The 144179-nt window shown below is 38.9% G+C and overlaps 3 protein-coding genes across 6 annotated transcripts; 1 reads left to right on the top strand and 2 right to left on the bottom strand.

The window, feature by feature from the left end:
- Positions 1-4995: 4995 nt before the first annotated feature.
- On the bottom strand, positions 4996-64736 carry dnah6 (dynein, axonemal, heavy chain 6). 2 transcript variants are annotated; one of them, XM_023286156.3, is made up of 81 exons: positions 64554-64736; positions 64142-64230; positions 63945-64021; positions 63603-63782; positions 62529-62858; positions 62231-62365; positions 61988-62148; positions 61556-61742; positions 61330-61431; positions 61124-61234; positions 60871-60960; positions 60651-60771; positions 60061-60212; positions 59537-59689; positions 59109-59360; positions 58803-58931; positions 58546-58659; positions 58278-58421; positions 57958-58113; positions 57379-57429; positions 56616-56708; positions 56395-56514; positions 55838-56018; positions 55601-55697; positions 55189-55414; positions 54249-54413; positions 53629-53739; positions 53354-53479; positions 53062-53217; positions 51811-51972; positions 50499-50636; positions 49379-49546; positions 49115-49263; positions 47886-47993; positions 47325-47451; positions 46231-46443; positions 45925-46146; positions 45580-45702; positions 43383-43565; positions 42953-43096; positions 40908-41129; positions 38653-38800; positions 37888-38045; positions 36026-36157; positions 35390-35561; positions 34152-34298; positions 33997-34070; positions 33749-33903; positions 32320-32551; positions 32083-32235; positions 30989-31129; positions 30117-30359; positions 29743-29910; positions 29385-29620; positions 27068-27212; positions 26653-26769; positions 26237-26360; positions 25381-25577; positions 24788-24991; positions 23880-24005; positions 23546-23710; positions 22706-22773; positions 22375-22555; positions 21932-22111; positions 21559-21792; positions 18712-18847; positions 18301-18467; positions 17807-17997; positions 17224-17384; positions 16299-16387; positions 14230-14376; positions 13954-14092; positions 11789-11908; positions 11467-11588; positions 9886-10015; positions 9591-9718; positions 9205-9390; positions 8370-8442; positions 7805-7956; positions 5451-5673; positions 4996-5240 (listed from the first exon to the last, which is right to left on the bottom strand). In XM_023286156.3, exons 2-81 carry the CDS (start codon positions 64209-64211, stop codon positions 5137-5139), a joined length of 12117 nt encoding a protein of 4038 aa, XP_023141924.2. In that variant the 5' UTR covers positions 64212-64230; positions 64554-64736; the 3' UTR covers positions 4996-5136. The 2 variants fall into 2 exon arrangements, with proteins under 2 accessions (XP_023141924.2, XP_054866175.1); XM_055010200.1 differs by having other exon boundaries at positions 42953-43099; positions 64554-64735.
- A 133-nt stretch (positions 64737-64869) lies between these two features.
- On the bottom strand, positions 64870-79890 carry sclt1 (sodium channel and clathrin linker 1). 2 transcript variants are annotated; one of them, XM_023286159.3, is made up of 22 exons: positions 79842-79890; positions 79376-79410; positions 78910-78977; positions 77969-78021; positions 77815-77887; positions 77493-77548; positions 77247-77382; positions 74811-74933; positions 74543-74608; positions 73726-73796; positions 73363-73453; positions 72980-73071; positions 72580-72757; positions 72313-72411; positions 69715-69786; positions 69500-69574; positions 69213-69355; positions 68893-69085; positions 67659-67855; positions 66052-66130; positions 65272-65367; positions 64870-65136 (listed from the first exon to the last, which is right to left on the bottom strand). In XM_023286159.3, exons 2-22 carry the CDS (start codon positions 79407-79409, stop codon positions 65077-65079), a joined length of 2055 nt encoding a protein of 684 aa, XP_023141927.2. In that variant the 5' UTR covers position 79410; positions 79842-79890; the 3' UTR covers positions 64870-65076. The 2 variants fall into 2 exon arrangements, with proteins under 2 accessions (XP_023141927.2, XP_054866176.1); XM_055010201.1 differs by having other exon boundaries at positions 79376-79848.
- Positions 79891-79957: 67 nt separating this feature from the next.
- c4h4orf33 (chromosome 4 C4orf33 homolog) lies at positions 79958-83844 on the top strand. 2 transcript variants are annotated; one of them, XM_023286166.3, is made up of 6 exons: positions 79958-80098; positions 80572-80765; positions 82392-82452; positions 82534-82585; positions 82672-82871; positions 83133-83844. In XM_023286166.3, exons 2-6 carry the CDS (start codon positions 80585-80587, stop codon positions 83227-83229), a joined length of 591 nt encoding a protein of 196 aa, XP_023141934.2. In that variant the 5' UTR covers positions 79958-80098; positions 80572-80584; the 3' UTR covers positions 83230-83844. The 2 variants fall into 2 exon arrangements, with proteins under 2 accessions (XP_023141934.2, XP_023141931.2); XM_023286163.3 differs by lacking the exon at positions 79958-80098 and adding an exon at positions 80340-80496.
- The last annotated feature ends 60335 nt before the right edge of the window (positions 83845-144179 follow it).

The following is a 144179-nucleotide window of genomic DNA, read 5'->3' on the forward strand; positions in this document are numbered from 1 at the left end:
CCGTCAGGGTCACCCAGTCAGCCCTAACTATAAGCTTTGTCGAAAAGGAAGGTTTTAAGCCTGGTCTTAAAAATAGAGAGGGTGTCCGCCTCCCGAACCCAAACTGGGAGCTGGTTCCACAGGAGAGGTGCCTGATAACTGAAACTAACATGTGGCCAGATACAGCGTTAAAGTTGAAATTGGAAGTATTCACTATTTTTCGGCATCACTGAGAAAAAAAGCCATACTAACCTTTAATGTATTGGAATTCAAGCAGCCTGAGAGGAAACTGGATTTGTGATCATCCTCTTGGCTTAGTTTAAAGGGCTGTATATTTTCTAATTTTGTCGTTTTTGATTGTTTGCCTTTGCTACCTTCTGCAACTTTAAGGTCATGTTTCAGACTGCTGCACAAAGATGTGTCACAAGCATTTCTGCACCTTGTGCTGGTAGTTTAGCCTGACCTCAGATATGCGAACCTGTAACACAGTATAGATTAACAACCTTCCTAACTACCAGCAACAAGGAATGGATGAGACAGACCAGTAAGGTGGGAGTAAGGGGGTGCAATCTCCTTACTCCGTATGATATTAGTCATTACATCTGGCAGCCTGCACGCACACACACCAAATGCTGCTCAGCAGAGGGATAGCATGTTTAAATTGGTCAAATCTAATCTCAAGCTTCACCACACACAGACAGCTGTTGGTGGCTGGAATTGCACCACACTGTATCACACCATGCAAACACATGCCCACACATCTTCTACTTGCCAGCAGGCCAAGAGACAGTATCCCCACCCCAGACTTCTGTATACACTGCCCCAATACTGCTTCCATTATTCTGGCCCTGAGATGGAACAAACCACCTGGGTTGTAGGGGTGGTTTATGTAATTCTGGTGAATAATGTTTGCTCTGTTTGGTGGCACTGTTGCAGCCAGGTCAGCTGGAACAAATCTCTCTGGACTTTGTGTAGTTAGTATAACATAAAGGCCATACACATGCACCTCCTGTGAGATCTATATGTCCTTTCGCTTTGTAGAATTATTGCCTGCAAGCACACAACCTTCTGGTCTTCAGGTGGGGACTTGGCACTAGTTCAGACAGTGCTGCATGACAACATAAGTACCTCTGGAACACCAATGCATCGTTCCAGCCTCAGATGCTATTCATTCTAACCTGTATGTTGAAAATTGCACATTAGTGACCCAGTCTTGTCTTTGTCTTCTTTACATCAGCCCTGAGCTTAAACTAGACCAGGGCCAAAATGCTTATGACAAGTCAATACTAGAATACTTTTCTGTTATTATTATTATAACACCATACACATTCATCTAGAACCTATTATTTCAAAAAATGACAAATCTTTTGGGGACCCTAAATACAAGGCTAAAACCAGCAGTTGGTTAACTTAGTCAGTATTATGTGCTGACAGCTGAGGAGGGTGCAGCTGTTGGAAGGATGATCGCTAAAATGTGCAACTTCTGGTTTTAATGTTTACTCCACCCAAATAGTACTTTATCTAATATGTAATAAAACAGGTTATTACACCCTAAATGCTACTCTGAATCTCAGTACTTATAGATTTAACGGTTTAATCCTCCCAAGAGGCACTTTTAACTAACGGGTTATGGTTTTGAAGGTTTATTCCACCAAAACAGTACTTTGTGTCAAATGACCTATGGCTTTTAAAGTTTATTACTGCCCTTGAAGACTATCACAGGTTGTTACTAACACTTTAGCAAGTTAACAATAATTGTGCTGTTCAAATCGAGACATTACATCTGTTTTTAATGTTGAATAATTCAAATGTGATTCATATTCAGTCGTCACGCTTTAACTGTTGTCCATCTTGGCCAGATATATTATCCTTGCTTCAATATGTGCCACTTCCATACTGATCTAAATCAATGGGTATCACTGTTGCTAAGGTTGCAGAAACTCAGCCCCACAACTGCAGTCCGAAAAATGCAGCCAGCTCTACTGCAGATACACTAGACTTCGCTGGCTTGAATACCAAAAATTCAGTGATTTTAGACTCATCCTTTAATAACTTAGCACTCAAATACATAGCCAAATAATACCTAAGTACACAGCCAAAAATCTGAAAGTCACTGCCGTGATGGAACTCTGAATGAAGCTATTTACTTTTCAATAACCTGTATGACCAAGACAGTGATGTACAGAGTGCTTATAAAAGATGAACGTGGACTGGATCTGACAAGTAAAGCCAAAGTACAAAGTGCCTTACATCTGCAATCTTTATAATGTCATCAAGTCTGATTGTATTGAAATCTATGAGAAAATTATCCTACGTCTCCCTTGATTTGTTACACAAGTAAATATTCTTTTAATGAGTTCATGGTCTCAAAGGCTATTTTCAAGTATCTGTGAATGCAACACAATGTTTATTTTGTAAAATTATGGTCCTATTCAGAGTAAAAGAGATAATGCAAGGTGTGTTTTCGGGTGGAGCCCCCTTTTCATTGACACATTGCTAGTGTATGCATCACTGGGCATAGTGTTTCTGGGTACTCCAATCAAACCCAATGATCACTTACTACATCTGGTTTCAAAAGATAATTTACCAAAGTGTCAAATTTCAATTCAGAACAGTAATTCACAAACCAGTGGTTGATGGTATAATCACAGTGTCCATCTTTTATGTACAGTCTACGGCCTCGTCTCATAAATGCAAACACTCTATAATCACATATTTTCTATTCGGCTACAATGGCTGTTGTCAGCATTATTAAAACAAATTTTACATCATGCCAGTGAGAGTGCAAGGCTGACATGAGTTTCGTCATTACAGACATGTTTATTAGTCATAAAATATTCATGTTTACAGCAGTCTTCATTGTCCTATAGCTGCTGTCATAAACTATGTGTTTTATTTCTCAACCTTTAATCCCTTTGTCCTCCTTTTGTTTCCCTCTTTAAAAAAAAACAAGAAAAAAACAAACACCTCCATTTTTCTTTGGACCCATCTGTTTCAGATATCAACCATTTCCTCTTCCCTCTGACTTAATCCACAGGGATGAAAGTGCATGTATGTGTATGTGGGATGATAAAACATTGCTAATCTGATTTCAGAGTGACTGGGGCATATAATCTAATTTACTCCTTCAATTCCTTTCCACCCTCTTCTGTATGTCTTCTCTTCTAAATACAGTAAAGTAGATTCACAATTCCCAGTTATTCATAGAGCACAATGTTTGCTAATGGATTGATTAAGAGAAAGTAACATAATAAAGGAGGGTAGCATGTCAATGGGTGTTGCCAATGATGACAAAACCAGAAAATCATGCATGTGTGAAGTCACTTGTGCAGTTATTGTGTATGCACTAATTGGGGGGAATTATACAAAACTGAAATTAAAAAGAATTGAACTGAATGACCGTTCCAAATGCAAGAAAAAAAAACATGCTGGTTTTATTTAGAACATAAATTTATCTGAGATTAAATCTGCATGAAGGTGAGATTAATAAACAGGAAGGTTTCACCTCTGATCGGATGTGTCCTGATGAAGCGTGCTTAAAAGCCACCGTAAAGCCAGACAACTCATCACCATTTACGGCTTTAGGGAAGTAGTTACATGACATGTATCGCATCTGCTTCTGCCACAGCTTCCAAACCTGCACAAACATAGACAGTACATAATGAAAAAAAAAAGATATAGTGACAGTCAAGTAGACACAGATTTTAAAAAAGAGACACAGATACAGCAACGTGATAGGAAAAGGGAAATCAGGGGCAACCTCATAAAAAGTCAGTAGACCATTTAAAGTAATCATGATGTTTTCCTCTTTCAACTGAATGATACAACGAAAAAAACTCCATGATGTCCATTTCACATGCAACTATTTTAAAAATCTTGTATGCTTTTATTTCCTGAAACCATGCCATTAAGACAAAGCAATCTTTCTACCAATTCCTTACATTGTTTATTTAAACTTTGTCCAAGTTATATACTGTGCACATCTCACATTGTAAGTCAGAATTTATATTTTTGCTGTTATTTCTTGTTACTTATTAGCTCACTTATACACTAATTTGCTATGTGATATAAGTTAATATCAACCAATAAATCTGCATTTTGGTTTTATGTTATAGTATTTTACAGTTAAACTGATGATTGGTGATTATCTACCAATATATGCTTTAATCTTTTCTACCTAATATTTTATCATAAATCATCCATTTTGATTTACTATTTTTCTAATTGTGAGAAAATTACCGTTCAGTTTTGATGAGAAATGGTTTATGAAGCAGCCTGGGGTGATGCAGAATATCTACGGTTTGTACAGGGGCTTTTTACTGTAATTGTTTTTGTGCTGCTCCACCCCAGGTTGATGTTAAATATAATATTTATATATGACCCGCTGGCTGTTTCCAGAGCAGTAAGGTGTGCAGAAGCAGTGTGTGTGACAGAGACAAAGATTGAGTGCATTTGCACTCTGCCCCAGTACTGCAGTTGGTGTACTTAATGTGTTTGAAAACCCATATTTTATGTTTCTTGTACTGCATGCCCTAAGTTACACAAATAGGCTGCTGATGTGTGTGGGGGCTGTGGCGGAAACATTTCATCATCTGATGATCATCACCCCTTCTTCTGTCTCAAAACATTCCTCTTAGCTATGTTACATTTTCATGGTTTTTTTTTCTCATTTTTGAACCATTAACATCTATGTGCCTGTCTAGCCGTCACTATTCATTCATCTCATGTACCTCTGCTGCCGTCCATCCCTCTGTGTTTTCTCTCCCCGAGGCTACACATGTACTGTAAAACTCAGTAAGCATATTCAGTGACTTACCGCACAGCGTGAATGGACTTTCCAAGTTTGGCAGGGTAGTATATGGTGTTTACATCGTATAGACTGAACGTCTCATCTTCAAAGATGCAGATGGACTGCACTGCTCTCAAGTGTCTGAAGGATAAGACTTTGTTGCTGCATACAGATGATATTAATCTACCTGAATATGCATAAGCGCATAAACAAAGCTGATAGATCAGTTAGGGCTAGCTCAGAAATGTTTATTGTGAAGAAAGTGCACTGTCAGTATAAATCATGTTTGGGAAATGTTTACAAATAAGCCCACTGAAGATACAAAGTTAAGTTTAGGTTGTGCATAGACTTATATGTTTAATAAAAACTCAATCATCCAATTGGCACAGGAGCGCAGAGGCTTTTGATATCCAATAGTCGCTGGGTCTCTTGGAGGGAAGCATTACTGTCACAACAAAATTAGTTGAGTGACCTGGAGGGAGACAGAAATGAGGAGTGAGGAAAAAATCTGAATCAAACTGTTTTGAGCATTGTTTAGTGATAAGATGACCTAACAATAACTGTTAAAAACTAGCCTGTCTGTTCATTTAGTAAAAAATGTGTCATGGTTTTAATGTAAAACTATAAAGTATAATCTACACTACTATGTGAGCGAGGATTCTTGTATGGATCTAGTATGTACCAGTGGTGGACAAAGTCCCGGCTCTTGCTGAGGTCTTATATAGAGGAGCGTGGTAGAGGTCAGGCTCAGGTACATAATTCTGCTGTGGCTCGAAGTGCACGACTGGCAGCATGGCGTTCATCACTCGAGGTAATGCATCATCAATCACCATGTTGACATCGTCCCAGCGACTAGCATCCATATACATGCCGTGCACAAGAACGCCATCCTTTGGCTCTGGTAACTGTTGTTTCCACAAATGAGATTGAGGAGTGATAAGTCATAGAGTCTTATTGAAGGAATAAGACACAGTTCGAACTCTTTTCTCTTAACATAATTTTAACACTGCAGTGAAACTTCACTTTTAAATCCATTATCTCCTCTTTACAGTCAGTTTTTGCATGAATGGCGGTTACTTCAGTCGCCACTATGCTGTCATGTCACTGCTCCTTATCAAAGATGCCTTACTAAATGAAAAGAACTTAAAGTTTGCCTTTGTTGGATCTGTAAACAGCTATTTATGGGTATCATTTTCTTTAGCAGAGCTGCAGAAGAGCTTGCAAAATTGTTTAAAAATTTGTAAGACTATTCAAATGAGTGCATTCACATCTCATCCCAGTCAAATTTATTATTAAAACCATTAACCAATTTTAAAAGTAGCTGTTTCCTAAAAAAAAAAAAAAAAATATTTCTATCAACATAAATACATTTTTGTGCTGTACAATAGCCAACATATAACAGTCTTGGAGGACAATTCTGGTTTATTTCAACTTGATATGGATCCATTAGTTGTGGCTATTGTGGTTCTATGGGTGGTGCTAACTGTACTTTTCACCTCCATTTTAGAGATTCTGGGAAACATGGACTTGCACAAAACAATGTATATCAAGACAAGGTAAACCTTGGAACAACTTTACACTTAGCTATTTTTTTTTTACATAAATCATTTCAGATACTGTCTTTGGATTTGACTGAAAGACTCAAAGAACCTGCCTGAAATGGCTATTATTGCTTATTGTACAGGGCAAGGCTTCTTAACCCTTTGATGCACAAAATGGGTTAAAAGTGACCCAAATCCAGTGGAAATGGGTATCTCCTGACCCACACTGTGCATCACAAGGTTAAAGTCTGGACCTCGGTTTAGGTAGCAAGTCAGTTCCCATCTAGTCCATACCTAATATTCAGAAAAATACTTTATGAAATGTAACATTTTCAGTTTTTAAATCTATTTCCGATTGATCAATAGATTGCTTGTTGAAGTCTCCAGTGTGCCTGGAGACTGTTCATAGCAATCTTGTTTAATGATGAATGTGGTTTTATTTTGGTTTATTTCTCTATAGTCCACATTGTTGTCACAGCAATGTTAACCAAAAAAGTTGCTGTGTTATATGTTGTCACTGCCAACATCACCATTTAATGTTTCGCCAGAGAATTTGCCATCAGCTTCTAAAATCGCAGATAGAGAAACTGTCTTTTCTCGAGTACACAGTTTCTACCAATTGTGTAATTTGATGTAAGAATACATCTGAGTCAGGAATAAACACTGTGCACTAACTGTCTAAGCCTTGTTTGCCCTGGATTTGTGTTTGCTGAATTATAAGCTATGTGATGTTTCTGATGTAATCGCAATTTCACGGGTCACGTAGATGCAACTGATTGCAGGCAGAATGACATTTCTCCCACTGGACTTGAATGCATTTTGATTACCGGTATCTTGTCTGTATACTGACCTTGAAGGTATGTTGCTTTAAAGTTAAACATGGGTTGATTAAATGTTACTTTGTTTCAAGCAATCATTTCAGTCATCTGATCTTACATATAATTCAAATGTGGACTTTTAAAAACATCCATTTAACAAGTTATGCTAGAAGGATCTAGAGCTGCCAGCCTTGGATGGACTGAAAGAGCTCTAGTCTGGCAATAGGCAACCAACTGTAATCCTACAGTGTTACAAAAATATTTATGTGAGATTGAACAAATCCTCTGTAGACAACCATTAGTCAACAATATCCGTTCATAATTCCTCTATATTTCATGGTCGGGAAAAAGGGAAAAGACTTATTTGGATGAAAGGGTGAATGTAAGGACAGTACCTACGGGCATTCTGCAGAGAAAATTTGATTTGAATAAACTTAAGGAGTTGGACAAACTTAAAATAAGTGTTGGGACTGCAGGGAAATGTGGAGCTATATAATAATATTCTTGCCATAACTCAATATTTTGCTTAATGTTACTAACCGGTTATTTCGTATTCTATCTGTTACTATTAGTCACACAATTCCTTTAAGAATATCATGCTGGTACAAAAAGATCTGAAGGTAAGCGGTCACAATCTTCAACACTCCTTACTAAACGCAGCCATCTATTTCCATTACCTCATCATCCATTTCCAGCTTTTCAGTGATAGAAAGAGTGCGTAGAGCCTCACAGACTGCTACCTCATCCCTGTATGCTGGCACCATTTTGAAGCGGAAGTTTAGTTCATCAATGGGCAAATTGTAATGCCGGGCATGATTCTGCAGCACCCCTACAGGCCAGCAGGTAGAGGACAACAGAAAACACTTTGCAGTATGTCATTTTAAAAAACACAGCAAAAGTAAGACAAATTTTGTATATTACACTAATGTTACTCAAACAGAAGTAGATGGTGTGTTGTTGACTATGCCACTCAGTGCAACAACGGAACTCAGATAACTTCTTTAAAATTTTTTTTTTGGACAACAAATCAAATGCTATGGCACAATAAATAATGTATACCTATTAGATACACAGTACATATTCAAACAAGCAATTTATCGCTAGTTTGCTCTTATTACAGAATTTGTTACTTCTATTAATTTATAACTAATTCTAGAATATATTCCAGTCACTCTGAAATTTGCATTAGTGTTAGGGTTCATTAAAAACCATGGAAGTTTCTTTGTTACTGCAATGGTTTACCGGTAAGAAAGCCTTGAGGGAAGAAGAATCCTGAGATCCAAAAAGATTTGGGCTGACCACGTGTGATCCAAGTCTTGCAAGAGAGGGACAGAAAAAGGAGAGATGTAATTAAAATATGTGTATCTTGAAATAACTTCTTAATGTGTTGTCTTCAGTCTGCTATGGCGCATTACAGAGGTCCTGTTACTTATGGGACTTGAAAGTGACTAAGTGACTCAACTTGTAATGGTGCAGTGAGGTGGGTTCTCTCTTCTGAGGTAGTGAACGCATGCAGTCTGACTCAGCAGCTACCCATCACTTTATGAACTAATGCGACTCTACCCTGTTTGTCTATTTTGTGTATTTGTGTGAGTTAATTTTAGGGAATGTGTAATACACATGTTCGGACCAGTCTTACGGAAGAGCAGCTTAAGTCAGAGGAAATGAACCGAATGCTTAAAGAGGGTGTATGGGGAGACAGAAAAGGAGGAAGATAGAGGAGAAGAAGGAGACAGCGGGAGATGGTTTATGCCTCTGGGAAGAACACAGAATGGGCATGTGTTGGTACTGTTTTTCATCTTAATGAGATAACACAGAATCAAACATACAGAAGTGCATGCGCACACACAAGCACAAACAAACCAGCATGTAGAGTCAGATTTTCCCCGTCAAATTAATTTCTGTAAGCATCAGTAATACAAAGGAAGTGAATCATGGTATATTTTTATCTATGCTTGCACTCATGTCTAATTAATTTATAACTTTTCATTAGGGTTTATCGAGACACATCGATTATTATTACACCTATGTGTGTGTTTGTGTATAAATATCTGAATATCCGTGTTCTCTTTCTAACCTCGATGAAGGACGTTCTGAGGGTCAGGTCTCTGACCCAGGAAGCCAGGGGTTTGAGGGAGGGGTAAGCAGAGTTTGCCCAGCGGGTGGGAACCTGGTTGTTCAGGAAGCTAGTGTAGATCCTGTCCATTTCCTCTGACATCACAACCAGACCTGCTATTGCCTTCTGCAGGGTGATAAGAGACAGCTGCGAAGCACAAAGAGAAACATACATTACAACATATGGGTAAAGGACATAAATGACTATAACACTGCTGGTTGTTTCTGATACTATTTACAATGCTAGTTTTAATTTCCTTTTATATCGTTCTCTAAGATCAAGGAAATATACTGATTCAAGCTGTTGGCTAGCAACACAACTGAAATGGTTATGATGGTCTGTGTTACCTTGAGAACTCTCAGCAGGTTGTTGAATCGGTCTGCTTCCTGGCCCAAAACAGTGGTGAGGGAGTTCAGGCAGCCATTCTTGTCTTTGACAAACAGTGTTTCCACTGCCTCATCCATGTCCAGTCGCTCTGCATACCAATAGGCAGGCAAGTACACAAGCAGGGAGACCAACAGATACAAGGGCAGGTAGATAGGCATGAAAAAAACAGAACGCCTCAGATAAGCAATTCATGATGACACACATTTTTAATGATGATGTATGTCAGGGTGTGCCAGTCTACAAGTGTGTATGTACCAGGTAGCTTAGCTAGTATAGATTCAGCAAGCTCGCAGACTATGTCATCGTTACTTTTGGCTCCATGTCGCGCCGAAGAACGAGGATTAACATCCAGTATGGTGTTGATCAGAGTTATGGTTTCTTGGCGCTGGAGAGGCAAACACATACATTAAATATTTATATAATATATAACATACACTGCTGAGGGATAACATTATGACCACCTGCCTAATATTGCATTGGTCCCCCTTTCGTTGCCAAAACAGCCCTGACCCATCGAAGCATGGACTCCACCAGACCCCTGAAGGTGTGATGTGGTATCTGGCACCACGATGTTAGCAGCAGATTCTTTAAGTCCTGTAAATTGTGAGGTGGGGCTCCATGGATTAGACTTGTCTGTTCATCCCACAAATGCTCAGTTGGATTGAGATCTGGGGAATCTGGAGGCCAAGTCAATACCTCAAACTTGCTGTGCTCCTCAAACCTGCTGTTGTGCTCCTCAAACCATTCCTGAAACACTTTTGCTTTGTGGCATGGCGCATTATCTGGCTGAAAGAGGCCAAAGCCATCATGGAATACTGTTTCCATGAAAGGGTGTACATGGTCTGCAACAATGCTTAGGTAGGAGGTACGTCTCAAAGAAACATTCACATGGATGGCAGGACCCAAGGTTTCCCAGTAGAACATTGCCCAAAGCATCATACTGCCTCCGCCAGCTTGCCTTCTTCCCATAGTGCACCCTGGTGCCATGTGTTCCCCAGATAAGCGACACACACGCACCGGGCCATTCACTTGATGTAAAAGAAAACATGATTCATCAGACCAGGTCACCTTCTTCTATTGCTCAGTGGTCTAGTTCTGATTCTCATGTGCCCATTGTTGGCGCTTTCGGTGGTGCACAGGGGTCAGCATGGGCACTGAGACAGGTCTGTGGCAATGCAGACCCATAACTCTGACACCTTTCTCTCAGAACCAGCATTAATTTTTTCAGAAATTTGAGCAACAGTAGCATGAACCGCCTTCGCTCTCCATGTGCATCAGTGAGCCTTGGCCGCCCATGACCCTGTTGCCGATTCACCACTGTTCTTTCCTTGGACCTCTTTAATAGACATTGACCACTGCAGACCAGGAACTACTGCAGCTTTGGAGATGCTCTAACCCAGGTGTCTAACCATCACAACTTGGCCCTTGTCAAACCCGCTCAAATCCATTTTTCCGGCTTCTAACACATCAACTTTGAGGTCAAAATGTTCACTTGCTGTCTAATATATCCATATAACATATGCCATGATGAAGAGATAATCAGTGTTATTCATTTCATCTCTCAGTGGTCATAATGGTATGCCAGGTCAGTGTATGTTTTTTTTTTTTTTTTTTTTACAATATTTTACAATTGCACTCAGAGGCTCTCTGAGGGGAAAAAATACTTTTATAACAATCCTGTATGAGTTGTTTCATATTAAATCACAAGTGGGCCCAATAAGAGTTATATACACACAGAAAATAGACAGACTAACTGAAAGATATGGAAGTAAAGCACTTTTCTGTATGACTCTTCTCTAAGATACTACTGTTACTGCATTAGTAGTATTTTTTTACCTGGAAAGCCAGGTTGGCATTCTCATGCATGCCAAAGACTTCAGGATCATCTATGATTGGTAGACTTTCAATGTACTTCTTATATTGCTCCAGTTCATCTGTCTCAGGGGCATAGTAAATACCTTACACACAGAAGAGAAAATCATTAACCCAATGGAAATATACAGAATGTAAGCATGCACTGTGACAAACAGATTCCTGTAAGTGTGCATATACTTGCTGTATTGAATTACATTTTCCAGTGATATGTTCCTGTTATTTTGTTGATGCCATACACATATCCAGAATAGGAAGAAATGGAGAAAAGACGAATCAACATTACCTGAGGAGGAGTAGGTATAGCCAGTTTGCAGCGTTTCAGGAGAAAAGAAGCCTTTGAGAATTGTCCTGAGGCAGCGCTGGTCCCAGGCATCCGTCACTCTACCTCCATATGTGATCTCACCTATGGAGCACAAAACCACATCATGTGCATCACTGTAGCTTTCTTTACTTATAGAAAAGGTGGTTGTTTGAATGACCGTCCCTGCTGTGGCCTCAGACTGAATTCAAGCCAAAAGCGCCACACTCAAATTATTCAAATTCCCTCTCAGAATCAGCATGACAAAGCAACCATTTTTAATAAAACATCGAGCATTCAGGGAATTTGAGTAACCGCCAAGTAAATAATGTCAGAAGGAAGCAAGCAAGAAAGTTAATAAAAAAGAGTTACCAAACATTTACTGCTGTAGGTGAGAGGCACAGTGCAGCAAACGCAGCAGCAATTTCCTGAAGTCTGCCGAGTGTATTGTTGTCGTCCTCGTTCCCTTACATTATTCTCAGCAGCTCATGCTGCATCATGCCACTTATTCTCACAATCTATTATGCCAACAAATCATCAGAAATATAATTGAAGAAGGCAATTATGAATCCTTTTTGAAAATGTTAAACTGTTTTCACAAATGTGAACTGTAAACTCACTTAAGGATTCATTCCGTTTCAAATGTGGAAAACACTGACACAAGATAAAAACCAAGGAAAACCTCAGTGCACAAACACAAGAAAATAGAATTCTAGAGAGACACATGCTTTTATTTGCAATAAAGAAAACAGAAAGAGTAATTTAAGATATATTTAGCAATCAAATGCGTAAAATCCATATTTTATAGAAATTTACACACATTTATGTAAGACAATAAAAAGAGACATGAATAATCAGAAAAGTCTCTGCTGAAAGCCTTTAGCAAGCTGTAAGCATGGTTAAGCTGGCAGAGCCTTTTTGTACACTAGAAAAGAGGAATTGCTCTTTCTAAAAGAGGAGAGGCAATATCATGCTTGGCTTGAGCCCAAAATCTTTCCCCTAAAGAATTTGTAGCTCAGGCTCACAAGGACTGTTCGAATTAAAGATTAAACTAATAACACAGTCGTGTGATAACAACAATGAGAGACATCAATTTGATGTGAAGCGCTCCACCGAGACTGAACGCACCCATAATCATTTGGAGGTGTAATTGAAAACCAGATTAGGGAAACAAATGAACTTTAGCGATATGATGAGCATCCTTAATGAAAGGGATGCCTTCGTCCTCTACATAATAACTTTGAACATGTCTGCTACAGAAGTCCAAGACTAACAATATTAAACTGGCATAATTAAATACAACTAAAATTTAATTTGTGTCCATATCTGTGGACAAACTATATGACAAAACTAAAAGTATATCTAAAACGTTTCATGCTTGAAAATGCATCATCAAACAAAATAAGAAGGGAAAAAAAGAACTTCTTGAAATAAGAATAAACTCCAAACCAAATAAAAACAATAAATGAAATGCTTTATTTTGAAACTGGCAATCAATGCTTTATCTCACTTGAAAATAACAATGTCAGACTGTGCTGATGAGCTTGAAAAAAGAGTTTTACGGTGCATGGGAACATCTGTTCTTTTCATTTTATTTCTATATACACAGTCAAGAGGAAGAGAGCAGTGAAAGTTCACTGAGTGAAAACTGAACAAATGCAGGATCACAGCTGCAGAACAGAGTGAAATCATGTTACAGGACTGTCCTGCTTTGTGAAATCAGCAAACATTTTGCTATCCCCTTTTTACATGGAGCTGAAAATACGTGTGCTGTTGACAAAATGGAGTAGTGTCTGTGCCATGTGTTGACAACACAACAAATATGGCTGCAAACAGGGTGACAGAAACAGACTATTTCTTGCATTTTGTTTAAAGTTGAATGATTGAAAGTTCCATAGAATTTTTGACACTCTGCAATCATAATTTAAAAAGAATAATTACATTTTTTGCACAAGGATATGTAATCATGGTAATTTTGAAATGAATATTATAATTTTAAAGCTAAAATAGGATGTATCTTAGATATGGGAATATGATCAGAACAGCATACTACACAAAACCCCAAAGATATTAGCTTAGGCTGTGCATATGAATTCAGATACACCTGCAGGTAAATACAAACACGTATCTGTGAGCATATTTTTCCTTACCAGTGATATAAATGAGGGCATCCCAAGGAATGGTGCCATCTTTGCAGTAGAGATTGAGGTTGAGCAGAGCACACTCTCTGTCACTGTCATTAAACTCATAGCGGATGTTCCAGCCCAGTGGACCAAACTTCTTCCGCTCCTAATATACATGGAGGTATGACACACATATAAGGACATACAACGACTTGGAGGCACCAGACAACAATGCAAATACTCACTACAGAATGCACATTCAGGCGCACAAAGCAGTCATGGTCAGGTATGTGTGTATGTCACCTGGATTACTGCATGGAAGAAGCATATTCCAAAGACAATCTTCCTCCACTCGTGTCCCAGAACGTGATCTTCAAAGAAATTGCTGGTGATCTCTGTAAAGGCTCGTCGCATGTTGGCTCGCAGGCCTTTAGGAGGTTCATTAGTCACCTGGCAATAAAAACACAGAGACCTACCGTTTAATAGTTACGACTGTGGTGACCGATCTGCCAAACTGCCAAAACTTTAGAGGGTTTTCTGGCATCAGGTTATTCCCGCGTGTTGCGCTCATCATACGTAAGCCATGTAAGGCCCATATAGCAGACACAAACTGAGCCCAAACATCTACATACACAAGTCAAATCATACTGCACAGATGAGACCTACAATTTTCCTGCTTTAATTAATCTATAATGCTGCAACATTTATTATTTCAAATGATGTACAGCCATCAATTATCGGTTAGGAAACATGTTGGGAAGGAATATAACAAATAGTTTTCCAAATTAGGGAGACAGTATAACTACATTTATGTGGGATGAAATCATATTTAAATGGGTAAATAACCACAGTACATTCCCCAAAGGAGGAGCATGAATTATTGTTGTAAATATTTGTTTCACAGTATGTGTGTGTCAAAGTATAAAAGAAACTGAGATGGATTATACCCAAGTGAAACTGCTGTGACTAGAAACCTAACATACCTAAGGCTGGACTCACGAAGTATTATCCAAAACAAAAGGTGTTTATAGCAGATAGTTATGGTAATTGCAGTGAATATCTGAGTTTCCTGTCGGCATTTGTTTGTGAAGCTGCTCTGAATAAGTTTTACTAAAACCAGATAGAAGAAACTTATAATGCTAAGAGTGAGAGTGAGGTTGACCTTGCTTGATCATACAGTCAAATGATCATTTGACCATCAAATGACCATTAAGCCACACTGTATAACAGCATGAAGGAATTTAGTCAAATTAACTTAATTTTACTAATTTAACAGATGTAAATAAGAGTTGTCCTAATTTCTATTTAACAGAACTTAACATGTTTTCATTATGCGTATCTTTGGACCACTTTAACACTTAAAAACATGCATTCTAATAATTTGAACCATTTTAACTTCAAATGCAGAGCTGAATGAATGAACAGATGAGTGTTCACTCATATCATTAAATTAAGTTCATAAGGAACAAAGCTAGCATACAAACAAACTTCCCAGCATGCCTTTGATTAGTTTAAAACTCCTCAGAGAAAAATGAATATAATGGAAAATTGCTGTGTCTATAACACAAGTTTAATTAAGTTAAGGTTGTTTCCTTACAAAATGATTGAAATCATTTAAACCATGATGGTGGTTAGTTTAAAAATCAGATCCTATAACCATAAGCTTACTATTTATGTCACTGTAACAGAGACCAGCTTCCCAGTCTTCATAATGACTCTGTTCAAAAATGGCTTCAACAGCTGCACCTATAAGATCTCAATGTTGATTCAACACAATATCCTATGTTTATTAAATGTGTTTACGCAACTTCCGTTAACTTAACTCAGCGACAGAAAATGATAAACCCAAGTTACTCACATTTCTAAGGCAGCACAGAACTGCATTTTTCTAAGCTGAATAAACTTGAAATAATTGCCAGAGCATCTTTAGATTTTGTAACTGATAAAAATTGTACATAAGGAGTACTGAACAACATAAGTTGTTTCTTCAAGAAAGTCCAAATATCCGAAGAACACAAAACAGTACTGAAATTAAATATGTACACAGCTTTGTACCCATACAATGTGTCATATCACGTGTGGGCTTCAGACAGAAGTAAACAAAGTTCTTTAGTATAAATATTTAGAAGCTGTGCCTTACATACTCTCCATGAAAAAGTATGATGAAGAGCAACATGCAAACGAAGACTGTAAGCCCACTGCAAAGAAGGCAGATTTTTTCCAAGCTGCATTTTTTCACTCTGGAAGTGGATGCAAAAAGAATTCTTCATACTGGGAACATTAACTCTGCAGAGCCATCTGTGAAAATCAGATGAAATGAACTAAACTAAAGTGAAATTCCAGCTCCATATTGTGGTTATGTGTGTGACTACCTTGACAGAGTTCTGGAGCACTGTAACTGGAAATACTCTGGTAGGCATGGAACTGAGAAACAAACGGAAGTTCTCGTGGATTGATGTATCTGCACAGAAACAGAAAGGAACATTACTCACAAACATAAAGAAAACATACTTAATGGATGTTTCTGGGAAAAATGCACTGAGGTATTTTTTCACTGATATAGTGTGAGGAAAAACCATAAGAGTAATGACAAAACTCCCTGGGAGATCAGCTATATTGAGTGTACATTGCAATGGATTTTCTAATGTACTTTCTCAGTGGCTTTCCTGCAGTGAGCTCAGTCATACATTCGAATTGTGCAGGAAAAGTTACAAGATCACAAGTTAGCAAATCAACAAATGACTTTAAAGGAAAAATAGCTCCTCTCTGCAACTTGTCACTCTCACAAATTTACATATCTCCTATTTGGGATGTACTAAAAGAGTTACAAAGATTTACTTTCCACTTATCAAGCATGGAGCCAGCCTGGAGCCCAACGTCTTTTTCTTGTCTAGTCCTCATCTACAAGCACTAGATTCAGATGCATGCCATGTAGAGTCCTACAATATCACAATTTGGAGCTGTGCTTATTTTCATAATAATGATATTTTTTTGATAATTTGAGAATAATTTGCAAATAAAAAATGTGTTTATTTAGAGATCGGTCAGAGGCTTGGCTGCTTGCTTTGAAAAATACAAGCAAGAGTCTTCCATTTAATGGACCATAAAAGTAATGACATAAAATAAGTGCAACAGAGATGACAAGTGCAATGTCAGTATGACCCCTTAAGCCACAATAGCCTCATTTATGGGGAAGCAAAAGCATATCTGTTCTGTCAGATGCATGAGACAATCAACTGAAATGATTCCCATATAGACACACAAGAAATGTTTGTATGTTCATGTTTGTAGTAGTACCAGGCTCAGTGAAGGTCTTGATGAGCTCCTCCATGGCTAACATCCAGGACACAGCCAGGTGGCAGTTCTGCAGGAATACCCAGTTGCCACTCTTTAATGCTGCATGGATCATCTTCTCTGCTATAGGTCCCTGGCCTTGACCTAATGAGATGGACTCAACCCTGAGAAACAGGCAGAAATTGAAACGCCATTGTGATACACTATACACACCTTTATATACTAATTATCATAACAAGTTGCCTAGTATGATGATCAGCATAAATCATGTTTTATGAATATATTTTTTGATAAACTCAATAGTACAACAGTACAAGAATAAATTAGAAACACAGTTTTTGCACTGTGCGTTTCTAATATATTCTTGTACTGCCTTTATATTTTTTTCTTCTTTGGAGCTGCTGTAATGGTGAACTTTCCCCACTGTGGGATCAATAAAGTTTATCTTATCTTAATACAAGGCAAAGTTGGAGGGACTGTAAGTTAGCTTTACTGTTTTGGCTACTGTGCGGGAAAGACAACCTCCTTTGCTATTCATTTTGGGCTTCACTTAAGCATACCTCTCCACCAGCGCTTATTTTTTTACCTGTCAAGACACCCTCTCTCATTTGCAAAGCGCTGGAAGGCACCCATGGGGTCGGATCCTGTACTCAGTATGAAGATCAGTGGGGTGGAGGGGGACATGTCATTGTAGAGATTAGCCAGGTCAACTGGAGGGTTTTCCACAAACTGCTTTCCTAGAGTGACAATCACAAACTCTGTTGCTGCAAAGACCACCTGGAAAGGAAAAGGGAAGTAAATAAGTCACAGAATATTAGGACAAACCAGACAGGTAGTAGTTGTGCATGACAGGAGGAAAAACAAGAGAAAGCATTAAGAAAATGAAACTCAAGAATAGGGTTAATAATTACAAGCAGAACATGTGACTCTGCTTCCGTGGGGTTGAACTGCATTTAGAAAAAGTGCATTTAGAAAAATCTTTGCAGAGTTTAATCATGTAGAATAGGCAACAAATACACTTAAAATTCTCTCTGTAATCCTGTAGAAAACAATCATTCCACACGCTTCATCAAGGCTCACCTTCTCTTCCATGAAGCTCTGGATAAGAACTAGCTTCTGAAAGGCCCCCAACCTCTCATTCCAGTAGCCCTTTATCTCCTGTTTCTCTTCTTTGGACTCCCCGAGAGGTGGCAATTCTGACACATAGCCTTCCCAGGACTCTGGATTAATAGATGCTTGAAAACGTCCTAAAAGGAGAGGCATCTCATTTAATGCTATACAGATCAAAAAGACCGTTATCTAACAATGACCAGGGGATTTGTATCCTATGTAGCAAAAAAACAGTAGAATGATTAAAATAGCTTAAGAGTGACACATGATGATTTGTATGTGTCTCAAACACTCTAGTTTTTATATTCAGCAGATACATGATGCACAAAACATGCTAATATTCTTGCTTGACCAACCAGGATAACAACAGGGTTGGGTTACCTAGCTTGATATGGATATGAGTTCTGGTGATTTCTTTGGCAATGTCCTTGAAGGAGGGCAGTCTGTCCTCCAGCTCACAACATGTCTGCCAATAAAAATCACTTAGCCATGGCACATCTGGCCGCTCTGCATAGTCCTGGGAGATAGGGGAATAGAAAAGGAGACGTCAGAACAGTAAAAGAAGGTAAATGGGAAAAAGATGGAGGACAGACCTTAAGTTGAGAGGCAGTAAAGAAGGATTAAAGGATGTCAATAAAAATATGACAGGAAGATGATTCAAAGCATCCAAGGCAGGTAGACATAAGAGATGCAGAGATGCACTGATAAAGCACACAAATCTAGCAAGACAGGTATAGATGATGGATGTATAGAAGTTGCAAAGTAAAAGACAAACACAGATGCGAAGGAGAAAAAAGTAAGGACAAAATTAACATGAGGATCACGACAGCTAACAGGCAGCACCCCCAGCCTAACTAATGCCATTTAAATGAGAACCAAACGGTGGATGGAAACACAAGAAATATAACCCTGGGTGGCACTGACTTATCTGTATTGTGGTCGCAAAACCATCTGAATTTTTGAATGAAACCAGAGCTAAATCTCAAAGGTTCTTTTATTCATCGCTCTATGCTACCTTCAAACAAATATTGTCCCACTTGCACAGCCCCTCTATCCCACAGGAGGTGGAGAGAAATGATAAGAAATACAGAAAAAAATATATGGTGAAAGAGAAAAAAGATAGATGAAGGGCGAATATTCAAAGAAATCACCGTAATGTAAGCAAGCATGGCTATTCTGAGTTCAACTGAGCCTAATTTAGTCAGTCTAAAGAGTCTGGATTAGCCTTATGTGTGACCTGAGGTACTGACAATTTTTCATTAATTGCCCAAGGTCTATTAACATGCAGGTTGCAGGCTGCATGGGTAGCTGAAAAACAGAGATATTTCTTATCACTCTTTCACAGAAATATTATTTGTCAACCTATCCACAGAAAGAATTTATCATCCTGTAAGTGCTTTTGTCTAATGTCATTGTCCATGTTTGTATCAGACTCAGGAAGTCTGCAGCAATAAGTCGGCCAAAAGAGAAAGACAGGGACTTTTTTCTTCCTATCGACTCAATCCTGACATGAGAGGTGGAGAGAACGAGAATAATTTAAACAGCCCAACCTGTGGGCTTTTCAGAGGGAAAAGTAACAGCACCTTGTTTACTTGCAGTTTAGAGAATCCGACCAACAAACTGTAACAAATTTATATATTTTCTTGTAATTACAAGACTACCCAGAAGCCAAAACATTTTTTTTTCTTGGTTGCTTGGTTTTATTTAGAACTCATGACACAGTTAAATGTTGGCCGTTATCTCTCTCTTCCTGAAGGCAATTAAACCTCATCCTTTACAATTTGTTCTGGCTTCAGCGGTCAGGTCCCCTTACTGACAGTTGACAGTTTTGGTATACTCAAATTCAAAATAGCTGAAGAGATGTGGATTCGCTATTCAACTGTCCCCTTTCTCAATAACTCTGCTGGCTGCTGTGCAAACTGTGTATAACTTTCGAAATACCATAGCTTGAATGTAACTATCAAGTTACACTATAACCTTTTAAAAATGCATTTCACTGTACAAAAAAAAATCGTTGTTTTGCTACTGTTACAATAACCGTTCCCTCCATGCTTTTGAAGAAGTATTTTAAATGTTACAGGCTTTTATTTTGTCACCATACCAGTGGCACAGGAAGTGTTTATCTAAGAAGCGGTTTCTTGCCATGACGAAGAGGCTGCCGAAAAGTCAGAAAATTCACGTCAAGATGAAAGAAAATGGTTCCACGCTGTTGCTGTCTAGCAAAGGATGTGTAAGAACTTAGAAGCACCTAGCTGCAATGGGGACAAGCTCTTACGGTGTTTTCTGAAGAAAGGAGTGAAGGACATAAAGATGAATTTGTGTTCAAATTAAGGCTGACAGCTGAATGTAAATAAAGGCTTTTTAATGTTGCACATGGACAGACAGATTCACAGATTAACAGATTCACAGACAAAGGTATGCCGATCGTCACAACACTCCGCCTCCTTGGCGGAGTAACAAGAAATGCACTCAGAGAGCGCAGTACTCTGCCAAGGCTGCTCAGTAGTCATACTTTCCAACTGATAAGTCCCATTAAGACCACAGCAGTGGATTTGGAGTAGGATCACAATCATGTGATGGTCAGCAAGCAGCCGGCATAGTGTTCACTTGTCACAGGTACAGTGACGCTGTGCTGCTACCTTGCAAAGATATGGAAATCTTTAACAAATCCGTGGACCCAGACTATAAGCCACAAAATCTAATGAGGTGGTCCTTGGGGTCATTTCTGACCTCCCCTGAAAATTTCATCCAAATCTGTTATTCTGTTTTTGAGTAATATTTGGCAAGTTTACTTAGTTCTCCTACTTTACTTACTACTCTGCTTCTATTTATGTGTATCTTTTTCTTTGAGAAAGAGGCTTTGTGGTTAGCACTGTCATCTCACAGTTAGAAGATCCCTGGTTCGCGTCCCGGCCTGGGATCTTTCTGTGTGGAGTTTGCATGTTCAAGCTGTGCATTTGTGCGTTTTCACCTGGTAATCCAGCTTCCTCCCTCAGTCCAAAAACATGCTGAGGTTAACTGGTAATTCTAAATTGTCCGTAGGTGTGAATGAGAGTGTGCTTGCTTGTCTCTGTGTAGCCCTGTGATAGACTGGTGACCTGTCCAGAGTGTCCCCTGCCTTTGCCCTAAATCAGCTGGGATAGGCCCTAGCCCTCACACAACTAAAGAGGATCAAGCCGTGTATAGATAATGGATGGATGGATTTTGACTTGATTTCTGCTGCCTTACCTTTTCCAAGGAGGAACCTCCTCTTAGGAAGTGCTGCCACTCCACATCAGAAATTTCACCACGCTGCCTCATGATCTCAACACATAACATAAAGCTGTAGATAAGTTTGTGCTGCTCAAAGAGGCCACGTGAGACATTGATATACGAGTTAAGCAAGATTTGGTCCAGCAGGATCTGGAGACGCTCTTCTAACACACTGCTCTGCTCAGATGTCTCAATGGTCACATTAAAGAGCTGAATGTGGAAAAATAAGCAAATAAGAGAGAGAAAAGTAAAACAATCACATTACATGGGCACATGAGGCACTTTCATGAAGTATTCCAGATAAACATTTTTCTGTGGACTGGAAAATAAAGCTTTGCTCCTCTCTTACCTGTTTAAAATACTTGAGGGAGAACTGGTACATAGGATCAATCTCAGAGAGACTTGCAATGACAAAGTACAGGACCGATCCTCTGGTGGCCACAGGTCTGTAGCGCTCCCTTGCAGAGTTGATCATCAGCTCAGTGGTCTCTGCCTCCTCCAAACGATACTTTATGGCCTCTGATGTCACCTAGAGAGTAGTAGATAAAGAACAAAAGAGGGCAAAAGAAGTGAGAGGGGAAAAAGCAGCATAATAAGAAAAGATGGGATTTGGGAGGGCAAAATAGGAAAACAGTAACACATTCGGGCAGAAAAAAAGTATCTATCTATCTATCTATCTATCTATCTATCTATCTATCTATCTATCTATCAAGGTAAGTTTAAGTTTAAAACAAAATTCATCAACCTAATAGTAGAGCATACAAACATTGGTATGATCTCTGCCTGTCCTACCTTTGACTCCTGGAGAGTCTGAACTAGCTCCTCATTGTCAAGTATATTTCCCTTAGAGGTGAAGAGAAGCTTAAGGATGCGGTCTTCGATTTCTTTGAGCTGGTTGCGGTCAGCATTGATGCATACAATCAATTCGTTCCTCTGTTCCTCAAGATGTGGACTCTCAAGACGAACCACATCACTTGCAGGGTTGTAGAAAGATTACAATGTTGAGGTGATTCAGGTGGTAGACAGGAGAAAGGGGAAAGACATGAGTGCAAAATAGTCTTGTTAAGATACGCATGGGTAGGTATATTTGAGAATGATGCATATCTGGTTTGTGTGAATGTACCTTAGCAATTGGTCTTCCAAGCCTGACTTAGTCACAGTGAAATTGATAATTGTAACTTTGATGCATACCTGGAAAGCAGAAACAGAAACTGAACAAAATCTAATTGAACTTTTCACCCAAGTTGAAAAAGAACATCCAAGTTTGAAAAGACACTTCCATTAGTTGGCAGCCATGATTATCAACTCACATGGCTACAACTGTGCATGGGCACCAAACATTTAATTAATTTGCAAGACTTTAACTGTCATGCCACTATGAATCACCAGACCTGTTGACATTTTGTGTACCACAACCAGGTATTTTAAACCATCAAATGGTGTTGTGTCATCTGTCATTGCCTTCATGCACTGCTTGTCTGATGTAACACTAGAATAGAAGCTCGCATTTGCAGGGTGTTCCTGCTCTCTGATGTTGAGCAAATACATTGGGCTAGCTGGCAAGTGACTTAATTTCTTGCTATTCTTGATAATTTTTATTATACCTGCAGGCATATTTTTACCATGGCAGATGAGTTCACAAAGGTTCTTTTGTGTGCAATTGTTTATGCTCCATAAATGACATACTCTTTGGCAAGACTGTAAATATCTGGCTGGCATACTTGGAAGCCATTTGGTATTTCTTCACAAAAACCTTTGAGGCAGAGGTCTGCTGGTATTAGTTAAATCCAGGACTCCATAATAACTTGATTTGCACCCTGATGCACACCTCTTAAAGCGCATGGGACCTAATAGCAGTGGTAGTTCAATTATACTAAGAGTTGCTAAAGCTGACAAACACAACATGTCTTTGCCATAGCTTGACTCAATATAGTGCTTTGAAAGGAGTGTGTGCTGTCCTTACCTCCGGCAGGTAATGTGGGTTGGCCATCTTTGTGGTCATATAGAACCGGAAGTTTTTATCATAGTCAATATCAGAGTCTCCAAGTCGGATCAATGTTCGCCCACCAGCTACAAATGTCTGCTTCAGCAAGATGGGCTCCAACGCTGGATCTAGGGTCTCATTCAACTATACACACAGTGCAAGAATGGATACGCACACACCCACAACACAGAGAGCAATAAAAACGTTGTCCAGTAAAGGTCTCATAGTTTAAGTTATGGAATTGTATTTAGCCATAAATCCCCTCCCTCATGATTAATCCTATTTTACCATGACATGGGTAATGTGTTTTTACCTCCTCTAGCAGTACAGGCATGCCCATGCGTATGGCATTTTCTAGTGTACGGAGGAAGCTTGGGTCTGTCAGCTTGATCACCTTTAAACCATGCTTGGCCTCTTTGGAGCGGATCCACCGGTTGGCCTAAGGGTGAAAGAGATAACCTTTATACAATGTGATAAAAATATGACCTCTTTACATATTTTATATATGATAAGAATGTATGTTAGCACTTGTAAATAAGGGAAAGGTAACCAATGGTACAGTAGTGCAGTGTGAAAGAAATAAAAATAATGCATGTGACTTTAGTGTTGCGGGAGTGTACTGTACAATACTGTATATCGCCAACTATAAATAAGGAGTCTCTTAGACATACTCAGACATGGAAACCTTCCAAATAAACTGTCAGAACTTATGCCTAACCCATCTTCTGCCAGTGTAAAATGGAGAGCAGCAATGCAGGGAATGAATAGGAAAACATTTTCAAATGTGACAGGAGAGAAAATTGGGACCGTCAGCAATCAAGACAAGGACCAGAAAGGCAAAAGGGGACCTGAAAACTGAAGCTGTTGACAATATCTTGATCTTGTATGTTAATCTTAGTAAGCTGGTTTGAGTCCTTTCAAGGTGAAGAAGCTGGACAGTGTGTGCACCTTAGACTACGACATTGTCTCAGAGAGTTCTATTTTGAGAAGGATTTTCTTGTTCTTTATGATGATACTGCAACCATGTTGTAAATTCTTAAATCAAATGAAATACTAAAAAGTTCTATAACAAGGAATGGGTGAAATAAAATGGTGTTTACTTGGGTTTTGTTAGTCATTGTGTCCACATTTGCATGTCCATAACGTGACACAATGTGTTAAAGTTGGGAATAAATGACAAGAACAACTAATCAATTGCCTCAATTCTAGTTTCTCGTTTACCTGATCCTGTGGGTCGATCATAAGAGGCCAGCGGCGGCCCTCAGTCACCAGGATCCCATTCTCTGTCGAAACAGTGTCACGAGGCAACCCTTCTGTGTTCCACTGGCGGATGACATACGGATCACCCAAAATGTTGAGCAGGCTGAAGCTGGAACTGATGGGAATGTTCAGATCCTGGCACTGTATTATCCACTGATCAATTAACTGGGGAAAGGGAGCACACACACATTTAAGAGTGCATGCATTTAGTTGTGTTTTGGTTTGTTTTAAAATATATAGTACACACATGTACATTGCACAATTTCTTTCAATTTCTCCCATGATTAAAATCTTTATTATTGTTGGCTGTTAGCATTTAACTTATGTATTTTAATAATGCACAAACAAATTCAGTTCAAGGCCATTACTGTACTGGGGATTGCATCTTAAAGAAGAAGTACACATACAATGAGAAAATTGGGTGTTATGTAGTGCATTTTATTGCTGCTGAGGTGCAAAATTCTTTAGGACATTCATATTGGGTGTATCAGATGCCTATATTGCATGCCACGAGCCCTAAATTGTATTACTTTACACTCCCACATGGTACCTACCAGCTGTCTATAGTGGGAAGTAAACGCTCCATAGTAGGCCACACAAGCAGCTGCAATGAAGACATTCCCTACGACACTGATGATCTCTTGCTCAAACAGGGCGACACTTTCTTCCCAGCGTACTTGCTCATCACCTAGAGCAGAAGTTAGTTTCCCTGCCCTGGTCAGCCGAGTCTGTGTCACAGCCATTGTATTAACTTTGAGAATGAAAAAAAGAGTGAGACAAAATAATCTGTAAGGTAAAGGCAGGAAGAATTTGTCATGTTTTTTCATCCATTGAAAAAAGTACTTACAGATATTTAAGTAAAAGACTTTTGGTAGAATTTTCTAACTTTCACATCTCTAGATATTTTTACAGAGCATGAATACATTTAAATAAACTAGAAAAGCACTCCGAGAGCGCAGTACTCCGCCAAGGCTGCTCAATCCTTGTATTATGTCTGAAAGATAAGTCCCGATAAGTCCACAGCGGTCAATTTGTAGTAAGATCGCAATCACGTAATTTTCAGCAGGCAGGCATTTGTTGTCATAGTTACAGTGACGGTGTACCATTATCAATGACAGCAGAAATCTTTATAAAAATTGTGGATCCAGACTATAAGTCACATCACTGCCAAAATCTAATCAATAGGTCCTTGTGTCATTTCTGACCTTCCCTGAAAATTTCATCTAAATCCGTTAATCTGTTTTTGAGTAATTTTGCTAACAGACAGACAGACAAACCAATGCCGGCCATCACATAACTCTGCTGAGGCTCCGCCTCTGTCACGGAGAAAAAATACACTAGGTGGGTAGTCTAAGATCAAGGTAGAGTTTAGCATGGCAACATAAAAAAAAAAAAACAGCAAGTCCTCACCCAACTCTTCCTTTTCCTTTTCACTCCTTTCAAACTGCTCCTGTAGTATCTTGATCTGGTTATCCACTTCCTGAAGCTTTTCCTGCTTCTCCCTCAGAGTGGCCATCGTCATATCCAGCTCCTCCTGCATACGTTAGGATAGAAAGAGAAACTGAAGCAGTGAAATAACATGAAAGTGGCATTTGAGCAGTATTTACCACCATTAAGTCTAATGTATACAAGCCATTCCAAGATGAGGCTTACAAAAGACAGAAGAGACTGATGTATAGTGGATAGATGCTTTGGTTGTAAAAAATTGACAAAGAATCAGGTAGCAATATGATTTTAAAGCATTTTAAAGCATGAGTTTATAAAGCAATATACACAAAACTGCACATTGTGTATATATGCAGGTTAAAACCTATATCAATACTGACCTGTGCCTTGGCCAGTTTTTCTCTCTTGGGACCAACTTCTTTGAGGACTCTGGAGTAAAGATCCATAGCTCTGACCCACATGCACATTGACCTGCAGGCCTTGGATACCTTTTCAACCTAACAGCAGGAATACAAGAAGGCTTTACTCCAAAGTAACAATATACTGAAACATACAATATCACATTCCATCATTTTTGCATGATAAAACAATCACAAAATCTGCACAGCATACATACATGTGGTATATCTATAATTATACTGTCATAATGAGACCTTTAGCAGTTATGTTTCTGCTTCCATTCTAACTCTGACATTTTCTGAACTGACAAAGTCTTTGAACTCCAATTTTATCACAATCCGTTAATCTGATTGCTGCTTATAAAATATTAGTGTTTGACATGAAATCCAAACAGACCTTCTCAGGTATGAAATCAGGATTGTTGACATATTTTTGAAGTTTCAGCAGGATCTGAGGTTTGATATTGTCCTTGTCATATTCTGTCAGACGCCTGAGGAAATTGGCATCTCCCAGTAATTGTTTGGCACTGGGCCAGTCTGGTCTGTAAGGAGAGAGGAATGTTAGTGAAAATTCAGGAAAAATGGGGCCTGAAATAGTCCCTTCTAATGATGATAAACAGGTGCGCATGTGTGGCTGAATTTGTAACGTTACAAAATAAATCAGTTGAAATTACTATGCAAGCTGGTATTAAAGTAGAATCTTTCAGGCTGTTCCACATTTACATCACATGCTGCATTGTACACTTATCTGCAACTGTCATGCAAGAATAAAATATCACATACAGACAACCAAAGCACATGGTAACATAAAATAAATAAGTAGTACTAAGTCATGATATTACAAATAGAATGTATGGCTTCCACTTTGAGATATGTACTGTGCAGTGGTCAGAAGTCATGTTACACAGTTATAGTATAATCTATCAATACACTGAGGAGACAAAATAGCACTGTTGGTTTTTCTAATGCCACCAAAAATAGTGACAAATCTGCAAGACCTCTGAAGGTGGACTGTGCTCCTGTAAGTTGCAAGGTGGATTCATTGTTTCAGCACATCTCACATGTTCTTAATCAGACTGAGATCTGTGTAATTTGGAGGCCAGTACAACACCTTGAACTCTTTGTCATGTTCCTCAAACCACTCCTCAACAATTTGTGTAATGTCCCAATGCACAGACTGTCATCAGGGTGTACCCTTTATATTAACAGGCTTTCTACTTTGCAGCAATGTGTGGCTAGGTGAGATTTGTCAAAAAATGTCAGCATGATTGTCTGCACCCAGACGCTCTCAGCAGAAGAGCATCCTACTTCCTCCACCAGCTTGTCTTCTTTCCACATCAATTTCCTGATGGTGCACAAGAAGTTGGCCATCGATAAGATGCAAAAGAAGATGGAACTCATCAGACCAAGAAACCTTCTTCCACTGATCTGAGGCTTGCATGCCGATTGCGGCCATTTTTGACAATTGGGCAGGGATCTGTCAGGACAGTCTGACCAATCTCTGGTTATGCAGTCCCGAATGCAGCAGGGTACAATACATTGTGTTTTGTGACACAGTCCTTACATAATCATTATTAAAATCCTTTGTAATTCTTGGGCTGCAGTCGGTATTCTACAAGTTGAAACCAATTTCCTCCTTCCTCTGCATCAGTGAGCTTTGTGCATGCAACACTCTGTGATTGGTTTGTGGTTTGTCTCTCCTGAAACATTGCTCGCCCATGCTCACCATAGCTGACCAGGAGCACCTAATATCACTTTCCATTTAGTTTATACTCTGATCTCAATCTGGCCTAATGTTTTGTTCCTTGTCAGAATCTCTGAATCGCTACCGATTTCTCCCACATCCAACATGTTAAAAAAAATGTTAGCTTTCTGCCTAATACGTGCCATATGTTGATGCCATTAACCACAGTTTTTGCTTAATATGTGAGTGGTCATAATGTTTTGGCCAATCAGTGTAGATGCATGACACTATCATATTCATTTATCTTGCCAAAACAGTCCGTGAAATTTCGACATTATGCCAGTGTCCTATGAGGCAGACTATTGAATGGTAAAAGGTTAAAGTAGATAGGATTTTAGCCAGGACTGGATTTAGAGCAGCAATCCAGTAGATTGATGACTGATGTAATTTAAAAGTTAACAGAGAGGTGAATGTAGAGCTGGTAGAGTAATCCCCCTGAATGCTGACTACAAAATAGGTGGGATTAAAATAGTAAAGTAGTAAAGCTGAAATAGTGGAATGGTTGCCAGAAACAAAGAAGATTGAAATTATGGTGAAAACAGAAATTACATTAACAATAATAACTTCAAATAGATCAGTAATCATTATCAACAATTATCCCTAATGGAAACAGCTAAGGTGATGATAGTGATTAGTGATATACTTATTTTGAGCCAGACTAGTTTGGATATGTGCAGTAATACTTTATTAGTTCAAATGAAACACACACTATATCGAGATTAGCTTTTTCCTCACTAAGCCCTTTATGTCTGATCTGCCCTCCATGCTCTTCTGACTTTATTATAAAAATGTCCTTCTAAATAGCATCCACCTAATTTGATGCGTTTCATTCTGGAATAGGAAGGTGTGACAATTTGTGACTTTCAAAAGTTTGAAACACTGGAATATTAAATGTGTAGACAAGTGGCACTTTATGTGATTTGACAAACATAAGTTTTGTTTTTTAGAAGGAAAAGGGAAGCATACTAACTTGCAGTGGAGCAGGATGCAGACAGCCTCCATGACGGTCATGACTAGGTCTGGGGGTTTGGTGAACACCTTGATCTCAGCAATGTCACCTTTATCAAGGGAATTAAGGGCCTGATTGGCACCCTCCAGAGCTGGTAGAGCTTCATCCAAGTCCCTCTGGGCATCATCTGCAATGGCTTGAGTGTCTTCAGCCTTGACCTTGGCCAAAGCCTCATCTTCCTGCACTACTTTACGCACCTATGGCAAGGATTTATTTTTTGATTATGCACACACAGGTACCATGCTTTTGATACACTGTATAGGAGACTATAGACACGTTTTAGAGTTCTATGATAACACACGCATATGCACAGACAGACCTCGTCAGCCGTCTCCTGATCTACAGCCAGTTTCTCCATAAGGGCATCGACATCAATAGATTTTTGTTTCAGAACTGGCTCCAGAGCAGACAGGTCCACTTTCATTTTGTCCACAAGCACATTGGTCTCCAGCAGTTTAGTAAGGCCATTCTTGACACGGTCCCTGGCCTACACAGGAATACATACACGAATTATACACACTATGCTTCAAATTATATGCGATAAAAATGCAATACAGTCACAGCTACTAAAAGGCAGACAATTACTACTAATCACTAGTTACAGCAAACAGCTCCCTGTTCTACCTCCACAATGCCAGGTAACAATCATCAACAGTACAATTGACAACTAATCAATCATTTAGTTGGACATACCATAACTAATTCCTGTCTCTTGTTGTCAAGCATGCTCAGGTAGAGATTGATGAGCTCCAGATAGGAGGTAGGTGTGGTGTAGTACCGCCGTCTCAGCTCTAAGTAGAAGCGCTCAGCCATGTCAGTAACACTAACATGTATCTCCACACACATGGCTGAGAAGCTCTGCTTCAGCTCCTCACTGCCAAGGTCTACATTCTGGAAAAAGGCCTGAGAGACGGAAAGCAATGCCTCCCGAGGCCACTGGGTATGAGATGGTACAGGGGAAGAGAGGAAAGACAGATAAGGTTCAGTGTTAGGGCAAGAAAAGCAGCATGGATTTCAGCCTTTTGCTTACTTGAACAGTAATTCAGCAGAGTAGCAATACATGGACAACAGAAGTTTATAGAATTTCACAAAATGCAATAATGACATTCAATAAAGAAGCAAATCACAAGCTTCTACAACTGAGTTAAAGGAAAAACTCAATCTCAGACAAGTAGATGAATAGAATGTGCTCTGAAAGCCATGAACTGCAATTCTAACAACAGCAGGTAAAAAGAGTGTTGAATGGGAGATGGGACTGTTGCAAAACAAAATAAAACAAAAAATTCAATAAGAAGAAAGGAGCAGGTAGAACAACGGGGTAGAAAAATATTACATTTTGTGTACAGCTGCCAGGAACAGAAGCGTGAAGGCAATGCTAAATAGCTCTATAGATTGGTTCAAGACAAGGAGAGTGATTTGTCTGACCAAGCATATAGGTGGCTGTCTCCATGTTTACTAAATGGTGGATAAAAGATGGATTTGTGCTCCAAATAATGAAGATGATCAAAGTGAGTGATATATACGAACAAATGTGGTCAGAAAAAGTTGGTGGAATCTCAAAATACCTGCACAAACCAGTCGATGGTGCAGCAGTTGACCAGTGAAGGAAACATGCGACAGCGGGACCTGAAGGCATCTCCCACAGGGCTCATACACAGCACAATGTGCAACTTCTCTCGTACACGAGAAATGAAATACTGAAACACCTGAAGCCATGATCACACACAGAAACACACACATGTAGAGAGGATTCCATAAATTCTTGGGGTTTAACCTCAGCAGGCAGATAACATTTTAAACACTGATGTTTTCTTTCAGCTCACTTAGGGCTGACTTTATCTGATTGCTCCTGCCAGGTCTCTGGTTATTTTGGCCCATTGTAGGAAGCACTGTGTATGTGTGCTGTTTCTGAAATGTTATGTGAGCTCTTAATCTTAAAACAACTGACAGTGGCAAATACAATTAACTGGAAGGAACATTAATATTAATGTTCCAGGTCAAGAAATAATCAGGCATACGGTCTCTATAAAACCACAATATGTTTTTTGTGCACTGCAGCTTTTCTGGATTAAACAAATGAGACACAGTATGGTAATTAAAGGAGCTTTAGGTGTGCTGGTGTTATTTTCTTCTTTGTTTGTTTGTTCGTTTTTTTTTGACTTATGGACAGAACCAAACCAGCTGTTTTACTTTGTTTCCTGTTTTTGTGTTAAGCTATAACCAGCTGTTGGCAGTAGATTTACAGTAACAATACATCCATGGGAGTAGTATTAATTATCTAGACTTCTTTTCTTCTTTGTCAACAAGAAGGAAATACGTGTATTTCCCAAAATACTTAACTATTCCTTAAAGTGCATCCTAAGTCTCTCCAAGATCCTCCAAAACTGTCACTATCATAGGATCGGGGTCTAGACATGCATGGCTTCATGTTTTTATCTAATATTTGGTATTGTATTTTACAGGAAACTCAATTTTGATGGGGTTAAGGGTTAAAATTTTGAGGCCTATTTTCTTAAGATTCACAAGAAATCTAAGATGCAGTCAATTTTACCTGCAACTAAACAGAAAGTGGTTTACATAGAGAATTGTGTTTCTGTTTACACAGTACTTGTGTGCCAGGTTTAGAGTTATGAAACATCCTCATCGCTCATTCCAATACCTCATCCCTGTTCTCCTCATTGATTCCAGCTTCTTTGGCTTTTGGGCGGGTAGCAGCCAACACTTGTTCCAGCTCATCTTTCTCAAAAAGGTTTGGTACCTCGCCAGAGTTTAGCATGTTGTTGATATCCTCCAAAAACTCCTCCACCACAATCTGTTAAAAGAGAGTGGGCAGCACTGAGCTTAAAAAAGTTAAAATATTTACTTGTTCCACAGCAGCCAGGTCTTTCTTTAATACCTGAGTGTCTGTAAAGAGGAACACCATATCTTTTCCCTCCACTCCAGCCATCTTGTAGAGCCTCCTCAGGTCTTCATGGAAGCTGTCATAGTTGTAGCCTCTGGTCAGCTCAATCTCAAAACAGCGGTATCCGCACATGTGGGCTGCCAACCGAGTGAGTGACTGCTTGCCTGTACCTCCCACCCCGACTAGAAGGGCATTGCCTCTTTCCTGGCGAATCATGCGGACAATCCTAAAAGACAAGTGGTCAAATCACTGTTAAGTTTGTAGCAAAAAAAAAAAAAAAAAAAAAAAAAAAGGTTGATTGTCATCATGCCGAGATCTCTAAGGCCCTCCGACAAAAGGTTGTGGATGCCCATTAGTCTAGACATGGATTTAAAAAGATCTGCAAATTGTTTAAAATTAATAATTTTACAGGAAGGACAATCATCTACTAGTGGTTGACCCAGCAAATTCAACTCAAGTGCAGACCATTTGCAAAAACAAATCTCCAAGAAAAGGATTTGCAAGGAAATGTTGCAATTATCGATGTCAAAGGGCATACATCTACAGTCAGAAAGAGATTTTGAACATGGAAATGTAACAATTTGGGGTTGCTTCACTGCTTGTAGTCATTGATTAAACTATGAATTCTGCATCCAATCATACAGTGCTTGAAAATGACATGTATCAGAAAGTTGAACTGGACATACTAACAAATCCACCAAGTAATGGCTCCAAAAGAAAAAAAATGGAAGGTCACAGAATTACATCATCAAAGCCCAATGTGGAGGGATTTGAAATGGGCAGTTCATGCAAGAAAACTCTCAAACATCTTGCAAATGTGGGTATTTTCAAAGAACAGTGATGAAAAATATCAGCAAGTTGATGTCAAAGACTGAATGACAATTTTGTAAAATTTCTTCAAGAAATTATTTCTTCTAAAGGGGGCAATTTTCGCTACTGGGGCCACTTTTGGGGTATTTATTTTTTTTACACAGAATCTATTAGTGTTTTTGTTGAATAAATTATCGTAAAAGCAAATTTTCTTTGTGAGGCTGTTCAAATACACTCCCTTCATCTGTAGACACTAAATCACTACAGATTAAATCTGGTTTGTGCAAGTTTGTCACAAAATTGTACTTCATTTTTTCCAAATGACTATATGCCCAGCTGTTTTCAGTCTATCTATGCTTCTATCAAACACTGAATTGTAATTTTAGCAGGCAGAATAGAGAGCACATAAGCACAGAAACATCATCTTTACAGTCCTAGAATGTGCTACAGTTTCTTTCCAGACATTACTTCTAACAGAGCAATATGAAAACATTTCTATAGCTACTTCTTCCTTGGTGTAACTTTCCTTTCACAGTTTGTATCACCTACAGTTAAAATCCATCAACCACCAACGAAGCAGCCAATTCAGTTGTGCAAGTTTGCATGTACACACCTGGAGACGTGCTCAATGGCATCCTGGAAGAAAACCAGCTTAGTCTCCTTGGAGAAGGTTATGTTGTAATCATCGAGATAGTCCTGCAGGACACTCTGGATCTTATTCATGTCTGTCAGATCCTCATACACACGATCGTCTTTCTCTGCACCCACCTGCAGCGATTATTAGATGGAGGGGAGTGGGAATAACTAAATGTTGTGAGAAATTTCTGTATACACATATAAATCAAAAAGGTAGAATCAGACCTTGATGAAGTCACCAAATATGATGGGTTGATTCACAAAGTATGAGGGTTCCAAGTTAATATCAAAATGTCTGCCTGCCAAAAAGAGAGAGAAAGTCAAAAAATACATTTAAAAAGGCAAAGGAAACTATCAGGGCAGTTTTTGCAAGTTCTTACTGGCCATCTCACAGACGATGGTGTTGAAATACGTCTTATCTTGGCTGTTAATAAGTCGATCATGGAATACCCGCTGACATTCATGGCAAAATAGACGGAAGATCTGGGTCTTGTCTCTGACTTGACTTGGCTCACACTGCAGTATACCTGGGCATCAAGAGAGGGAAAGATGTATAAAGATAATGTTAATAGCATTTATGGATAGTGTTGGCTGAGAAAAAAAAGAATAAAAACGTGTGCTAAATAAAAATGTCTGCAGCCTGATTGTGTGCAACCTGGTGGAGACGTGAAGCAGGAGCAAAGGCTGAATCCAGCACATTCTGGCACAGATCTGGGTCTGAATGCCCTGCTAGTTTTTTGTTTGTTTTGTTTTTTTTGTTATAATACATAGAGAAAAAGATAAACTCATAAAATATATATTGCATACAAAAATGGAAGACAAAACTCACTAAAAAATAAAGAACAACAACAAGCCAAGACACAGCTTGACTGGATAGGAAATCAATAAAATGACAAAGCACTAAACTGAAAGATGACGTTGCCTAAATAGACATTCTGTTTTCACAACATCAAAAAGTACAAACATACTGGTAATGGGTACTGCGTGTTTGAGCAATGCATTTTAGTTATATATAACAATTAGTGAAAAGAATAAAATGGTAGAAGACATATTAATGCATATGTATGCAGCGATGATCCTATTCGGGGGAAGTGGGGAGAGGTAAAGCAGGCAGAGGGATGATAGCGAAAACAATCAGGGAGCATAACGCAGAGACAGACCTTGTAAATGTTGGTAGTTTAGCTTGAAGATACAAATTATAGCTGCACCCCTTGCTGTGGAGTTACAAAGATTTAGACACTCTCTGCAATTGTCAGTCTTCTTTGCAAATCCAAAGTTTGGTTTGTGCTCTTAAGGAAAAGAGAGGAGACTGTCTTTCTCTACACTTTCCCAATAAAATACATCTTAGTTCATCCAGTTACAAATGACAGCCCATCCCTATCATGCATCTTCTACTGAATGTAGGTTTTCCTTTTCTCTCCCATCATTACTTTTTTACATTACCTTTTCAACATTACTAAAACACAATAGAATAAAATTTTCCATTACTGTGCAGCCTCTATATTGTCACTCAATAGTTATGATTGATTATGTTATAATTGCAGCTTTCAGAACTCTGGATGTGCAATGTGGATATCTGAGCATGAGTAGGTGCCAACAATATGTGCCTATTTCTCACCCTGGACACACTTGGAGAGATCTCGGAGATTGAAGACATAGTGGGACTTAGCTGGTGTGGGCAGCAGGTCCACACTCAAACGGTTGTAAATCCCCACAGCTGCATCTACAATCTGTTCGGCACAGTCCTTTACTGCCTGGGAAAACTCACTGAGGAAACCGTGTAAGATGGCCTGGGAGGAGGTTAGGGGAAAAAAGAGATTGTAACAAGCATGAGGGAAGGCATAAAGTGCGATATACAGAAAATTATTAATGGGTACTGGAGTAAAAAGGAGAAATGATGAAGATGTAAAGAGTGCAAGTGAGACATCATAGAGAGAAGTACATGTACATTCTGTTTCCTGTCCACATAATAATGGTCCTGAGCCCTATAAGAAACCAACTGACCTTTGATGATTACACTTTTTCAACATTACATTTAGTTTAGTTTTTTTTTTTTTTTTTTTTTTTAAACTTGGAGCACACATGTTAAATCACTAATGTAATAGTGGACATGAGATCTAAGGAAGAGTAATTGTAAGTGTAAGTATGTGGCTTACGTAAAGTGTGGGTTTAAAACTTTAATTGCACACGTGACAACTCACGGGTTATGTTTGTGGTGTTTGTCAGAGTGTGGGGTGTATGTGTGACTCCTGACTTTGAAGATCTGTTTGAGGCTGTGTTCTGAGGGCGTTGGCAGGCACAGCATGCTGAAGTGGCGAATGAATCGGGGCGTCACAGGGTTGCGTCCCCCTCCTGGAGGAGCACATGCTGCTGCAATGGTCATTTCCTGAAGGATAAGGAGAAGAACAGCAAAGAAACAGGGATTGTCAAAATTGAAAATGGATAAAAGGCATGGGGATGAGGACATTTTTCACATTGGAAACTTCATCAAATGTCCCCTGCAGTGAGCAATGATAGTGTCTCTGCTCCTTTGAAACATGACATTCCATCATCCGGAAAATCATAGAGGACTAATTGTGCAGGAGTTTCTTCTGTTTTCAAAGCCAGGCTTTGAAAACAGAACCCCTGTTTTTTCTTGAGGACACACAATAGTGGTACAATAGTAAGAGTTTCCATTTGAGAAGGCATTTGTGTGATGGGGCATCAGAGGGAAGTGCAGAAATGTTCAGAATGCCTGTGAGGGTAAGCAGGTGCAATACTAAAAATAGAGTCACACTTTTTCTTGCTGTGTTGTGCTGCATTAATTCTGATTCTGGTCAGCAAGAACACAGGTGTTAAACTCTGAATGTTTTAAAACATCCTAAACTCGATCTATCTCATAACTAAAACTTTTTAATGTGCTTCAGGATAATGGGGGATAAATTAATTAAATGAGAGGGTAAATGGATAAGTAAATATACTGAATAAAATATTAACTTAATGCTTAAATTTTGAGTAACCCTTTTTTCTCTCATTAAAACAGTGATAATGCTGCATTAGTGTGCTTATAATAGATATGCTGTTTGCATAATGCATGACCTTGTCTGTCCTACAGTATGCAGTCGTTCACAAGATTAATCACGTACGCATTTATTGATTTTCCTGAACATATTGCAACTCCAACATTATGTGCACACCTGCACATAAACACACACCTCAGTACATTATAAAACATCAAGCACAGTCCATAGTACTACCAGTCAAGCATGTGCGTGTGTGTGTAGCTTAAGTTAATACAGCAAACTTTCAAAAAAAGCTGAATACAAATATGGGTCTGCAACATTAACACACAGCGCACAAGATGAATGGGTTTCTTACATAAATGGACAGTCTCCATTATAACACCAGCAACCACAAATTACGTTCATGCTGACTGAGTCAAAACCAAAACTAAAGAGCTATATCTACACTTTTTAACTTAACAAAAAACATACTTTAACAAGTCTAAAATCCTATAAAGGCACTGTGACATTTTAGGAAATATGGTCATTTACAGTCTTCCAGAGAGCTAGATGAGAACATCGATATCAATTTCACCTCTATGAGTAAAGTTCCTAGAGGAGTTTAGCCTCACTTTACAAATGGGAAACATGAGAATACAGCCTGACTCATTGTGTCTGGAGTGCTTTCTGGTGACTCCAGAACTGTTTGGTTGCAGGCTGTATCTTCTGTGATAAATATGTGCAGAAACTGAAAACTTGACACTGGCTTATGAAAACATTAACTTGCAGACATAAGCTAGTCTGGCACAGCTGTGCCCAGTAATTGCATGTAACACCCTTATGCTGTGTCCTCATTGTTAAGCTGTCAGCTAAGTGTCTGTAAAACACTAAACGAGCCTATCTCCCGAAATGTTTGAATGCTACTTTAAATAGTCTATCTAAAATAATTGCGCTTTCTGAATACTGACATGCAGAGACGTTTACCAATTTGTTAGCAAACTCTTAAAATGGTCAACAGCATGCTGTAGTATACTTTACCATCCATCTCCTAAGTTCCATGTTGTAATAATTAGATATATGGACATACATATTTATTAAATGAACCATCATAATGTATATCACCTCGTTCATTTACCTGGATCTCTTTCCACAAAAACTTGCTTCTGTCATAGAAGCCAGAAAAGTCCTGGAACTGACGCAGGAGTTCAATAGGAGGCTGAGAGCCATAACTGTCCAGCTTTGGCATATTCAGGTCATCCACAAAGACCACTAACTTCTTGTTACCAGGAGCACCTACATGGAGAAAAAAGGAAAGGAAGGGTTAACAGATGTTAAGTATGACAGATGGATAGGTGGACAGAGAGTTCATGTGTACTGAAAAGTGGAAACAAAAAAGTGAAGGACAACTCTATGAACAGATAAATTAATATATGCTAAATAAACAAATAAATGGTCTCATTCAAGGGCACTACAAGTTATATGCATTAACTATGCATTGCTGTCAAACATAGTGAAGATGCAATTACAACCCCTTGTGGGTGTGGTCTGGAATGATTTAAGAGTCTTCTAAAAACAACCATTGTATACTACAGACAGTTTTCTGGAAATTAAACCCAGAGTCCAAGTAATAAAGAAGCATGGACACAATAAAATGGCTAATGTGAACATAGTAGTTTGCGTTCATAAAAAGGGCGTGAACCTGCCTTCACTAATGGTAGTCATATATACAATTTCCCTGCTGTACAATATATTGTTGTGCAGTTGATGCAAAAAAAAAAAAAAACAAAAAAAAAAAAAAAAAAACACCAGCATTGTGGCATGTACATGACTCAGAATGGTTCATCAAATCAGTGGATTTGCATTTATATTGTGAATGCCAAAAATGTTTTCTGACTCCTACCCAGAATGTTCTTTCTCTTTTTCTCCAGCTTGGACTCAATGATCTCCTGTGTGCGGGCTGAGGAGGTTTGAGCAGAGAAGTTGATGTAGACTGGAAGGTATCCCTCATTTTCCTGAATACTGTTGAGAAGGCTCCGAGCCACCACAGACTGCAACACACAGATATACAGAAATGTTAAAGAACATGGACAATGGTTGCTTTTTGCTCATTAACTTTTAAGGGCTACACCATTGTTACTGCAGCACCAAGTTTCACCAAAAGTTTGGCACCATGGATAAATTACGAGAGTCGGCTCAACACCACCAATTAGCTTTGTAGATTTTTCCTAGATACTACAGTATTGCAATGAAAAAAAGCATTTTTCCCTGTTGACAGGACGCTTCCAGCTGCAAAGACAGTCAGTTATATTGAAGTCTCATAGAAGTTTGATATTTTTGCCTATAAAAGTGAGTTGTACTTTGTGATTTCAGCACAATGTAAAGTCTGCAGACCAATAGGGAATCTGTGGACAGCGCAAGAAGGAGTAATACTATTGTACATGTGCAGGGGACCGCACAACATGCAAGCAAGCTAGAAACTGTCTGGGACAGTTTTGGAACAAAAAACAAACCAGTTTCATTGTAATTTAACAGCTATTCATTATTGGACAATGATTTCTGCAACCTGTACCTGTATATGAACGTAAGTGCCATCCCATTCCTAATCCATAGGGTTCAATATGACGTCGGTCCACCCTTTGCAGCTATAACAGCTTCAGCTCTTTTAGGAAGGCTGTCCACAAGGTTTAGGAGTGTGTTTATGGGAATTTTTGACCATTCTTCCAGAAGCACATTTGTGAGGTCACACACTGATGTTGGACTAGAAGGCCTGGCTCTCAGTCTCTGCTCTAATTCATCCCAAAGGTGTTCTATCGGGTTGAGGTCAGGACTCTGTGCAGGCCAGTCAAGTTCATCCACACCAGACTCTGTCATCCATGTCTTTATGGACCTTGCTTTGTGCACTGGTGCACAGTCATGTTGGAAGAGGAAGGGGCCAGCTCCAAACTGTTCCCACAAATTTGGGAGCATGGAATTGTCCAAAATGTCTTGGTATGCTGAAGCATTCAGAGTTCCTTTCACTGGAACTAAGGGGCCAAGCCCAGCTCCTGAAAAACAAGCCCACACCATAATCCCCCCTCCACCAAACTTTACACTTGGCACAATGCAGTCCGACAAGTATGGTTCTCCTGGCAACCGCCAAACCCAGACTCGTCCATCAGATTGCCAGATGGAGAAGCTCGGTTCGTCATTCCAGAGAAGGCGTCTCCACTGCTCTAAAGTCCAGTGGCGGCGTGCTTTACACCACTGCATCTGACGCTTTGCATTGCACTTAGTGATGTATGGCTTGGATGCAGCTGCTCGGCCATGGAAACCCATTCCATCAAGCTCTCTGCTGAAGCACTGTTCTTGAGCTAATCTGAAGGCCACATGAAGTTTGATGGTCTGTAGCGATTGACTCTGCAGAAAGTTGGTGACCTCTTGGCACTATGCTCCTCAGCATCCGCTGACCCCACTCTGTCAGTTTACGTGGCCTACCACTTGGTGGCTGAGTTGCTGTCATTCCCACACACTTCCACTTTCTTATAATACAGCTGACAGTTGACTGTGGAATATTTAGGAGTGAGGAAATGTCACGACTGGATTTGTTGCACAGGTGGCATCCTATCACAGTTCCACGCTGGAATTCACTGAGCTCCTGAGAGTGACCCATTCTTTCACAAATGTTTGTAAAAGCAGTCTGCAGCCTAGGTGCTTGATTTTATACACCTGTGGCCATGGAAGTGATTGGAACACCTGATTCTAATTATTTGGATGGGTGAGCAAATACTTTTGGCAATATAGTGTATATGCTTTTTTCTTTATTTTCATTTCATTTTTCTTTCATTTTCATTTAAATTGTAGATTCTCACTGAAGACATCAAAACATGGTTTATATTTTAGATTCTTCAAAATAGCCACCCTTTGCTTTGATTACTGCTTTGTACACTCTTTGCATTCTCTCGATGACCTTCATGAGGCAGTCACCTGAAATGGTGAAATTGTCAATGCACTTAGGTGCACAGACAGTTGCTTTTGCAGTGGCACTGCCAGTCCACTTAAATTCCTGCTGATGTCAGAAATGCTGTTTTTAGAAGTGGAGACCAGTAGGTTCTTTTTGTTAAACATCTTGCATAATTAGAATGAAATTTGCAAGTATATTGCAATAAGAATCTTTACCTTCCCCACTCCAGTTTCCCCAGTGAAGAGTACAGAACGCCGCACAGATAGTAGATTCTTCATCAGGTAGCCATAGCGAACAGTGTCTGTGGTAGGGACCAGCATCTCAAAAAAGGGTTGATCTTGATTGTATTTAAATGAAGGAATTATCTCTTCCCATGGTTCCAAACGCTTGTGTTTAAAGTCCACGTATACACTCCACAGGGCACCAGAATCTGGGAGCTAGAAAGCAAATATGAATGTGCATTAACTAACACACATGGAAATAAATGCAAATACAATACAAAATGCAATAATAAACTTGACAAAAACACATGCAAGTGCCTACTTTAGACCATATCTGATTAGCTAGAAAAACTATAAATTACTATTTTGAATAAATATTTTGCTCTGATTTCGATGTCTTTGGCCTACTGTAGTTTCTGATATCTGGGGCTTTGGAAAGTTCTCTTGTAATTTAGTATTTGTCTGCCATATTTGTTTGCCTGACTCCTGCTGTTACTAATGTTGATGTGTGTGTATATGTATGCGCATGTGTGTCGGCAGTTCAAGCTTCACAGTGGGAGCTTGTTGTTGTACCATCATCTCATAGTAAATAAAAAATTATAACAGAAACAGCGTATTGGACATTCATATTACAGTGGTCCCTCGTCTATGGTGGGGGTTACGTTCCAGATCCTCCCGCGATAGACGAAAATTTGCCAAGTAGCGACCACATTGTAACCCTTAAATATTGGTCGACTCACCCGTCTCCAGGGCTGTAGGTCAGGCCGGTTACAATTATTTTGCGTTTTTATGCTCATGTGTTTTGCTGTCTTCCATGCTAAACATCCCCAGCATGACAGGACAGTTTTCTGCAGGTTTTATTCACTGCTCTGCACAACAAACATGGACGCACTCTTACCGACTCTCTCGCTGTACCACAATTAAATCAGCTGTACCAAAACCAATAAGAATGCTGTGGTTTTTGTTAGTCAGCCTAGTTAGTTTGCTTAAGTGTTATGTTGTCAGGACTGTGTATTGAGTTTGATGACTTCTTGCCACATTTATGAAGCAGCCAGTGTTGAAATAAAAGCATCTAATAGTTGTACAGTGTATAAAAGCAGGTATGTTTTCTAAAATAACTTTTCAGTGCAATTGATCACAAAAACGATTGAGAAAACGTATCTACTGCAAAATTCTGCGATACAGTGAAACATCTGCGGATTGAAACCCAATCCAAAAATCCATGATACAGTGAGACTGTGAGAAATGAACTGTGATATAGTGAAGAACCACTGTACTTACATGCTCACTCCAGTTTTGACAAAGTGAGTCATGTTCTAACCCTACAATGTCATGCTTCTGTCATTAAAGACATTCCCTCAATCATCTGCCAAGACTGTCAGCCAAGTCAAACCTCTCAATTAATTTTCCATTTCCTGTTAGGCAGAATGACTTCAATTATTACCCTCTGCTTTCCTCCATATAATTCACTGCACCTAATTCTTTACAGCAAAAAAAAGATTTTTCCTTTCTTTAAGCCCAGATAAATAATTCTCCAAAGCTAGCACAGTAGAATATTGATATGGACTTTTATAACCTTGGCACAAAGCTCATCCTTTTATCTTATTTACCTTTCTAATATATTCCTTGGATCCCACTGAAGGCATTACTAAAATGTACAATATGGATACACCTCCCGAATATCTGTATTTCACATGAGCGACTGGTATCCTAGAGTAGAATCCTCTTTGAGATTAGCTATGCTCCAGCTAGATACATTCCGTGTCAAGAGTACTTTGATGAAATATATAAGCTTCAGGCTTTTTCACGTATTTCATGCTAAAACTAGCAAATGCATTGGAAATGGATTAGACTCTGAGCAAAATGGATGAGGGATAAAATATGTCTTGAGTGGCAGTTTTAACAGCACAGCTGAGAATGTCATATAGAATGTGACATTTTGTCTTAATATAATGTATGTCAGAGTGTCAGAAAGCATGCAGTTCTATGCTGCTCATTCATCTCTGTATGTATCAGTGGGTCTGGTTGTGTGAACATACCTCAGCATTGATGTTGTCTTTAAACTGTTCTCTAAGGAAGCTGTCAAAAGCATCCCAGTGGGAACTGGTAAGGTTTCCGCCTACTGCCCATAGGTAGCAAAATATGAAGGTCTGACATAGTAAACCATTAAGGTGCTTGGAATCCTGCTACCAAAAAACAAACACATATGAAAACAGAGTAAGTAATGACAAATTCAAAATGAAGTCCGCATATAACTGACAGTATGCTCTTGAAAATTAAAGTTGCTGTCTTTGTCTTTCGTCATCTAACCTTAGATGACTACAAAAAATAAATAAATAAATAACATTACAACTACACTGTTTGTGAATTTTGTGCAAAACTGTCATGATTTGCACTAACTGGTTCTTGTGTCTGTCTTAGACAACTAAAATCAACTAAAGCGACAGTTTAATTTCGTATTTAATTCACCATGGTAAGGTCTGGACCTCCTCTGCCCAGCAACAGTGCCTCTAGCAGGGAGCACAGAGTAGTGACTTTGCTGATGTCCACCTGGCGAATTGCCTGGGTGCAATGCTTCTGCACAAACTGTAGACCTTTCTCCACATACTCTTCAAACAGCTCCAGCAGATATATGCGCACTGGGTCTGGAAGCTAGAGAGACAACAGAGAGTGAAGGGAGAATGGAGTTTATTGAAAGACAAAAAGACAGGAGGGTAGGATTACAAAGGAAACTTTATGAAGCTTTGGTACCCAAAACCACTGAACTGACCTAATTAGTTTGGCATAGTTACATTAACTAGTCTGTCCTGCTCTTCTGGTGCATATGCTGAGCAATGATATATATATATATATATATATATATATGAATATTTTTTTTATATATTTTTTTTCTTTGTCCTGTTCACATTATGCCAGCATTAAAGAGAGGGTTAGACAGGGGACAGAGAATTGGAATGAATGTGCTTTAATTCAAGGCACAGAGAGAGTCCCTCAGTTAAAATCAATACTAAATAAATTAAACTCTCTAATAAACAGTGACTACTTCAGACAGTTGTTTAAAGTGTAATCACAGTTATTTTTCACCCTTTCAAGAAAGTCCTTTACCAAAAAAAATGTTTGTTAAATTTGATTGAACTAGCTGAAGGTTTGAATACTCCATGATAGGAGAAACACAAAAGCAACAAACAAATTAAACATTATCAGATAAATATATTGTTGGCAAGGGGAAAAGTCTCAGTCAATTATAAATACAGACAAAGAGACAGAGAAAGAAGGAGAGGAACCAAATACTACAAACAGCCAAAAGCAAGCAATCTCAGTTCTTAATATTACTGAGCTCTGCACTGCCAAGAGGGCAGCACAGTGTCAGTACAGCCACAACTGGACATCTACAACAGAAACTCAAAACAAAATTCAGTGCTATTTGGCTCTAAACAGACATTACATAGTGGCAGACTATCTGAGCACTGTGACTGATCAGAAACTGAAAAAGACATTTACTATGTACAGACTGAGTGATCACAGCCTGGACATAGACACTGGGAGACATAGGCAGACCTGGTTGCCCAGAAAGGACAGACTATATCAGCTCTGTCCACAAAGACAGGTGGAGACAGTGAGACATTTTTGCTACTCTGGAAGACTTACAAGACAAATACAAGAGCAACAAAAATTAAAAGTCCAAGAGCTTGAGTCACTCTCTGAGCAAACTAAAATGAAACATGTACTTCAAGAAAAACATGTCTGCACCATAGAAGCAGCAAAATATATCAATGCATGTAACAGCCTAAGAGACAACCAGGTCAACCACACATGACAGCTGTATTCAGTCTCCTCACAGCTCACACTCTGCCTTCTCATGTATGTATTAGATCATTAAATGCACCGGTTTACTGTTTTAGTGACTTGCTTCTTGTTTCCTTTGATGAACGATATGTGTGGTTTTTTTTATCTGTAATATAATCATTTTTTTTTAGGCATCGGCAATATTGTCTAAATGGTTTTCATACTGAATTGAATTAAACTGAATGGGGGGGGGGGGGGGGGGGGGGGGGGGGGGGGGGGGGGGGGGGCTGAGGTGTTAAGTCACCCCAAAATCCTCAGGGCTTGTGTTGCAAGCTATAAACTTTGATGCTATGTGCTGTCATCAAAGTTTTTGCTGATGCCGAAGTTTTACTGCTAGTAATGCCTAGAAAACACATTCATGTTCCGTTGCACACACACTCAGGAATACACAGCCACAGTTTTACATACACAGAATACAGTGATGATATAAAGTATGGGAAAGTGTGTTTGATGTGTGAAAAATGCCCAGAGCTTGGACTATGATCAAAAGTGTAGAATAATGCACTGAGAGAAAACAATTTACATACACCGTATATACAATGACAAGAAGTTATTATATATAAACTTTTGAGGAAATCGTATGCCAAACTTCAACCATAAATCCTCTAAGTTTTATCAACTTCAAAGTCTGAAACTACATTTAAAGATAGAAAAGTCTAACTAGACACAAGGGTTGCAGATAAGTTTCACCTAGATATGGTATATGCATTATACTGTATCTGTTATCTGTTGCATTTTGTTTGTGTGTAGTGGTGTTTATCTAAAATAACCCCAAAAAACATTTAAAAATGTACAATATAGAGATGCAGGATATACTCACCTTGGCTTCGAGATGGCTGATCCATGTCTGCACATAGGGCATCCATTTGAGCTCATCAGGATCAACATATACCATACCACAGCGACTGACTGTAGCGGGAGATGCAACAGCCAAGTCCTGGACCTGAACACCACAGATTTTGAACAAGATTAAAAAAACTGATCTCGGAGCACCAACTACTGCAGGGCCACATTAGTACACTATAAACCTCAGAGCTTTAAACTTTGCTCAGGCATTAGCAATTCACCTCTGGGCTCATATTCAAGACTGTACATATGGATTTAAAATGCTGCTTCCTGACTAGAAATAACATTAAAGTTAACTTTCACCATGTTTAACTCTAACCTCAAACACCATATGTATGGAAGGAGTAAGTTTGATTCGCTCGCTGTTGGCCAAGCAGAGCATCTTGTTGTCATCCAGCACGGTGTTCATGTTCTCAATCCACAGGGCATCAACTGGTCCATCACAGATTACCCATTTGTGCTTATCACTGGTGTCACTGACTGCATCACGGACACTCAGTGCCATCAGTCCATCACGCCATTCCAGTGTCAATGTGTTAATCTGAGAGGTTGGCATAAATATAAATTAATGTAGAGAGAGAGGCAACTAAAGCCATTCTATTATTTATTTGTCTGTCCGCAGTACCTCTCCGTAGAGCTCCCCCATTGAGACAGATTTTGGATTGAGCACATAGGTCTTGACAGGCTGATAGAAGGTGTTGTCAGTCTGGTGCTCTGTGCGATGGAGCGTCTCCAGAGCGTCTGCCAGGATGGTGTAGAGAGTGGTCTTACCTCCACCAGTGGGCCCTACCAACATGACACCGTGGCGCACTAGCATGGTCTCATAAAGTTGGATCACCTTGAAGTAAGAAAATAAGGGTAAAGGAGTGCAACATGGGCTTGTCTTGAAGGTGGATGTTTTTGCTAAACAAAGTCAAATGTATTCAAGTTTACTACTCTCTAGATCCAAAACATAAGCAAGTAAAACTAAAATGCAACGTGGATAAACTAACTCCTTAAAATACAAGGCTGGCAATAAAATGTCAACATAACAAAGACAAAAATCTGCTTGATACAACTTATTTCCCTGTACCACTGAATTCCAATGTCTAAAAACTATAACTCAAAACATCAACATACATAACATAGTATATGGACTACATTAAAACAGTACTTTTATCCCAGAGGGCTTTAACTTTGCTCCTCATTTATCCTTTTACACACAAACCCACACTGGTGCTGAAAGGATAACATGCACTGATTCAACCTTTGAGAGCAATTGGGATATTCTGTCTATTAAATAAGGATTGAACTGCCAGCCCTGTGATTACCAAATGTTCTGCTCTACCTTCTCGTGACGTGATCAGTTCCTCAATATGATTATGCAGGTAACAGTTTATTTTTTAAGTAGTCTCACCTAAACACTCCTGGTGCTACAAATACACATGCATGCTACACTATTAACTCTAGTCAACACTGTCCAGATGTGTTGAGAAATGAATGAGGTGTTTAATATTTTTTAGATATTTGTGGCCTCCTTAAAAGATTTCAGTTGGCAGTTGGAACAAATAGGACTAGGAGTTTTTGGTGGAATTTGATGAATATTAAATATAAAGAATACAAACAACTGTAGCATTTTTATTTAAAAAAGCAAAACAAAACAAACAAACATACAAAAAAAACTGAAAAAAAACACCTATACTCCTTTGTTACTTTGGCCTTTAATGTTTTGGACTGTACCTTCTTGGTCATGGTAGCCAGTGGCTGAAGGTTTCTCTTAGTTAGAGACTCCAGGATGGTGGAGTGTAGCACACCATAGTCATGCTCAGGGATACACACACCAGGGAACAGATCTGATAGGATACCTCTGGAGAGGGATGTGGGGAATGGCATTATGCATGCATACATCAACATTTAATTTGCATGTAAAAACACAAGCAAGACAACATCTACACTACCAGTCAAAAGGTTGGACACACCTTCTCATTTAATATTTTTTTAAATGTTTTTGTAGTATTTTCTATATTGTAGATTAATACAGAAGATTAACACTTATTTATTTCTAACATAATTCCATGTGTGTTCTTTTATAGTTTCGATGTCTTCAGTATTAATCTACAATGTAAAAAATAATTAATTAAAAAACACTGAATGAGAAGGTGTGGCCAAACTTTTGAGTGGTAATGTAAAACTTAATCTTTTTCAAGTTGGGAATCGTAGGTTGAGTTTTTACCAATATGTCTGTAATTTGAGCACCTTAAGTAATATATGCTTCCTTACCAAAAGGTCTGATATGCTTACCCAAATAGTACAGCATCATCACTGAGAAACTTTGGCAGGTTGGAATCCCGCAGCGCTCTGATAAGAACCACATCCTCACTGTGGTGGGGGTTATCCCTCTTTAGTGACCTAAGGACAAACATGTAACAGGTATGTGTCATACAAATAATTACTACATAAAGCAAACAGTCACTTTCATCCTAAAACTTGTAGAAAACAAGTTGAGGGCTTTTTACTTTTGCTTTATCCTGTATTTATCTTCTCTAGCTCATCTATCTATTTGCTGTTTGCTCTATTCCTTATGGCATATTGGTTAATTGCAGAACAATCTTTAGTATTCAGTTCACATGTTCATTACATCTATGAATAAAAAGGAAAAATATATATATTCAAAAAAAAGGAATTAACTGAATCCAACGTGACAACAGGCATCTCTTCCAAAATGCATTCACTGAGATCAATGTTAACAATGTGGGAAAATCAATGTTATAATGGCTAAAATAATTGGTGAAAAATTAACTCATTACAAATGTAGGTATAATAAGGATAATAAGCAGTCAGTACATACTAATTTTTCAATATTACACAAACTGATCACAACAACCTGGCTCCATTGGATTGTGAAAATAGAGTATAAAACATCAGAGACATTAGAGTGGGAGATAATGAATGTGTGCTTAGTGGAGGAATGAGCAGACTCTGAGGAGTGATATCTAGTCAAAGACAAACAATGACTCTCAAGATAATTACGACAGTTCTCTGAGCTTCAGCTAATAATGATTAGAAAACACGACTTTCACTACACATGGTCAAGAGCATCCATTCAGATCAATTTATACACCCACGCAGACCAGGAACAACTGTGTTTTTGTTCCTCTTCTCTTTATGTGTCTCACCACTTATTCATTTAAAGCATGACATATTTTTGACTATATAACAGAATTTCACAAAAATGCTACACAGTGAAACCAGTGCTTATGTGAAGAAATACTTATGTTATTTTTTTCTGTAGTTACACTTAGAAAAAAATGAGGTTATTTCAACAGTCATCCCTAGTACAATTTAAGTACTCTGGACTAAAGCAATGTAAGCTGAGTAACAAATTTTCTTTTTAACATTTGGAATTTTGAAGCTAAATAAACTAAACGTAATTATACGTGTGTGTATTGTGACCCATTCGGGACATTCTTGAAAGGTGAATGTTTGTCTAAAACTGAATGCACATGTGTGTGTCAGTGTGATGCTCTGACCCTGCCATGACCAGGACAGACTTGACCGCTCTCATTCCAAAGTCATAGTGGTCCTGCTGGGACAGCTGCTCTGAGCACAGCTTGTACATCTGGGTCATTTTCCTTGCAAGAGTCTTACTGGACTCGAATCCCTCTGAGTATAAAATAACCTGGATGACACAATACAGACATAATTAAAGAGATAGAGATACAGAAAAAATAACAGAAAATTATTTGGGTGAGAAATAAGCATCAATGTATGTATACACAGAAAGAGCCAGTTACCTCTGCAATGAGCGCATAGTTTGGCACCATCATGGCTATTGGTCTAAACAGAGCTTTAAGGTTGTCAGGTAGTTCTGTTCTTCCAGCATAGCCTGGGTTCATGGTGATGAAAGCAGCACATGTCATCACCAGCTTGATCTCACGACCTTCAAATCGAAATCTTGATAGCTGCATAACAGTTCAGAGGGATTCTTTTATTAGTGTATATGTGTGTGATGTCTGGAAATCTACTCAAGCTAGTAAAGTCCGTGCATGTCAGGAAAATGTGTAATTCTACAACAGATAACTGGCTAGCTATTCTGATGGGCTTTTAGCGCATTACATAAGATTATGATGAAGTTATTTTCTTCATATTAATTTGTTGCATGATGCCCAGTGGAACTGACTATTATTCATTTACCAAAAAATAATTATTAGTAAACACCTAGTTCATTATTTTGTCAACTGTGTTATGGACAAAAGTTGTGTTGTAGAAGACATGAATTAAGTACTACGCATTTGATAAAACAATTATTTGCAACTTCTTGGGTCTATTCGTCCAGACTTTTGTTTGTTTTTTTATGTACTCAATGAAATGCTATGAGTAAAATAAACCATGTCCACCATGGCTCTTTAAACTGCAGCATACCGATGACAATATCAGATCACAGATGGAGACTTCAGGGGTTTTCATAGCCAACAAATCTAAGGACCCAAGTCCATCAGCTTGTGGAGCTGGTCTTTCAATATCAGTATGCAGAATTTATATCCTGCTCATACCTGTGTACTAAAATTACTCCAATATTACAACTTGCTATTGTCCAGCATAGATGAGCTTTGTTGTAGGTGAGCTGTTTTACTCAAACTATAACACGCGGGGAAGGGTGAATAGAGAAAGAGGCAGGGAGTTTATAGATCTGCACATTCTAAAGGAGGCAACTGTGCAAAGTTACATCTAAATCATTTTAAGGCAGGAATGGATCATTTCCAAGAAAAAAAAACAAAACAAAACATCTGAAGTGTGTAAGTTTGATACACATAGATTACTTTTTAGAAGTTTAATAACTGACCAAAGAGGGTTTAATTATTGTTTATATATTGTTTTCGTTTTTAAGTAAACATAATGTGTATATGTGTGTACCTTAGCAGCTTTAGCATTTCGTATAGTGATGAGCTGCTGAGCGATGACAGACAACACTTCAATGTCGATTCGGTTAAATTCATCAAAACAACACCAAGCTCCTGACTGAGCAAGACCACTGAAGAATCGCCCCATCATCTGTAAGAGAATAATGTGACTGATTAAAAGAGACTGAAAAAATAACAACCATGCTGTATTTAATATAATGTAATATCTGTAATTCCACTATTACTTTCACTATCCAAAATTAAAAAGAGACTATGTTATGCTTGTTTCATTTAGCGATTGTTGGAGACAGGCCTAGCAAGCAAACACATTGTGTATGTTTGAAGCTGCAGGAGGCATCAGTAAATTTCAATATAAATGCATGTATACATTCATACATTTAGCAATGTACAGTTTTAATTTTTTTGATAACAGTATCATACATACTGTTATATGTGGGTATGCCACAGATGAGCAGATATGAAAAAAGAATTTTCACATGAAACGAGACAGTTGTGATTCCAGCCTTCCTAAATTAAGGCCTTATCCAACTCTAATACACTTCAGTTGTCTTTTAGCAATAACCAGCTACAGCTGACAGAGACAAAGGCTTACAAGCGATCTTGTTGGTATGGTATACCTACACTGATTCCAGCCTCACTGTGCTGCTGGACAAAGCACTGTTCAGCTTTAAAACTAAATGTACAGTGTGTTCCCAGGTTAAAGGTCCAATCTAGTGTCGGGGCTTATAAAATACTGATAAGTTGTTATATTCATTATGGGTTATTATTTATAAATGACATACGAGCATTTTGTGTTTATCAGCACGATAATAAATGAAGACTGGCTAAAGAAAAGAAATTGTAAACAAGGAGAAAGTATTACCCCATTACTGTGGGCATAATAGCAAGTCGGAATCCTGTTTTAAATTTTGATGAGGTCTTCTCTTTAGATAGATTACATTTCTGAATGGGTCTTTAATACATTGATAATGTAATAAATGCACATGGAAATAATGCATGGTTTTAGTTAAGTATGAAACCTAATTAGATGGTTGCATTCCACATCTGTACACATTATCAGCGCTTTAACTGGCACAAGGCATAGGACTTTACTGCTTTTGCAATAGTGCCATCTAATGGCATCACCGAGCAGATACATTTGAAACAGGAAACCTTTTTAGAGGTACTGTAAACAGAGCAAGCACATGCTGTGGAAGATATCTGGGGAAAAAAATAGACAAAAAAAACAAAACCAGAAAACATAGAACAAAAAAAAGTAATATTCAGATGTCGGATACGGATGTACACAATATCTCATTGCTGACCTTGTAGTCAAGTCCATCTGAGCAGTTGAAGACTACACACTGGATGGCCAAGGCCTTTGCCAAATCCTTGGTGGTCTCAGTTTTGCCCGTCCCTGCTGGCCCAGCTGGAGCACCTCCCAAGTCCAGCTGAAGAGCTCCCATCAGACACAAGTAGCAACGATCCTGAACATTACAGCATACAAAGAAATGTAGGAAAGGGGAGCAGAATGCATGTATCTCCAACAATGAAAAAACAACAGATAAATACGCTCCATTCTTTGTTTCTGTGTCACAGTCTAATTTGTGGTTACTACATGATAGATGTTGATATATGTTGGTTTAAGAGCAATCTAAATGAAACAACAGGGTTTAAGAACATCTGCCAAAATGGAAGCTTGTCTAACTGAAAATTGAAGAAAAAAATTATCCAGTTTGATTTCAGCAACACTGAATTTAAAAACAAAAATGATTCAGTGTTACTTATGAGGTATACTAGAGTTTGATCAGGCTATGGAAGGTATTGGTAGGTAATAGTCCACACAGTATGTACACAGACAATTAGTTATGTTTTTATGTCTTAAGGCTCTGTGATTCAGCGCACTTAATATGAAATAAAATTATGGACACAGCATTAAAATGACCCAAAGCATACCGAATCGGACAGACATGGTTCTGGTATAGCTTTACTATGTGTGGCTTACAATCAAACTGACACACTGGCATTTATTACGATTTCACTGCTGGCCAAAGCAACGAAATTAATTCAGACATATACAGAAGCATTCTGTGTGCCCATCTTTAGCCAAACACATTGAAACTCACCAGATGACATTTCATCATTCAGTAAGTAGGACAACAGTCTTTAACATTCAGCCAAAGCAACCAAAGAGCTACTTGGGTGAAGAGGTGGAATATCCTTGACTGATGAAGTCAATTATTTGATTTCAATCTGGCTGAGCTGCAGGCCAGACTACAGTTAGAGACCCCACATCAAGCAAGAGTATCTTGTGAAGTCTATTGGTCAAACACTTCAGGCGTCCATCGACTGCAAATAATTTTCTGCTATGATGACATTATCATTAATATTATATAACACTATTACATGATGATTTTATTTGACTTTATTTGACTTTATTGGACATTGTGTTAAAAGGGCTATATCCCACACTTTTAATGAAGCACAGAGCAAGAAGGGTAAAAATGCGTAACTGTCTAAATACTAATAATATGAACTGTATGTCTGTGCACATGCAATATTTTGTTCTGCGTTACCGTGAGTGGTGTGATAACCAGCCTAGGACAGGCTCCCAGGTATTCATAGCCATAAATGTAAGTGGAGAGAGCCATTGTGGCTACACAGTTGTCCAGGTCCACATCCCAGTAGTAGCGCAGCTGTCTCTGCCATTCAAAGTTGGACTTGTTGTCCACCTGAAAAGGAAGGGTGGTTCTCAGATACAAACTGTTTTTTGATTACACACTTCCTATACTCTACTGTACCTACAATCCAAGAACAAACAAAAATATTGCTGCTCAATGGTATAGCACTAACACTGTACTACTATACCTTTTGCCGGACTAGATCTGTAACAATGTCTCTGGCATGGACGTCAATGGTGATGAGGGCAGTGATGATATTACGATGTAAAGCAGTGAGCTGTCCACGTACGCACGCGGCCAAGGCATTCAGCCTCTGAAATGCACACAAAAACAGCCACACAAGCATTCTTAAGTTATAAAGTTGAAATTATAATAGAAAAATAAGTCCAGTCTTGTTTGTCAAATTGATTTTTTCACAATGACATAACAAGAAAGCAGTATGAAGATTAGTAGTGTGGTTACATCAAAGTTAGTGAGTTCAAATTCTTGCAAGGCAGCAAAGTGGTCATGGTCCCCCTCCAGACAGGCATCCATGTCCCTGCACCACATCATCTGAGAGATGGTCAGCACTACCTGGTGGACACATATACAAACTGATGATATTGAATATCACCTGAAAATAATAAACAAAGTAAATAAATAGCAAAATCTATCAACACTTTAGATATCTCCAATAAATGAGAGTTGATTTACTCCTGAGTCCCGAGTGTGAACAACCAGAGAACAATAATAGTTGTCAAAGTTAGAAGTATAACAGACTTGTAAAACTGCAATTAACCGGTAACTGTGCAATGACATTGTGACACGTAACCACGAAAAGCCATTACAGGTAACTCTACAGAAGGCAGACGGTTAACCTTACTATAAATCTTGTTTTTGAGTGTGTGTGTGTGCGTGTGTGTGTGTGCGTGTGTGTGCGTGTGCGTGTGTGTGTGTGTGTGTGTGTGCGTGTGCGTGCGTGTGCGTGCGTGTGCGTGCACGTGCGTGCGTGCGCGCGCGCGTGCGTGCGTGCGTGCGTGCGTGCGTGCGTGCGTGTGTGTGTGTGCGTGTGTGCGTGCGTGTGTGTGTGTGTGTGTGTGCACCTGTGATGGATGTCCAGCCACCACCCATTCCTCCCTTGACTTGACCTGGTAGTCTGCTATGGCGGCCTTGCTGAGGGATCGCAGTGAGGAGAACATAGCCTCCTCCACCTTACAAAGCCAATCTTCCACATTGCCTTGTGCTTTCAGGCCTTTAGTCAAACGTACCTACATGCACAGAAGATCAAGATCAGGTCCAGCTAAATTTATAATTACATTTGTTTTGTCTTTTTTTTAATACAAGTTCAATGTGAATCATCTGTGTCAGTTTTGAGCGCATTTCGCAGGCAAAATTGTCACTGCACTCGAATACAACTAGCCAGCAACAACTGTATAATTTACAAGCGAGGAGAGATTGGACTGAGTCTCTGAGTGAAAAGAAAATCAGTACTGACGACAGGTTGAAACCACAGAGTGTCAGGATGGGATTAGCTGCTAGCAGTCAGTTTTCAAGTGTTTGTGAGATACCAACACATTCACAAATGTGCAGTTTCAAAACAAGTTTCCACAACTGCACTACAAATTTCACTCTCATCGTCTGAAGTAAAAACCAAAACTTGCCATTTTCGCTTTATGCCTAAATTTCTGTTTGTGAAAGTTTTTGCATTTAAAGCGTCACATATAATTGTGAAAACCCTAACTATTGCAATGTAAAAATTCTCTCTGTAGCTAGACTGCAAGAGAGACCATCTCTTAATACAAATGAAAGTTTATTTTTGCCTTCAAGTTACACTGGGTACTTTACAGCAACCAGAAGCTAACTCGGTGGTCCAATCTAAGCAATATAGGCTGCCACATTGATGATTAAGGAAGTATAAGAGTATCTTTGTTCCTTCTCATTCTCTCCACCTATTAGCAAGGGCTGGAACAAGAGAATAACACCAAAGTAAAGCACAGCCACAGAAAATAATGACCAAATGTGTTAAGACCACTCAAACCTGACCTTCTCTCCCTCAGGGGAGACCATATTCAGGATGTCTTTGCTGTATATGGTCTCCTGTTCTCCAGCATACACCATCCCTGTGGCACCAGGAGATTGTGCAGGCAGCAAAGCAAACTCCAGTCTTGTAATAGCATCAAAACACTTCCTGAGGTGGGGCTGCACTGCCTGAGGGTTTCGTGTCTGAGCCAAGATTTTTAGCAGCTCGTCATTGGATAAGAAGTAAAATCTGCAAGTCAAGAGATAAAAAACAAATATCAGAGTTTTCACTGCACATCAGCCATAGAACTCACTGAGAGAGAATTAGAGTAACTGGAAAACCTCAGTGGCAGGGATGGCAGAGCAGTGTATGTATATGTATACTTTATATACATATGCAAATAAATCTAAGAAACAAATAATGTATGGGCAGTACCGAGGAAAGATGACTCTCTTGGATTCCAGGTAAGCTTCCAGACACTTCTGTATCTCATCCAAAAGAGCGTTGTTGTTTTGAAAAGTCACTAATAGATCTGTGTGGAATGAAATGACAGGGTTGTTTGCAGTATAACAATGTGTTTACCCATGATCATGTAATTCTGATCACATACGCAATTTTAGCTTTAACATGCCGTACTGCCTGTTTTTCTATGCATGCTGCATGGTCACCTACCAGGCTGTGTGGCTGCTTTAAGGGCATTGGGCATCTTAATGACCTTTGTCATGATATCTTTCCAGGACTTGTCCACTTTAACAAACATCTTGGACTCAGCAGGCAGCTGCCTCTTGATGTCTGGGGCCAAGAAGATACTCTCTAGGTACAGCCAGTTCCTTTGGCATGTAAGCCACTCCTCCTGAAAAAGAGAGTAGAAAGGAGAAATGGAAATGAATGAAAGAGAGGGGGGTGGAAGATGATTGGAACAACGTGAGTAGAAGGACAGGTTAAAAAAAACAAGGGAAATTCATAAGACAAATAGCTGTAGCCTTGTATACAGCACTGCTAGTTATTCCGTGCAATAACTGAAATTCACTCAATCAAACTGACAAAGCATATTTTTGCAAGTATTTTGTTTCTTGTTTGTGGCCACTAGGGAGTGCTGGTGTGTAACATTTAAAGACAAAAATCAAGTCACTTCTGCATTTACTGAGGCAGGCAAGCCTTTACAATCTTGAGAGGAATCATTTGGAACCAAACAAAAGATCACTTTGCTTTTTCTTTTAAGCCTTTACCAGTGTTTGGTTAAAGAGGTTCAGCTGATTCAGCAATTTGTCCACCCTGAGCTTAATAGGAGCTACATAGCATGAAGATGCCACCGTGCCCACATTGATAATGCTGTCATCCAGGAGCACCTTCACAATAAACAAACACAGAAAGAAAAACAAACACAGTTAGGAACTGTGAAACAGTACTGTTCTTTACAAATAACTGTGTGAGTGATGCTTTTTACTACCTGGATATCATCTGTTCCTCCCAAGATGAAGGCTTCTTTGGAGGCACCATGAGACAGCACAGTGAACTCTGTGGTCCTCCACACATCCTCCACCTGCCGTGAGGACAATTGTTAAACAGCATGGGCTCAGTGCCTTCAAATTCTTAAATATCCGTTATGCATTTGTGTATTCTCCTATAATCGCGAAGAAAAGTAGTGGTTGTAACAAATGTTTACAAAGTGATTCACAGTGACTTAATCTATGACTAGAATGAATGTGGCACAATGGGAAAAAAATCATAAATTCGACTCAAAGAAACAGCCTGGCATTTTTGGAAATACACTTATTCACTTTCTTGTTAGTTCAATGAGAAGATCAATACCACTGTGATGTCTGACAATGCAGCTTAGCTTCATATAAAAACTGCAAGCAGGAGGTAATGACTAAACTGGCTCTGTCTGAGACAAAAATAATAATAAATGAATCACTGATCTGCACCTCCACAGCTCAAACATTTAACGTGTTACATATTTTCCATTAGTCTGTTAAGCCAGGCGAACCATCTCTTTGCTGTAGTATCATATTTAACAGGTAATCTGGGTAATTCTCAAGTCTTATGTCATCAACTCAGTATAGGCAGGAGCAAAATGGCATGATTATGATGATGACAAGCAAATCATATTCAACAGAGAGGAATGTAAATTTCACTTCTACTGCAGTATCGTTTATAGGTATAGATGGAGATATAACATCTGTAAACATGCTTATATGTAGTTCACATACCTTTGAAATAATGATCTCCACTGATGCCTCTCCTGAAGCCTGTCCTGAAACCTAAAAGTCAATGTTATGTTAGATGAGGGTTTTGTGATCTTGGTGTGACTAATGATGAATTTCATTTTGGATTTTAGTTCCCCAGGAACAGAGACCTGAGGAATTTGCTACTTGAAAAAAAAGTAAAAGTACGTGTCTTGTGTATGCTGTCTGTTGAATTAAGTTAGGTTTTTAATGAAGAAACTTTTATTTCATACAAAATTTGTATTAAATGCATGTTATATAAACTGAACATCTTATTATATTTTTTGAATCATTTGTAATATCTTAGCTGTAGCTACAGTATAGTGTCTTACATCTCCACAAGAACTTAGTAGAGAACATTTCAATCAATCAACCTTTAACAAGTTTTTGTATTTGTGTTTACCTGTGTACATCTATTATTATTCAAAATACAAAAAAAAATAAAAAATACAAACAAAATGATTCAGCACAAAGTATTGGTTATCTTAGCTTGCAGCAAGAACTTAGTCAGCAGTCTCAGCCAGACAGAGCACAATAAGCTTCTAGCATCTACATTCATGTTACCTCCTGTATTTCTGTGCCATACAAGAAGACATTGAGCTCCTCCAAAGCAGCCACAGTAAGTTCCTCCACAATCAATGAGGTCCCCGCAACAGATTCCAGGGTCGTCCAATGTTCTGGTTTCATACATGGGTTACGGAGATCTGTGACCACGGGCAGCTGAAGGAAAACACGTAACTATGATTTAGATAGTCATAAAACAGTAGCTACTTGCAGTCCATCTATTTAATGTAACACTATTTCAGAGAGATGTGATAATGCTTCTGATGTCACACACTACACACAAACATGTCAGTCACTACAGAACACTTTGTCCCACCCACCCTTTGCTTCATGACGTCCACCTTATCCTTCAGGTTTGGCACGAGACTGTTAGGTGGCAGGCCCTTCTCCAGCTGATTGACTAACTTGCCATATTTGTTGATCTGCGAGCTAAACTGCTCCATGTCCAGTTGCATAAGTGTGCTCTGGGGATGGGCGAACATGGAAGGAGACAGTGGGGCTTAGAATAGAGGAGCTAATCATAAATGTCTGTATATTATACTGTATGAATCTTCAATCTCACATATAAAATACACTTGGGCACCTCACCTGCTGCCATCCATTCTGTAAGGAGTCCCATTCCTCCACAGAGTCCCACAGCAGCTGTTTTAGCCTGAAATCTGCAGTTAACTTCTCCAAGGTGTCAAACTTTGTCATTTCCAACTATAATCATTAGAAGATAAGAGAGGAGACTAGTATATATTAGATTGGTTGACTTCTTGGATGACTCTGTCTAAATGATTGTGATCCACATGTTAAGGTGAACTATTTTGAAATCTCAAAAAGCATGCAAAGAATCCCAGCACCTTGAACTTTTTCTGGTAGGAAGTGTATGTGGACGCCTGGGCCTGCAGTTCATCTATGGAAATCTGAATTTCCTCCAGCATCAGACGCACTTCAGAGGAATCTGCATGGATGTCTAAGATTTGTGGAGCCTAAACAGAGAACCATAAGTTAACAAAGTTAAAAAATGGAGCCAAGACATGTATTTCACCATACCATGAATAACAAATCTTGACTTTCTTGGTTAGACAACCGAATGTAGGATTTTGTTAAACATCAATTAACTTAGCCCTCCTAAATGCAAAAATTAATACAATTTTTACACATACCTGTGACTTATGCTCGATTTTCATGACTTCATCTTGAAGTTTTTTTATGTCCATGACCATAGAACTGCAAAACTTGTCCATGGTGGAGTCCCTCTTTCCCAATGCCTCATCAATACTGACGTGCAATGATTTAATGGATGTTTGCAATGTGGAAAACCCCGCAAGATCGTTAGCTGGCGTGGCAATCGAGTACAAGGTGATAAGATTGTACATCTTATATACTGTTTCGTGCTCCTCTTCTAGTACCAAGATCTGGTGAGATCGAGAAAGGGAACAAAAAAAAGTGTAGGAAAGAAAAAGTCAAGAGGTGAGAATAGACTGGATTGATGATGAGATACTGCAAAAATAACTTTGCTTTTATCTTTTGCTACAAACACCTATGATTTTTTTTTAAAAAATCTGCTATTAACAAGAAATGTAGATCTTACCCTCTCCTGAATCTCATCCAGGAATGTGAGAGAGGTGGCCAAATCATCTGTACTAGAGGGACAGAACTCTAGTTTTACCTGGGCTTCATAAATCGCAGCAATCATGGCATCTAGCTGCCTTTTAGCTTGCAGGGTGAGCGTGTCCTTGATGACCTGGAGCAGAGATTTTGAAAAATCATCTGCACATAACTATATATTTTTTTCATTTGACATTTCATTTAGAATTTGATTGTGCAAGAAATTATTTCCTCAAATAGATCACTCACTGGAGTGCTGTTTCTTGCTTATATTTTAATTTTAATGAGTTTAATTAAAACAAGAAAGGCCTCCTTGCACTCTTGCTTAAATCACATTTAAATGATGTTCAAAAATATTACATAATATTCATAAAACACCAGTAGTTTATTGTTTAAAAAATACAACTACTTCAATATTGGTGAAGTGTCACAGTACATTGTAATGGAACATGGTTATGCTGTATGTGAGTATGTACAGTATGTGTTAGCATATAGGTTAGTCCTGACCTCCAGACAACAGGAAGAAGAAGACACAAGCTTGTCTTTCAGCTGTGCTTTGTCCACAAGCACTAAGCCAAGATTTCTCTTCTGTTGGATACTAAAGGCCTCCTTATGCACTCTGTGATGTAACTCCAGTGACTTTTCAAAGAAGGACACATCTGTGAGACAAAGTCAACAATTATCAGTCTTAAAGGAACAAATTTGTGTTGCATAATTTACCTCTTAATTAAAACTTGTGTATTTTTGATTAATGTTCGTCAATTAAAAAAAAAAATTTTTTTTGGTTTACTTTCTTTTGTAACTCGATTTTATTGTACAATTTCTGCTTTTTAAAAATATTTCCATTATCTCTACCCACTCTTTTCTTCAGTCCCAGATGCTTCCCAGAATGAAAGTGTAATAATAAAAACAGATGTTCGGTAATAAACTCTTCATTGAAGGGAAAGTATACAGTGAATGAAAAAATAACCAAAATAATAATCCCAATAATATCTTCCATTTGTGGACATGTAGAAAAAAATAAAAAATCATGCCCAAAGCTCTTTGTGTTGTGTTAGATGTGATACAAAAACACTGTTGATGTTACTGTACATTACCATGATCCTGTTTCTGCATTGCATCCAGATCCAGACTCTCATTCTCCTTATAAGATATTCGAAAACGCTCAAACGTGTGTGAGTAAACTTTCGCTGCATCAAAAGCAAAGTGGAGGGATTCCTAAGGGAGGAAAAACAAGTCAGATCCATACACATACGGCACTTTATGAACAGAGTACAGCCTCAAATTAAAGAGAAACATTGCAAAGTAAAAACCAACCTTGATGTTTTGAATGATACTTTGAAGGTGGCCATCATTCTCAAAGATGAATTCCATGGAGGGGCCATTTTCATATTTATTTTCCAATGGCTTTATGTTAACAAACATATGCAACTATTATATCACATATTAATATCAGAAAAAAAGAGTACTATGATATTTTGGACAAATTAACAATACTAACATTTAGAATAACAAGGTTATTTTGAATACACACAAATCATTGTCACAATGAAATCATGAGTATAATTACATCTTCAATCAATTCAGACTTTGTCACAGAATCAAAAGCAGGATCTGCCGTAAGTGTCTGAACTGACATCACGATGCTCTCAAATCTCCTGATAATCTCTGCAACAGTTTCCTGTAGGGAATAACATGGAGTCCACTTCAGATTGATATTCAATGAGTATTAAATAACTTAAAAAGTAACAATTCAAAACTGTTTGGAAAACAAACCTGAAAGTCTTCCTCAGAGGGTTTATAGGTCAAAGAATTTGTGTCCAGCATCAACTCAGACATGAATACGGGATGGACACGAGGAGCTTTTGACTCAGCAGACTGATAAATATACACACACCAACGAAAACAAAAACTAAACCCAAGTCTTTGCTTGATGACTTGATTTGTTGCAGATAATAAATACAGTGGCTTTGCTGTTACCAATACCGAAACAAACTCATACCTTCTTGTCCATCTCCTTTTCAACAGGATCACTGGCATCTTCAGAGTGGTGGCTCCAGCTTTGAATAATGGCATGACTGGGCGTTTGACCTATATGCTCTTCAAATACAGCGAGCAGTTTATCCACTGCATTTACCACCAAGCTGTGCAAGGAGCTGACAACCAAATAGTCAACAAGACGAATGAAGCTGGGTAGATAAGAGACAGACACTGGGTTAATGTGATAGATGTCCCTGATTCATGAATGACGGCACAGTAAGTGGAATTCAGCCATTATTAATTTAGTTATTTACACTTGTGCTTTCTGATGGTGACATGTCAAAATTTCTTCTGTCTCTGAAATACATAGGGGGAAACACAATATGCTTGGTATACAAATGAAGAAAGAAAGCATAGAGATTGAAAAGGAAGCAACTAAAAGGAATTTACCCACCAGAAGAGGCGACTTTTACGCTCTCTGATATTTGTACATTCGAGAACAGTCATGGGGTTCACAATCAGTGAGTCCATGTCTCCACTTTCCAAGTAATGGCGACAGGCACAAATTGTCACCTCTTTAACCAGGTCTTGAAACCGCCCCAGGTTATTCAATACCTGACAATAACAAATGAGGCCAGTGAGCTTCTGACGACACTAACACATTTTGCCCAATTATTGTAAAAATGTGCCACTGCACCTCTTGCATTTGTCCAAACTGGGTGCTCTGGAATTCCTGCAGTGTGTACGTGTGCTCTTTCTCCATGAGACACAAGGACATGTCATTGATCTGGCAGCACATTTTCCTGATATCCATCAGTGCAGGACTTAGAGACTGTGTGACATACAGAAATGTCAAAAACAGCAAAATATCCAAACTATGCACAAGTATTCAAAGTTGTAAACCTCAGGTTGTTTCTGCATATTTAAAAATGTATGTGTTCCATATTCAAAATCAAGATCAGGAATACAAGACCTCAGTTTACACATCCACGTACCGGACTGACAAAACATGAACTGTTTTTTATGGACTCCTTGGCCAATCTAATCTTCCAGGCGCGAATTTTGGTGCGCCAGACATAGAAGGGTTTCCACTTTTTGTAGAGGGCAAAAAAAGGGATGCGCATAACCTTGCAGTAAATGTTGTACTCCTCTTCCCAGCGGTCATGGGTGACCATGTCATACTCGCCCTCTTGCACTGATATCACATATTCATTGTCGATGAACAAATAACTATCCTTATCGTATTCATAGAATTCATTCAGCTTGATATTCTTTAGGGAGCAAGGCCATCTGGGAAGGCTAGGGGTAGACACTTTCTGGGATAACTGAAAAGAGAGGGAGAGAAAACATTAATCTCTTTGTTCAAAAAGTGAATCCATGCCTAAAGAAGTTTTTTTTCCCAAAAGCAAGCTGACATTATCACTACAATTTAGACTGGTAAATGAATAGGGAGCATAAACATGTTTAACTTTGTTACAGTCTTGTTGGAAAAATTGTGTTCTATTGGTGCCTTTATTTTAGATTTCTGAAATATTTTCTTCATAGATATACTTTTAGCAAACCTGTCTATTGTACACTACAGATACTGTCTAATGATCTGCTCAAGACAGGATTGAAGACATAAAAAATATGCTCTGGATAATAATTTGACACTGATATGGTTAATACCCAAACATTTCATTACCTTGTTAAAAATTCTTAAATGGATATTTAAGGCTACTCCTTCATTAAATTTTCAGACAATGCAAATATTTGAAAGGTTTCATGTCAAAATATAATGTCTACTTCACTGAAAGAGCCCTCTCATATGCTTGTATACATTAAATATTGGACCAGGATTGGATTTCAAACCAGATGTCATAGATCATGTTCACAGATACAGAACTTAAAGTCAGATTTTTACAGAGTTCCTACTTTCAGCAGAAGAATTAGAAAAACAGCATCAAACTGTGATCATACATGAGTCTATACAGAAAGGGTAAAACCTCCAAAAGAAGTAACCAAGACCAATATTTTTCAGGGGAGGACATCTTTATGTAATCCTTATTCTCTTATCATACATATCTGACCTTTGTAGTAGATTCCAGAGGAGGCAGATGGACAGGCAATCTTTTGTGGTGCCTGTGCGGTTGCTCTTTTTGTTGAGGAGAAGGTAACGGAGTGTACCAGCCTGGAGAAAACATCTGCTCCCGTGCTTTTAAGTGTTCTTCACTGGGGTGTTTTCGTTTTACACGTCTCTTCAACACAGCCTGGATTTAGAGAAAGAGAACGTGTGATCTGCCAAAACACTAATATTCTTATCTATACCTGTGACAAGGTTAACATGCACTGATAGCATTGGTATTAAATTAGGTATACAGCAGAATGTATTGCTTATGGTCTCAGTTTGATCTTAGTTTACCAGGACTCACCTCTGGGTCTATGACATTTGTTGGAAGCCTTGGTAGGACAGTGGAACTCTGCAGTTCAGGGAGTTTGGACAGCCGCTCTGAGACAGTATGTCATATGGAAGTTTATTACTTTCATGTATTTAAAAAGTTGGTGATCCAAGGCTTCTACTTGAGATTTAAATTGTTAGTATTTTACATGTCTTCTTAGCTGTACCTACCTCTGCATTCACTGTCCCTGCTTTGGCCAGGGAGATTTGGCAGGGAGGTCTCACGAGATGCCGAGGCCATGGCCGTTTATCCTCAACGGCTGTGGAAAGAGGAGTAACAGTGAAGCTGCAGTCAACGAGCTGTACTATTCAGAAAATTAACTTTATGAGTTTTTTTTTCGAGGTGTCACATTTATGAACACAGATCACTGTCTTAAACATTTTAGCATAGCTTTAACAACACTACATACGGAATAAAATGCAAAAAAAAGCAAGAGTATTGACACTAAGTGAGCATAAAACACTTCATTAGCGTTAAAAGCAATTAGCATTGACTGCCTCTAAACGTGCCGATAAGTTACAGTAAAGTTTTTCAACCGTCTTGAGGAAGTATTATCTTGGAATACTGTTCAAACACGCCTACCGTCACGAACATTCAGCTTCAGACTGGTTTTCATATAGTTTATGTTGCAAACTACCTAGCTTTATATAAAGACCAATTTTGCACTATAACGCTTGCTAACAGAGAGCGGAGGTTTCGGTTACCTGGCAACAAAACTCTGTCCCGGCATGCAACGCAGCCAACCAATGGCACGTTGCTGGTGTTGTTTGTATTTCATCCAGACGGTTTTCTCATACCTAGAAAGTTTGACAAACGCAACTAGGCCCAATTTTAATACACAAAGCATTGAGTTTTTATTAAATCTTATAAATACACCATCATAAAAAAGCACAATGTATTTTAAGTTATCACAAAGTTTATTTTGGATATTACACTGCACATATCAGTGGCTTCTTACACAAACAATTCACCATTTTGTACAATATTAGTCTAGAAAATTGTTGCTGCCATGTAACTATAAAAACACGGACTCTTTTGGCCAGAATGCGGAGAGAGCAACACATTCTTTACATTATTGTTTCTACAGCACAGTAACCAGCTGCCATCATACACTATCTGGATTAGCTATTGCAGTCTTCCTTCGCTGGGACGCCAACATACTCAGCTGTAAAACAAACAAAAAGACAACAGTAAATAATTGCAGTATTCAACAAAAGAACAGTACATAATATGTACATATCTCATTATATAGGGGTCACACCCTGTCTTTACACAGGACACACAGACCAGTTACTCATACCTGCTGTGTAGCAGTAGATGCCCGCTGCTCAGCTTGTGTCAGGCGTCTCTGGAGACGACTCGCTTTCTCTTGATATTCTGCTAGCTGCCTCTCATACTGCATAAACACATATCAGTTAGCTACATGGAGTAAAAAAACAGCAGTTGCTGTGTTAAAACTTCTGTCTTCAAAGCACTAAAGTACTAAAGGAACATATGGTGGAATTATCACTATCTGTTCCCATAGACATATTTTTCTTCCCTGCACACCGTTCACAGACGTAAGCTTTGCATTTAAAAAAACATGCAGAAATCTTCACATTATTAGCACTATTCATTTGCTTCTAAACAAACCGCTTTAGTTTATGGTAGGTTCTTTGAGCACATCGTTTTCAGCACCTTTATTTTATTTTTGCCATGAATATGTTAATACTTTGTGTATACGTGCATTAAAAACGAGACAAACTGTTCTGAAATATCTTTCTTAACTTCATAAGATGAACACTACCAAGTCCAACCTTTCTAAACCCATCTGTGACCCTACAGTAGGAGATTTTAGTATGTCTCCATTACAAAGAAGGCCTGATATTTGCAGAGGTCGACACCAGCTGAATAAGCTGGAACAAGACAGAGCAGCTCTCCTAACATGGAGGAGGACAGTATCCTAAAGTACAAGATGTAATCTTGAAGTCACAATCATCTTCCATTTAGACCTGTGATAAATGAATTACATGAACACTATTCACGGTTTCATTTGCATTTCAAAATCTCTAATAATTGTGCATGTGTGTGTTACACAAACCTCAGAAATGGTATTATGGTCAGTTTCAAGCCGTATCTCTAGCTCATGTGAACGCTGCTTCTGACGACTCAGCTCTGCCCTGCAACAAACAATAAAAAAGATAAGAGCCACCTCTTACATAAACAACAAAAACATTTCTACAGCCTTATTTTCAAGTGTTTTAGCATGTTCAGGATTTCCAATATGCATCAGTTCAGTACAACTGTCGCTGAGGGCAAAACAACTTCAAGAGGTAAGTCAATTTTTGTTTTGGCTGTTATCAAAATCTTCCATGCTCCACCTTATTTGGTGCTTCGTCTTTGATCTAATGTTTGTGATAAAACTGAAACACTGAAGTCCTTAAGCAGTGAGGTTATAGAGTAAGAATATTTCTTCTCATTTAATAAAAACACTGTTTCTATTGCATTTAATAAAGAGCTGTATTAAATATTAACATATTTAATCTTATTTAAATCATCTCTCCAGCAGTCTGCCAATTAGTCACTGCTTTCCATGAGATTGGTTATCACTGTATGCTTCATTTCGCAGGGTTTATTTAATCACAAAATGTTTGCGTAGCCTGCTTGCTTATTTAAGCAGCACATCGCTTCCCATTTTGCAACACCAGAGGTAGAGGAAGATGCAGGCAAAATGTGCTGCATGAAGAGAAAGAGACAAGAGCATACTGACATTCTTAAACCAGCTTTAAGTTAGTCATTGTGATTTGGTTTTCACCTATCAACATGGTCAAGACTCATGGAAGCAGTCACGGTACTCAAGTGATTGTCAGATTCATAACTTCTGACTGATGAATATAAACACACAGTGATGCACACATTTTTAGATTCAGTATGACTAACGCATTGGGAGGATCTTGTTACCAATGTTCTGTGCATAAAAAATAAAAAAAAGATAACTGTTTCAAACCTTTGAAAAAAAAAGCCACTCCTTGTAAGACAAGTCTATGGCACATTGTCCTGGATTAATTAGAAAATTACTACATAATCAGGATCAGGAATAGAAGTCTGTTGTAGGATCTTGTAATGACATCTGTTGCTGTAGGTTTATATCTGCTCACACAAGTAAAGAGTGTTAAAATGTCTCCAAAACATTTTTTAGATACAAATCTAAATATACCGATGTTCAAGCTCATTCTTCTTACATTAAGTTAGGCAGCGCCAGCATATTTGCTGTAAGCTATCAAATGCAATGGCAAGGAAGTCAATAACTTTCTGCTCAGGTTAAATATCAAAATCAAATTTGTCCTTGCTTCAATTTCCGATTTTTTAAGCTGTGCATAGTTTTAATTGTGGCAAAATGTTAACAATACCAGCAAAAAACTTGACATCTCGCTAAATCCATGGCAACAATGTAGTTTCTGTATACATAAACTAAAGCCTTATGGGAAGTAGTTATCTCAGTTTTACCTGAGGAAAGGTTTACACTGCATACCTACACTCACAGGTAGTATCAGATTTTATCATTTGTTCCCTGCCATTTTAAAAGTTTGAAGTGGTAAATATTTGGTTCAACAACACATTCTCAGTGCATTTTTTTTTATTTTTTATTTTTTAAAAACTACTTTTCTTTATTTAGTAATGTTACAATCTATGATCACAAGTCCTTACTTGAGGCCTGTGATTTTAGTCTCAAAGGCCTGGACCAGGTTCTTGGCTTCCTCCTTCCATCGCTGAGTGCTTTTCTGCTGTGCTGTAAGGAGGCGCGTCAGATCAGCACTCGAGCTTCGACTGCTTTCCTCCAGCTCCCTCACCCGCGCATCCAGTCCCTGCTCTTTTAGGCTGTACTCGTGCTCCATCTGCGAAACCTTGAGGAGAGCAGCAGAGTGAGTGAGACTGTGTCCATGAGGTCAACCGACTGGTCCAAAATTCGTTTAAGTAAATAAATAATCACATATCCAATCATGTGAGAACTAATGAAAATGAATGTTAAATTATCAGTTAATAACATTATCACTTTCTGCAAGCATGACTTGTGTGCAAACACTGTATTATACATATTTAACTATCAAACTACCGTCCAATTATTTCTTTCAGCAAAGGCTTCTCAACTGTTAATCCCACTGGCTGTTTGGCAAACACATCAGAGAAGTAGGATTAAATACATGTCTCTTTCTCTACTCCTTTCATCTTTTTTCTTCAATCTTTTTAAAGGGGCATTCCACAGATTTTACACAGAGATCTGAGAGAAGAGATCATGGCAAGATTACCTGCTTAGCAAACTAGAGATGTGGATTTAGAAAAATGTACCAGGCAGGGAGGTTCTAATGAAATGTGTTTAAGCAATATATTATGTGACCTCCAAGACCCAGGGGTTTTGAACGTATAAATCAAAAGTCAGGATAAATCAGCAGCTGCTGCTTAAATTTGTATATTTTTAACCCGCTTTAAGTAAGGTCCTCATCTTTGTGGAAGTACATTACTAAATTGCTGGAAGACCCCATTATCAAGCTGTCAATTGTCTAGTCCCCATAATGTTGCTTCCATTATCTCTCTCATTTTTTTCTATCATTCCTGTTCATTACTCTAATGGGCCAGCACTCTGACCTTGTAAAGTTTAACTGAGAGCCCAGCAGGGTCACTTCCTTCCCTTTCATCATCTCCCACCTTAACTAAAATGTTCTCTTGATTCAAGTCAGTCTTTCCAAGCTGGCAGTTCTTGCAGGGGGCACCAATTACTCCATCTTTCTCTCAATGTATTTTATCTATTCTACTTAGTTGTTTTTTTTTTTATTTCAAAATCATTCATTATTACTTTGTTTTTATTTCTAACATCTCTAACTGTTTTACTGTTTAAAAAAGCAAAGTTCTTTACGTCCTTTTTTTCTATAAGTCGTTAAGTTACCTGTTGCTTGGCCTTCTTTTGGACCAGCAGGGAGGCTTTGCGCAGCTCATCCATCTCCCTGCGGAGCTGCAAGTTCTCTTGTTGCAGCTGAAGCCGCTCATCACTGACACCAACGCAGTCATCCCGGGCTGCAGCCAGAGAGCTTTGTAGCTGACGCACTTCTTCTTGGCACCGTGACAGCTCCTCATTATAGCTGCAGGTTGCCGGACGGATCAGGAAGCGTAAGGAGTGGAGTAAAGGTGAAGAACTTAACTTGTGGCACAGAAAACTTGTAGCTCAAACAAAGTAAGTGGAAACTGACATTGCTAAGTTACACTTACTCCAGCTCCATCTTTTTTAGTTTGGTCTGGGTGCTTTGTAGAGTGAGGCTTAAGTCTTCCTTCAATCTCTCTGCATTTAGACACCTCTGATGAAGGGCATCTATCTTCCTGAACTCTGGCTCTGCCCTTCCCTCCTTATACACCTAAAACAAAACCACCACAGGCATTACTAAAATGACCACCACCTGAGCTCATTCATAAAAACACATATTCAAACACTATCAGTAGTCTTGAGCAAGTGTTACTAGATGTCTTTCTTGTGGTTTCGCTGATACTTTCACAGATACCTTTTCCAGTTCCTCCTCCACAGCTTTTCTCTCTCGCAGGGACCTTTCAATCTGAGACTCTTTATCTGCACACTCCTACCGAAAGATGGAAGGAGAGAACAAGGAGAGTCGGAGAAAAGGGCTGGTTAGAGACAGAATGAGTAGGCAGGTAGAAAGTGAAAGAGGATTTAGTGTGATTTTGAAAAGGAATCTGTCCCCTTAGCAGGGCAGGTTACCAGCTGCAGTGCCGACAGCTCCTCTGCCATACGGTGGATTTGAACATTGCACTGTTTGCGAACATTTTCCACCTGTTAAAGATAAAGTCACACACAGTTCAAATATGAGCAGTGACTTCAGGGATCTGGTGAGTGTAAGGGCTCTGCTCCTTCTTCCCATTACACAGTCCATGACTTTCAGTGGACAAAAAAAAAGGGTACTGGATAAGTACCTCAGGATAAGTTATCATAAAGGACCCATATTACGCCCCTTTCATCAAATTAATGAGTCTATTTTTTACCATAAAATACTGCAAAGATGATGTTTTATACCATGACTGTATAACTCTGGTTTTAGTCCCATTTCACACATTCATTGTCTGTAGCCTTAAATATAGCTGAGCTGCTGCTGTCCTTGCCCCCTTCAGGAAGAAGACTCTCTCTGCGCCTGTGATAAACAATGCAGAACAGAACAGTTGACCACATGGCAGCTTACAGACATGAACGAGCCTGAGAGACCAGGACAATATATCAGTCTCATTTCTCTCTGAGTGATCATTTTACATGGAAATATTGCTGAATTCTTAGTTGTTTTAAATGTATGTGTAATGGGAGTTTTCCAGGCAATCGCGTGGTTATGAAATCAACAGTTTAGTGGTGTAGAGAAGCAGCTTGAATACAGCTGTAAAGCCACTCTTGGCTAACATGTGGCTTTAATGTGCAGCGTTTCAGTCTCTATTTCATACTCATACTTGTTCTATTGTCTGACAACAAAAATAGAAAAATATGCAAATTAGAACAGCTTTATTGGGAATTTCAATGTATTAAAATTCAGTATATGTGAGTGCAGAGACCAGCAGAGAAGCAAACAGATGTAAAGGGCTGACACTGGCTGAGTTTGGGTTGCACTGAAGCGGAATATGCAACATGAACATAGTCACCCACATAGTCCTTGTACATTGGTTTGAAATCAGTTTTAATGTTTCCACCATTTCTGATTCTCCCTCAGCATTACAACTGCATCTGTTACTTCTAGGCTCGACTATTGTAATTCCTTATTATCAGGTTGTCCCAATAGCTCTCTCAGACATCAACGTCCTTTAGTTTGCCCCTAGTTATGCTGCTATAGGCCTAGGCTGCCGGGGGACCTCTCTTGATGCACTGAGCCCTTCTGTAACTACCTATGTATTTACTATATATACCATTATTGCATTACACTCACTCTGTTTCTCCCTGTGTCCTTTCTCCAAGTGTCCCTGATCCCAGAGCTGGATGCTTCAGATCTGTGGTTGTTCTCCCACCAACTGGCCTAGTCTCCATCTGTGGGATGCTGCTGCTGACCTTCCTCCTGCCCACTGCTTCCAGCTGCCCATTTCCACCGATCTACTCTGCATTGCCCTTACTATACTTGATTTGCTCTTCTACATATTTTTGAATTTACCACCAGCTATATATGTAGTATATTTAATGCCAGAGCCATATACCATAGCAGTAAACTATAATCAGTTTCCATGTTAGTTGTACTTTGCATGTATCATCTGTCTTATCATGCATGTATCAAATTGCGTGATTTATGTTTACATGTTACTTGTTTGCTTTTTGTTGGCTACATTTCTTAGCACATCACATCCACCAGATATCCATCAGCTGGGTTAAAACCAATGATGAGACTTAGTGTTGCATTCACCTGAATGCATGTGCATCCTAACGTGTGAGTATAAGATACTCAAGAAACAAAATTCATTCACACAAACATTACTCCTCCTAAGATATACAGTGCCTGTTTGTGTCTGAATAGGGCATAGCTCTGGACACAATTCTATTTTTGGAAATCCCACCCCTCATGCTTAACAGTCTGAGTGGTACTTATGTCCTCTGGTAAGAGGTCTGACTACCAATTGCAAGCATTTTGGGGATTAATTGTTCATTACACACACTTATCTGAACACTGAATGGCTTTAAATGAGAAGGAGGAAAAGGGAAGATTAAGGTGAATAAAGTGCTTCAATTTGGCTGCAATATTTAAAGTTAAACTCCAACTCTATGACGAAATTACCTAGAAGCTAAAAAAAAAAAACAAATGGATGGAACGGTCTGCGATTCAAAGAAAATATAAAGCATCAACAGTTACTCTCTCATATGATAATATGTTGACGGCCAGCCAGAAACTAAGATGACAGCCAGGGCTTCAGTCATACTATGCTGCATTAACAGGATTAAACAGTTGAAGGGCTTGATGAAGAAGACCCATTAATAGAGCGTTAATCACCATGTCTCTGGCTGAGGTTACACAGGGTGAAACAGCAGTGCTTTGCATTTGGGTTAGTACTTCTGTGTTTTCAAAAAAAGAACAGTTGGACTAAGCAACTGGTACAGTTGGAGGTTGTGCTTCCATGCAACGCTAATTATAAATCAAACAGTATGTGGTTTGTGTAATTTTTAGGAATGCTATTTGAAAATGAAAGTATACACAGCTGGCACCAAATATCCTGACGTCATGTAGCACTTCTAGTGCTGAAGTGATTCATTCAGCTATACTTTCAAAGCAGATTTTAGTCACACAGATCAAATTACATGGATCGTATTTAGTAGAAACATTTATTCAGCCAATCTGTGTACCTCTTTTCTGGTACGAACTGCAGCATCCTGGATCAGCTGTTTGATGGCCTCCTTTGTCTTTTCCAGCTCTTCTGTCTTCTGCTTCTCTCTTAACAGGGCCTGAAGGGAGAGAGTGAAGACAGAAACAGGTACATGTTTCAATGGACAAAGATCTAAAGTGCTAGAGGGATGTGAAGACTTGTCAGAGGATAACGCAGATGGATAGTCTGACATGAAGACTCGACGAGGGGAAAAGAATGGGATAAAAGACAAAGCAACTGCAGTCACCTGGTCCTTCTGCAGGGCAGCCTCCTCAGCCACTTGAACACTCTCTCTGACTTTGGACAAGGCCTCATACTTCTCCTCTTCTAGGGTGGTACAGCGTGCCTGGAGTTCTCCCACCTTTCTCTCCCACACAGTTTGCTCTCTGCGAACTGCCTCTGCCTCCTGAGATGCAGCTTTTAGCCTGGCAGCAGAGGAAAAGAGTGAGAACCAGCAGCAATGGGAAAAGCAGGGAACTGCTGATTGGCTCTAAAACACCAAAATTGCTGCTAATTCCAAGACTTTCCATAAGATCAACATTTGGCAGTGCTAATGTAATCTCAAACACTGTTCCTTCTTGGTTGATAGCAAGCAATAGAAGTAAAAAGTAAAATATATGTGAAGCCACAGTTTAACGGGTGCTCACCTGGTCTCTAGCTGACTCAAGGCTGCCTGAAGCTGCTGGAGCCGTCTGTCTGCAGCGTCCTCTCGACCCTGGGCTTCTGCCACATCTTCCTCCTAAATTCATACACAGAGTTGTATTGCAACAATCTGAAAATTTCATTACAGACTAATTAAATGGATGAATTATTTTGTTTATAAAATATCCAACATAATGACAAACGTGGGCTTCTCAAGTAATGTCTAACACAGAAAATAACCAAAACTCAACATTTTATGTTTAAATCAACTTCTTTTTCAATTGTTAAAGAGCTATGTTAGTGTGATCAACCTTTAAAGTCATGATATGTTGCTCTATCCTCCCCACAGTCATTAGGTGGATATTTTAGCATTTTTTTCTTCTCTTACCCGTCTCTGCATTTGGCCCTGGACATTCTGTAATAATTTGGTCATCTCATCCACCTTGGCTGTTGCTGTTCTCAGTTCAATCTTGGCTTGCCTACACCAGGACAGAGAGAGAGAGAGAAAGACACAGTTCAAGTATATAATAATATAGAAAGACTGTCTCCTGTGTTTTTTTTTAGGTTACTTTAACTGAAGCAAATAGTTTGACAATTTGGAAAATACACTAATTTGCATTTTTGCGAAAAGTTAGTTGAGAAGATGAATACGACTATAAGGTTTGTTTGGTAAATTTGAAGATCACTACTACCCCCATCTGTCTACACGCATCTTATCCAAGGTGTTACCTGAGCATAGCTGAGTAATTACCTGAGCTGGCTGTGTAGCTCCTCCATCTCTGTGCTCTGCTCCGTCATTGTCTTCAGGAACTGCTGGTTAGTCTGTGTGTGGCAAGAGAGACAAGACTGCCATTTGTGCGGCATGATTCCAAACACACAGCTTCAACTTTATGTCACAACCAACTTTCTCTCAAAAGTTCTCTCTTAAAACTTTCTATGTCCTTTTTGAACCAACCCTAAGGATTCACTGTCAGTCATTCACTGCTGCAAAGTCAGTTGTTCTCATATGCAGAGACCGAAAAAGGCTGCTTGCATGAACAGTCAGAGAGAGGGAAAACCCAAGGCTTGCCCTCTCATTAAAAATGCATTACAGGGATATAGTATTACTATACTGTCTCCTCGCACACTGTATTGTGACCAAAGTAAACATCAGGCATATGTATGTGTGCTCATGTGTTTTTCTGTGAATACATAAATCCACAATACGCTGTACCCCCTTCATCTCCAAGTAAGGTTGAGCCTCAGTCAGGTCAACTGTCTCTCTAAATAAACAGGTTGGTGTTGAATAATCCATGACAGAATGTGAGAGAGACAGAGTAGGAGATAGAGGGGGAAGTAGCGTAAAAAAAGAAAAGCAAAGGTAGTTAGGAGGATTAACTAGTGAGGTGACAGTCCATTATACAACAAGATCATGCTTGCTGACTACCACAGTGATACAGAAACCGGTTCTGTTAGTCAGAGGATTAATTATTAGAGCCGGGTTCGTTTCAGTGAAGTGCACAGCATTTCGCTCCCATGGCTAATTGGGAGGTGGTAATTTAACATGCTTTTAATTAACCATCACTTACCGATTCCAGTTTCTGATTGGCCACTTGGAGTTTGTACGTGTGCTGCTGGAACTGAACAAGCTGATCCTGTGATGTAAAAAAAAAAAAAAAAAAGGCTACATTCAATAAAAGTTAAGTGCTAGTAATTAGCTCATGCTTATATCAAGCATTAACTGAGGCCAAACTGCTGTAATTGACCATACTTCTGTGATAATGGCTCCACCTAGTGGCAAAGGGTTGATGTTCTAATTATATGCTGGTTCTGAATGTTAATGTGGGAATACTGAACCTTGAGCTGCTGTCTCTGGGCGTCGTGGATCTGTCCATCAGACATGGTCTTCTGGTAGACCTGTTGGAGGCGGTCCAGCTCCTGGGCTGCCGTCTGCCACAGCTCCGTGGCCTGCACCCGCTCCTAAACAGAAAAATATCCACCCACATTAACACACACTCACAGGCATTTATGTGCACAAAAAAGACATTGCTGCTTTTTTACTAAGAGTTAGATGAGAAGAACAAACATCTTCGTGCATTCACCAGAGACCGTTACAACACACAAAGAAAGCATACAAAGCAGGCCTGCTTTGTCAAAGAGAAATAATACCTTCTAAATAGCTCATGTGTTATCTTATTAACAAGAGAGTGAATCACCACTGAATCAAAAAAAGACCTTGGTTTTGTTCAGAATTATGAGAACGTGCTCAAATGGTGACTTCATTATAAAAGTGTGTTGAACCACTGGGACAGTGGCCGTGCTGTTGACAGTTAATATATCCAACATGTGTGCTAATTACTGAAATAACCAATTATGGTATCATCATTGTTTTCCGGTGTTGTACGTGTAAAACACACAAGATAGAGCTGTTTCTGTGGTACAGATCAAAACAATATCAGTCTTCTAATCTAATTTGTAGGCTCCATGAATGTTCAGCATCCAGCTTTGGCTGCACTCGAGCTCAGTCAAGGCTCTGTAGCAGTTTCAACGTCCATAGAGGGAGAAGGAGTGTGTTCTTCAGTAGCCTCATTTAAAAGAGTGTGAAGCTGCTTTGCCAACATTTTTCATGTTTTACAATTGTAACAATAGATTCTTTTTGTCTAAAATTGCTGATTTTTTTTTTTTGCATTGAACCTTGGCTACATCCCTAATATCATGAACCAGTATTTTTATGTGATGATACCATATCGATAAAAAATTAGAACAATCTGGTATTGACTGCTACTCAAAAGATTTCTACTCAATAGATTCAGGGCTGCAATTTACAAGTACTTTCATTATTAAATAATTTTGCACATTGATTTCTCCATAATCAACTCAGTGTTTAGTGTATAAAATCCAAATTACACTATTACATAGACCAATGTCATGGATTCAAATTACTTGTTTTTTATTTGATCAATTAGTGAACACTCTGAAGCCCTAAGATATTCAATTTACTGTCTTATTTACAAATAAAGAATGGCAACAAATTATCACACTGAACAAGCAGCAGATTCATTCCCTGTTGATCAACTAATAATTTAATCAAGTAATCACTGCAGCTCTTTCTTTTCTTCCATAATTAAATGTAATTATTGTACAATAATTGTAATAATGTAATTATTTACAAGAGAAAGGGAAAACTATGAATTTGATGACAAATACACTGTGAATTTGGCTGCATTAAAAGACAGGTTAAGAGATCACAGAGACCAAGAGAAGACTAAATGTTGGCCCCTCCCCCTCCCTTCGTACCAACAACAAACACACAAAAAATAGGTTTTGTGCAAAGATACAACAAAGAACAAATAGAACTAATCTTGAAATACAACTGCCAATAATTACAGGCATTTATATAGGTGAATTTAGTGAAAGCTCCTCCACCAAATTATACCTAGGCCTCACTTTAGAAAAAGACATACATGCTAAAAAATTTATCTTGGTAGCATTCTTAAGTTTAAAAAGTGCTTCCTAAAGGCATCATCATCATCGCACGCACGCACGCACACACACACACACACACACACAATCAGTCAAATGGCCTATTAACACATTTATCAGTCATACTGCTATTGTTACCAGATTCACAGGGCTCTAAAATTTTGTCAAAAGCCTTACACGTCTTTGTAAAGTTCCGCTTTAAAGTAGTTGTTTGTAACATGAAATTTTTTGTTCAATAGATCCCTTCAGTCATCACACTACGGTGGAATCCACGTGTCACCAGAGTAAGAGAAAACTGTGCTAATTACGTATGTGGCACAGCAGCTGTTACCTCATTATTTATTCGTAATTATTATGTAATGTCAGACATACAATATATTCCAAGTAAATATAGTAAAACAGTGTGTATGGAAGAGGCCAATAAGTTGATTTATGTATTTACATAGCTCACTTTAGTGGCAGTTAAATGGGAATTGTTTCTTTAAAATCTATCTTTGTTTCTTTTCAGCACCACGGACAGTTGACCTTAAGAAGCTCTGAAACATCTTGTGTGTGTACTTGCTCTCGAGTTTTGGAAACTGCATGTAGAAATTTCAGAATGTTTTGAGAAAACTTTCTTTGCTTCTGAGCTGGGAGGTGTACACACAGAGGAAGGGGGACAAAGACCTCTGAACTAGCCGCTTCACACACACAGAGCTGGTGGACTCTCACACAGGCTACAATGGCATACACCATGACATATGTACATTACAGAAACGAAATGGTAAGTGTGAGCTTAATCTACAAAGGTTTAAATGGACATATGCAGACCTGTTCAGACAGCTGGACCTGTTCTTGAAGGTTTTTGATGACTGAATCCTCCTCCAGGGTGCTGCCCTCTACTCCTGAAGCCATGGGCAGGGAATGAAGCTGCTTCTCAACAGACTCCCTCAGTTCTGCATGCAGCCTGTATAAGGGGGTGGATATTGATTAAAACATGTTTTAAAATGCTTCAAAACTGCACATAGCCTTAGATGTGAAATAAAACATAAACTCCCGTGGATCTTTATTTTTCACCTTTCGTTTTCCTTGACAACCCTCTTCAGTTTCGCTGTAACATCTGTCATCTGGCCCTGTTGATTTAAAAAAGCATATGAACAATGTGTGCTATTATTTAAGATATTTATTTAATGTATATGCAAATCAAGAAATCTCAAGAAAAAGAGATAGTCATTACCCAGCTCGATTTAGTGTATTTCAAGGCCTGAAATGTTTACAGCCCTTTACTTTAAAATATACCTACAGTATACCTACCTATTTATACTATTCAGGTAGATAAGTGATAAATGTTAATATCAATGAATTTGCGTGCCTGATTATTTCATTGTTATGTTTTCACCTGGTATCTCCGCAGCTGTTCAGTCATTTCATCCATGTGCCGATCATACTCCACTATCAGAGGAGCCATTATGCTGTTAAAAAAAAAAATATTGGTGTGATAACAGCGCGTCTCTCAAATGTGTCCAAGATTACAAACAAACAGATCAACTGACCCTCTATCTGAGATCCAGGGAGCAGGAGACTCTGCCCGCCTTGCTTCTTCAACCTATCAGACATTTAACACACAGTAGTGAGGGTTATTAGGTGCTAAACAGGAGTTTTATATATATACCAAAATATTGTGTCACCACCCACATCACAATATGTACGTGCACAGGACATGTACTGGGAAGTAAGGTAAATTAACTCTAACACATCATGCTACAGCTGCTGTTGCTGTTTGATATGGAAATAAAACTCGTAATTTTCCAAGAAATCGTGGAAAATTCCATTTGCCTCATAAAATAATTTCTTCCAATTTAAGGCTTTTTGGATACATGGGTTTCTTTGTTACTTTATTTAAAAGACACAGAGATTGTTGACATGTAGGCCCGTTGTGTGGATACAAAATATGAGAGGAACAGGAGAGAAACACTGAAGAGGAAGATTTGGTTACAAAAACAAATGCAAGGTCCACTGCATGGAATTACTTCTGCTACAGAAAGCATGATGTTGACTAAAAACAGGTACTCTGTGGGTTTGACTTTTGAGAGCAGCATCATAAAACTCTGTATTGCTGAGTGCCATCCAAAATCAAAAACAATTTTGATACCATTGTCAGTGTTACACAATAAATGAGAAACTCTAAAAACCAGCATTTAAATTTTTGGGGGTTTTTTTTGTGTATTTTACATGCAGATGCAAAAATCACAGCAATCATTCCAAAATGATAAGTTCTTCCCAAATAGTCATTCAAGTAAAAAAAAAATAAAAATAAATAAAATTCTCCCTCTATATATATTTTAATGATATGTAATCACACAAAAACAAAGTCTTGAAATGCCAGATTTTTTTTTCAAAAATATTATGCAACCCTAATAAAAACACTCTTCTTTTCTTAGTTAACAAAACCAGTTAGTCTCGGTCAGTTTATAGTTTATAATGAAGTCTGTACCTGAGATGGTGTGGACTGGTTGCGGTTGCCATACTGATACTGGCTGAGAGCAGAATTTAACCTGTGGACTGAAAACGGGGACACAGATTGAAGAATAAATACTATGTTAATCAGAGTTGGCAGGTTTTCCGTTTTCCCATCAAACTGGACAGTTTTGAAAATGCAAATTTTCACAAAAGTTGTCCAAATTTAAAATAATACGGTCAACAAAAAAGTACATTTGAAAGTGTAAAACATGTTATAGAGGCACAATGGCACTGTGCCAATGCAGCCAAACTTTAGGTCAAATGTTACTTTTTTTAACTTTTAAAATATGAGAGTTATGTATCGCCTGAATTGCTGCTTTTTTTTACGGCTTGAAACACTAAACACGATCACTATGCAAGAACAAGTAAGCAAAAAAGTAGATGGTGAAGCAGCAAAAAAAAGGTGTCAGAAGAAAGGTATCATCTCTGTTTGTGCTTACCTTGATCGCGCAAAAACTCAAGTTCTGCGTCCATGCTGAATGTGTAAATACAAGCGTTAGTATTTTTAAAAGCAATCACCAGTAACTCCTAAAATAAAACGATTAAAGCTAGAAGCAGGTACAATTTGTCCCCAGTTGTGTCAACCGTTGTTTTGACAGAAGCGCGTTCAGGATTGTAAAAATTGTCTTTCAGCACTACACAAATTTAGCTAACGACGTTATAAAGCCGAGAAAAGAAGATTTATTGCAAGCTAGCTAGCTACGACTACCTGTGGCTACCTGCTGCTGCTTGTGTTAGCTAGAGCAGCTAATCAATCTCAGCTAAGTTTAGCTAAAAACTAACCGTTTTGATCGGTTTATCAAAATCTAAACATGTTTTCAGAGATATCTGACGCGTACAGATTATGTATACGTCTCACTTCAAGCGTGTTAAAAAAAAAACTGCAAAATCATGAGAGGTTTTAACTTTGATTCTTGTTTCCGCCGTCCGTTTCGAAGCAAACAAATAACAGCCAATGGTAGTAGAGATGTGCGTCGTTAAAGGCGTTCGATCTACACAAGAGCCTGGAAAAGAGGTTCCTATCTGTACCGGGAAGTATCAGTCAGATACATTTGGAAGTAAATTCCAAGAAGGGAAATATTAACTTGTAGTTTAATGTTTTCGGGAATATATAGACGCGTATTGAGCGGATAGATAGTTTGCTCTCTGGCTAGCCTTGTCTGGTAAGTCATAATGTAGTACAAATTTGCTGGATTGGTCGACAAGTCATATGATTCGCTAAAAAACTAAATTTTGCTAGCGTTCGGTTTTGTTTATTTACTTGTCCAGTATTCAAATCATGTCTAATCTCAAACCATAACATCATTTATAAAGTTTGCATTGATAGCTCCCAGTTTCCTCTATCAGGAAGTCAGATTTACAGTCATGTTACTGAGTAACAACACTTTATTTGACACTGGCGTTATTGGATAACACCCAAGAGTCAAAGAGGAACTATAACACACATGACAAGCTCATCTGGGGAACACTTCCATCAGTATCAGTGAAAAGACAACATGGGGGTAGCTCGTGGGCTGCAATTTGTAGCACTTATCCACATTCTGCTATGCTGTGAATCTCTGTAAGTTTGCACTTAACCGGGGTCACTGTCATCCCACAGCAGATTCTCATTCTGATTGCATTTTTTTTCTTTCAGACCTCATAAACAAATGGAGTTTGATATCCAGCACACCTGGGACAGCGACCCTGTGAATCATGAACCCATCAGGATCGTCTTCTCTCCTGGGGAAGGAGGGCTGAAGATGGAGGTGTTTGGTCCATTCTTCAATGACCCAGCATCTCCTGCAGGGCCCCCTGGTCAGCCCTTCCCTGGACTCTGGGATTACGAAGGTGCCTAAGACAGTAGGGTAGTCATGCAACTATTTCTGCAATTGCTTTAGGGATATATTGACACGGTTATGATGAGTGAGTGTAAAGTTGTGTACATTTAAACAGAACGTGATGTGTAGTGACATTTGCAAATGGTGTAGCCAAAAGTAATTTTACTCACTTTTCTAAGCATTTCTTATTTAACAAAAAATATATATATATATTGAGAATTGGTGCTTGATCATTTAAAGACAAGCTGTGGAGAGTTACATTTTCTTAAAACAAATAAATAACTAAAATCAATAATTGTATGTAAATTTAAATGATCACCCTTTTATCCAGTGCTTTTCTATCTAACAGAATAGTTAAGTTTTTGGAAAATGTGCTCATTCACATTCTTGAGACTTTATTTTTATTTTTATTTTTTCTGTTAAGCCACTTTACCCTCATCTGTCACCCTTGTATATATTGTAAATATTATTACTATTGTTCTATTATTATTTTATTCTTATCACTATGTCTACTGTTACATAAGCTGCTGTAACAATGTAAATTTCCCCTGGAGTGGGGAGAAATAAAGAACTTTATCTTTATCTTATCTTATCTTAAACGAGAAGATGATTAATATGACTCATATACAATAAAGCTAAAGCCAAGAGGTGGTTATTTTATATAATATCTTAGCAAAAAAAAAATTCTGCCATCCAGCATCTAATTCATTCACTAACTGACATATTTTGTAACATTTGTTTAATCTGTACAAATGTGGAAGTGTAAAAACACGCTACAATTTCCCCATTTCTGTTCCTTCTACACAGCTGAACTAAATACCCCTTAGCTCAAGGTTATTATTTAATATGCTAATAAAATAGTTAGATATATCCTCTCTTCTAATGGTGACTCATAGAAAAAACAGAAATACAAATATTCCTGTCACTGTGTACATTGACTGATGAAAAACTGTATGATTACTCTCTTGACAAAGTCTAGACTCTATAATGCTGATTCAGACTGAACTATATCAACTTCCCAGAGGTCACATTTATGGCCTTATGTAATAGATTACATTGTATTGTCCACGTGTTGCTTTTGTAGTTCCTACGCCCCCTCAAAGAGTCATACTTACTGTACCATTATTACTGCAGTCGTGATTGAGTAATATAGTCTGTTTCATCCAATTTTCAGGTCTTTGTAGAAGCTGAAATAAAATTATGAATGTTTATGAGACCATTATAGTAACTGCATTATCATTATTATGGTGACATAGCAATTAAACCTTGTAATGAGGTTGAGTAATAACAATCCCTTGTAATTGACCTTTAGTAAGTTCGATTTCCGGTTAATGAGCCCCACATATTTTCCCTCATTAATGTTACTTAATAGATTGGAAACCAACCCCATTATGATCTAGGTAGATAATGAGCATTCTGCTAGGTTAGCGGGTGCGCTGGTCCCATTATCTTAGTTGAAGGTTTATGTATCTGTTATTTTTGCATAATGGTAACTTGAAATAAACTACTCAAATGATTTAATTAAGCTCCTCTTTTTACTAGGATTGCTGGTGATGAGGTTAATAACACATTTAAAGCGCTTTATCAGTGTAGGATTAAAGGTCTCATCTGAAGTTTATCTTCTTTTTCATATCAGTCGTGGAGTCGTTCTTCCTTGATAGTACTACAAATAATTACCTGGAAGTGGAGCTTTGTCCGTAAGTCCAAGCTCTTGTTCCGTCTATGTCTATGATCGTATGTTTATAGACAATCACATCTTCTCTGTGTTTTTACTTTAGACACGGACAACACCTGATACTGTTACTGTCAGGAGTTGGCCAAGCATTCATGGTAGGTGGACAGCGAGAGAGTTGTCAGGGAACTTATTTTATGTTAAGTGACAAGCATTTCTTACTCTTTTTTTTTTCTTCTTCTAGCAACAACTACCCATCATGTTTAATGCCACAACCATGAAGGACAGGTGGATGGGAGAGGCTCTCCTTCCATGGCCGTACTTTCCTCCCAATGTCAACAAGATGAACTCATACGCCATCCATGGCTCAGGAGAGAAGCGCACTTATGAGGCTCTCTACTCCATCCCCAAGGAGGAGATAGTGGAAGGCCAAAAGCCCAATTTGTAAGTTTAAGTTTGTGTACTCAGACTATTTCAAAGAAAATATTTCTTTTTTTGTTGTTGTAAAGTGGTACTCCAGTAATTTTCTATAAATATAGATAACAAAGAAATTAAATCCCCATCACTGACTTTTTTTTTTAAGTAAACACCAGATTGAGAGATATGCTAAGAAATGAATAAATAGTATGTCTGTGGATATAAATGTATGTGCAAATAAGCAGCAGTTTTACACATGATATATGGAATTCTCTTTCTGTTTTTTAGCCACCGCCTCGAGTATTTCCAAGATTTCCGTCTGCAGAGCATCATGGGAGAAGCCTGGGTCCAACCAGAATCTGCTCTGTGGAAAGGAAAGCCTTGAGGTTTTTCAGAAGGACTCCTTTTCTCTTTCTATGTCTCTCTTGCACACACAGACACACAAACTCACCAGAGCGACAGCAGGGCAACGGTACAAACAGTCTTTGACAGGGAACAAAGGGCAATCAATCTTTATTAGTTAATGATGCCAGACCGTATGACAAGAAATATGTTATCAGCTTGTCAGAGCGTATTAGCCTTCACACACATCTGTGCGAGCATGCAGACACACACATCACAAGATATTGGACGTCACCTTGGATTGCCTGAACAGTGTGACCTACAGCGCTTATACTGTGCTTGGTGGAAAGGAATGCTCATTTTGACGTTCAGCTCCTGTGTAGCCTGAACGTCTCACTTCACTGAGATAAGCCCAGCAAGACCTGATTTTTGGCCCAGATCGTTATTACACATGATCATAGACACACAAGTGATGGGGAAAATCAGTTTTTCAGGAAAAATATGTTTGTTTTACAGTTAAATATGTTTACATATTAATTGAATTGGACTGGGGGTTTTTTCTGTGCAGTTGTTTGCCAGATGTCACTTTGACTGTAATTCTGATGTGTTATAATGTTTCTGTTCCATGTCTGTCTATTAAAATAATTTTCAGACATTTTTACATGTGTAATTTTTCACATTTTTTGCTGTGAGTTAGTTGAGAAAGTCAGTATAACTCTCATTTTTGGACTCTGTTTGGAAGCCCTGAGCTAGTTAGCTTAGCTTCTGGGTCTAGTTCCATGCTTACAGAAGAACAAAACTAATTTCCTAAAATGTTGAGCTACTACTTCCACTAGACTGATCTGGAATAAAAAGGATGTCCTCTTATTGTGTCAAATAATTGCATGATATAATTACCGATGATGACTAAACTGTCGGTTAAAAGTGATTTGGAATACTAAATTGACTGATCACGATACTCTGCAGTTTGTTACCTTTCATTCACATATATATTAAAGTCCTCTACACTTACTTTTCCACCTACTTTTAAAAGTTGAGATCACAGGCTTTCAGATCCCCAACAGACTGGCACACACAAATGGATGACTGGGGACTCACAAGTCTCTGCCTTCTCCCTTTGACCTCCTTCCTTTGCCCTCGCCACTACTCCTTATAGAGCTCGCATATTTATCAGTGGTTTCTTTCGGATCACTGACTGGCAAACCGTTTCTCCTGACCAGGAGACGTGGAGGCCGATTGATTTTCATGTTGGCTACGTTACTCTTCGCTGTGGCAGCCCCAAACCCCATATTGAGCCCTATCAGTTTTAATTGGCGTCCTTGCCTTTGAAATGGGTGCAGTGATTAGGCCTGGAGAGCCCACCGCTTAAGCCCCCTCCTTATCATTGCCTGCGGTGCATTGCCACCGCACTGCACAATATTCACATGCACGCACACTGCATTTCATCAGCGCGACTCTGATTGGCAAAATGCTGACCTAAAAATATGTTTCTGGTCACAATTAGACAAAACCAGGATCTTCATAAAACGCTTTGATGAATATGCACACACACCTGTGCGCAGGCCAATGATGTGTGTCTCCACCAAGATTTAAACCCAGTTCTCTCTAATTAGTGTGAAAAGATGAGAGGGGAGAGCAGAAGAGGTAGCTGCTTCCCCTCTACCTACCAAAGCCCCGGCAGACAAGCAGACACAAGAGCTGTCTTATCCCCCTCAGAAAAAAAGACCAACCTGCTCTAAAACATTCAACACCAGCTTAAGGGTGATTCTTGGTGTCAGAAACTTTCTGGTGATCACCCCAGACCTAGTTCTTCGTGTTTTTTTTTTCTTTTTTTTTCATGAAACGTGGGTCTCATTTCTGCAAGTTTAAAGACTGTTTGAGGGTATGAATGAGGATAAAGTTGTGATGAAAAATAGAACGCGAGGGATAAAGAAGTGATCTCAGAACATAAAAAGAGCGAGCGATTGAAAAAGTGAAAACGGTAATGACTTTCCCTAGTTTTTAGGGATTCTGTGATAGAGGCCCAAATGAAAGATTCATACTGGAGCTAATAAGATACTGGGGCAATTTGTAGCCTTTGCAAGCTAGTGCCAAAAAACAGTATCAGATTGTACAAAGCGATAGAATTTATCAACACGATGCAGTACACAATCCTTATGTGGCCTGTTTCCAATACACCACATCGCATTAAGCAAACTTTGATCAGTGCTTATGAGGGACTTTATCTTATCTAATCACCAAAATGCCATTAAGACTTAAACTTTCGGAAACCTTATCCCTGATATATTTCCTCCACAACCAATGCTAAACACGTCTTAGCAATACACCTTTGGTGCTATGTAATGCCAGTCGTCTATTCAGTTTAAAGTAGATCTGCCTTGAATAATACCCTAATGGAAGGGAAAATGGCATCTTCGTGTTTTCTTGGGCCAACTGAATGCTTATTAACTCTGTCTAATTATTGTTCAACAAATCCATCATTACTGAGACGGCTGCAGGGACGAAGGATGGTAGGAGTGGTACTGGGCCCCCCAAAAAAGAAAAAAAGATGTAGACCTAAATGCTTCTGCAGAGTGTGTAGTGAGCACAAGTGTGCGTGTGTGTGCGTTTGTGAATGTGTGATGACATAAGCACTAATTGCACTTGAAGCCTGCTAGTTTTTTGCACGTACAAAGATGGTATGGCTAGAATGTGAGATGAAGCTGTAAGAGGCCGGGGGAGAGAGAAAAGACAGACGCAGAGCCAAGTGAATGCCAGGGACATTAATGAGGGCCAGACGAGTTCTAGTTCCCCAGAACACCGCGGTGAGCTGAGAGGGAGAGGATGAGGGGAACAGGGAAAAAAACAAAGAGGAACAGAGGGGTTTCATTACAGAAGAATGTTAAACTACGATTTGCAAACTTAGGCAGGCAAGAGTCTTTTCTCTCATATTCACACATCAATAGACATGCAAACATTGTTCATGTCAACATGAAGACAAATTGCACACAGAAACACACAGAAAGCGTAATCTGCTCCAGACACACACACTGCCTTCATGTTTATGAATCAGCGCTAATGCGTGCATTAACATTTATTGTCAGAGTTAATAATTAACAGTTACTTCTGCTTTATATGCTCACATACACATTGTGCACACATTCCCACTGAGCACACACACACACACACACACACACGGCAGGCACCGATACTCAATTTATTTGTCACAAGAGGCAGCGGATTCATATGTTATCATCGCATAAACATTAGAAACAAATTGTATCAGTAAGAATGGAAAACAAACTAAATTAAGCTTTCTTTGCTATCAACACAGAATATAAATCATGAGTGTTTACCTAATTGATTCCATTACAATCCCACCTGCCTGCTGACTCTTTCATCCATCCGCACATTGTTTATCTTCATTTTAAGCGAGATGGATGAAAAAGGTTGTTATTGGATGTGAAGCCTGCTGAATTTCATCCTTTTTAGTGAGCACATTAATTGCCAATTAGAAGTAGTGAGCAATTATTAGAGAATATTTGTTCCTGTACAAAAAGAAAAAAGAAGAGAATGAAGCAAACTCTTGTTACTGAAGTTTGTTGTTTGTCTGGGGAGATACAGGAATGCGATATTCCTTTGTTTGTTTGTTTTTTTAATGGCAAATAGACTGCATTACGCTTGAAGGTAATTTATGTGCAGCTTGATATTACTGGTTGTAAGCGAGCAAGTTCACTAACTCTTAATTGCAAAATAAATCACATGGTTGCCATAGTAACAAACACTTAAAGAGTGGTCATGGCAAATGAGAGCATGCTGATAGTGTCTAAGCACATCAAGGCCGTGCGTGTGTGTACATGCATACGTGCGTGCATGTGTGTGTCTGTTGGGTTGGGTCCAGTCATGCATGTATGTTTTTTACCTACTAAAGCTCATTATCATACAGCCTTGTTAGTAGAGCTGCTGGACATGGCATGCCGTTTCATTCCATTAGGTCTTGTTTTGTCTGCATTGCTCTTACAGAAAGAGCCGTGAGCTTGCTCATTTAAAAGTGTTGAAATAACAATGTAGTTAATCGCAAATAGTGAACCAAAAAAATAATTACATCATTATGTGTCACAGTCTACCCATGCATTTCTTCCATTTAGTCCACATTTGTGATTTTTCTCTTCCTTCTATTAGGCTTTTCTTCACGTCTCCATTTTCTCACGTTATTATTGGGCTCCTTTCTCTTTCCACCTTTGCAAATATTTCCCCTCATTTCTTCTGCTCCTCACCTCTGTTCTTCTCCTGGGCCCCTGTCCTCCTCTCTCCAGTCCCCTTCAGCTCATGAAATGGATGGAGGCAGAAAAAGCATTAGCGCAGATGAATGGATAGACTGGCCTAACACAATCTGGCCCACTTCAGTAGACAATTTAATATGGACTCGCCCACAGTGCGGTTGCCCTGCCAGGGTGCAGCACTAAATCTCACTTTGACTTGCCATGATGGATACAGATTTGACACGTCAAAACACTGCGTGTGTGTTTGTTGGTTTTTTACGTGCATGCATGTGTTTGTGCAGACATGATGGATACGACAGACAATCGGCAGACGGGTGAGCTGTGAGAGGCAGAGCTGATAATTATAGTATTTATCTGGGTTAGGTGTCACGGCTGCCGATGCTGCATTATGAACAGATAAAATGCTGAAATGTCTTTCAGTGCATTCCATCAATTCATCAACACCTGCACCTCACGTATTAAAGGAAGCCGACTGCACAGGAAAGAGGTGAAATGTATAATTTAGAGGCAGAATGTAGACTATGGAGAAATACTGTTGTATATGAACTGTCTCTTGAGCTACTTTCAGCAAACTACTGACTTTGATAAATCTCAGCTCCAAATTTTAGCTACATGAGAACTTAAATCATTTTCCTTGCAGATTGTTATTTGACACGAATGAAAGCTAAAGACAGAGGCTGTGTCTGAGATCATCCACTCATCCCCTATTCCACTCGTCCACTCCACTACTGCAGGGTTGGCTGTTCAATCCCTGAACCCAAAGTTGTTCCCAATGGCAGGCGAACACTTCATACAGAAGCTCCACCACCATCATGTTTTAGTTTTTAGTTTGTGTAAATGGAGTGAAGAGCTATAGTAAAAAAAAAAAAAAAAAAAGCTTTAATCCATTTGCCTTTCCCTTTTTTGAGTTTTCTTAACATAGCTGTTTAAAGTTTAACTGTTAAATCAAACATTAATGTCACACTTAAAATGAATCGGTCTTTCAACTAATAAACATAAGCCTAAAAGAATACCTGAATTCAAAAACTCTTAAGTGGCATTGCTGATAGCTGTTACATTTGATTTCCAATTGCATTTATTTGCCAGGTTTAGGTTTGGTTCTGACTTTGCTGTATCCTCATCCTGCTTTCAATTTGATCAGAGGATAATACAAAAACACATCTTCCTCCACCATCCTGCTCATAAACATTTTAAGGGGATGTTTTCATTTTCATTTTCAGTTTTGTGAAAAGACAAGCAAGCATGCATATATTTTTTAACATACAAACATTTCAGAAGGACTCTTTAAAAGACCTACAAGTCAAAATCAAGCCCTTTTCACAGCAAGCATTTTGAATAGTCATATTAAAATTGCATCCAAGTGTTCCAGAAAGCCACAACAAAGGCGGATTCATGGAAGAATCACTTTAAATTGCACGCACTGGCCTTGATTTTGTCATTCATGCTGCTCCCTAAACCAGAAACGTCTGCTGATAAATATTAACAACACTCCTATTTGCATGTGTACTACTGTTTCTGCTGCTAATGCTACTGCTAATAAACTACCCTAATGTTAATTGTGTTTGATAATTAAACCGTTAATCAGCTGCAGTCTGAGGAGCAGGTAACAGCAAGTGACTTAGGTCTGAATAACCACCGCCAGCCTGTGCTCCCCTCACGGCATCTTATTAGCCAAGATAAGGGACAAATCAATGGTTTGAAAGTCACTGGATGATCAGTGCATAGCCATTTATCTCCACTGACTCAATTAATTCCAGCACTATCATTAAGCAGATCAATCAACGCAACAGAGTGCATTTCTAAGTGACAACTGTACCAGGATGCCCTAATTGCCCTTTACTACACAGGAATACTATTTATTTGAAGATTTCCCAGTGCTTACTTTGATGCCCAGTAAATGTGAGCAGTAACACCTGTCCTCCAAAGCAACCTATGTGGATAACTAAGACACTTATTTGTGACACCCTCCGACATGCTAGTGAACTGTGCTGCAGCATTATCACAAAACACTGATTTTCTCTGTGGCTGAAAGAAAATATTAGTAGACAATTTTTTTTTGAGCCTGGTGTCACTCCCAACTCGCCACCTGTGACAATATTTGACGACATTTTTAATATGCAGGGTAGTCTGACAGACCTAGAAAAATCTGTGAAAGTCAGAAATAGATGCCATGAGGCCACAGGCAATTAATTTCTTCTGGCAACGTCACTGCCACTCCTTTTCAGGTAACGAGACAGTCTTGTAGCATGCGGTTAATGTTGTGAAACGTTGTATTTTAAACCAGATCTGAATCTTTTTCTGAACCCAAGGTGGCAAGTTTTGTGCCTCAACTCAAACAGCAAATGACAATGAGGCTAAAGTCACAAAATATAATTAAAATTGAAGAATAGTCCAATACAGAACATGATATTCAGTAGCCTGGGTAAAATTACGCCTCCTCTGCTGCTCTAACCTCTTAATGAGAGTCTTTTAAACTGGAAAAATTACCATGTGTCCTGCACGTTCTGTGAAACACTAGTGGCTCTGACAAGACGTTAATATTAGGTGACCTATATAAATGAGTATTCAACCTTATTAGGGTCATAGGGACTGGAAACTATCCCAGTTGACTTAGGGCGAGGGCAGGGGACACCCTGAACAGGTCGCCAGTCTATCACAGATAGATAGATAGATAGATAGATAGATAGATAGATAGATAGATAGATAGATAGATAGATAGATAGATAGATAGATAGATAGATAGATAGATAGATAGATAGATAGACAGACAGACAGACAGACAGACAGACAGACAGACAGACAGACAGACAGACAGACAGACAGACAGACAGACAGACAGACAGACAGACAGACAGACAGACAGACAGACAGACTATGGGCAATTTTATAATTATCAATTAACCACAGCATATTTTTAGACTGTTGGAGGAAGCTGGAGTACCTGGAGAAAACCCACACGTGCATAGACAGGGATCTTCTAACTGTGAGACGACAGTGCTAACCACTGAGCCACTGTGCAGCCCCCTATAATCAGTCTCCACAGAAAATTACTCAGTCTGCTAACAAGGTACAGTGCTGTGAAAAAATTTCCCCCAGTACAGATATCTTTTTTGTTGTGTATTTGTTACACTTAAATTTTTCAGATCACCAAACTAATTTAAAATAACAATAGGAAAAAAAAGAAAAAGAAAAAAAAAACACAAACAAGAAAACACAAAATGCAGTTTTTAAATGTTGATTTCATTAATTGAAAGGAATATGTCGTCCAGCCCATCTTGCCCTATGTGAAAAAGTAATTGCCCCTTTAGCTACCAATCAACCAAATGACCAAATTCATTTGGCAGTTGGGTTCAATCTCACCAGCTGCACTCACATATGATACTGCCAGGCTTTTTGAATCCAAACATTACTTCAATAGAACTTATCTGGCATTGTGAAGGAGCTAAAGGTTCTCAAAAAGCAGCACATGTTGCCACATTCTAAAGAGATTCAAGAACAGATGTGAAACAAAGTCATTGACATTTGTCAGTCTGGAGGGTTACAAAGCCATTGCTAAGACTCTGGGACTCCAGAGAACCACAGTGAAAGCCTTTATCCACAAATAGAGAAAACATGGAACAGTGGTGAACCTTCCCAGGAGTGGCCAGCCTACCGACATTTATCAACATCTCATCCAAGTCACAAAAGAACCCACATAAATATTAAAAGAACTACAGGCCTCTTTTGCCTCAGTTCAGGTCCGTCTACATTATTCCACAATAAGGAAGACACTGGGTGAAAATGGCATCCATAGGAGAGTTGCAAGGCGCAAACCACTACTGACCAAAAAGAACATAAAGGTTTGTCTGGCATTTGCAAAACAAAGTATCTGGATGAGCATGAAGCTAATAGTGCATTCCGCAAGAAGAACCTCATACCAACAGTGAAACTGGAGAATGTCCACCCATCAGTTCATGACCTACAGCTGAAGCACAAATAGGTTATGCAGCAAGACAATGACCCAAAGCACACAAGCAAGACCAACTACAGTGGCTCAAAAAGAACAAAATTAAGGTTTTTTAGTCAAAGTCAGGACTTCAAACCGATTGAGATGCTGAGGCAAGACCGTAAAAGGACAGTTCATGATCAAAAACCATCGAATGTGGCCAAATTAAAACTATTCTGTAGAGAAGAGTGGGTCAGAATTCCTCCATGGTGATGTAAAAGACTGATCACAAGCTGTAGCAAACGTTTAGCAGCTGTTGCTGCCAAAGACGGCCCAACCAGTTATTAGGTTTAGGGGTGAAAAAAAATTTCAATGAATCTTTAGTAAATCATAATTTCATAAACAGCATTTTGTGTTTTGTTTGTTATGTCTGTCTAATATTAAATAAATATAAATATTTGTTTCATGATCTTCAACATTTAAGTGTGAGAAATATGAGAGACATAAAAGATATGTGAGAAATAGAAGACATCAGGAATAATTTTTCACAGCACTGTATGTGCACATTTGTGGTAGGGGACCTGAATAAAAGCGTGTGTTAAATCGTAGTGGATGGAGCTCCATGATAATGAAAATGTATATATCACTCAAAACATGACAAACTTGATGTCAAGATAATTCGACACACTTGCTGCAAAATGATACTCATTACACAAGCAGAGCAAACAAAGCAACCAATATTCAACCAACATCTGCGCTCTCAGAAATTCATCACCCAAGTGTCTTCTGTCTCTCCCTGTAATCCCAGACTGACTCCATGAGATCAGGGCTCTGTGGGGGCCAGACCATCTGCTGGAGGACTCCCTGTTCTTCTTGTGGCTGAAGATAGTTGTTTTAGAGTCTGGCTCCGTGTCTGGGTTTGTTGTCAAGCTGCACAACAAACTTAAAACCAATCAGATGCCTCCCTCATGATATTGCATGATGGATATGTGACTACATGAGAGAAAAATCAATACCACTCTGTCTATCTGTACAGTAACACCAGCACCTAGTTAGATAAGTGGAGTTGAACAGAAAGGCTAAGCCCAAAGGTAACAAAATATACCTATCAGCTTCTCTAATGCTCGGGGTGAACTTTGACCTACTCCTAAATTTGCACCATTTATTACAATCAGCTTTAACAAATTGCATGGGTGCAGAAGTCAGGTTTTGAACATCATGGTGAGAGCTTCTGCAATATTATCTGGGCCATGAAGTGACAGTAGAAAAGGTCCTGAATGCGATGTACTTCACACCAGCAACAAAGCATTTCATGCAGTGCAGTTTTGAAGGAAAGTGCTCCCTCACTGCTTATTAACTACACTATCTTTTGTATGCTGGTGGCATGTTGGGCAGGTTGACAGCTCTGTAGTCTCCTGGGCAGACTTAAGACAACACTGCTGACATACCAGACACAGCACTACCAACAATCCCACAAACCCCCCATCTGGACAAATGATAAAATTAGCCAAGTCCTGCACAACAAGGAGAAAAAGAGGGACAGTGAACTGTAAAAGAAGACAACTTCTCACAACATGTTCTAGTGTCACAGAAAGAGGAGTTCCCTGTAAAAGACAGCAGAACAAAGAAGAACTCCGGACAGTTCACCCCTTTGCTGTCGTAAGAATCAGCACTTTGGCAACCTCTTGGAGGTTGACAAATGAAACAAGTGCTACATACAACACCACAAAGCCTAAGTTGAGGAGCTAAAGGTTATACTGCAATGAGATGAACGTAATCAACTCACAAAGGCTTGTTCGTCCATATCACAACCACAAACTGCTCAAAGTTTGTCTTATAAATAAAGTAATAAGTTACACTTGTTTCCTGTTATAAACTAGGTCATATAGGAATGATGTAAGTACTATACACTCCAGAGTGTTAAATATATTTAACACTGAGCATACTGTGCTTCTATCATGTTGACATTTTGTCCTTTTCATTCCAATAAAACTCAACTGTTGACCTAATGTGGAAATGTTAAATTTAGTATTTTCTGCTCTGCGGCATGTAGCTGATACACTAGGAACAGTACTTTCTGAGTCAGAAAACTGACAAAGAAGCGTTGTGTAAGTAGAAGGTCAATAATGTGGAGTGTTAATATTCAGCCTTGGCTGTACAGCTTTGAAAGGATTATAGGCAAGTTTCATCACATGAAAGTAGTGCCTCCTGGAGGGTTGGCATCTTTGAAATAAAGATGTGATCAGAATTTGATTGGAGTAGTACAAGCTAAAGTGCAGCAAAGGGAGAGAGGATATATACAAAGAAGTGGTACAGAATAACCTAAAGTATAAGAGTTGAAAGAGGAAAAAAGGAAAAAGCATAAACAGCACAGAAAAGGAAAAAAAAAGGGAAATAGATGAAAGGAACACAAAACTCATCTAAGACAAAGAAATTGTGCGGGAGAGAGAAATAGAGGGCAAACTTAGAGAGAAGGAGTTGAAGATAGGATATAAATGCTAAAAGTCAAAACTGGGCCTTGCTCTACTGGGAATGTGCAGAAGAGGGGAAGCTTGCAAAAGGGAACTAAATGGATAGAAAAGTGGATCATAGAGAGGCTTTATTTTTATTTTATTATTATTTTTATGTTGTTTTTTTGTCAGTGCCAATGTCTGCTGCCTGGCAACCGGTCTCTGGTGATCAGAAGCAGCATGGCGATGACGGAAGAAGATAAAACTTGTCCAATTTTATATAGCAGATAACACAAAATTAGAATATCTTTTATTTCCCCTTCTTTATGGTGCTTTTTTTAAATTTTGCTTCATCTCTTTCCCCTCTTGTCCTCTATTTCTTTCTTTCTTCCGCTCTTTCATCACTTTGAGTTCTCCCTCACTTCTTTCTGTTTCAGCACCCACTTCTCTCTTTTTATCTTGCTGATAAGGCTTCTATCAAGCTGCCAGTCAACACTGATGACAAGCAGACACTGATAATGCTCTGACATCTCCTGCAACTGCAATTAATTGGAGCTCTGTGTCTCTTTAGGGGCAAAAAAAGGGTATATCTCCCCTGTCCTTTTTCCTTTCAGGTTGAGCCACCTTGTGAATATGCGATCAGTCTTAGGCCACGTATAACTTTTTAAACTAACAGCACGGAAACAGGAGGCAACGGCTTTGCTCATTTGCTCTGTGCTGCATTACTTTGTGTTTCTGTCTGTCTCTGGCCAAACTTTATGGATAATCTTGTTTCCAAAAGTAGGTGCATTTAATTGCAAGTGTGTGTTTGTGTGTGGGTTTGTGCGTGTGTGTGTGTGTGTGTGTGTTGGTGGGGTGTGTGGGGGTGTTCGGGGGGGTGTTCAGTGAGTGAGTGAATGAATGAGGATAAACTGTCACAGCTGCCGTGCTCCTTTCCAGCATTACATGGGTAACGTGTCAGCGACAGCTAATAGCTCATTCGCTGCTCCAAATTAAAACACAATCACCTAATAGGAGCACAGGGAGGGAGGCGGGATCTAATAGGATTTATGAGAAAATGAAAAGTGATTGGATGTGAAGTTTGAATTAGAGGAAAGCAGTCTGGTGTCAGACTCTATGAAGGTGACTGACTGGACTGGTGAGCGGCCGACTCTCAGTGGACCAAATCCCATCCAAAACCTGTCTGTCAAATTAATGTGATAGGTAGGCCCCTCCCAACAGTTAGCCAAGGCAAGCAACGTGCCAGCTATTAATTATGCTATAGTTTCAATAACCTTACATGCCCTTTTCTGCTCTGCACGTTGATGCACATCATCTGGTTATCTGCATGACTTTGCATTTTCTTGGAAATCAAAGGTTCTCAGTGTGACATTCAGAAAACCTTTAATGACACCTGTGGCTGTTAAATGAACTGCAGTCTGGTTCAACTATAAACTGTATTTGAGACTAGATTAGACTCTCTGTATAGGTAGCACTAAAACAAAGTGTGGAGATGGTTTTTCTCTATGTCCTCTGTCATTGTTGACGCTTTTTGTCCGCCTGATGTCAGTCATGTTCTGGTTTGACAAGATGGGCTTTAGTTTTTTCAGCTCCTGTGGAGTTTGTATTGTGGCGTTCATTTGTTGACATTAAGGGACTCCATTTCCAAGCCAACCTTCATTTTGTACATCGCTGGTACTGTAAGTGAATGAAAGGAAGGCACTGAGGGAAGTCACTATAGGGTGCAAGTATTGTCATCACATGCAAGATTTGTTTTTGTTCAGTTGTTGTTGTCTATACCATTTTTGTCCATCCAAATGCATAAAAAGGTACATAATTGGTGATTTTTTAAAAAAAGAAATGATTCTTGTATATTCATCATTTCATTTTCAAATACAAAAGAATTACCTATATGAGTGTTAATAAGGTATCATCAAGTGATGCAAAGGTGAGGCAGGAATGCCATGAACAAAAAGTGGATGGGCAAAACCTTCATGTGAAGTAACCTAGATATGTTTTTCTCCTGACTTTAAAAGCCACTACAGACTAATTTGGTTAAGATTATAGTTGCCCTCCACTCCAGCTGAGTTTGCCTATTGTTCCTTTATGTGGATGTTTGAGCTAAATATTTGCAGCAAGAAGCTATTTTCAAGAGATGAAAAGGAGCACAGACAATGTTAAGGATTTCAACAAGGTAATAAAATCATTATTTAAAGTTGTGTATTTTCATACATCTTCAGAGAGTCTATATTTAATTAAAGGATTTAAATGTGCAGAGTGGTAGTTTTTATTGAACCAGTTCATGAAAAGAAGAGATATACGAACAAAAAAAGGTGTTTGAATTTTGTTTTTCATTAAATTCATGCTATTGCACTGAACTTTTCTTTTTTCTTTTTTACTCTGCTAAGGAACGCGGCAGAGTTATGTGATGATCGGTGTATGTTTGTCTGTAAATCTGTCTGTCTGAGCGCAACATTACTGACAACGGATTTGGATGAAATTTTCATGGAAGGTCAGAAATGACACAAGGACCATCTCATGGATCCACGGATTTGTTAAAGATTTCCGTTTTGTTGCGAGGTAGCGGCACGGCTTCACTGTAACTATGACAAAAAGCGAACACGATGCCAGCTGCCTGCTGCATGCTGACAATTACATGATTGTGATCCTACTACAAATCCACCGCTGTGGACTTATCGGTATTTATCAGTTGGAAATTGTACAACGACTGAGCAGCCTCTGTGGAGTACTGTGCTCTCTGAGTGCTTTTCTTGTTTCGAATAAGTTATGGCAACACTGAAGGTCAGTCATGGGTAGCCCTGGTGGAATAATGGGTTACTCATTACATGTTTGGAGGATGCTAGCTGGCTTGATATGAGTAGATATGAGATCTGGCACACAACAGTCTGGCAAGTGACTTAGTTCTTCTGGCTAGCAAGATTAAGGGTGTTTTTGGGTCAGACCTTTTACGCTACCTGAAATCCACTGCATATTCTCCTAAAATTTGTGCTGGTCCTTTAAATAGAATACTGTCCACAAGCGTGATAACAAATTGAATGGTAAGTTTTTAGGTTGCCATTAATGTATATGTTAATTACCTATTTTTCATCTTACGATTATGCATTCTTGCTTCTAGTTTAACTTTTCTCGTCAGTGGAGTGACTTTTAAGAAGATCAGCATATTTGTGTGTGGGTTGTGTAAGGCTCCAAGAGTCTGGGTTAAATGGAAAGGCTCGAGGTCATCCTATCCATCTCTATAGGTGTTTTGTCTTTGGAAAGTTGAACTCAGCATTTCTTATCCGGTGTGGAAAACTGATCATCCCTCCCTGTGCTCCTATTAGGTGATTCTTAGTGAATCAGCTACAAGCTACAAAGAGTGAAAAGGACAGTGTCAATATGATAGAAGCACGGTATGTGCTCAGCATTTCTTATATTTTATGGGAAAGATATCATGGGATAAACTTAAAAAAAAACTATCCCAACACAAGGAATTTGTGAGTTTTCTGTTTACTGTAAAAGCTGTTACATTTGTAGTTTGCCCTCAGAAATTTGGATAAATCTGGGGAAGTGGTGGTGGTGGGGGTAATATTTTAATTGTGTTATAATCTATTCACGCACAGGAAATTAGCAAATGTAAATTGCTTCATATTTTTACACATAGAACCTTAAATATACACTCTGACATAAGGAAATGTTAAAGTAAGATTTTGGAAGTTTAAAACAAGAAATAACACAACTTTCTTTATACAAATGAACAGCTGACATCATAAGGTGGTAAAGATGCCCTCACTAAATCCAGTACTTTTAGTTATTTCGGCAGACAGGGCCTTATGAGCAGTAGGCAACTTAAGAGGGCATATGAGGGGATACCATCTCTCTTGTTAACATCCCCTTTGTTGACCTGCGATCCTCACAGAGTGTGTTGTTGTTGTTGTAGTGTGCTGGTTGGTAAAAGTGGGAAATGCAGGGTTTTACCATTGCACTATTCCCACTGTTACAGAATAATAAATCACCTACTGCTTATGATCATTGTAGTAGCTAACATTGGCAGCTTTCAAATAGCTGTACTGACCTTGTCACTCTAGACTAATTTTCAGTGCTTTATCACAAAATTAAACAAGATGGACTGTGACTCTGACAATTGGGAAATACACTGAAAAGCAGTCAGTATGTAAAGCATGCTTTTATACAATTGTTTTATTTGTAAGAGAGCATGTACAACATTAAACATAAATAGCATCGCGTCAGACATCTGAATTATCTTATTCAACCAATCAGCACTTTGTATTTAATTATGTAATTTCTCCCCTTATATACATTGCAAAACTTTAAGCAAGAATCTAGAATAATAAATAAATTTTTCATGCAAGTTTTATGCAAATACAAAAGTTTTATATCAAGATAAGCCTAAAATATCTAGCTTCTATTTTCAGTTAATTTTGGAACTTATAAACATTGGCTGTCAGATCTGAGATGTTTTGACAAAATGATGGGTTGAATTATTCTACAGCTAAGAATTTAATCAGCTCATTAAAACCCACAAAACTAGAGTACTAGCAGACTCCCCACCATGCTCTGAGATTTAAACTCTTCTGAGAGGTTTCCTTTGTTGCTTTAGGCACCCATTCAACTTGCCGTATGTCATTTAAGATGTGTTAAATCTTAGTTTTTTTCTTTGCATAATAATGAAAACAGTGTTTACTGTGAGTACGGTTAGTATTAAATTTGATTCACTGTTGTCTTTATACCATTTATGTGAAGCTTTGGTTGTATCCTTCAGAGTTGCTGTCTTGCTAGAAAACAAATCTTCTCCTAATTTGCAGTTCTCCTGCAGATTGCATCAAGTTGTCCTCCAGGATTTACATGCATTTTGCTGGATTCATTTTACCCTCTACCCTTACAAGCTTTCCAGGGGCTACTATACAGAAGCATCCCCACATCATGATGCTGCCACCACCATGCTTCACATTGGGGATGGTGTTTTTGTGATTATGTGCAGTGTTTGGTGTCTCCAAAACAAAATGTCTACTCTGATGGCTGAAAAGCTCAATTTGGTCTCATCAAACCAACAAACCTTCTTCCAGTTCTAGTGAACCCTTGTCAAGGTTTAATATGAGCTATGTTCAACAGTGGCTTTCTCTCCGTCACTCTACCTTAAAGTGTTGACTGGTAAGAACAGACAACAATTGCTGTATGCATAGTTTCTCCCATTTCAGCCACTGAAGATTGTAACTCCTTCAGAGGAATCATAGGTGTCTTGGTGGCCTTCCTCACTAGTCTCTTTCTTGCATGGTCACTTAGTTTTTAAGGACAATCTGCTGTAGACAGAGGTGTAAAATGCTTTCAACACTTTAAACTGCTAAATTTACATGTCACGTTAACTTGGCAGCAGCAGCAGAGGTTGTGGTTCTGAGGTCAACAAACTTATAATAATTTACAGTATACCTACCTACTCAAAGACAAAAAAAGGTAATAAAAATCACAACAAACTTAAATCAAATTGTCGCACTTGCTCAGAATGATCACAGATTTTTTAAAATTGTATTTTCTCTTTCTTTAATCATGTCAATGTAGGAAATGCACAAGAGGCAGGAATACTTTGACGGTTACGCAGGACAGACTTTATTCCTGAAGCTGATTTTCTGGCACAACAATGTTCTTTTTTACTCAGATTGGTGAGCACATCCAGGTTTTTTAACCTCTGAAACAGGCTGAAAAATATCCATGAGTCAGATATTTAGTCACACTATTATATTGTAATGCTTCATGCGCACACATTTTCTGTTATGTGACATTTGGATAAGGAACATACCAAAAAGTGATGTACAATGCAAAAATATCTCACCATTCATCATCATTTCTGTTTTACCCATCTGTTCATCTGTCCATCCCTTCCACAAAGCCATCATCTATCCTGTCCTGCATCTCGATCTATCAGTGGGAGTCTAAGACATCATTACCTCAAACCTCATCACTCACACTGAGGTAATAATGTAGCTGAACATGGAGCACCTTTGTAATAGCAACAGTGAGTGCATCTCTGTTCTTCTACGTATTTCCATCACACCCTTTTCACTTACTCTGTTATTATGCCCAGCACACCTCTCACGACCAATTACTAAATTGACCTATTATTAAAGTTCTCCATGCATCGTGAAGACCATGGTGTCATACTGTAGCCATCACAGACAACCATATAGGGTTGCCTACTCTGTAAAGCGTTCTCCATTACATGCTGAAGATCCTTGATATTCTCCCCAACCCCATTAAAACCTCTCAGCACTTTTCTTTTTCCTCTGTCATTCCCAGAACTCGCTCTCTTTGGGATGTCTTTTCTTTTTTTTTTTTTGCATCACTTAGGTTGAGATCATCTTCCTTTCTCACTCAGTCTTTTACTGCCTTTATTTCTTTCGATGATGACCCCTTTTTTGTAAATATATATATGGAAGGAGGGAAGGTGAGCGGGACAAAAGGAAAGGGATAAGGAGCAGGAGAAGGAAGGAAGAAGCAGTAGAGCAGAAGAGAGATAAGGAGGAGTGGTGGGAAAGAGGAATAACAGGAGAAAGCAGAGAGGGGTAATGTAATCTTACTGTGGGAAGTGTGGTAATATATCACCTGCCACAGTTAATAAAATGTCACGACGCCATGGCTTTAGACAGGAAAGAAAGGTTAACTGGTGCTTCATATAAATGTACTTCAACAAGCACAGGTGGATGAGATTAAATCTGTGCACACGCGCTCATACTGTAAGGGGCAATACAAGCATACAGGCTTATAGGTAAAGCAGACAGATGAGCTCATAAAAACCGAGAAACACTAAGGAAACAACCTCCATGCACACTCATAGACATGAAGGCAAAATGTATACGGATGAGCGCAGGCAGCAAGCAAATGCACACATTTACCAACACACACATCCAAGTGTCTGTCTGCACATACAGCTCATGGAAACTCAATCACTTGGACCCTTTGATGATAGTTGTAATCATATGTGGTGGAAAATCTCATTTTCATAAGGAGAGGAGTTTTTTTTTCTTATCATGCATTTCCACCATCTCTCGTTTCTCCTCTTCACTCTCCTCTCTTTTTTTTTTGCCATGTTCTCCTCCCTCTCATCTCCCTCTGCTGCAACCATCACCCTTTTGTTTTGTCTCTCCTCCTCTCAGTGCACATCTCCACTCTTCATTTTCCACCTCCCTCCCTCGCCCTCACCCTCCACCTCCTCTCCTCCCTGTGGTCGGCTCGTCCCTCTCTCCTACTCCTTCTTTTGCCCCAAGGATATCTCCCCTCCTACACGGCCTCGCTTCATCCCTCTCTCTCCCTCCATTTATTTATATCAATGAGCAAAAGTCATCCTTTCATCTTCCTCCAGATGAACAGACTCTGCTTGTGGAAGAGGACAGAAGAAAAAGACGAGCGGAACACAAAGGAACACAGTTTCTCTTAGTCCATAAATTCAACTGTACCAAGCAATGGGAATATTATATAAACTCACCCTTGTACAAGGAGATAATTCAATGTGTTTTGGCTGGCTGGTTAAGGGATTGTTTCACCGCAAGCGCTCAAAACACATATTAATGCTGAATTGGAGAAATCAAGACTTTATTTCAGCATTTACACGATAGACTGACTAAGAAAAAGGAAAAGAAGAACAATTTTAGCGAATAAAATTCACCTCAGGCTCATACTTTGGCCTTAAATCAACAAAACATACAAAAAAAAAAAGACTAAAGGAAAAGAAAAAGTCCTTTGTGCAAAAGCTGTCTGAGAACAGAACAGGACAAAAGCTAGAAGCAATGTGATGAATACCAGTTATTAGGGTTGTTTCAAGCTCTTCCTTTGGAATTTGTGAAGATCATAGTCTGCAAATTACAGTGCAATTATTTTGCAATTATGATGCACTTATAAAGCAATTATGGACCATAAGTTTGGGAATAAAATCATATCAATTTAGTATTTCGGAGAGACTTACACTGTACTGACTATTTTTCTCTAAATAGATAATGGTTGTACAACAGTAATTCAGTTCTAATAAAACAAAGAAAGTTACTTAAGAATGGAATAACTTGAATATTACTTACAATTTACAGTAACAGACATGGGGAGACAAAACAGTATGTAATACTACACACTTACAGATTTACAGATGCAGTTCTTAACCTTCTTGCTCTCTGTAGTCATTCTGAGTTCTGATACTACTGTATGTACAGAACTGTGGGTTGATATATGTTGTGTTGTGTTATGATGTGTCTCATTTACCAAATGCAAGTGCTCTAATTTTTAGTATCTTGTGCACGGGCATGCAACAATATGCATCTGATACACTTCTTATGAGTTAAGGTCTCATATCATATTGTCTTATTGGTCTCTGCATGTAAGTATGCATGTGTGCTAATGCAGTTTCATATCTATCACATAATATAATGACAATATGTTGTACCTGGTCTGGGAATTTGCGCATGTTTGCATACTACTTATGATATGTACATGATAAAGACACAAAAACTAACACAATTATAGCCAATTAATGCTTTAAAGTAAGATTACAGATATCAGACAACACTTACTCCGATGTAATAGTTACTTACTTTTATTTTTCTTTTTTCATTATTTCAAACAATTTAGTACTAACTTAATCAACAAATCAACATTTGTAAATTTACATGACATGGCGCCCTCTTATTGGTTGGACTGCTGATAGATGATGATTTGGTACTGAGCTTTTATTTTTTCATGTTGGATTCTTAGGAGACAGCAGCCATGTAGGCAGGTGATGGGACTTTGCATGTCACACTTGAGGGATTTTGTCAGCCCTTGGAAAGTTCTATGTATTTTTCAAAATGTATTATTAATAGAGTCTTTGCTACTGTCATCACAGCCACAGAATGAATTAAAAGAAAAAAAATGTTTCAAGAGAAAAGTCCTGAAATGTGGGAATGAGCTGTTAAATGAAAAGCGTCTAACCTGAAGAAAGTATTGGAATGTAATGACAGAATGCTGATGCCAAGCTAAATCCAAACCCCTTTCCCCCCCAAACTAATACACAACACCTTGTCTGATCCCAATAACTACCTACAGAAGATGCTGACATAACTGTTTCCAGCTGTGCTGCTGGTGTGAGCTTTCAGGAGTATTTAATGTTAAAACAAATAGCAGAATGTGCAAGTTAAGCACCGTATTGCACATATTGAATAGGTGTAGCCCTAAAGTTTGAGTTTATAAAATAAAAATGAGCAATTTATACATTACATTTTCTCACTCAGGCACTACTGGGACTATGAAGAAAACAGGCAACATGTCTTTGTACAGTTCCACAACTTGTATGCAGTTTTAGGGTTGACTATACTGTGACCATCAAAGCACATAATGCATAACGACGACCAGCTTTATGCATTAATGATCCTCTGCAATGTTGGCTAATTGCACAGTTTTTTTTTTGAAATTTAAAAAAAAAAGATGCTTTGCTCCACTCTAGTATGTAAATGTACTCCATATATAATTTCTAAAATCCTCTTAATTGTAATTGCTATCCCATTCGTGCTACTCACAGTAGCTCGCCACAGTGTAATAATTAATTCAAACTAAGTGCCTTATAAATACTAATTTTATAACACTTCAGTTTGGAGCTTCGTGTTTCACTGTAACCTAAACTTACACATTTTTGGCATTCACATTTCCAGCCAGTAATCAAATGAGTGAAATAGAAAGAAACGTACTGTATTTAATGTTTTTTTTTGACAATAATATCCACATATCCTTGAGTTGTCTCAGCAGGTGTACAGAAAAGAAGACAGGACAGTTTTCATGTTGTTACTGATTATCTATGAAAATTTTTTTCTAGTAAAATCTAATTTACAGGGAACATTAGATATGAGATGAGACATTTAGTTAATTTTATCACATGCTGTATATACAGATCTGGGAAACCTTGAATGATCCTTTAACACATGCTGTATCACCCACCCGAACATTGTTGGAGAACACACCCACAATGGCAACAGCATTTTTCCAGTGCTAGTGACCTCCCACAGCAAGATGATGCACACTGAAAAAGCTGTTGAGCCTAGCAGCCCAAGGAGTTTATCTGACCTCCAAATTCTCCAGAGTCTGACCAAGCATCCACAGGATAAGATGGAACAAACAGGGAGATCACATCTCGCAACACACAGGTCCCAAAGGATTCGCTAAAATGTTTAGCTTGTTATTCTGTCTTACAGTGTTAACAAGTAAAACATATTTAACAGTAAGTCACTTCTTTGTTTCGAATATAAATGGACCTATCAGAACAAATTTTTTCCCAGATACAAGCCAAAGTTCCTGAAACAGAAACAAGGGAAAATTACTCAAATATAACTGAGAGTATGAGACAGAATGGTGTGTTTGTCCTTTCTTAATTGTCACTTGTATTTTAAACGTTCTTCCTGTGCATATGTACATAATTGAAATATGTTTAAGCCGATTCCCTCATTGCAGGCATGAATTTCTACAAAGTGGATGGTAATCTTTCAGGCTTTTTTCAGTGCACTTAAGGTATTGCCTGAGGGACTGTGCATAAGACTTGGGCAGGAGAACTGGTGTCTGACACATCTTTCCATTCAACACTCATACTGTGACTGACTCATCCTTTGTGACTCAGATTTAAAAGAAAAAAAAAACAAAACACTGACACCTGATGACTCTGTTCTCAAATATAAAGCACTTTTGTGACTTCTAAGGGAATCGTGCATGCATACACGGACACACACACCAGTGATAATGGACTAACAAGCCCTGTTTGCAGAGTTATAGCACCAGACTCAGATGAATGTGGAATGAGCCGGAACACCTTTAGTTTTCCATTAAGAGGGAAGCCGTGAAGGGAGGGGAACCTGCCCGGACTCAATGGTCTGTGTCCGGGGAAAACCGCAGAGCTGGATAGAGGGAATGATACAGAGGGTGAGAAAAAGGATGATGATGTTATTGGTTAACTGCTGGGACTGTGATTAAATCCTCTTCACTGAGATCAGTGTCTCTTTGTCAGTTTCCCTTTCCTTCACAAGACACACAGCTCAGCTCCCTGAGTTTCTTTCTCACTCTGGGTCAGTCTCTCCATTTACACATGTTTCATCTCTTTTTCTGTTTCTGTGTCTTCCAGGCTGTTTCTATACATTTTACCTTCTTCTGCCTGCTTTTGCTCCTTCTGTCTGTGTCTTTGTTTTCATTGTCTTTACAGCTGAATTTCAGTCACATTATCTCCTGTGGATCACATCAAAGTTTGTCGCAGCACCCTACCAAATCCTGCCCAAACCCCATGCCTCTGCTAACTCTGTAAGTTAGCTACCTACTGTGTTTGCGTCTCTGTGTGTGTCACAGAAAAATACATCTAAAGCCCGGAGTACAGATTAGACAGTTATGTCTTTACTGACGAAAGGGATGAGCTCAGTTCCTATATAAAGAATGTCTGTGATTTAAAAAAAGACTTTTCAAACTGTGAAAATCAATACTTAGTGATGATGATTCTTAAAGTCTCTTCGGTAGCAGGCACAGAGCTGTGTTTAGATTCAATATTCTGTCAAATCATGTAGAAAGACAAAATTATTCATAATGCCATGCGGCATAAATGATTCAAAAATCTCAAATGTGTCAGTTTTTGAATAAACTCAGACTCTCGGAAGTGGAGGCACATCCTTCATCGACTTCACAGAAGCCTCTTGCACGGGAGTTTGCCTTCGCAGATTTTTTATTCTCTCTCTGCTGCGTTTCTCCTTACCCCTCTATTCCCCAAACTCACCACAGCTTGTCACTTGTTCCTTATTACCAGCCTTGATCTCCAAGCAGACGACACAATTACAGTGATTGAAATATTTCTTTTTGCACCTTTCCAGCATTGAACATCCATATTTGTCATATTTAAGAAGATGTGCATACAGTGTGTGTGTGTGTGTGTGTGTGTGTGTGTGTGTGTGTGTGTGTGTGTGTGTGTGTGTGTGGTGTGTGTGTGTGTGTGTGGTGTGTGTGTGTGTGTGTGTGTGTGTGTGTGTGCGTGCATGCGTGTGTGTGTGTGTGTGTGGATTAGCCACACGAATAAACACACCACACTTGGCAACGTGTTGACAGGTTGAGGGTTCATGCTCTACCACATTGCCTGTGGTAGCTAAAAATAAGATGCTAATTGGAGAAGATTTTGTTCATTTAAAACCAACATGATAACATCAGTCAGCACAGTATATGGGCTAATTATCTCCTACATTACTGTGTGGAAATGAAAGAAAAGCAATAAACTTGAGGGTTTTCTAATTTGAGGACATCAGTAGTGGTTTACTGCAAGCGTAGCACAAACAATAATGGCCTGAGGGGTGTAGTGGACGAACATATATGCCGCCGAATGGCATTTTAGTTAGGCATTGTTTTTGTCGAGTCGCCAAAAGATATGTCGGAATACTCCAAGTGGGAGCAACTGATTGGGACTCTAGGGATGATCAAAAAACTAGATCCAAAAAATATGTGAGGCAGATAAATAGATATCACATGATCAGTGTTTCTCCAGTTCAACAGAATTAACTAGCTACATGCATAGCTGAGATGCTTTTTGCTGTAGTGGTGTCTATATATGCTTTTGGGCCTTGGGATTTACTGTATACTTGCCTATAATGAAAACACATACCAGTGACATATCTTGGAAAGTAAAGCTGCAATCAATCATTTTGTTTTCATGTTTTCTATGTTGTTTACTGCAGCGCCTTGACTTTTCCTCCCTGACTGTGGCTTTTAAGGTAGTAATTTCTCCAGGCTACATAAGTAAAGCAAAGCTGCAGCAAGTCTGTGGAGAAGCACTGTCATGAGGACAAACTCAGGCAGCAAATGTCCTATCCTTTGTCGTCCATAATCCATGAGCTTCACAGTGTCGCATAAAATGTGGAGTGAACACATCGGTGCACTTTTAAACTTGTTCAACAAGAGCAAACCGTGTGCCGTGGCTTACCCCAGCGATTGCTGCGAGCTAAAGGGAGATGAAGAAGGTGACGATGCAACAGACATAATGTTAGATAACAGTACACCGGCACAAACTGGGGTGTGTGTTGACGAATAGTAGAGGAAGCATCTGGAATCAAAAGGTAGCCACACGGCAATAGCTGCAGTATACCCACCGACCAAGACACTGCAACAACACAAATTCTAAATGGTGCTCCTGACCTTAGTAAGATCTTGTGGGAGTTGACATTGAAGCAGCCAAATAGAATATTTTGATGGGCTGGTGCCTGAAATCTTTAAGAAATCTACGTATTTCTATTTTTATTTTTTATTTTACACGTACCAAAGTTTTGTAAACTCTGAGTGAAATGAGCTTTAGTCTTTGGACCCAGCATACCACACTGTCCAAATGTGGTTTGGTGAGCCCATAAATTTTGAGGATAATTAAGACCTTTTTACCACTTCTTACTGATGCATTTATAATTATATTGATACTATGTGTCAAATGAGAATGTGTAATGTGAAAGTTGTTGCAGGTAGTGACCAGCAGAGAATTCGGTTTTCCTTAGTTTTGTGTATATTTTGGTGCCTTTCATCTCCCTGTTTTGGTTTTACAGTCCACACCTTTACTTCATTAGGTTCAGTCCCACTGATCTGATCTGTCTCAGGAAAATGCACTGACAAAGTCATATGGCAGGCAATTAATAACTCAATGACAAGCATCGCGAAACATTGCACTGCTAAATAGTTTGTTGGAGCCCAAAAAATAGCAAAAAGAAGAGCAAATATTGGAACTACATTTAGAAACACAACTGCAAATAAATAGCAATCATGTCCATGCTGGTTAGATGTGTACATGGGCAACTTTTGCTAACATATTAATACTGTAACATGTCAGTCATGTAGTACAGCTTGTTCCTGTGGTCTCAAGTGGCCAAAAAGAAAATTAAACTGCTTCTGGCAAGAGATTACTATAAGATATCATTAAAAATGGGAAAGATCCAAATTTCCAAATACAAAATGTTATCACTGGCCCTTATTTGCCTGATCTGAGTTTAGCTACGGTTGACGTGGTGCACTTTTGATTGTTCTTCTAGTATGATGGATAATAAACTTACACAGACCGCACGTATGTGAATCAATCTGTAGATCATTTTAAAAATCACCAAAGAGCATTACACTTCACATAAAAGTTTTCTCATCATGTCTGTGTGAAATTGACAAGTAAGACACCCTTATGCTGAGGCAACATGATAACAAGATATGCTGCAAAAAGTGACAACAGTATCAGAGGAGGTTGGCGTCTTCCAGTGCCACAGATTCCAACTGCAAATGAAGGAATATGAAAATTAAAAGATATTACAAAAATTGACAAGCGATCTCTAAAAAAAAGGGAACATGTCACTCATGTCCTTTTGCACAGTGATTCTGAGCTGTGCTGCGAAACCATTCTGTCACCTTCTGATAAGGGCTAAGAGACAAAGAGGAGAGAAGAAAAGGATAAGCAATGAAAACAGAGGAGGTAAGTGTGGGAAGAGCAGAAGAGAAGAGAGGGAGGAAGAAAAGGAAAAAGTGGATTGGATGCTGAGTGGCGTCTCGCTGTTTCTTTAGCACATGAAAATACTCAGAAGAGAAGCAGTCTTCAGAAAGTGCCACCACTGAAATGGACCTCTAACTAGTGTTTGATCAACCTTTCTCTCCTTGATCCACACAACTGTGTATAATCTCTGATGTCCTCTTGCCTCACCTCCACACACTTCCCACATCTAAAGCCTCCTAGCACTCTAGACAATACATACGATTTCTCCTCGGTGCGGAAAAAAAAGTTGTCTAACCTTTCAACATCGTTTCCCAGCTTATTAATATGCCTTATCGCTAAAAGGCAAGAAGTGAAAATGTCTCATTTAAATTTGGAGCGGCTGTGAGATGGATGTGGGGTTCCTTTACAGATACCTCTCTCTTTTCATGATAAACACACACGTACACACTGCTGCGTGTACGTACACACCCTGACACAGTTCCACGCTGCACTGCTAGACTCAATGATTAAAAGGATGGCGGTGAATCTCAATCTGAGCACGTTCCTTCCTAAACCTGACATTTCAACTCCTTGCTCCTCTCTAATCTTGTGTCTATAACACAGTGCTAAATGGCTGGTGGAATAGCTTATGTTTCTTTTCTCAAATTCCCTCTTGAGCCAACTACACTACCTTTTTAGTTTTTTAGCCCCCCCCCCCCCCCCCCCCCCCCCCCCATCTTTTAACTTGATAGTTCACCTTAAAGTACTTCCATTTTGCTGTTTTCTACTCCGCTCGTGTCCACCGCAGAACCGGTCGCCCCAGTATAGTCCATCTCCTTTCTGACAGCAAAGCTCTCATCTAACTTTTACATTTTTCTTCTCATGTAAATATTTGATGGCACTCTAGCCTACTTTTTTTTAAAAAGAAAAAAAATTGCTTTCAAGTATCGCAGCAATACATTATACCAAGAATTTACTACCAAGGCCATCAGCGAGATACCAAGCTGTTTACTGACCCAATAGTTGTTTAATTGAAAGAGAGATGCCATTGAGTTACAAGAACGGTTGTGGATTAATCACAATAAACGAATGAATTGTGACTGTTCACACACGTTTACTGACAGCAACCCAGCGTACCTCGCAGTATTGTGCTTATCTACCTTTGATATTTGTTGGCCCTTGAACATATCGGAATGCTCAGAGCCAGGTTACATTAACAATGATGACTTCATGCAATGAAAACACTTCTGGCCACATTAATGTTCAATGTGCATGCAGCATACTGTGTGAATCTGGCTGATTCTAACAGGAGCAATGTAGACATTACACTTGGCCCTTGAAGAAACCATATCTTAGAAAAAAATAGATGCTACTTATGAATATGACGTTATATAGTATGTGACTGAACAAAGGAAATTCTGCAGTTAACTTAAAGCTGGGGTAGGCAGTAATCTAGAAAAGGCCCTTGCCCGAAGCCCCTCCCACTAGACAAGTACAAGTGCATTTCAAACATGCAAAACAATCAAGCTAAACATTTATTTTAGGCTCCTTTTGTAATTCAAACTTCTCCTCAGTAATGGGCAGCCATTTCAAACATTGCACCTCCACATCTTCCTCCTCCATGCTGCTCTTTATACTGTCTAACACGATCTGGGTGAAAAGACCTATGACTGTCAGTTAGATTTTCTAAAGCCTCAGTATGAAGGTTAGTATTGTATTTTTGTCTGATGATGCAAAAATTATATTGACTACGGAGCTTTAAAGCTGAAAATGCTGCTTTCTTTTCCTGTCCACTTTAATAGCAGTTTTACAAAGCATCTGTGCTCGGATGAAAATGTTGTTCTCATCTAGCTTGTTTCAAACTGTTGGCATTGCACCACTGCAATATTGACAGCAAATGCTAACAAAACAGATCAAAGATATAACTGAATGACAGGGATATTGAAGGATGAAAACATTTTTGAAATGGGTTCAAACCTAATAATTAACCATCCAGCAACATCTTCAATGTGCTGATCCTGAAGCTCTTGTGCTCACTGAACTTAATTGATTTGGATCCCTGTTAGCCAATATGAAGGTAGTAACTATTCTTCCTGGGAAAAAATAGCAGCAAAAAACATAAAACTCTCTTTTAGAAGCATAATAAATCAAGATGTCCAACAAATATGATGTTTGAACGGACAAAATGCATTGAGTTTGTTAGCTGAATAAACAAAGACAAAAACAAGAACAAAATGTGCCAGCGGTCTTCTTTATTCTTTGTAAAATATGATTCCTCAGAATGTTATTGCCTCTGACTTTTATGAACTGAAATAAAAGGCTTTCAGTTTGCCAGAAATGTAAAGAAATGAACCTATACTGTTTACTCGGTTGTTTGTAACCAAAGCTCAGAGGATCCAGCTGAGTCTGTAGGCTGTTTTAAGTGGGCACCTCACTGAAGTTTACAGCCTTGCAAAATGAAAATGAGATATAATCTAACTTAAGTCATTGTCAAGGAAATCTGCAGCACACATAGTAAAAATATATGCATATACAGATAGCAAGCAAAGACGATTTAATATGCATTCATGCATTGAAATAACAGTCATCGACTGACTTTGGCACACATTATTTTCAACAGTTACTTGCTGAAGGTCCTGATTCAGAACTAAAAGCTGATCTGTCTAAATTATTGATGTGAATCTGACTGCTGAAGTTGATGTAACCCTCTGTTATTAGAACCATAAAAATCACTCAGTCCACTCTGATTATACTGTGGTGTTACAGAGTGATGCATCTTTTATCTCATGAACAATCCTGGGCTGAGTGAGTGCAGACAGCAGGGTTGTACTGAAGCGTGTTTCTCCACCAGCTTTGCAGAGAGCACATAAACCCGATGACAGTACACTTTCATTCTGGCCTCTGATCAAGTCATAGAATTAATATTAGTAAGTGATATCTCATATGACCCGCTGTTTGCTATTTAACCATCAACACTAGCTACAAAGGGGATGGGGTTTTTTTGTACACTGAGGTTTGCAAATAGGAGTGTAAAAAGTTGAGAGCTATTTGAACTGCTACACCAAAATAATTTATTACATCACATCACTATAATTTTCATTCACATTTGTCAGTAAAAAGCTCTTGCACTGCAGAACCCTGGTCATTATGCCACTGTAATTTTGTAAGAGCAATGTACTGCCATAAACACTACATGAGCCACATAAACACTTCAAGACTTAACGTAGAACTGAACATTCCAAGAAAACAAGTATTTAATGCTTTCAAGAGGTTGTATTTTTTATGCATTAAATGATGGCTGTTAATGGGGCTGAGTGAATTCAGATGCTTGTAAGATGCTGCTAGAACTTGCATAAAGACTCTAATTGGGAAGATTTTCTTGTGTACATTACCTCATGTGAAAGCATAGCATACTTTACATGGAGGTTTCTGAAAAGAATAAGCTTATCAGCTTATGTTTTTCTCCACTGGCTGTTTTTTCCCCTTTAATCCTCTGCCAAACCTATTACGTTTTGTTCTCTCTTTCTTGTTCCCCTTTTGTAAGACAATTTCGTATACCCGCACATTTGTAAGAGCGCCAGGACATCTCAGACCTTCTAGCTAACGTTCTCCATAAATGGTTTTGTTTTATGCTCTGCAGACTGAGATCCAACAGAGACCAGTCGGCAGGTTACAGCTTTTACAGCCAGACCAAACAGCCACTTGCAAAGCCTGGCTTTCATCAGGAGCATATGTGCTGCTCAGAGTCGCTAATGACCTCTTGATGCATGCCAATGCTGCTGAGTGCACTGCATTAGTGCTGCTTGACCTGGAAGCTGCATTCAAGCTACTGACCATGGAATTCTTGTTGACACTCTAATCCATTGTGTTGGCATTTGTGGAACAGCTTTAGATTGGTATTTAGTGGATATATTTTTTTGTCCCTCAATATGCCTCAGGCTATTATGCTTCATCACACTTACTGGTTATAAATGATGTGTCACAAGGTTAGTTCAGAACCACCTTCGTTCTCTGTTCTTTGTTTTCCATATTTTGACCTAGAGCCAGTTGTAACCGTCCACTTGATTGAACTGTTCACAGTACTTGACTGTTTATTGCCATCAAAGGCTGAAGATTTTGCTGCCAATAACTAAAGAGGGAATTTAGATTTGAATCAAGAATTTTGAATACCAAACTAAAAAAAAAATGGATTGTAAAGTTGGACCATTTCTAAATTCATGAATGGAAAACATTTGGGCATTGTTTACATTATTTTCTAACTTCATTTATACCTAATTTGTGTAAATTGATATGTGGGGGAATTAAAAAACGCATTAATTATATATTATATATATTAATCACATATTATTACAAAAACAAATACAACTGGAATACAAATAGAAGGGCAAATCAATCTATAAGAGGCTGTAAAACATTTAAAACATTAGTTCGATAAAATAAATGATTGAATAAAATAAGAGTCATTAAACATTCTAACCAGTAACCTAAGCAGTTTGTGTTTAAAGATATCAACACTTTCAGATGTGCTCTGAGGCGAATGTTTCAGTACCCTGGAGCATAAAAACTAAAAGCTTCAATTATATCAAACTCTGAACCAGAAAGCAGAGAATACAGTCATGTAGACTGTGTTCTCTCCTGCTGCATTAGTCTGTCCATGCTGCTCAGAGAGAAAAATGGCTGCACTTACGCTCTATATTTCAGATGATAGAAAACAGGTATTGTGACATATCCTAAGTGAGCTAAGCCTTAAGTTTCATTCTCAGTCAAAATGATACAATATTTTTTATCTGCGGGCTTGAGACATGTCTTACAGTAATTGATTTTGTGCTTAGTTTCTTTTTCTGACACTTTAAACCTATGCCTAAAATGACAGTGTTATCCTGGTTGAGTTCTAAAAAGATTTATGTCATTCAGGCACTGATACTAAAAATACAATAAAAAAATAGGTTCACTTGGTCATGTGTCATCAGGAGAAACAAGTGGCAGTGGATTATTTTGGTGAGCTGGGGTGCTTCCTCCTTTCAGTTATCCAAAAAGAAAGGCTACTTCAACACAATAACACAAATTAACATTAATAAGACATTAGAATTTTTTTTTGAAATAGACATTTTTTTTTCTTGTACTTTGTGAAAATCATGCTCCACTCAGCTCCTCATTAGGTCTCATTAGTTAATTCGTACTGCAAGTTCAAGTGGAAAATGAAAATGAAAGAAATTTTTCTTTTATCTTAACATAAATAAAATTGCTGCTATTAAAACCCGTGTAAAACTCATAATCACTGACTGCTAGTACCTCATGGATTGAACAGCATTGAATTGAGCTAAGCAGTTATGCACATGTGATTTCAAACCTGGCAGTCAGGATCTTCCAAGACAAATCTGGTCACCAGGGATTTAAAACAACCAAACAATTCATTATTTTAAAGGGTCCTAGTTTAGGAAGTTTTTTTGAAAATAATACTGATCCTGCCCCAGTGTTCTGTTATTTCAGATAGTTGTGTTCAAATTAGAACCCGTTACTGACTTTTAGAGTAAGTTCCTGAAGGAAAAGCTTTAGCCAATGACTCCGCGGACATGTTTTTGACGTAATCCGGTTTTGTACTTGCGCATCTTAAACCTAAAAAAACTATTTCAGTAAACCCTGATAAACTGCTACGCGAGTTTTGAGAAACCTAAATGTGCCAGTTGGATTCCTCCAAGAGAAACCAGCATGTAAATGTTAAATGTATTGATTTCTGACATATACATTTTTTTAAAAAAAATTATTTTTTTTTTACTTGAAGGTGACTAAGCTAAATCTGCAATGCAACAGTGGCATTTAGAAGTGGTAATTGAGCCCATTTTCAACAATTAATGTAAGGTTTACCTAACAGTTACAGGAATGTCAGAATGAACTGCTGTTTCTATTTTTTTTCTTTTGTTTTAAAAATCACAGGCGCCTGCAAACGGCATGCAGTAATCAGTCTGGGATAAGCCCAATAACCGAGGTGCTGCGCACACGTAACCGCAATTGTTCTTTAATTTTTGGAAACATTTTGTTTTAAATGTTTTTGAAATGAACACATTTAAAACATTTTTTTTTCTTTTGGTAGTTGTTTATACAAAATTAATTTTTTGTATAAAATTAGGTTTTTGTATAAACCTAATTTTGTAGTGCTTTTTAGTAGCACTGCTTTAGTGCTACTAAAAAAGTGCTGCTTTTTAGTAGCACTAAAGCATTCTACTTTAGTGCTACTCCTAGATGATTTTAACAGCAGAAAAGTGATTGAACATCTCTGCTGTAGGTCTTTTGTGCACGTGTATGTATGTATGTGTGTGTGTGCGTGCGTGCATGCGTGTGTGTGTGTGTGTGCGTGCGTGCGTGTGTGTGTGTGTATGAGTGGGGGGGACAACTAAGCAGATCCCACGCTTTAGCTTGTTTTTTCAGTTGATCCCTGTATCAGTTTGATTTGCCGTGTCTTGTATGTCTGAGTAAGTAAAACTGGTGCAAGATGACACTGTTTTCTCAGAAGAAGGGAAAAATAGATAAACAAAGAGCATTTAGTTCATTAGTCCGTTGAGTTCTAGTGGCTTAATATTTTCATCTGCAGGGAGTCGAGTAGAAGTCTGAGACTTGTTGGAATACATTTTACATGTTTGCAAAACCAGCTGACCCTCTGTGCCATTATTTACTTAGAAATTAACCAGCTCACTGTCTCCTTTCACCCCCTAATCTGTGCTGAATTACATTTGCAGGAAGCTTTCTTGGAAATTATTAGAACATTATGAGACAAATTGCAGACCTATAAATTAAAGTCTTATCCCAATAGTTGCTCATTTGCCTGAAATGCTGGATACTTTAACCTCTCCAGGCCTTTAAACACTATTCCCATACAGCTATCTGTCTTTGGTTGTACTACTCACAGTCCGTATCTACACACAAAAATGAAAATTGAATTAAACATTTAAAAAATAATAAACATATAAGCAGTAGAGAAGTCGTATTTCCTTTTGTTCTTGCATGGATATGATTTTGCATCCACTTCCGACATGCATGTACGCTCAGTCGCACTCAGTGACTCAGAAACATACACGCCGACATACACAGACTTCAGGCTGTCAGGTTTGACACACCAGTTTGAATACCAGCTGTCATCACTTTTCTTGTCTGGCTGTCCCAGTCTCTTTTACGCTGTCCCCCACACCTTGTCAGTCTCTGTATTCTTTTCATACACCCACTCCCATATTCCTTGTATCTGTTGCTTTCTCTCACCTCTCAGAGTGTGAGGCAGGATTCAGAATTCTTTTCGTGTGTTGTTTGTTGACATCGCCAGCATCCTAGTGGTGTAAATGTCACACCCACACAGCTCCATCAACGAGACCTGGCCCTTTGTCACCTAAATAAAGCTCCTATGTACGGTTCATCTCCCGCAGCTTCGACTGAGGAGTTGGTAAATGATGATGATTTATTACCGTTTTGATGATTTGACAATAAAAGCACATATTAAACTAAATGAATGTGCAAGAAATTGTCTCCAGTGATCATGATGCATTGTAAGACCCATTCAGAGATACAGGCACAACATCCAGCAATGCCACAGAACAAAAGTAAGTCCTTGGTCTCGCAACACAGATAAAACTCCCCGTATTTTTCATAAAGGACAAACTCTGGACAAGCAGATCCCATATTATGGACCGCTTCAATGCACAAAAGCAATGAGGTGAGCTCGTTTATTTTGCCTTTTCACCTCAAGAGTTGGAGCCAATGAACGTCTTCATTTGCAGCACTGGAGACGTCAATTTGTGCATTGCTAAGAAAACATTTACCGCTCAATAGATACAAAGCAGAACTGATGATCCTTGAACTGAAATCACACAGGAATCAGATCACAAGGCCACTACTCCTTAATGTTTAACCACCAGCCAAGAGGAATTTAAGGTCGTTCTAAAGCTCAACTGCAATTCTGCTCTTCAGTGTGACACTGTAATCAGATCTGCTTTATATCACCGAAATAAATACAACTGGAGAGTTTTAAGAGTTTTACTTCACCTGTTAGGTTGATGCAGTGAAACTATAGGATGTTTTATTACTTGTTGACAGCAATGCCCCTCTTTCTTTTTCTCTTAAAAAAACTCCTCATTTGTAACTGTTCCAAAATTCAAAATGTATTCTGCAGCATGTTGCAGACAGCAGTTATCGTGCCAAATTTATGTAGATTTTCTAGCTCCTGATCTGCTCTAATTACTTTTTAGCTGCATAGATGTAAAACAATGTAAAATAGCTGCAAAGCCCTGTTCAGTACGAAGCAATTAGAGTTTAGTTGCTCAGACTGATTAGACTTCTTGTTTAATCAGGTGCCTCTAAACTGGGAATTACATAATGTCTCCAAACTCCACTTTAGTAAGAAGAATTATGCAAGTGGAAATGATTCTGCCCTAACAGGTGCATCAAAACTAACCAGAGTGAGCACGGCTTGTCCAAAAGGTGTAGTCAGACAGTGAAAATGTCTGTTTTGGGTGGATTATTAGTATGTGCAGTTCAGTAGCTTGTGCTTCAAACATGCTGTGGATAATAGGGCAAACTTTTTAACAGTTTCTCTTCAAAGGCAGCAGTGTGTTGTACCCCCTTGTACACACACAAAACGATGTGTGAAGGATCAATGATAGGGTTCAAATCCTCCCAATCTAAATGATGATTCTTTGCTTAATTTGTCATGGTCATAACAAAGAGTGCGACTTACGGGTCTGACAGCAGTGAAAAGCTTGTTATCTCAAGCACATTCATTAATATAATAGTCAGATATTATTCACAACAAAGGCCGGCTACAAAACACAGGGCAAAGACAAAAGAAATACATATAAAAAATGACGGTCATGTATGCCTTTTGACTTTGCGGACATGTGCATTCTTTGCGTATACTGTTGCCCAATTTGGATGTTATCGTACCTCAGAAACCTCCACTTTCCTTCCAGATCTCTGTTTCTCCCATGCTGCTGCTTAAATATTATTTTTTAAGCAAAGTTCAAATGGTGCCTTTCCACATGCTTGGCAAGTCACTGAGCATGAATCAGATTGTTGGAAAGTTACAAAAGTGCAGCCCACCAATTTCCAGCAGAAGTTGGAAAGGTGTAGGGGAGGTGAAACAGGCTTGAAACTTTAAACCAAAGAGACCAGTGAAACACTTGCTTGTTAGTCTGGTGTTAAGGTTACTTGGTTACCTGCTCTCGTGTGGGTTTTTTCCTTCCACAGTGCAAAAAAACAAGAAAATTAGGTTAGCTGGAGTCTCTGTTTATCAAGTGTCAATATCTGTCTGGGCAAAGAAGAAACAAACAAAATAAAACACGAAAAACAAAGGACTTGAATAGCACAGATTTATACTTGATTAAGCATCATTTCTGAGCAGGAATTGAACGGCACTGAGAATTACAGTGTAGATGGGTTAAAGGTACTGCTTATCACACAATTTGCAAATATAATGTTCTTATTCATACATATGGAGCATGTCTGCGGTCCGCGATATTCACTATGATTTGCTTCTTTTCTGTCAGCTTCTCTGCCGGTTGCATGCTTACACTTTGCCCCAAAACTGATTCATTTATTGATCATTCATTCACTGCTCAGTATGTCAGTCAGTGACGCAGCCTCCAACTTGCCTCCCTTTCCCTTCCCGTCTCCCTCTCTCAGTCACTATGCTGCTTCTTTTGTTTTTGCTCCTTGCTTTTGCTTCCTCTGTCTCTGAGGAGTTCACTGAGGACAAATATGAGATACCAAATTGGTGAACAACAGCCTCAATATTGCTGGATTTATGCTATACCGTGATGGACAAGCAGACAAGCAGAGCTGTGCAGCACAAGTGTGGAGATGGTAGTAATATAACTACTTGGTGATTAATTGCACACTGAGGGAGATGGATGCTCGAAAGGTGAAGATGTATTGTGCATGTGTGCGTGTTTTCTTGCTGTATTTTAGTATCTTGGTTCAGTATTCGGTGTGTATATGCAAGTACTGACAGTGCATCAAAGGGAGGTTGTGAAAGTGAACTTTAATTTCGGCTAGAAACCTCCTAGGCAATTAAGAGTTGTGTACACAGAAGAAAAGTGCAAATGAAATAGCACAAATCACACACATACATACACTGGCAGGCGTACACAACTGTGCAAACACACAGAGAGGGTTGTATGGCTATCACTGTGAGGACATTCAGTGATATAACGGCTTCCCTAAGCCCTTACCCTAACCTTAAGTAACACAACTATGTAGCTAACAACACACACTAACCTCAAACTCACACTTCCTGGTCCCCATAAAGATAGCTGGACAGTTACGCACAAATGCACATACACACAAACACCCTAAGGAAAGCACCAGGGAAGCGAAACCTTTCACATCTCAGTGTGAGTGTGTCTCTGTTTATGTATCGATGAACACACCAGGCCGCACAAACACACCACGGCGCTGGTCTCACAACAGAAACACACAAATACACACATGCTCGTGTACTCACAAAACCGTGACTGACTGTAGCCGCCCAATTATATAACTGCAGGAAATAGGTGTCTGTCGACTATGACTGTACACCACTGGCTTTTTGACAAAGTAAACTTAAATGGACTACAGAGTTACAAAGCAGGAGGAGTTACAGGAAGTAAGAATCTCAATCTCAATTTCAGCAACTCACGGTTGCAGCATTTCTATTGATTGATCAGCATGAAATTCTCATGGTTTATGCATCAGTCAAAATTACTAATGAGTGCATTACAACACATCTTCAGAAGTCAAAGGTACAAGCTTGTGTACATGAAATCTTTAGGGGAGAAGTTAACCCCCAGTGTGCAACTTGGCAAGAAGCATCAAATCATCAAAGTTAAACTTCTGCCATGAGAGACTCTAATAGAGCTAAATATTAGTGTTGAGGAAGCTAAAAACTCAATTTGAAACTTATATTGGGTCAAATCAGGCCTGGCAATCATGGGAATTATAATGCTTAGACCTATTTGCCATGTCAAATGACAGACAAACCATAGTTTCTCAAAAACTAATCATTTAGTAATTACTGGTCATAATATAAACTTACAAAGTCATTAACTTGTCTGAAAAATCCCTTGGTTCTGCAATAAAGTAAACTTGAAGAATGTAACTTAAAGAGCAAATTGAAATGAAATGATAGATGTTGTACTCCAATCCTTGGCTAGAGTCATCTGAGCAACCATAGCCCGACGCCTGATGACTTGCAAGCCAGTCTACATCCGTGAAAGACAACATTACTGCAACTGCAGCTGCAACTACCTGTATCTCCACAAAGTTGGGGAACTGATTCAAGAAATGAATAATAATAATTGGAAAAACAACAACAATGAACAGCCTGGCTACACTGTGGGGGAAAAAAAACGTGTAATTTCATAGAAATTTTCCTTTTTATTTTATGCTTTTTTCCTGCATTTTTGAAATACACAGAAATAAATCTACAAAGGTAGGCCATGATATTACACATCTAATCTAACCTGTAACTGTAAATAACTATGTATTTTTCACCACATTAATTTTTTTTTGTCATATAAAGACAATTAAAATACATTAGCAAATGTATAGTAATTTCACAAATATTGTCTTCTTATTTAATAGATTAATATGTTAAATTGAAGTTTAAACTTAAGATAGATACAGTTGGTACAATTGCAAAAAAAGTAAGTGTTTCTTCTGTAATTTTACATAAATTAGTGTGTTAAATAGGATATATCTTGCATAATTGGAGATGTTTTAGCAATAAATATGTTAAATCTATCTATCTATCTATCTATCTATCTATCTATCTATCTATCTATCTATCTATCTATCTATCTATCTATCTATCTATCTATCTATCTATCTATCTATCTATCTATCTATTTATCTAAATCAATGCTAGAAAATATATTTTAATTATGAACAATTACTGTATTACTATGTGCAATAATAAGCAAGTACTGCATATGGCAACTATAGTTGTGTGAACATTGTGTTTGCATTGTGTTTACCTGCACAGATAATGAGTTCGTACCAATATGTGCAAGGTCGACTGGAATAATGTTTAGGAACAAGTTTACTTTTAATAGGACAAGTTTATGTAACTTGAATTTTACTTAAAAAGTAGTTTTTCTCAACTTAGGTTTGTTTAGTTCTACTGAAAAAGAAAGAAAAACTTGTATTGCCATCGAAGTTGCTATGTATGTACATAAAAACAGATTCACCAGCCTGCATGAGTGTTGCAAGTGCATTACACCTAAAACCTGTGACTGCACATCTAGTTATCAACGTTGCAGAAACTTTTGTCACTGCAGATGAGGCAGCTGAGTGGGGGAGGCGGTAAATGAAGGAGTGGGACTGAGAAAAGCGAACAGGTAAATGAGCGAGTGAGCAGCTGACTAATCAAGTGAGTGAATGAGCAGGTTAGTGACTATGCATCTTACTGATTAAGCCACCGAGCACTTAAGCCTAGAAAGCAGTCGAAGCATTTTATATGTTAATGTGCGGCAGAGGAAAGTTGGGAAAGAATGCGGTGTGAAGAAATGAGAGGGCAGGCGGCGGTGACGAAAGGTGGGAGGCCGGGCGGGGGAGGAATGAAAAGGAAGAGGGAGAGGGAAAAGAGAGAGGGGGAGTGGGTGAACGTGGGGGAAGCAGAGAAAAAAAGGAGAAGCATTGGAGTGTGCAGGAGGTATGGAAAGAGGGAGTGAGGTTGGCTGTGGAAGCTGGTGGTAATCAGAGGGCAGTGATGGGTGGTCAAGCTGTGCGTATATGCGAGTGTGTGTGTGTGTGTGTGTGTGTGTGTGTGTGTGTGTGTGTGTGTGTGCGCGAGCCCCACTGTGGTCAACGCTCTGTGACAGACCGACACCAAGTTCCTCTGCCCTCAGAGTGTGTCTGTCTTACTGTGCACAGCAGTGTGTGTAAGTTGTATTTTAAGGTAGCTGAATGGATTTTCAGATGCTTTTTCATCTGTCCTGCCTATTTGCTGGGTGCCTCTACCAGGCGAGCTCCTGTACCTACCAGTGAGCAAAGAGGCTTTTAAGTTTTGCTTCAAGCCCAACCTCACTTTTTAAATAGGATAGTTATACTTTTTCCCCAAATCACAGCTATCGGTAAATACTCACAAATCCAGAGTGCAACAACCTGCTTATTCTATGATCAATACCGCTGTGCTGTGCAAGGACAAAGGTAATGTAAAATTGCTCGCCATTTACTTACAGTACATGTAACTCGCTTTCTTTTCTCACACACACACACACACACACACACATATACACACGCACACATACACACACAAGAAAAGCAGATAGATGCTGAAGGAAATAGTTAAAGTCTGATGCACCAATCAGTCGTAAATAAAGTGTAACGAAGTGAGGTGGAATTATCGTTAAGTAACTGTTTAATAGCTCAAACATGAGCAGATAAAGTATTTTTTGAAAACATTTGATTCATTGCGTCCCTTGTTTTCTTCTTGCCATACTACCTTTGCCATGATAATTAATGTCTCGACATGAATCAACACTTTGTCTTTTCTGCTGTCTCTGAGCTAACATCACATCCAAGTGTTGCATGGTTGCATATTTCTGGGTGACAAAATGCGCCGGTCTATAATGCATGCTTAGATGTGTGTGGGAGGCCTTACATATGCATTTGCATTTAACTTAACTGCTCTCAGATAAGCTTTTGTTCAAATGTCTTGGTAATGGCTTGACATGAGGGAATTCATTCCAGTTTGAAACTCATCCTCACGCTTAAAATGTGCTAACTTTGGCGGTTCAAACAGGAAAGCTTGGATTCAAAGAGAAGTCTAAAATGCAGCTGCAGGAACAGAAAGCTGCGTTCGAAAATGTGTAAAAATACATCAGAAAATGGTTGTCAGCTCTGTAAATTATATGTACTTTGCCCCTCTACAATTGTGCGCTTGTTTGTGTTGGATTCATGTATTCGTTAATATGCTCTCATTAATACCTGCTCTTTTCCATAAACACACAAAACTAGAAATCCAAAGCTCTCTGCCTCTCTGTTTTTCTGTCTTTTTTTTCATTTTTTTCCTTGTGGTTCTCTGTCGGCTCACTGTCTTCTGACTGGCTAAGCTTTGAAATCACCTTTCTGTGATCATTGTACTTACTACAGTGTGTAGGCGAGTGAGAGAGGGATGGAGACAAAGATAGAGATAACACATTCTCGCGTCTATATCGTTCCCTTCTTCCTTTCTTTGCCACTGCTCCACTTTGATTTCTCCCTCTCCCCTGTCTTCTCCCATTCCTGCCTTTTAAAAACCCCTCAACAGATACCAAAATACACACACAAACAACTTCACAGTAACAGACACTGCACACAAACTGGCGTCCCCGTAGGATGGGACACTGAGACAAAGACACACACCAGTACAGCCCAGTGTGAGCCCAGTCATGGATCACTGGTAATCCCTACAGTGGATCAGTGCCCCTGTGTGTGTTTGAGGAGACAAATGTGTGTGAGACTGGGCTCATTTGCTGAACTTTTTGGTTTCAATCACAGCTGTGAACATATGCACGCACACACAAGCACCTCCACTTCTCACACACTTACCCGCCACGAGTATATCATCCACCTCCCTTGTTGACATTTGCTATTTTAAATGGCAACATAAACATCTCTATTCCTCTTAACAGACACATTTTCACACAGACACACACAGACACACACACACACACACACACAGCCAAACCATCACTCTGCTACTTTACATTCAAATCTTACCTTGGCTGTGCTTGTGATTAAATTCCTTGTCTCCGAGGACAGCAGATGCTATTGTTTCCTCCCTTTGGCTGCCATGAACGGAATGAGACTTGAGATCCCCATTCTGGCTCGACCGCTTCACAGTTGCACTGCATCTATGAGCTCCGACATGCAGTGGGATGAAACTACAGGGTAATATATGGTTGCCATTACCTCGAGGCCTGCCAGCTTAACCTCTCGCATAGATCTCCCAGCTGAATCTCCTCTATGTAGTATTGAGAGTTAGAGCTTGTTCTCTTTAAGTTGACTTTTGCGGGTGCAGGCATAAGACCGGCGCGCCACTGTTATATTTCAGCCATATTCACATATGTATGAGCATGTGGAAGTTATCTGTCCTGTGTTATGAGTAAAACAATAATTTCTTTTCCTCCCCCATCTTCATGTATGTGGCGCAGTGCTGAGGCCGACCAACAGGTGGCACTGCAACTCTTTGTTTTTCCCCATGTGGAGGAGCTGTCCATGGTGCTGAATGTAAATCTCCCCGAGCTGCTGTTGCAAAGACAGAGCAGAGGAAGAGAGGAGAGAATGGATGGGATTCAAGGAATGTAAATAAGAAGAAAAGGATGAGAAGAAAAAGAAGAAAAGTAGGGTTTGATTTAAAGAAGGGACAAAAACGAAGTGACACGGGCAGTGCAGGAGAGAGAGGGAGAAACTAATGAAAAATAAAATAACAAAATCATGGCAGTGGGAGCTGTGAAGAAAGAGAGGAGAAAGAGCCTAAAAAATTGAAGAATGATCGCAACATAAAGAAAGTGAAGTAGAAAATGCATAATTGAAGGGAGGAATAAAAAGAAATTGTAGACCTAAGACAAGATCTGAATGGAAAAGAGCAATGAATCAGACAGAACAGAAAAGTGAGTAGAAAATAAGAGGGAGAGATGTGAAGTTGGAAAAATGAAATAATAGGAGGGGGAGGGGGTGCTGCCATGCTTGCCACTTTAATAAACACAGGGCGGGGTAAACAGGAAGCAAAATTTACGCTTTAGGCTTTTTAGCATGGTTTTATTAGCTGGAAGAGGTAGACGGTGACAGGGGATGACCACATGGATGAAAACATGTCACGGAAAAGGATGGAAATGGAAGAGAAAAGAAGAGCATGAAGAGATGTGAAGTGCTGATCATGATGCTGATGAGGTGAGACAACATTAAACAATAGATGAGGTGAAAGAGAGGAAAAGGTGAGGAGGACGGGAGAATGGAAAAAAAGCTGGGTGGGGGTGGAGGGGCATGGGTGTGCATGCAATTGCTGGTGTGTATTTCTGTGTTTGCTTCTGTCTGTCACAGTGACAACAGTGTTTATGTGCGCATGAGAGGGGCGAGCAGAGGAACAGACGTAGACAGATGGGGCTAAGAGGGGTGGAAGACATTAAGTGTGTCGTGTCCGTCTGTGAGTTTGTGTGTGTGTGTGTGTGTGTGTGTGTGTGTGTGTGTGTGTGAGCACTGATGATCTCTGATGCAGTGGCAGCTGCAGTACAGTATGCATGACACAGATAGTAGGATTTATGCTCTCCACAAGACTACAGACGGTGACAGGGGAAGCCTCTGCTTCCCTCCATTTCCCCTGTATGACTCTCTTTCTCTGTCTGCTCCAACCCAATCTCCTGCTCACCAAGCCTCTCCTCCAGCCCTTCTGTGTATATTTGCTTTGCTTTGTCATACCCTGACAATGATCCAGTAATGGGATTGTCAAAGTCGAAAGTCTCTATCATCCACAGTCCTCTCTGTCTCTGTAGACTATTCAGCCGTGGCAAAAAAGGTTTACTCACCATGGCTGACCCAAAGTAGAGCAGTAATGTTTGTCACCCTGTGTCTCAGGATCCCTCAGGGGTTCGTGAAGTGACCTAAGAGGATCTGTGGAAGCGGTAATAAATGTTTCCTACACACATACAGTATACTGGTATTTTGAACATTAGCGGTAAATACAATTTCTTGTGAGCCATTTTGTTTTAGCAGCATGTGACCTAAAAAATAAACTGCAAAGTATAAGCTGCACTCCTTATTGCAGTTTTAATAAAGGAACAAGAAGTACTATATAGCCACTGTACACTATAATTAACCTGGGTAGTGGAACGGTGCAGCTCAATCACTGTGGAGTGCTGCCAGTACAATGGTGTTTTTTAATGTGTACAAGTTACACTCCAGTAATTCAATACTGCACTTCCTGCCTTAAGTTTGGTGATCCACAGGAAACATAAAACAAAAAGTAAAATAAATAAATAAATACATTTAAAAAAAATCCCTAGTATGGGTCAGTTTCGAGCAGCAACCACCAGGCCTGGAAGATGAAGCCAATGCAGAAATGTCTGAAACAGCCACTTGAGGCTGACACTGAAAGTAAATTCCCATGGACTCCGATGTTAAAATGGCCACATATGCAGTAGAAATAATAACTTTACAGCCGCTTATAAAAACAGTTTTGGTCTCAACAGCTACTTTCCCCATTCCTGATAACTGTAAGGGGGAATTCATTTTTATATATCTCACCTGTTTAAAGTGTACTACGGTTTGATTTTAAGCATAATACGAGTGTGGTGCTGTCCTGGAGAAGTCCATGTCATAGAGATGTTTGAATGAACAGCCTCAGCTCCACTCTGGCACCACCTCTTTGCTGATTTTTAGATTAGCGGGTAGATGTGGGAGATTGTAGGGGACCCCACCCATCCCTCCAACTGCCTCTTCAGTCTCCTGCCTTCAGGGAAAAGATTCTGCAGCCTCCAGGCAAGTTCCAGCAGACTCAGAGACAGCTTTTCCCAGCAGGCTGTCATGATGCTGAACTCTCTCCCCTCTCTCCCACCTCCCACCCATTGGACACTTTGAGAGTCTTTCTGTTCTCTCCCAATATACTGCTACAGATACAACTTTGCACACGTGTACTATTTGCACTGTATTTATGTTTTGCATTTGAATTCCATATAATATATACAACTCTTTTTTTGTTCACTACAGGACTCTGAGAAGCAGCACATTTCAATGTCTCTGTATGTACTGCACATGTAGAGATACTGACAATGAAGTTTACTTTGAGTTTGACACTTTGAGCACATGGAGTCAGGTGATGTCATGAAGACTTCATCCATCTTTATATACAGGACATCATCAATCGCCAAAAACTTAGAATTCTACTTTCCCAGTAATATAACTGGATCACATCTTTGCCTGGTTCTTTTGAACCTGACACGGCCAAAATAGCAACTGCAAGGTGAGATGATATGCTCATGGGTATTTTTCTAACTCTGGAAAGCTCCTTTAAAGCATCAGATGATACAACAGTTATTGCATGGTGAGTAGTATTCCATATAACTAAGGTGTACTTAATGTATAAAACAAAAACAAAGACTTTTTCAAGGTTTAGTGAAGTTCTTCCTGGATAAAAATCATCAGAAATGGACACAGAGCATTTATTATGCAGTCAATTGGGAATAGATAGGCCGGCTTCTGTGAGGCTTACAGATCCATAGTTTTTCTGCCATTTGCCCAAGTACCTCCTTGAACTGAAAATAAATTTGTAACTTAGGTAACTATCAAATAAACTCTCTTTTCAGCTGCACCAATAGGTCATCATCTTCAGCAATGGTTTGCTAGGTTCTGATTTTTATATTCTTGGCATGCCATTGACAATGGAGCTTAGCATGTACAGTTTAATGATTCAGTGCTGCTCATCCTGCTCTTGGAATTGACAGTGAATTGATGATCAATTGGATACGGCTGTAATTTCCAGTCTGAAGCCTGTGAAATGAGTATTGTGGCAGCAATGTAGAAGTTTTAGCATGTCTCACACAAATCACTTAGGAGGTACAACATGTTGTCTAATTGCATCGAAAGAAAAAGTGTCAATGCAGCCGTTCTGAATGGTGGAAACCCTTGTGTCAAAGCCTCCCCCTGGCTGCTGGCATGCTCTGCGTTTGTAGTCTTTGCTGGATGATTTGTACAAATGGGAAGAGCTGCACACATTCAGACAGTCTCCCCTCAAAGGCATTCATACTGTGACGAAAAGTGATGGAAGTTGGTTTTGAAGAAATGACTTTTTGCCTACTTTCATACCTCTGCACACTTGGTCAGTCGCTGCGTGTCTGACTGTTGGTTTATCAGTTTTAGGAAGTTAGAAAAAGTTGTCGGACACAGAATCTGCCAGAGAGTTTTAGACGCTGTGAGAATATCCAACAAACATGTTCTCCGTGGCATGCTGAGGCTTATATTTGGTCACTCTCCACATTTTCAGACCCGTCCCTTCTCACTCTGATGGAGGATAAAGATAAAGAAAACTCCACAAAGGTTGGTAAGACCAAAGATAATGTTTTTTTGGTTTAATCCTATGCAGCTCCATTGTATAGTTCTATTGTACGGGTTATCCATTCCATTCCAGCTTTATGGGTGAAGCTCATTTTTCTGTTGAGTAAATCAGGGTTGAGCTTCTGCTTCCTAAACTTGTTGACCAGCTGCAGTGACTTGAGTGCTATTAGAGGAACTCTGAGTGTGCTTCCGTATCAATGCTTCTTTTTGCAACTCTTTGCAACTTAAGTGGAGAAAGAAGTCTGGCAATCAGTAGCGAGGGCATTCTTCCACTTGATAATCTACTGGCACTTCCAATCTGCATTGGGTTTCTGGTAACTATTTAAGATATGAGAACTGGAGAGCTATATGTTTTTTTGGACAAATTGCTCTCCATCCTCATGGTAATTCATTTGGCAGTGACAACATGGCCTTGATTTTTGTGTCTCTATTCAACATAATTAAAAATACAAATCCGGTACAGTTGTGATAGTGGCCAATGCTGCTACTTTGAGTCATGTAGTTAGCCATATGTGTTTAATATATTTTGCTATGTCTAACCAACCTTTCAGTGGAAGGGCTGGTTTCACTTTCTCAGTAGTTACATAATGCATAAATGATCTCAGAAAGAACTGGCACTCTTTTATAAGATCAGGAAATAACGGTAAACATTGGTATATGGAGGTACTGAGGCAAGTTGCTAAAAGCTAATGAGGTCTTTCACAGCTGTAACTCTAGAAATATGTGTATCATTTTGCATTCTTAATCCCTAACACATCTTTTGTGCTTGCTTCAGAAACAGCCAAATGTGTAAGTGTTCGTAAAGCTGCCAGGGATGACCAGATTTAATTGGGGTCTGTGATGAAATAATATATTTCTGTATATGTGTCTTTTCCTTTCTCACTTGTCTGTAGTCCACTGTTTTCTTCAGTTTCTGTCCATTCGTGTCATTTTTATATTCTCTATTTTCTGTTCTTCTTGCAAGAGCAAGACAATTACTTTTGTTCCTCACCTTTTCAGGCTGCCTTTCTACCATTTTTACACACACACACACACACACACACACACACACACACACACACACACACACACACACACACACACACACACACACACACACACACACACACACACACACACACACACACAGGAAGAGAGCGAGAGAGAGAGAAAGAGAGAGAGAGAGAGAGAGAGAGAGAGATTTGTCTTTCTCCAGTTGATAGATGATCAACTCGCCTGGGAGCTAGTCATTGTACAACCATTCTAAATAAAGTTCAGGTCTTCCCACAACAAATCAGAGTTTCATATCAAAAAGATTAAACATTTTGGAGTATTTTTTTTGCGTTGACAAACTCAACACAAAATCAATTCTCTATGCTGAATGAACTATATGGTAGCTCTCTCTTCCGCCATTGTCATGGCTAGATCATTAGAAACGTACTACACAGCATCACAGGCCAGCATGTATGTTTGTTTAAGCATAACTGCACAAATGTGTGTATTAGAAGATACAAAGAGAGAAAAATGGCAGAAAATGAGGTTAAGTGAGAAACATCTGAGGATTGGGGTGAGTAAGACACTTCAGAGAGAAGGATTAATAAGTTATCCAGATGTATTTAACAAAAATTCCAGAAAATCCTGGAATTTCTGTTCCGAGAACAGGGCTCACAGAAAAGCTCCTGTTCGACAACTCCACCGTTACCTCAACTCTGTGTCTGTTATGATGCCAAGAGTTACCATGGAATCCCTTACAGGCCATATTAACTTGATCCCTACAAGTGATCAGGATAGTATGCAACTGCAGGTCTCATCTATGTCATTGTGGATCGATCTGATTCGTAAATTGATATGTTGGGTTTGTTTTGACGGTTCATTTTTTTTTTCCAACGAAAAAAACAAACACTTTACAGCAAGGATGTTAAGTGTAATTCAAAGCTGGTCTGATCAATATTTTAATACCAAAAAATAGGTCAATCTTAGTGGCAAACCCAAACAAAATCATTACTTGACTGTGTAGCCCCCTTTGGTTCAATGGAGTGCCTTAGCATTTTTCAGCGTTTAATTTCACAATCCACAACTTCCTTGATTTGCAACAAACAGTATAGTTAGCAGCTAGCTGGTGAAAATAGTGAAATATTTAAAAATAAAACAGAATTAAAGGGAGAATGAATGTTCTTTTTTCTTCTTTGGTCAGCTGTTTGCTTTGATTTAACAGACAACAACTTTAGTTTAGAAATCTTATGTGAAATTGTAATAGGCAGTTGTTTCCATCAAGGAGACCCATGTCTGCTGGATACAGAGGTATCCAGCAGACACCTAACCTAAGAGGTTAACTGGACGTCTAAAGTCGCTGTTGCAGGCTTGTTTTGTTTCCACTGCTGTCAAATGGCCAAAAACTCTGTCATTGTTCTACTTTTCTTAAATCCCATTTTGGCAAACCTACTCTCACTTCACCTTTATTGGGCTTGCATCTTGACATGTTGCACATGTATGTATTTTGGCAAATAAAGCAGCCTCAGTGTATGCTACTAAAGTTAAAAGACCTCCACCTTCTGACACACACTCACTGATCGCCTTGTAGCTCCTGAGGTACTATCTCATAGTTCTCTCGGCAGAGCACACAGCATTTATCTGTCTCAATTTCACTTCACACCCACACACTTTCAAACTGGCTCCGTTGACTTTTTGTCTGGTAATGCCATGTGTAAATGCCTATGAGCTTGTGTGTATTCAAACCCATGTAGTGACAATATTGTTTTATTACCAGGAGGGCGAGGTTCCCAATTTCCCTTGAACAAGGTCATATCCTGCGTAGCAGAAAACAGGAAGGGAAGGAAAAGAAAAGGCCATGCTCGCAGGAGGAGACCAGCATCCCACTGCTGCAAACCACCAATGTCATGCCTTCTAAGTAGAGCCAGTCCCCTTCCCCTCTTTAGCGCTCATGAGTGCACACATACTTGAATGCATAATGCAAGCCAAGTTGAGATCTAACTCACAGCCATGCTGTTTTGCCTCGCTGTGACAGATAAATCCGAGTTGTGGTTTTGTGCGTCTGTGTTTGCATGCAGCGCCCACGGCAACTGTCAATCACCGCTGTCGTTTTTGAATGAGCTTCACTGGGAGATGAGGGCCTATTTGATTTGATCGCTGAGGGGAAGCATACGGCCTGTATCACTGTATCACACACACAGAGGGAAGAGAAAGTTGCTATTCCTGCAATACGTCAGATCCTCTTGAATGCACACACACCAGCAGCGTGCACAGAGACCAACAAAGACCCTGGCACACACAAAGGCACAGACACATATGTGCACATGTGCAGGAACTCGGGATGGTGACTCGATATATTCTTTTACAGGAATGCTCTAGTGCATTTTAGCCGACACCTTTTAGTTTTGTCATTTTATCACAGGGAAGGAGAGAAATATCAACCTGGAGGAGACAAAGACGTGATAGTGAGAAAGCACATGAGATGGTTGAAAGGAGAAAAAAATGGGAAAGAAGGGGGACAACAATGCAATAAAGGGAAGAAAGAGGAAGTGACAGAGGGAGGGAGTGTGTGTCTGGTCAGAGGGTTGGAGGCTTTTCCTCTGCTATACTGAAAGTGCAGACAGAGCATGGGCTAGCTTGGCCTGCGAACCTAGGAGTGCTAGTAATTGGTACTTAGAATAAAACAGCCCCTCTGCATCATCAAAAGAGCCGTTAATCATTCCGGACTCAGTTGGGATCCAGATTGAACTTGCTTTGATTTATCATACTGGGCAGGAATATATACTGTTGTAGTGCTGAGGCTGGGTATTCATTTTTACAAGGATTTCTTATGGACAATATGTCATTTCGGAGCTGCATTATTTACTTTTTATGCCATTTTATTAAGTTCCTATACATAAACATGTTAGCAAATAGTGCATTCATTTGCATAATTTACACATCTGCCAGACACAGAGCAACATCAGTTTGTTTTAGTCACGTTTCTGGCCACCTGATGCTTGTAATACAACAGTCACCTTCCTATTAGCTCTCTTTTGGGCTCCACCAACTCCTGAGGGAAATAGCTGGATATTTAGCCGCTAGAAGCTCCTAAACTGTTTTCACTGCTAGTTAATAACTTTGTCTGTCAGCTGGTTGGCAGTGGGCAGGTGGCATGCAATGGGTTTATTAGACCATTTCTAATTAAAAACAGCTGCCTGCGGTTGCAAGCTATGCTAAAGAGAGCAATGACGCTAAACAAAAGCGGGATGATGAAATGTTGGGTAAAACTGCAGAGTTGCGATGGTTCTCTTTGGATTTGTCACTGTGTGACACTTTTCCCTTATCAAATAATCATTTGATACAGGGTCAACATAGTATGACTGATTATTGCAGCTTAAACAAGGAAGAATTATTCTCTCGTGAGGTCTCCTGTGCCTGAGACACAATCTGTCAAGTAGACTTGGCCCCATGTATTATAAAATTGCTTATTAGAGATTTTACTGTACAAAAAAAGTTCACCTTTCCCAAAATGTACTTGTGTATTTGGAAAAACACCTGAATGTGCATGTCTGAAAAGTGTAATTTCACAGAAACCTTGGTTTAGGTGACACTGGATAGGCAGGATACACTCTGAAGCTGTCGTCTGTCACGGGGTTAACACAAACACGCACAGCCGATTTAGAATCACTAATTAAACTTCCATTCATGTCTTTGGAAACACACTCTGGCTCAGGGAGAATATGTAAACTCCACATTGAAAATCCCCTGCAGCCTCTGATACCGACATCTGCTTTAATGTTTATCAGACTGGTAATATTCCTCAAATAATCAAACAATGTATAGACCTTTAATATTCAGGTAGAGTCCAATAAGGGAGACAGAAGATCGTTTTATTCAGACCTATTTTAAGATTGAACTTAGAACATGACTTATACTCAGCACTGTTCCACTTTGGGTATGTCTGAAAAGCAAATGAAATAGTTTACCAAGGAAGATCAACATGTGCATTTAAGTACTATATTTACCCAGAGATGTTTATTAAAGCTTTATTTAAGTGCTAAGTGGAGGGGGAGACATTTATTGGGGTCTTTCCTTAATGCATGAGGGTCAGAAGTGGAAGATTAATGGGTGTGTTTGTTGTGTCTGCAGTGATGCAGCCCTTGTGGTAGACATCAGTGGTGAGAATAAACCAAGTCTCAGTTTTCTTAAGTGTGTTTTGTTTGTTTATTTCTCTTACACTAGAAAAAGTAATTCAAGCGACCTATTTCTACCACTTAACTAAAAGCATGCATGCATGTTGAAAAGTACAAAATCTATTTACGTGATTTAGATACTGTAATTTGTTAGTTGAACATAATTTCACATAGAAGTTGTAATAACGGAAAAAGGCTTATGCAAATTGTTGCCTAAAGTTTTTTGATGAGCTCAAACATTATTTTTTAGAATGTATAGAGATTTTATGACAATGTAGCAGATTTCTTTTGCTTTTTAAACACTGATAATTTGACTGAATGAAAGTGAACCAGTCTGTATTGTCCAAAAATGTGAACGCCACAAAAAAATGTATAATCAAGCAATGAAAATATTAAAAACTAAACAAAAAAAAAAAATCTTTTGTGTTGTGGCACTTTTGTTTCCATTTGTGAAATGGCATGCTTTCTTTTCCCCATTTGAACTCAGTTTAGGTTTATATGTTGTTAAATTTGGAAAGGCTTTCCAGTATTTTTCTTGTCTTTGAGATATTTCTAAAAGCAATGCCTATGTGGTCAATTGTGATTGTTTTATTTATTTTTTCTTTTGGTTTTGTCCGTTTGCAGTGCTTAGAACTCCCTCACACAAGTTGCTACATAGATTACCACCTAAAAGATCAGGGGGCGGCATAATATCAGTGTCACATACACATCCAGTGCTCAGGAGGTGGTCTCATTTACGACTACAGCAGACTCTGCCGTAGCTTTGCCTGGCTCATTAATAGATTTGGGGAAGTTTACCCAAAGCTTTTTGCATTTCTAATTAAGGCTGATATTACCGATGTGCAAAGATCCAATAAAATATATGTGATCGCACCTTAAACAAGAAAGTAATTAAAAAGCTTGAAACTAATTAGAGAGTCCATATCCTAGCATTCCCCAGAGTTTGTTTCATAAAACAGACTGAGAGGCTGTACATGTGAACTGTTAAAAACACAAAGTTGGTCAGATAACTTAAACTAAAGTCAGCAGTTTCCTATACAAATAAACTGTCACACCATGTTTCCTTTATGCATTTACTCTTAACCGGTACTAATCTTTACTATGCTTAGGCATGGAGAAAATGGAGGGCCAGAGAAGTTCATACAGTCCAGTTATGATGTGAAACAGCAAGTGAAGTCAAACCTGAATCTTTTCATGTACTATCCACTTGTATATTGCCCAGGAAGCTGGGCAACCCTACCTCATCAATATCCTTCCCCACCCCTCCTGTTTTTTTTCTTCAAAGATTATGGACGTGATCTCGCAAATTAAAGCCCAGGTTTGCTTTCCCTGCATTTTTTCTTTTCATCTCACATCAAAGATGGCTTTGTTCCATCATTATGAAACCGTAATGATACTATTGTAGCCAAAATGTGATGGTTTAATTGGACTGTGTCGAAGAGGTGTTAAACATTTCCCTTCATTTTGCAATTGCTAGTGACTAAGAACTTAAAAGATCAACTAAACTTTGGTTCAACAGTTAAGAAATCGTGTTCTTTTTCTTTAAACACCTTCATCTTTGAGCTTTCTCATTAATTTTCCGTTCTTTGTCTTGTCTCCTTTTATTTCTTGGGTAGTATCCCAATATTTTTATTATTCCCTGGACAATTACATTTTGTAGCTGTTAAGGTCATCATTTCTTCTTAAACAAAGACGAATCTGTTCCATCATTACGAAACTCTAATGATACTATTGTAGTCAAAATATGACAGATTAATTGGACTGTGTTCAACATTTCATTTCATTTTTTCACATTTTGTACATGCTAATAATAAAGGACTTCAAAGATGGACCAAACTGTGGTTCAGCAGGTTAAAAAACTTACTTTGTTTTTTTCCCTCTAAAACACCTGCACCTTTGACATGTCTCATGAGTTTCTCATGCTTTTGTCTTGTCATGTTTTATTCTTCCCTGTGCACTGCATCCTTTCATGAATGAATGTTGATCTGCTTTCTTATGTTTTGTAGTTGTTGTGGTCACCATTTATGTGTTTAAACAAGTAGCAACAATAACAACAACAAAAAAGCTTTTTGAGAAGGTGCCTGTGCAAAGTGAATCCATCCTGGGGGGATGCGGTTAAGATCTTGTACCTTTGCACTGGTGAAAGCGACATCAGCACAAATGCACACAAAAGACTCAACAGACTCTTTATGCCCGTCTCTTGTTTTCTGACTGTATTTTTTTCTTTTGGAGAAACATTCCTTACTAGTTTTATGTTTATTAATGTGGTTTTAAAGCTTAAAAAAATCGCACATACTGTCATAATTCATAGTTACGTTTTATATTTAAAAGACAAATTCAGCTCAAAAGCAACATTGCATCTTTTAGGGATTTAAATTCCACACATAACTTGGTATTTTACTGTAACATTAATTATTAAAGATGATCCAAAGTTAACATTTACGGGGGAAAATAATCTTATCCTGTGGCTATATTGCAACATATGCAGATCGTTCGCAGAGCAGCTGCGGCAAAACTCCGCTTACACTATAATCAATGAAACTGGTAACATCAGGCATCAAAGTAGCACATAAATGGTGCATCTACGCTGCCGAGATCGACTTTGCAAACGCAAAAATAGATTGCCCTTCTATTTATATTTTTTACAGGCAGCGTGATGGGCCCCTTTAAATGGAAATGAGTCATAAAGTGTCTTTATTATTATTATTATTATTATTATTTTTTTTTTTTTTTGTTTTTTTACATTTTTTTTTAAACAAACTAACAGAATACTGGAAATACCAACTTTGTGTCAAACAGGGGTCAGTGTCGGCTGATGGTTGACACTCAACTTCACTTTACTTTATTCTTCACATAGTTTTCTTCAGTCTGCAGATGTTATTGAAGACATAACAATCCCAAAAGAAAAGTTCACTGTTTCATTTTGCGGATAACTCGCATAACAACACATCATATAGTTCCCATGAAATGTATTCACCCCGATAAGAAATTTTGCCCTTTTACTGCTATTCAACATGAAATCACAGTCAAATTAATTTGGTATTTGGACAAAAGTTTACAAAAAGCTCCTTTTTTTGTCAAAGTGAAACCAGTTTTTAACTAAGTAGTGTCAATTAATTACAAATATAAAATGCAAAATTGCTGTGCAAGTATTCACTTCCTATTTCAACACAGGTGCAGTCAATTGGAAGAAGTCACACAATTAGTATAACGGAGATCTTCTAAACGTATTAAATGTGTCTCCAGTGATTGTAACACAAGGACACCTACATCTGGGAGGTCCAGTCACTGGTGAATCAATACTAATTTATATGTCAACACCATGGAGATAAAAAACAAACAAACAAACAAAAAACACACTTCAACCCGTCCGTAAAATGGTTATTGAAGAAACAGACTAGTGAGGACAGCCACCAAGACACTTATGACTCCTCTGAAGGAACTACAAGCTTCAGAAGTTCAGATAGGAAAGCCTGTACATGCAACAGCTGTGTCCTGGGTTCTCTCTCTATATATATATTTTTAAAAAGGCATGTGGGAGACTCTGAAGTCAACTGAAAGAAGGTTCTTTGTTCTGATGGGATTTTTCAAAAGTGTTTTTCTCTTTGCTAGTTTCCCCATAAATCTTTGACTGTGGAAGAATGCCCCTGTCCGCGTAGGTAAAGAATACATTCTGATTATGGCATTTTTGTATGTAAGAGTCTACGGTTAAGTTTGCAATTCATCGACTCTCTTAATAATTTATTTTAATTTATCTCTTTTTAGCAAATGTGTTTGACCAAATTCACAGCATAGAACATCCTCAGCAAAGCGACTGTCGCATTACAAAGACACATTGTTTCTAAAAATCCTTTTCTCTCCTTGACTGGACTGTCTGCATAATCAAGCCCACAGATCATTACCATGTGTGCCATATTAAATTCCTGCCAAACCCCAATTAAGGTAGGATTACCTATGCATGGCCAGCTTTATCCTCATTTCAGAAGTGTGGTGCATATCCATAAGCAAGCCACAGTTAATACGGTTTTGGATCTTACGCATACCTGTGTTTATTTTTGCCATCAGAGCTGGCATTGCTAGTGCAGACTTTATTCATGGTTAAAAATCACGTGCCCCATTTTTGACTAGTAGGAAAGTTTATCTCAGTAAGACAGCAATTAAGTTAAAACCTTCCTGCTGTTGCAGTCTCAGTGCAGGGACATCATTGATTCCCATTAATTGCAGGTGCTGCTGCAATTGAGTTGTGCATAAAATTAGCAGCGCGCACACACACACCCACACACACACACACACACGCACACACACGCGGAATTTCTGTATGATAGACAGTGAAGACTGAATTAGGATTTTGGGAAGATGAAGAGCTCCTCACAAAACTCATTAAAAATAGTTAACTGACATTGCTTTATTAAACATGTGCTTACAGTATGCACACACACACACACTCACACACCCAGAGACACATTCACCCTCCACAACTCTAGGGACTTAATTATTGCCACATATGAGCAGAAGGAAGCTTCCTTATATTATTAACATAGTTTCATTTTCCGTTTAATATTCAAGGAAATCTTGTTAAGGAAAAAGCCTTCCTTTGCTGAAAACAGAGAGGAGATCCTGATTAAATAGAAATATCTCTGTTCCTTTCCCATCAGAGCCCAAGAGTGAGAGAGACACTGTTATGATGAGGCCGGCAGGTGTAGCCTCTGAAGAGAGGAGATATATCAATATTAACAAGCCTCACCTTATCCTTCACCCTGACCTCTTTTTCTACTATGACACCTTTCGCTCTGGATGTCTTGTTCCTTTTTCTTCATTCCCATCCCTTCTTTATTTGTTATCTTTCCCAGGTCATTAGATCATGCGTGTTTGCCTGTGGCACACAAGAGAAGTGCATTTCATTTTGATATTTCAGTCATGCCGTCTTTGCTTTGTCCTGCAGGACTCATGACACTTAAAAGTGAAAAAAATAAAATAAAAAATGAGGACCTGTTTTATCATGCATCAAGATGTGCACTCAAAAGTCACTGTGGTTTTCTGATGGGATGGAGAGTCAGTTGTATCATCCGAATCACTCTCCATTTGCTTCTGTTTCCACTACTTCTTTTGCACTCCCACCGTCTTCTATTCATCTGTTTTGTTGTACAACTGTGGAAAATCAAATAAAGTGCAGTCATTTATGCGGTTGCAACAAACACACCCCACGTTCTGACGGGAACCTTTAAACTTTCACTGTCTCATTACTGAACCATGTTGACAGGCAACAGGAAGATGCTTGTTGTGACGTAAACCGAATACTGAATACATAATGAAATCACACACGCACACGCACACACACACACACATATGTATGTGGATCTTGTGATTTCATATTCTGCATCTTACTTCACACCATTTCATTCTATGTCTCACTTTTAAGCAACATGAAACAGATTCAGCGGCTAGTGCACAAAACCCTTCAGGAAACAATGTGCCATGCATTATTCATGATGTGAAGTGCTCATGAAATGACATCTCTTTTTATGTAAGGCGTGTTATTCACATCATATAGCATACTAAATGACAGTGGGCCTTTGTAGTTGCAACACTAATTCTTGGTGATGTTTTTCAGTGTTGGTGCTGCATTAAATAAACAGTGGTATTTATGATTTCAATTGTGCAGATGCACTGAATTACCTTTGGCTATTTCACTGACAAAGTTGCTACACAAGGTCAATACATTCAGTCCATCTAGTTACACCAATTACATACAACATGAAAATAGCCTGTGTAATATTTTGTACGTCCCCCTTGACCTCTAACCTACTGAGGCATAAACTCTCCAAGGTGTCCTGTGGTATCAGGTATTAAGATGTTAGCAGTAAATGCCTTAAGTTCAGGAAATTGCTCAGTGAGGCCACTATGAATGGGACTTGTTTTTCCAGCATATCCTATTCTGTTAAAAGAGGCCACTGTCATTAGGAAATACCACTGCCATGAAGAAATGTACGAAAATGGCACAAAATGTTCGGGGAGGTGGTACTGGTCAAAGCAACATCCACAGAAATGTCACCAAAAAAGGTTTCCCAGCAGAACATTGCTCAGACATCCTGACTGCCATCTCTTCTCTTGTCAAAAAAACATATGCATCTGGCTGTGATGATATGACAAGAAAAGCGCTCAGAGAGCACAGAGCTATTATTTTTTATTTGTTACAATTTTATTATCCCTTATTAATCCCATGAAGGGAAATTCTGATTTTCGCACATCTCCCCAATTGGGGTGAGTCAGAGCGACGGGTCAGCCACGGTACAGCGCCCCTGGAGCAGGAAGGGTTAAGGGCCTTGCTCAAGGGCCCAACAGTGGCCGCATCGGGGCTTGAACCTCTGACCTTCTGACCAGTAGTCCAGAGACTTAACCGTTGTGCCACCACTGCCCCAGTACCAAGGCTGCTCAGTCGTTGTATGATTTCCGTCAGATAAGTCTGCAGTGGTGGATTTGTAGTAGCATCACAATCATGTGATCATCAGCAGGCAGCTGACGTAGCGTTCACTTGTTGTCATAGTTACAGTGATGGTGTGCCGCTATCTTGCAATGATACAGACATCTTTAACAAATTTGTGGATCCAAACTATAAGCCACATCACTGCCAAAATCTAATGAGGTGGTCCTTATGTCGTTTTTGACCTTTGCTGAATATTTCATCCCAATCCCTTCATCCGTTTTTGAGTAATGTTGCGCACAGACGGAAAGACAGAGTAACAGGCAAATGTGCATCAATTGTCACATACTTGAGGGAGTAATGATTCACCAGTTCAGGCCACCTTCTTCCATCACTGCATGGTCAAGTTTTCGTGTTTACTTGCCCGTACAGGTGCTTTTGGCTTGGACAGGATTCAGCATTGGCACTCTGTGGCTATGCACCCACAACTGCATCCACAGCCCTCCCCTGGAACATATTTATTTGATATTAACCACTGCATACCCAAAAATATCCCATAATATTTGCCGTTGTGGAAATGCTCTGACCCCGTTTGTGCAGCCACCACAGTTTGGCCCTCATCAAAGTCACTCAGATCCTTACGCTGCCCATTTTTCCTACTTATCCTGTGATTGATTGCAAACTTACAGTGACTTCCTGTATAAGATAATTTTGTCACAAACCATTTGCTTGATTAAGGTCTGACATTGTATGTCACAAATAAATGTAATATTGCAAGTTAGACAGCATGAGAGTGAAAACTTTGATTAGCTGTCTTGGTGGAGCTTCTTTAATAGGCTAATTTAAAAATTATTGACATGTAATACATACCATTTGATGCTGGTAAATGCATATGGGAAAGTGAATGTGTGTGGAATTTCAAATTGTCATTATTAATTGTCTGGATGCTGTAAATTGTTGTTCCTCAACCATTCTCCGAACACGTTGTTGACGTGCTTACATCAAATGTCCAATCACATCTTTAAATGCAAATTGCTCGGTTGTGATACGGTACCTTGTCTATCATGTAGTTGTATGGAAGTTCAAATAAAGTTCAGTCAGCCTAGGATGGCAGGGCTGTTCGTTTACATGAAAATGATGTAAAGGACTTCACATATGTGATGCAAATTACCTCTTGTTAAAAAAAAAAAAAAAAAAGTGGCGCTGTGCTGTGTCACACAGTTACTGGTACAAGAAATGATGCAGGTCCGTACTAGAGCCAGAGTGAGATTATTTTCCACGGTGTGCTCTCACAGACACAGGATTTTCTAACAAGTGAGTTTTTTTTTTTTTTTTTTGAAAACACAGAACTGCATACAGCAGCCCATTCTGATGATAGTTACTCATGGCATGTTACAGAGCTATTTTCACTGGAGCTGTCAGCACTGGACCAAAGTTAAATTTACCTTACACTTTTAAAAAGTCCTTGAAGTCATCCAAGTTTAGAGGCCCCGTGTATAATTGGCAGCCTCTAGAAAATGATTTGTAGAGATTCACAAGGGATTTCGATATCTTGGGATATGTGCAGAATTTCTTTCCACCTTGAGGATCTGTCCACTTGAGTGAAGGGAGTCCAGAGTAGAGGTGTAGTGAAGGGAAAACTCGAAAAAGAGAGAGAGATATGACATAATTCAAACTGAGATTGGTTGCTGTGTGATATCTTGTTTCTCAGCTCCACAGACTCAATCAATAGCTGCCAGTGAGGGAGAAGGAAGCTCTCTCTCTGTCTGTGTCTATGTCTCTCTCTTTCGCACATTTCAGTGAGGGGGAAATGTTGAAGCTAATGAGAAAATATTTAACTTTTCTATTTGTCCCCTTTTGGGACACGTGGACACAGTCATCTACCTATTAATTGACCCAACAGAGCAAAACAACACACAACACACAATCCAATATGTTCTTTTAAAAAAGCACTTGTGTGTTCAGCTTTCATAACCAGGCTGTATGTAACACTGTTCATGTAACAGTGGAGGACATTGATATTACAGTATTGTTAGCTCCCTCAGCAGGGCTGTACAATTCCCATTTGGCAAAAAACAGAAGGTGTCTATAAATGAAAAGGAAGGTTCAGTAAATAACATCCGTCACAATCCGACTCAGTGACTCAATTATGTGTGTGCAAGCAACCTCGTTGTACATTGTCTTTATTTGAACACAATAAGGATAATTTTTAGAGAGAATTGTTTTTTTTTTTGTCAAAAGTGGCAGAAATTGTTCCATCTTGCAGCAACAAATATTGTCAGTGTTTTTCATTTTTATTGTTAACATGTCTTTGGAGATACGTCAGGTTAGCCCTTAAGCTGTCTTAAGCCTGAATGTCTAAGCTAATGCATGTTTGCCAGTTGAGCTGGTGCATTGTGGTGGTAGCAGTAGCTTAAAAGTCAATGAAAGAGGACATTTCAAGAGAGAACAAAGTGGGTTTATGATGACAATTCTCATACTGCACCAAAATCCAGCGGTATAGGGGAAACAGTACAAGCAATTTATTAGACGCCTGTTGATCGAGGTGCATAATACTCGATCACAGATCTGGCACTGAATAGCAGAGTCAGGGACAAAGTTATATATGGTATTTTCATAGTCAGTATAGTCAGCAAAGCAGTGCAAGGAAACAAAATACCAAGGACTAAGGCCAACAGGCAGTTAAAAGACAAGCAGATAGATGGCTATCAGAAAGCGAATGCATTCAGTAGAGAATGTTGTTACACAATGTACTTGTAAGCTTGCCATTCTTGGGTAAACAGTTTGCACCTTCCTGCACAATCTAAGTATTCTTTTGTTCTTTATATTTTATTATACCCTGTATTTGATCCACTTGCTGTTTATTTGACTTGTAACACTCACTGTTTATTGACTTGCAACACTTGCTTTTTAACATCTTTTTACCAATTGTCAATGTAAACCATTTTACACAAAAACACCCTTTGTCCCAATCCTTGTATGTGAAAACCTACTTAAATAAACTGATGCTGATTTTTTCTTCTGACGGTGTTGCTGTCTTGTATATACTGTATACTGATGCCATTAATGAGCAATTGGTGGACTGTTTCCAGAAAATATTCTGCCACTAACAGTGGAGACACCAGCAGGAGGCCACAAACAGCTTCATTGCTGATGACCCAATTACCTGCAACTGTAACTGCAACTACAGCTGCATGCCAACCCAGGCAGATGCAGCGCACTCCACTACAACACCCACATCTCCCCAGGATTAAAGGCAGAGTGAGTTGTGTTATTTTTGTTAAACAAAAGTACAATAAAAAGTGCAGTGCACTCTAATTAACCTTAGATAAACACTGGAAATAAGGAAACTCTTTTTGACTAAAAACAAAATTCACAATTTTGAGTTTCCATAGCTTCAGGTTGTTCCTTCAAGAAAACCTGCCCATTTCTGTCTCCTGTGCTGTGAACTCAGCAGAAAGTTCTAATTGCCTATTAAATGACATTCAGTCAAAAAACAATACTTAAATTAAACTGATGCTGATTTTTGACAGTGTTGCTGTCTTGTATATACTATACAGAGTGATGGTACTAATAAGCAAATGGCAGGCTGTGTCTAGAAAATGTTCTGCCATTGAAAGTGAAGACACCAGCAGGAAGCCACAAACAGCATCTCTTAACATTTGTCACTCTGACAGTAAAATTTTGGAGATAGTCAAACCTGCAACACCAGTATTGAAACCTTAAGGTTGACAAAAGTATTTAGCTAGTTAATTTCACTAGTTTACAATATGCACCCTGTAAGCTTACCGACTCATTGCTAACTCCTCTCTGATGTTTCTGCCTCTTTGCCACTGTCCTCATCATAACCTGCAGACTCCTTAAATAAATCTGTTATATCTTAGCACACTTTGTGGCATCAGTCAGCACACTGGCTGTGAAGAGATTCCCTTGTGGTGCAACAATTGGCTACTGTAAGAAATGAAGGACAAAACCCACAGTCTTAAATTTGTGCACGAATGCACCGGTTCTGATGAAGATAAAATGAGGCAGTTATGGTTAAGTTTCATTGTTTTCTTTCCTGAACCGTAGAGGAAGGATTTGTGCTGGTGGGGCATTGCCAGGACAAAACACTAGAAAAATAAACCTGAATATGGCTGCCAGCATGGAAATATTGCATTGATTCGGCTCCTCAGACAGAATTCAGACTGCTGAAGCCTCATCTTTTTTGGCTTGTTTGAAGGCTTTGTGTTTTTGGCCTGAAACTTTACTATTTTGGTTCACTCTTGTTACCCATGTCAGCATAATTTCCAAACCCCAGCAGGCTACTATTTTCTGTGAAAAGGCAATAAAATAATACTTTCCTTGAATGAAATGGCAGCCAAACTAAATAAATCTCCCTTAAAAGTTGGTTGAGATGAATAACAGAGCTAAAAGAACAGCATATATTGCTGTTGGGTTTCAAAGTGTTTTTTTTAATTTATTTTTTTTTAGATTTTCTGTGTCATCTCTTCTACTGTTGCTCTTCAAATGCATTTCTTCATGGCCATTATGGACAAAGACATAATTACAAATTTGAGTGTTTTTTTTTAAGATAGCTTGAAAATGTTTCCCATTTGATGTTTATATTATTTAGTCTTTGCATGTATTCTGTATATCTGGGTCTGTTAATCAGGAATTACTTTCAGTCAAAATTTCCATCTCCCCAACATCCACACTAACATGATGAATCTATACATAGCACAGTACAGTAACCCATGTTTTCCACTGTGGAGCTGATCAAGGCCCCTCTGGACAAGGCTTGTGATTACACCAGACCTGATGTATTGCATTCTGGAAGTGTTCCATGGCTGTTCTCCGCTCTGCTCTACTAAAAATAAGCTCATAGTCTATTTGTGACGGAAGCCACATCAAGATGCACAGACAGGCATCAAGCTGTGCAGAAAGTCATAGCATCTGGTCAATTTTCCACATAAAGCATCTTTTGCCAGTGTCGATGTATGTGAAATATAGATGTGAGATAATTATGAGCGTGAATGTCTTTTTAAGAACTTGTCGTTATTTATAACTAGACCTTTTGTGATGTCACTTCCTCTCTGTTTGCGCTCCTTTCCTCAGACCGTCTGTGATTCCGATAGGAACAGGTGAACAGAGACCGCTTTCCGATTGTAGTATTAGACACAGAAAATCTGCTAGAATGTAGTTTAAAGTCTGTTTTATTATTATGATTCATTTTGTTCAATGTCTGAGTTTTGTGTCATTATTATTCCGCCAAGGAACGCGACGGAGCTACGTGCTGATCGGCGTACGTTT

Source organism: Amphiprion ocellaris, chromosome 4, assembly GCF_022539595.1.
Source record: "Amphiprion ocellaris isolate individual 3 ecotype Okinawa chromosome 4, ASM2253959v1, whole genome shotgun sequence".
In the NCBI taxonomy this organism is placed as follows: Eukaryota; Metazoa; Chordata; class Actinopteri; family Pomacentridae; genus Amphiprion; species Amphiprion ocellaris.

Excerpts from the sequence above, each read along its gene's own strand:
- dnah6 (XM_055010200.1), bottom strand. The coding sequence starts at position 64,211 with ATGGCCTCGGCATCTCGTGAGACCTCCCTGCCAAATCTCCCTGGCCAA. Across the intron at positions 56,709-57,378 it reads TGGAGATCATTATTTCAAAG|GTGGAGGATGTGTGGAGGAC; the intron begins GTATGTGAACTA and ends TCCTCACGGCAG. Across the intron at positions 46,147-46,230 it reads TGGGGGAGCTCTACGGAGAG|ATTAACACATTGACACTGGA; the intron begins GTACTGCGGACA and ends CCAACCTCTCAG.
- sclt1 (XM_023286159.3), bottom strand. The coding sequence starts at position 79,409 with ATGGACGCAGAACTTGAGTTTTTGCGCGATCAAG. Across the intron at positions 77,549-77,814 it reads AACAGCTGCGGAGATACCAG|GGCCAGATGACAGATGTTAC; the intron begins GTGAAAACATAA and ends TTAAATCAACAG. Across the intron at positions 69,086-69,212 it reads CTAAAAAAGATGGAGCTGGA|CTATAATGAGGAGCTGTCAC; the intron begins GTAAGTGTAACT and ends GGCAACCTGCAG.
- c4h4orf33 (XM_023286163.3), top strand. The coding sequence starts at position 80,432 with ATGGGGGTAGCTCGTGGGCTGCAATTTGTAGCACTTATCCACATTCTG. Across the intron at positions 80,497-80,571 it reads CTGCTATGCTGTGAATCTCT|ACCTCATAAACAAATGGAGT; the intron begins GTAAGTTTGCAC and ends TTTTTCTTTCAG. Across the intron at positions 80,766-82,391 it reads TGGACTCTGGGATTACGAAG|TCGTGGAGTCGTTCTTCCTT; the intron begins GTGCCTAAGACA and ends TTTTCATATCAG.